Raw genomic sequence first — 120,694 nt, 5'->3', positions numbered from 1 at the left:
GTGAACACTTAACAATTTTCTTTGAAGACATCCCCAAACTCCCTGCATGACAAAACAGAAAAAGAGGATTGTTTGGGACAGGTTGCAGAAAACTGAGATTCTGTCTAGTATAGTTTAGGCCTGTGTACAAACTTTGCCTCTCAAAATTCTCCACCCCATTTGTGGGCAGAGAAATTGAGGGTACTGTTTCACCAAATTTCTTCAGGGAAAGAGAGTCTCCAGCAGTACTGTTTCTCAGGGGTGAGGCTCAGCCATTAGCAGAGGCAGTAGCACAACTTATTCCTTTTCTTCTAAGGTCCCCCCTTTTTTGCTGCCATTGCAAGGGTCAGCAACAGCAACAGGGTTGGCAGCCTTGCCACTGTTCCATATCCTTCACAATGCAGTTGATCTGTCATAATTTTGGGGTTTAGGGAGGGTAGAATTGGCAGAAGCCACCAAAAAAAGTGGAGTATATTCAGAGAAAATTCTGCTAAGTTGCCTTATTAGTGGGGTGAGAAAAAGAAAAAAAACTCAGAAACTTTCTCAGAAGAAATGTTTTCTGAGAAATTGAGGCTCAGCTCTAATAAACCACATATAATAGTAAACCAGCTCTAACAGAACCACATATTCTACGCATGGTTCAGGAGCTGTTAGGCTGAATGGGAAGAGGCCTCAGAGAGAGGGTAGCTTAAGGAAAAGACAGTCACAGTGGGAAAGGGGCAAAGAAGATAGAATAAGGGGAAGATGTATAGAGTCAGAAAAGTGAGGAAAGTGAGAAGTAAGGTGTGGTCTTGGTCTAAAGGGAAGCTGAGGAAAAGACATACACTGCCCCTAAGAACAGTATATGTTTTGAGTCCTGTTGGGCAAAGCAAGGGCAGAATTTTTGAGATAACGAGACTGTGAGCTATGGCACCAAGGAGATATGGAGGCCAAGGTAGTGGAGTTCTATTTACAAAGCAGCTATACCTTTTAGCTGTGGAAACTACAATGAGGGAAAAGAGTGTGTAAAAGTTCATTGCTGATCAAGAGCCAAGGTTTGATGTGTAGGGCGTACACATTTCTGCTTTTTGTTTGCTCTACTTCCTTGTGTTCTGTGTTGATGTACTAATCTGAGGCACAGCCCTAACCATTTCGTTTTGATTCAGTGAGGAGAGGGTTCATTAGAAATCGAGGCTCTGTAGGATTTAGCATTTGTGACTACTCAAATTTCAGATATCTTATAGCATTTTATTTTACTCTAACTTAAATAAATCTTGGCAAAGACGTGGAAGGTGATTTGTTGCCGATTGGCTCTTGTGGCTGGAAAAGATCCAGCCCCTTTCTGCTCCACCCACCTAATCATAGAGAGCTTAGCCCGCCTTTTTCAAATTTGATACTACCTGAAACGTTTTCAGTTGGATACTACTTGGATGCTGCCTGATCAGGATTACAGGGGGTTTTTTTTAGAAAAAAGCAAGGTAATGAAAAAGTGTCAAGGTAAGTTATCAAATATACTGTATAGATCAGCAATAGATGGATGGATTATTTGACAGATTGGCTCATATTTCAAACCAATTGCAAAATCTGTGATACAGTTCTGAGATCTAACCATAAGTACAAGTGGGCTTCAAATATGGCAACTGTATTGAAAAACAGAGCCAGAATAGGAAAGATTGCACTGTTCTGTCTGTATTTTTATTGTTGTTCCCTAATAACACTTGGAATGCAGGGATGATATTTAATGTTTCAGTAAAGAAAAGGACAAATATATGTGACTGTCTGAAAGAGAGATCCATAGCATGGTTTGAAAGCCTGCTCTTAGATATATTCAACTAATTCCTATAATAACCCTACTCTATTGTATGAGTGCTTTTGTATGGAGTATGGCCTAGTGTTGTAATGACACAATTAATCCATTGGTATGTTCATGAAAGTAAATAAATGCACAGTCAGTTTACAAGAATTTGGTCTTTGTTTGCATGTATTCAAGAGATACGTGTGTATCAGAAAAAATATGTACTATCATCTTTATGAAGATGAACTAAACTATTGTCTCTTTTTATTGGTTAGAGAAATCTACTGGCAGATTTGGCAAAAACTGCATTTTCTGCTCACAGAGACATATCCTGAATATTCTGGAAATCCTCTTTCCCCCCTGTAATCTGATACTGCTACTTATGCAGCATTTAAAAATTACAAAATCATTTCTAAATCTGACTGCAATGTCCACTAAATATTCATGCAAGTCATATTTTAAGTCACTACGGAATTACACACCTTGTCAGATATGCTCAATATCTACAAAGCAGATTTATTATGGAACATCACCAAATGATGTGCAAGAAAATCATTATTATCAGTATTAGTAATAGCAGTAGAGATAATAGTGGTAGTAGAAGCATTAGCAGCAGACATAGCAATAACTGTACAATTATTTTAAAGTTACATGTATAGGCATACAAAAGATCTATTGAATGAAACATATATGGCTTAAGTTCTACAACAGATTAAATATACAAAAAAAATTTCAAGGCATGTTTTTTGGCTGGTAACAATTGTTGCCAATCTTCATTAAATGATTGCCTTTTCACCAATCTTCTCCAGCTCTTTCCATTTTATTTGGTGATTTGCATTTTGTTCTCAAATCAAATCAAAACTTTATTGTTATGGTCAAGGACCAGCATAAAATATAGATATAAAACTCTCATAAGAAGAGATTATCCTAATATACAGAATAATAAAATGCAATAAAAGGGGGTAAGAAAATACAAAATAAATTTGTTAAAACATGATATTATAAGATAAGATTATTAAAACATAAGACCATAAAATTGTGAGGGAGCAAAAAGGGTTATAAAATGGCTAGGATCAGTTCTTGGTGAATTTTTCTTGGTCTATGTTCAACTAGAAGTATTTTTCAGCTCTTTGTATTTCATTCAGTTATTGTTAATATAAATATGAAAGGTTCATGAGATTTTTTTTCACTCCAGCAGACCAATCCTAATTATAGGAAGTTGATATAACTTACACCGGTGTAAGTTACCCCTATTCCAGCTCTGTTCAGGAGTCCCCGGGAGAGACTACTTTCAGGTGAGCTGGCAGGTGAATGTGGGACCAAGTTTTGAGAATTGGGCCCTAGGTCCCATGACCAGGCTGAACAGGGTTTGGAATAGGTTTAACTCTTTCCTTGCCCCATCCCACCCCCACCATGCCCCTGCCACTCTGCTGGAGCACCCGGCTCTGCCAGGGAGAGGGACGTATGCCAGCATATCTCCAGCTCAGTTGAAGAACTTTCACCGGCAGGCTCACCCCAAGGTCTGTCAAATCCAAACTCCCTAATCTCAGCAGATCTTGGGCTTGAATTGTGCTGCAAGTCTTCCAAATATTTGGTCATTTATTCAGTTCTTGTCTTTGATGGTGTTTGTGTACCACTTCACCATTCATTACTTTGCATTTCTCAGTATTGGACATGTATGGACAATTTCAGCCTTAGTTCCTTGTAGGTCCCTCAACTGACTAATGCTAAGAGAAGGTCAAAAGTTTAATTTACTTCAGGCAGGTGTGTTAAAGTACTGCCTTATCTCTATTCTTTGTTTCTCAATGGTTTTTGCTAGGCATAAACTTCCCTTCATACACAATCAATAATATGAATATTTCTGAAGATTTTAGCTGCAATCCTATGCATATCTATTCAGAGGTACGTCCTACAAGACCAAATGGTGCTTACTTCCAGATAAGTGTGTGTAGGACTGCATCCTTAATGGTAGGTACATGAAAAACATGTTCCTATGGAAAGTGTGCAATCCTGAACCTGTGTACCAGGGAATAAACTCCACTGAAGACAGATATACTTATCCCTGAGTAAATACGTATAGGATTGTGCCATCAGGTAATTGATGATGATGAAAATGGTGACGAGGCCGACGTTGACTAGACACCAACCTCCACCTGCAAGAGCAACATGTAGGCAGCTCTTGGGTGGCCAAAGAAGGAGCAAAACCACAAAACAAGATCCAGGTTAAGGATGAGAAAGGAGGCAACACAGTTTTTTATTCCCTTGCAGCTAGTCCACAGACTGCAGCAGGTGTGGAAAGCTCTGGTTCAGGTGGTGAGTGGTGCTCCTTATTGAGCACATTTCACACCAGTGAAAGTATTGTCAAAAGAAATTGTCAATGAACCCATAAATATTAACTTTCTTTCACAACTATTAAGAAACAAATTTGCTGTGTGGAAGTTTATTAATTGACTGGAATCCCAGTTTAATATTTGCTGTTCACAGAACATAAAGTTAGATTGGTTTTGAGTAGCCAGGGCACGGGGAGAGTATTTTTTCAATTGGCACTTGTTGTCCTTTTTGCTCCTGTTTTCCTTTTATGCAGTCAGAGATCTGGATGGATACTGATAACTTTTCACTACCATGAATGTAGTACTGAAGTGGATCCCTGTGGTTTTCTATTTTCTCAATTATGTTGGAGAGCGGAGGAAAGGTAAGGAGCAATTTGCCCTCCCCAGGGACACTGAATGATGTAGAATTATTATATCTTGGATACTACAAAATATTTTTCTATAGTCATGCAATTCTTTACTATCAGCACCTGGGGAAAAAACACTTTATTAAGCTGGTATTAAGATCCCATAGAACCACTGGAAAGGGAGCAAGCCTGAGTCATGAAAGCCAGCGTAAGTTATGCTGCTTTAAATTAAGCTGGCGTAACGTATGCCAGATTCAAACCCTATTCAGGAGCGAGGCTACTGCCAGCTAAACCAGCCCAAACTTCACAGAGGGAAAACAAGCCTCTAAAACTCAGTTCAGCAAGGTTGCCAGGTCATGTGACTGAGACAAAGCTAGGATCCAGTATAAGTTCCCCCTCAGTCCTGCCCCCCCACTCCCCTGGAACTCCCATGTGGCGGGGTATACCAGTATAAGTTATGTCAGTGTTGGCCCCAGATGAGCTTGGATGAGCAAATAAATCCAGCAGATATCCAGCTGAGCTGGGATGAGTGAGTCATGCTGCCATAGCATGGCTGAGCTGGAGATCAGCCAAATCCTAACTTTTTCATCCCAATTGGATCTTGGATTTGGATTGTACCCTAAATCATAACTTTAACATATAAATTATGAGATATATTTGAGAAAATGCCCCATCTCTGGCTGTCTTCTGCTGGCTGGTAAATATACTTCTGTTCTGGTGGGGGTTTGCCTGCTAAGTATTATCTGTAAAGGCCATTTTTATCCATGCTTACTGCCATTGTTTTATTTTAAATGTACTTTTAATGGTTTGTCCTTTATGGATTTTAATTGTTGTAGTTTTTCTAATTTAATATAGTTTTATTATATTGTGTTCTTAAAATCATTGTAAGCATGGTGCATGGTCATTAGAAGGGAGGCATCACACACAATTAAAAAAAATTAAAGTAATCTCAGGAATTGAAGTCCGGAGTATAATTGGCAGCTCAACTTAGAGAAATTTCCTTCACTTTTCTAATTGGATTGACCAACACAGAACAATGACTCCCCTACTCTTCTTGGAATGGAGTATATAGACTATGCAGTGCACATATTTTGTATCATTTTGAAGTCAGCTGTGATATCAACTATGAAAGAAGGTTGAAGCTTCTTAGCTCATGTGTTGGTCCAGTAGCATGTACCATCTCTGTGCCAGCACAGCACGTCACTGGTGGTTCCTAATACTGATAGGGAGTTTGGACTACTGCATGCGGTAAAAGATGCATCATCTTTTCATCATACCCACCCATATGATCCAGTGTCACAGAGAAACACTTTTTGATGACTTCCATGTTACTGGCCTCTGTGTAGGCCTTTAAATCAGTCCTAAGATGGTGTCCTCAGCATGTTTATAAAACACTGCTTTTGCATAGTCTGAAGGATTCTAGGTGATTAGTGAATACAACATCTGGTAAGGATGTGCTGGCCATTGTTGGCATCTTGACAAGTTCCTTCATCATTCAATTGCACTCATGTCTTATTCCTCTTACCAGGAAGTGGACTAATTCTGCAGCTTTTCCCCATTTCTCCTCATTCAAGTTACCATGCGTTATTACTTTTGAGTTCTATGGTGCACAACTCTCTGAACCTTTACTACAAAATCAAGCATATGCAGGAAGATGAACAGATGTGCTTAGTATGATGATATAGGAAACAATTCCATCACTCATTATGGAGTCATTGTTAGCTGTAAACATAGCGGAGTTCCAGTCTTGTCTTTATTTTGAAGATACAGGCATACCCCGCTTTAACGTTCGCAATGGGACCAGAGAGTAAGTGAAAAGAAACTTTAAGTGAAGCAATTGTCTTCACTTGTACTGCACACATTCACCACTAGATGGCAGCAGCATCATGCCAATAAAGTGTACGTTATTGCGAAGCGCACGAACGTTAAGGAGCGTATGTGGAATGGAGCATGCATGTTATAGTGAGGCGACGTTAAGTGAAGCAACGTTAAGCGGGGTATGCCTGTGTTACAAAATTGTTTGTCTTACATTTGGGACATAGTGTGACACAGTTGTTAGAATGTTTGGTTTAGTTATAGGAAAGGCAGATTAAAATCTCCACTCAGTGAGTAAACATCTGTGACATTAGTGATCTAGGGCATGTCACTGTTTTTCTGTCAATTTAACTTACCTCATAGAGCTTCTACAAAGCTCACAGCATCTACTCAACCACATTAAAGGAAGGCACTACTAGAAAAGAGTAACTGGCACTACTAGAAGAGAGTAACTTGGTCACTTTATTTCATGTCAGCCTCCCCACCTCTACCACACACATACACACATTGAAAGAAGATATGGAGGGGGGTCATGGGGCACCAAGGGGCACCATTATGCATAGAACCCATTCCAACACATTCCCAGCACATGGACAGGGTGTGTGTGGTCATTTGGTCATATTGGCAGTTGGCTAGCCTTTTAAGGCATTGGTAGGCATCTGAACACTCCTTTGGTGACCTCCAGCTTCAGCTATGGCTATATGCTGTATGAGCTGCTCCCTTTCAAAATGGTTCAGATGCCTCATCTGGGACAAATGGCACTGCCAGCCTTTGACAGGTGTGTATTGGGGTGACAGTACTGCAACTACTCTAGAATATCTGCCTACGTTACCTGTTTGCTTCTGGTCTCCATTCAATATGGGGTTTAGCCCTTTAAAACTCTACACAATCTAGGGCCTGACTATCTCAAGGAGAACATTCTCACATACAATTTCCCCCCCACAACTTTTTACCTGGTCAATGAGGTTCTGTGCTTCCATTTTTTTGAGAACAGATATTGGTTGCCATTGGAATAATAGAATCAAAGAACAGTAGAGTTGGAAGGGACCTATTGAGCCCAACACCCTAAGCAAGACCCTTTTGGTTGTGGCTCTGGAACTGTGGAATGCTCTCCCTGAGAGGCCTATTCCTGTCCTCCTTTTAGTCTTCAAGGGCTTTGGTAATTGAATGGAATAAACTGGAAGACTCTTCCTTTCCTTTCTTATTGCATTACTTTAGATTTGGATTTGTTTCAAATAACTTTAAATTGTTTTACTTCAAATATCTAGACTGTTTAATTGTCTATGAACTGCCTTGGTAACATTAATTCTTAAAAAGTGATATATAAACACAGTCCAATTGTTTTATTGCCTATTTTTCTTCTTGACAGGGGTTTACATTATCGGAAATGTTTATCCTGAAATTGGCCAAATTGGGCAAGATATGATATTACGCTGCCAAGTAGGAGGCTGCACATCCTCCAGGTTGCAAGTGCACTTATATAAGTGGGAAGGCTCCAGAAATCAAACACTGTACATCCACAATAGCACAAAGCAGCACCAGGTTCAAGAAAGCAGCAGAGAAGAGAGAGACGAGAGTGGCGCTCACAGAGGACAGTATAAGAATGGGCGCCTTGAAGTGACTCTTTTCCAGGTGCAGCTAGCAAGCGGTGGGCAGTATGTGTGTGCCATGACGTGTGATGATGTCCATAAAGAAACAATCATGGAGGTGACAGTAGAAGGTAAATCTGAGAGCGCAAATGGTTAGAACTTTCAGAAATATTATTTCAGCCCTGCACAACTTGTAACCCATTGCGTTGAGTGTAGCCCAGCAGCCATGCACTATGGCTTGTTAGAGGTTAGATTTCATCTCAACCCACCCTATTGTTTCCTTTTGCATTGAACAGCTACAGGAAAGCACTCAGACTATCTAATAAGGTGTGTTCTATAAGTTTTAACTGAAGACATAGTCTGGATGGGGAACCAGTGGCCCTCCAGTTGTTGTTGGAGTACAACTCCCATTCTCCCTTGCCATGGGCCATACTGTGTTGCACTGATTGGAGCTGGAGTCCAACAACATGTAGAGAGCCACAAGTTCCCCATCCAAGCTGTAGACAGTAGTAAATTGATATTTACCTGAACCTTCACTCAAGTTAACTTGTAACAATATCTTCCAGTTTTACAAATTAAATTCTAAAACAATCTTGCTATTTTAAAAAAATCAAATTTGAACTCTGAAATTTTGCCAAATCTGTTTATAGAAAATGTCATTTCAGCACTATTCACGTCTATGTTTCCCAGTCACGTTCTGGTTTCTCTTTACTACGCAGTCCCATCATGAATAGGGATGGAATGGTATGTCAGTTTCGGTTCTGATTTTTCCAATCTTAAATTCAGTTCTCCACGTTTCTGCAGCAATTTGCGGATTTTTTAAAAAAAAATCCTCAAGAAAACTCTCCAGCTTTTTAGTGCAAGTTTCTCCTAATACATTTTTATAGGTAGTTTTGACCTATTTTTCATCATATAATGCATTTTGTATATTATTTTCATATTCATTTTTATGCACAATTTCCCCTAATATGTGCATTTTTGTAAACACTGGCTGGCAAACTGCATCACAAAATTCAAGTAAGTGCACATTTCAAAAGATGGCTATGTTGCACTTCTCATATTGTTTCAGAAAGTGCAAATTTGGTAAATTTGGGTTTAAATGAGAACTGAATTGAAATTCTCACCCATCCCTAATCATGAATATGAACTATTGTGTAGAGGTATATAATATATGAGTTATTAACATAAATCAATGTTTTCCAGGTACAATTAATGTTACTGCTGGGGGAGTTGCCATTTTTCCATGCCATATGATCGAGACATATGATCCCTCCCATTTGAAGCTGCAGTGGAGAAGAATCAGTCCTGGGAAGAGCAAGACCATCTATTTTTACCTGCTGTATTGGGATACCTGCCCAGCAGTTTATTATGGAGACAAATTTAATGCTAGGTGTTCTTGTTCAAATGGACCCAGGAGCAGAGTGTGGCTTTTGAAGGATTATGAACAAAGAGCAGAGATCTCCAAAAGCAATATTCTTGGGAATGAAAATGTTTTCCTGAAACTAAGTAACATTCAGGAGGAAGATGCAGGGAAATATAAATGTTCAGTGAGATCTAGCTTGCTTCACAAAGTTGCTATCTATGAGCTGAATGTTAGAGGTAAAGAAAAGAAAAGAATGTGTGAATAAGACTTGTTAATAACATCCTTCCCTTTCCTGCTGCTGTTGCCAGGGATCACATGAGAAGTAACTGGGGTCTTTGCAGCCAATTTCAAAGACGAGGTATTGGATATATTCAAGATTAAATGGCACACTAGCAGCATTTTAAGAACATTTGTTGTTGTTAACATTTCACACCTGATAATAAACAAAGTCAGGGGTGCTTGTGAGAAATAATCACCTCTATATGACTCACTCTTGCATTTTTGGCCCTGCATTTATTAGCCAACAGATAGTCAAATTTATTGTGCCAGTCAAATCCTCAAAGAGTACAATCCTATATTTGTCTACTCAGAAGTAACTTATTGACTTCAATGGGACTTACTTCCAGGTAAATGTGGACATGATTACAGTTTTACCTTACAATCCTATTAATGATTACTCAGAAGTATCCATTTATTTCTGTGTAATTTATTCCCACCTTAGGCTGCAACTTTATATACATTTACCTGGGAGTAAGCTTCATTGAAACCAATAGGGTTTACTACTGAATAGACATGCAGAGGCTTGCACTGTAAAATATATTTCCATTGTCAGGTGTTATGGTGAGAGCCACTTGATCTTAAATTTCTGGAGAAGTTTTACAATGATGGGCAAGACTGGAATTTCAGGGAAGTAGATCTGAGGTAGGGATGGGGGAGAAATTCAATTCAGTTTTCATTTAATGCTGAATTTCCAAAATGCACACTTTCTGAAACAATATGAGAAGCAAAACATAGCCAGCCTTCAAAATTCGCACTTATCCAAATTTTGTAGTGCAGTTCTCCAACCAAGCAATGTTAACAAAAATGCATATATTAGGGGAAAGTCTCCATAAAAATGAATATATTCATGAAAATAACCTAAAATGCACTATATTAGGAGACATTGCTTGCAAAATGTGTACATTAGTCAAAACCTTATACAAAAATGTATTTATTAGGAGAAAGTCACACTAAAATGCTGAAGAATTTTCATGAGGAGTTTTTTTTAAAAAATTGCAAATTGCTGGAAATATGTGGAGAACCGAATTTAAGATTGAAAAAGTTAGGACCTGACAGCACTGAAACTGACAAATCCTTTCGTCCCTAACATAGGTCCATTCCCCAAAAGCAGTATTTTCTCCCAAGAATTTTTGTTCATTCCTAATATTCTATTTTGCTATTTGCGAATGCATGTATAGAAAGAGCCAGAAAATGATTAGAAGTTTCATGCCATTTTCATGGAAAACATCAAAGTTACAAGTAGGAAAATATAATTTTAATCTTTACTGAAAATAATGGGACATTCATACTGTAATTGCCCATACAATGGGGGCTCTTTGACCAGTTTGTCTTGAATGTGGCAGATATGACACTGGGGAAGTAGTACAAAGCCTGAAAATCTTGCATCATTTGAATGGAGACACCAAAGTTATATAGGCAGTTATTTGTCCATTGAAATTGATGGAAGAACAAAATGAAAAGGAAAGCAGCATTAATGAAGGTAAAACTAAACAAATGTAATTAAAATGAAGGCAAAAAGAAACAAGTATGTTCATGTAAATGAAAAGAATTTTTTTTTCATTGCACATGCCAAGTTTTGACCTTTACAGCCTTTAAATGTGGGCTTAAACTTTCTCAGGGAGTCTATTCTTTTGTTTGAACCCTCACCCCAGGGCTTTAAGGTCAGTTGATGAGACTCTGCTCCAGGTGCCATCCACTTGACAACTGAAATTATCAACAGAAGCAAGAGCCTTCTGGATTTGACTCTGGATGTTAGGAATGCTCCCCTTTTGAGGAGCTTCATAATATTTTCCTTTGGCTTCTCTTCAGAGATATGCAAAATCAGGACTTGGAGAATTAAGTGGAATCATCGAGAAGTCTGTTCCTTTCCCTATTTTTTCCTGCTATTTGCCCTGAATTTGTTTTAAATGGATTTTATTTGCTTTATTTAGTTTTACTTCAAAAAATTCACACTGTTTAATTTCCTCTGAATTGCCTTGGGAACAATGGGTTGGATCCAGCGTTAAAGCAGACACATTTATGTACCCCTGGTGTGATTCAGTGCTGGTAAAATATTTGGATATAATTTATCCAGCCATGTATATGTTAAAAGAGCTGTAAACAGTTCAATACTTTATTGTTATTATCTTTTTCCTCTGTTCAGGAGTTTCAATTGCTGGAAATGTTTATCCTGAAATTGGCCAAATTGGACAAGATGTGATATTGCGCTGCCAAGTAGGAGGCTGCACATCCTCCAGGTTGCAAGTGCACTTATATAAGTGGGAAGGCTCCAGGAATCAAACACTGTACATCCACAGTAACACAAAGCAGCACCAGGTTCAAGAAAGCAGCAGAGAAGAGAGAGACGAGAGTGGCGCTTACAGAGGACAGTATGAGAATGGGCGCCTTGAAGCGACTCTTTTCCAGGTGCAGCTAGCAAGCGGTGGGCAGTATGTGTGTGCCATGACGTGTGATGATGTCTATAAAGAAAAAATCTTGGAGGTGACAGTAGAAGGTAAATCTGAAAGCTTCAGAAATCTTCTATTCAGCCATGCACAACATGTGCCCCCACACAACTGAATTGTTTGAATGAATAAAATTTATTACGGTCAAAGACCAGCATACAAAAACAAATCATCAAGACAACAGAATATCAATAAAATACAAACATTAACAGTGCTAAAACAAACTGTATTTAAAAGCTGACTCCCATGTCTTTATGAGCTGTTGAGTTAACAGTGCTCTACAGCATCTGATGGCTGCAGCATAGAAGCTGGCTACTTTAGCTGAGACTTGCAAAAATTGATCAGATAAAAGGTATTTAACATAAAATGCATCATCCCTACCTGGGATTTTTTGTAAAATTGGGGTAATTAGCGCAAGTCGAAGGTCACAATAAAAAACACAATGAAGTAAAACATGGCCCACAGACTCGACTACCCCCGCATCACAGGGGCATATGCACTCAGGAAATGGAATTTTTTGGTACCTGCCATCCAGAAGTGCCGATGGTAAAACATTGAGCTTAGCCAACGTAAACACTTTTCTGAATCTAGGGATGGACAGGGTGGCCAAATAATGCGCGGGTACAAAAGCCCCTATGTTATAACTAAAACTGGGATAGGCAGCAGCTAAGGAGAGGTGATTTTGGAGTTCAATGTCTAGGATCCGCTGAAAAATGACCATTTTAGCTTTAGTGTGGCCTAGCGGAAAAATAACGGTGGGGAGAAACCTAGACTTAAAAGTTTCATGCTTAAGGTTTTTTTCCATTTTGTCTTGAAGATGTCAGTCAATGTAAGTGGGGCCAATCCCACTGGAGAGAACATCATTTTTAGCCAAAACTTAAACTTGTTCATCCATATGCAGGCCTCAATCGAAAAGAGCCCTGCTTCTAGACGCAGAATGGAATTAGGGACACAGCATGGAGTGCCAAGTATAGATCTCAGAAATTTAGACTGGACAATTTCAAAGGGGGCATATTTGTCATAAACACTTATTTATGAGTCATATAGCAATTGGGCAATAACTTTAGCGACAAACACCTGTATGGCAGATGGAATATGCTGCCCTCCTTTAGTATAGAAAAAGGAGAGGAGAGCCTTTGTACTCCTCTGTGCATTAGCAATGACATTTTTTGCTTGGAGATGCCATGTTCTGGATGAATGTAGTGTCATCCCTAGATACCTGTAAGATGTGACCTGTTCTGTCGGGCGACCACTTATCTGCCATCGGTGCTTTACTTTCTTCCTGGTAAACACCACAACCTTCGATTTATCGTGGTTGATTACCAATAATTCTTTATTACAATAACTGGCAAGCGCACTCAGCAAGCATCTCAGACCAATGCTTGTCAAGGATAAAAGAACTGCATCATCAGCGTAAAAAAGAATAGACAGAGTCCTATTTGACAAACTGGGTTGGTGGGAGGAAACCAGCACCAAACCTTTGACCAGGGAGTTAATATAGAAGTTAAACAAAGTAGGGGCTAGAATACACCCCTGTTTAACACCCTTAAAAGTGGGAATGGGCCTAGACAGATGGCCAGCGCTATTGCACTTTATGCGTAATTGGGTATTTTCGTATAAACAGCATATAAGTGCTAGAAAGCGCCTGTCGATGTTAGTGGCCTCAAATTTTTCCCAGAGTCTATCTCTTGGTATCAGGTCAAAGGCTGATTTAAAATCGATAAAGGCTGTGTAGAGGGCTCCCCCTGGTTTAGATGTAAATTTTTCCACCAAATGTTGTAAAACAAGCCCACTATCCATAGTAGAGCGCTCCATTCACTGAATTGTTTGCAACCCAGCAATCTTGCACTGTAGTCTGCTTGGGGGGGGGGATGAACAGCTTCCTGATTGATTGATTGATTGATTGATTGATTATACTCAAAGGCATGCAGCAACATAAGCAGGTTGGGCTAATCTACAGTTGGATGGAGCAGGGAAGGCACTAGAACTCACTCAAATGATTCCTAAAATATTTTGGACATGCAGGCCAAAACTGCTGTAGGTTAAAATAAATGGCTAGTAGTGAAAGCATTAGGTTGTGAGTTGTGGGTGGATGGGGATACACAAAAACCATGTATTCAGTACAACTAAGGATGCTTGAAGAATTTAATATTTGAACACTCGGATATCAATTGACCTGATCCATATCTCTCAGATTAATGTGAGGATCAGAATTTAAGTATCCATCCAACTGGATCCTACAGATGCAGCCCAAGTGTTGTTCAGTGCTGGTAAAGTATCTGGATATCATTTACAGGGGATGTCTTGACTTTAATTCTGTATGATGAGAACTTCAGAATGAGGGTCTCCCTGAATTTGAGCCTATTCCTGGAGGTAAAGTTATGGCCACAGATCATAATGCCAGTTGGGCCCATACAAGGTGACTGAGCTGATAGCGGGCATCTGCTCACTCATTCATGTTCATGGTGGACCATGGGCCCACATGGAACTGGATGTCCAAAGACATCTGTTTTGTTTGGAGTTTTGCTTCTTTGGCTTCTGCACCTAATAGTGCTATAAAATAGGTTTCTATTGCAACACATGAAAATGAAAATGGACTGCCTTCAAGTTGATCCCAACTTATGACGACCCCATGAATAGGGTTTTCATGGTAAGCGGTATTCAGAGAGGGTTTACCATTGCCTCTCTCTGAGGCTAGTCCTACCCAGCTGGCTAGGGCCTGTTCAGCTTGCCACAGTGGCACAAGCCAGCCCCTTCCTTGTCTGCATCTGCCAGCTGGGGGGCAACTGGGCTCCTTGGGACTATGCAGCTTGCCCACGGCTGCGCAGGTGGCAGAGCACATAACCCCTGAGCCACTCACTGTGGGGGTGATCTTTTCCTGGCCCTTGACACCCAGAAGACACGAGCGGGGATTTGACTCTGGACTCCTAGCCAGGCTGTCCTCCCCACTGTGCTATATACAGGGGGGGGGAGAATCCTTTCTCAAGGGCATGTATTGCTGGTGTGCCAGAATTATTGCTAAAATATCCCTTTGAGAAAGGATTTTTTCCAAAATGTATTGGGCTCACAATAAACTCTCTCTTTTTAAGAACTGGGAGTTTCCTCCCTTCTCCCTTTTCTGCCTTCTAGTGGTGCTACCCCACTTTTGTGGTTGGTTTTCTACTGCAGTCATCACCTGTGTTGGTATACCAGTGAGTTGGGGGGGCATCACAAATTCAGCGTTTCAGGAATGCTTCCAAAAGTGTGATAGTCCTATTTAGATGTTTAAATTATGCTATCTTGATCTCCTGCCAAAAAAACAGTTTGCCAGAATGGGTTAAGAAAGAATGTTTTAAGAAAGTCATGATCATCAAAAAAAAAGTAAGGAATAGGAACCAAGTCATGGAAAAAGGACCCAGTACAGTTATATTTGAAACTTTATACCACTCTTTGTGGGACTATCCCAATGACAGTGATGCAGAATTTCCAACAATAGAAAGAATTTTTAAAGTTTTTACCCTTTAAAAAATAAAATTTAGGATCCTGTAACAGGTTGTCCAAATATTTATTATCGGTTGTGAGCATGGAATTGGGAACATGTTAAAAGGTGGGAAAGAAAAAAAAGGAAGCTGTTAGGACTGTTTACCACCCGTCCCCTCCTTGCACATACCTCTGTCAAGAGTTGGATCCAAAAAAGCAATGGCCAAGTTTTGACTGAATTGTCATTTATCCTTATCCAAGCCAAGGGATGAGTCAGTCAGTCAATGCAATCCAAGGCTGAAAATGTTACATACCTTATAGTTCATCCAACAGGACAGTATGTATAGTATAAACCGGGGGTGGTGAATGTGTGGCCCTCCAGGTGTTGCTGAACTACAGCTCTCATCAACCGCAGACAGCATGGCCAATGGCCAGGATAATGGGAGTTGTAGTTCAGCAACATCTAGAGGGCCCTAGCTTCACCGCTTCTGGTCTAAACTCTGCAGAGAGGGTGCACCAATGAAAAAGTGTGACTTAAAATCTGCCTTCCCCCTTCCGGTACACTCAGGAGATTTTGATCTTCTTGGATTTTGTGTTTAAATTTTGCATTATATAGAGAAATAGCTATCTATGGGTGCAGCCATCTTTTTATCCCGGGAATGCACCAGGGCAAGTCACCAAGCAGTGCAGACTTTGCCAAGCCATGGCTTGACTTTATAAAATGTAACTAGGTACACACACACATAAACACATCCCAGAGCATCTGTCCTTTTCCTGAACTTTGGGAGTCTTTTTGTCCCCTTGTGACCTTTCGTGAATATGGAAAAGGAAAAAAAGCTGGGCCAAAACTTCCTCCCAATCCTAGGAGGTGAAGGCCATGAGACACAATCTAAGATGAACTCTGAGCTTATATGAGCCTCTGGAAAACTGTGGCTCCAATGGGTGGGCAGAACCTGTAGCAATGGGTTAATTTATAAAGCCTGCTTTTGTTTTTCAGAGATCCACAGCCAGAATAGTGAAATCTGGAAGTTCTGTCTTTTTGGTTCTCTGTGTAAGTTTCCTTAGATAAAAGGGGGTAGGTATGGAATTTGTCAAAAAATGTTCTATGCAGCATAAGGAATTATGGCACATTTATTCATTTATTTCATAAATGATAATTAAAAATAATTACAAATAGATATAATGGTGCTTGCCTTTCATGGTGTCAGCCCTCCTTCCCATCTACGTTTTGCATTGGATTAAAAAAATGGATTTTTCCCCTTTCCATTTTACAGAACAAACCCCCAGAGCCACAGCTGTTTCCAGTTTTTGCCCTCTTCTGCTGCTGCTGTGAGGAGTCAGGAAGTTCATATTGACCAACCCAAAAGTTATTAATAGGAATGGAGAAGGAAACCATTTTAGATGGGTTTAGGCACAGAATTTGGTGGGTCTGACTTCATCAAACATTGCCCACATCGTGCTGACTCTTGCATCAAGTATCCTCTTATACCCAAACCATCCATACTTTCTTTTATTTTTTAAAAGCTAGATTAATTATACACAATTTATAATATATATAAGAGTCAAGCCACAGGTAGTACGATATTACTGCAGCATAATTTTGTTACTACATAAATATTTAAAGACAGTTATGTGCATCATTGTATATATGAACAAGGCTCCTGGGATCTGACAGGTGCATGCTGAGCTCAGGCAAGCACTTCAGCTTTTTTAAAAATATATATTTTATTAGTGTTCAGTTGAGTATCATTGAACAGCCCTCTTACAAACATTCAGATCTCATACAATATAGAGTCCTGAATACAGTCCTTGGCCCTCTTCTTTTTGCTGCTCACTCCCTCTGCTTCTGTAGGTTCCTGCCTGTTGCCAGAGTAAAGCTGGACAAAGACTGAGCTTCCTTTACTTTAGAAAATCGCAAGTGTATATAGCTCATAATGCATATCATATGCTTGAACAGTTTCTCTTTTTAGCAGAACCAGTTTTTCTTTAAAAAAAACTTGCTTCTTGTTGAGATCAAGGAATGAGACAAGAAATAGGAAAAAACAATCCTTGTGGATAAGGTCAACACTGAGATTTTCAGAACATTCCAGCTTTATTTAAGTATTCTTTGGTTCTTGTAAGTTATGTACAGTATGTGTGTTTTAAAAAGTTACACTTGATTTCTTTTCAGCTTTCCTCTTGTTACTCATACTGATGGGCTGGTATTTTGCTAAAAACAAGGGTGAGTTAATGTTCTGATTTTTTTAAGTATCAGGCATTTTGCATCTTCTTTGATCTAATTGCAGTGTTTTCAACCTACTTTCAATTACCCAGTTGTATCAGGAGACAAGGCAGAGGCATAACCCTGCCTTTGTAGCCACAACATTCCCAAGACACAGAGATTTGTTGTTCCAGGGCAGGAGATTCATTTTGTAACAGTATCTGAATGTATCTAGAAAGGATTGTGGAGCAAAGTCCTGCAAACTAAAAAGGCCAAAATTAACTTTAAATTGTTATTTAAAAACTTATTTTATTTTAATTTGGAAAAATCATGTTAGCTCAACTAGAGGTTTTTCATTTCATTTCCTGCAGCTGGATGATAATGATGTCCCATAAAATCTTATTATAGATGTCCAAATGTTTTTGCACTCTGTGGGTCACTTAACACCATATGTTTTGTTCTTAAAATCCAGAGTAAAAGTGTGAAGTGTACATTTCTATACAAAGGTCCAGCCCAACTAACTGCCTGGGTTGCCAATATTTGAAAGACATTCCCCCCCATTTTACATATATATGATTAATAAAGGATATATGATTAATAAAGAAGCACAGCTTCATTTAAATCAAGGATAGGGAACCTGTGGCCTTCCAGACATTGTTGGACTCCAACTCCCATCAGCCCCAGTCAGCATGGCCAGTGGCCAGGGATGATGGCCTTCCAGACATTGTTGGACTCCAACTCCAACTCCCATCAGCCCCAGTCTGCATGGCCAGTGGCCAGAGATGATGGAAGTCATAGTCGAGTCAGCCTCCTCTGGAGGAGAGATGTGGGTGACAGCTATAAGCCGCCTAGCCTGATGGGAAGACCCCAACCCTCTGAACCGTATTTAAGCTAAGGCTCCTTGGAGTATAGCAAGATCAGCATTTAGAACTTTACTGTCTGCCCATTTTCTTTTTGCTCTCTACTTATGTATTTAAAGTCTAGATTTTTTCTTTTCTAAAACTGAATTAATTGTACGTTTGCTAAATTGTTGATTTATATCCTATTTTGATTTAGTGAAATGACTTGAAGAGAACACATCACTAATGTATACAGTCAACATGTGCTGGAGCATTGATATACGCATACTAACCCAGTACATGATCTTTACAGATGCTGTAAAAGTCTGATTACTGCTTTCCTTTCTTCGATCTGACAAAAGACCTACAATTTTATTTCATTTCATTGTATTCTCTCTCGAATTCTTTAAAAATTACGATGTTTTTAAATATGCTTTCTTTTAATATATTTTAAAGTTTCTTTTTAAGATGTTTTAGAGTTCAGTGTTGTTGTTTGCCACCTGGGCACCCTTCTGGGAGGAAGGGCAGGATATAACAACAACAATAATAATATTATAAAGCAGAGGTTCTCAAGCTTTCTACTTCTAAGCGCTGCTTGAGATGGCTGAACATCTGAGGTCCATCAGTCACAAAATGGTTGCAGATGGAGGGAGAATTTGGCATAATCAGTTGGCAATTACTGACATTACTTTCTGATATCAAATCCATCTTTGAAAATTGCTAACTTCTTTGTCACTGCATTTTCTTTGTTGCAAGGAGCTGCATTCCTTTGCTTTCCTGAAGCTAGGTGCAGACATTTGTTCTGGATTTTACGCAGAATTGCTGACCAAGAGGCACAAAGTGGATAAGTTTTTTATTCTTTTTCTCTTCCCACCTCCACATGCCCCTCAAAGGATTTTTAATTTGACTCTTTTACATGGAGAAATTTTCTTTTGTAATTTCTTCTCCCATTCGCCTTTCACTCTCAGCTTCTCCTTATTTTTCACCTCCTCACAAACAGCCAGTTTTTTTCATTCTTCTTTTATCCCTTCCCTTCTATCCCCAGTCCATTCATTATTATTAATAATAATTATACTAATAATTTCCCTCGTCAATAATACATACATATATAAATATGAATCGTATTTCTAATTTCCTTTAACATCTCCTCTGGCTTTTCTCCTCAGAGGAGGAAGATCTTCCTTCCCTCATCTCCCCCCCTTCACCCCCTTGAACTTTTCTGGCTCCTGGCCACCTTACTCAGCATCAAAGCAGTTTTTGGTTCTGGCACTGGTCCAGCACACAAGCTGTGCCACAGTAGGGGGCAGGGCAGGTAAGTGAGAGGGCACTGGGCAGCCTGTGGCACTGAGGCCCACCCAAAAGTGGCCCAAGGCCCACTGTTTCAGAAATACTGCTCTAAAGCAGTATCCCTCAAAGTACTGGAGACAGAGGCAATAAATGACTATAAAAAGCATTTGTGGTGGGAATATATGTTCTTTAGCAATGAAGATACAGTATGCCTCCACCGCATTCTTTTCTGTTTTCTACAATTCAATACAGTGTGTGCAACATTGCCACACCTGCAATTCCTGTTTGGACTTTTGCATCTGCATTGCTGGTTGTTGTGGGAATTCAGCTATGGATTTCATAAGGTTGACGCAGGTTGACGCAGCCTAACTCTTCACATGTCTGAGCAACACATATGTTTTAACTTGACACTGAAAATATTGGAATGTTTATCTCAATAGCACCTCCATGTGGAGTTCATTCCAAGTTTGGGGCATCCCCACAAGAGATAAACCCTCTCCTTCATGCATACATAAAGTAGCTCTGCTAGGCAGGTTCTTCGAGAAGGGCCTCTTTGAAAGATCTTAAGGCATGGGCAAGTTGGTCTGGGAGGAGGCTCTCCTTGGAATATTTGAGTCCCAAGCTATTTAGGGCTTTAATGGTACGTACCAGCTCCTTGAACTGGGCTCAGAAGCAAATAATCAGCAAATGTAGCTATTTTTAGACTTGAATAATATTACTCCATCTGGCTGATATGATGGCTGTAAATTTGCAAGATTGTGCTGGAAGGGAATTGACATCAACCACTTTGGCTTTAGCATCACACATGTATTTAGGTCAAAGCTAAAGTAGATTACTTAGATACAGGCAGATTTAGATTTAGCAGGTCAAACACAGGAAACACTCAAGTAAAAAACAAAATCCCCTCAAACAGCATCTCTGCTTAGGAAAACCACCCTATGATTAGAGGAGGGTATGAAAAAGCATACATCCTTCAAAAGACTCTTAAAAAGAGGAATGTTTATTACTACATTTTTGACAGTCATGTCATGTGGTACTACTGACCAGGGTGACAAGGAGTAGGGCAGGGGGATGGTGAGATCCAGGGAAGCACTGGATTGTGGTGGGCGGGCACAGATGCAATACAATAGTCAACACTGAGACAAGTCCTTGCAGGCTTCCATTCTGATGAAAGATGGGAAGGAAAAGGGAGTAAAACAAAACCCATGCCTTAGAGCAGGAGTTTTATTTTTGGGACACTGTTTATTCCAATACAATCTGTGTGTGAGAGAGAGAGAGACAGAGACAGAGACCGAGTTTTTCAGCAACCACTTTATGTAATTAAAACATAACCATTTATTCAGTTTCTCCCTATGAAATAAAAACACTACAGATTCAATGTTTTTCTTGTACATATTTCAATTTTCTCTTGTTCCTCTGAAAACCAAATTTATCTTCCTTTCAGGTCTATTAAAGGTAGAAAATGGTAAATCTCATAAAAAACTTCCAGCATTTAAACAACCCATTGATCTAGTCCAAATATTGCTTCACTTCTCTGAATTGGTATGACAAATGTGTTGCAAAATTTTGATTATATTGGATTTTTATTTTGAAACTGTTTTTAGGCCAGAACCTTATATTTTCTTTTGCAGAACAATTAAAAGCAGAAAATTGTAAATCTAATAAAATGTTTCACCTTTTCAGGAAACCTTTTCATCTGTTCAAAATATAATATTTCTGTGTTTCTCTCAATGAAATAAGTATACTGCAAACTCAATGGCTGCATCCACATGCCAGAGTAAGCCACAGTTAATGGCTCACTTGTTAACAAGCAGATCATGCCTACTTTGCTCCTCCCACATACACACACGAATGAGAGGAAACCATGTTTAGTGTTATGTCCAAACCAGTTTAATTCACTCGAACAAAGTACAATCAGGAAACCAAAAATAAACCTTAGCTTCAGCAAATGACAGAGAGAAAAAGGATTAGCTATTCCCTCCCCTCCTGTGATTCCTCAAATCAAAACTGCAGCGCTTGCAGTTTCAGCAAAGTTTTGTTAAAAGTAGTTCCTATATGTTACATCTGACTGGGCCCTAATTATTCTGGGGGGTTGCATTTTTTTATTTTAAAATGTCTACATAATATGAAAACATTTTTCTTTGCAGAAGAATTAAAGAAAGAAAATGGTAACAGAGCAATCCAATTGCTGGGGAACTGGTGGAAGGGGGGATGGCGGAGGAAAAGCCAGCAGAGAGCTCCATGGGATTCTCCTTCATCTTGGGAGCTGCCACCTTGGCTGAACGCCGGCTCCATTGGGAGCTTCACATATGAGCCAGCAGGGAAGCACTGGCTCTGGCCAACAGGCCTCCTTTGAAATAAGAACTCCCTATAAGATACAATGGGCCATTTTTAAAATTATCAGCAGAGTTTGAAGGGGGATTGGGACCCAGGGAAGGGGTCTGGATTCAAGGAGTATCTCGTGTATGACCCCCCTACAGCTTCCCCCCCACACTTCCAGAACACCCCATTTTCTGACCTTCTGCTGCCTTCAGCTGGAGTTTCATCTGCCGGGCTGGCCGTCCCTGGCAGACCTCCAGCAGCACTGGCAGGTTCCTGGCAGAGCAACATCTCTGCTGCAGTAGAGGGCTGCTGCCAGCGAAGCTTGGTGCAGCTGGTGCTCCGTGGCATCCAACTCACCCCAGCCTGGTAGAAGGGTGGGTTGGATTGAGCCCTAAGTCTTGTAATATCTTCCAACTTTTAAACAATCAGTTGATGTAATAAAATTATAATAATGTATTACATTACTCTCAGTGAAAAAAATACCACAAATCTTATGCATATCCTGGTGATATTTTGAATTGTTTTATTTGCATGAAAACCAAATATGCCGTTTGCATCTGTGTTGGAATTCCTTTTTGAGATGTTTTTTAAGTTGTTTTTTTAAAGATGTTTTAATATGTTTTTAAAGTGTTTTGTTTTAAAGATGTTTTAAAGTGCCTTTAATGTTTTTGTTTGCCACCCAGGACTCCTTCTGGGAGGAACAGCGGGATGTAAATTTAATAAATAAATAAATAAACAAAATATCTTTCTTTGCAGAACAATTAAAGACAGAAAATGGTAAGTTTCAGCATTTAAATAATCCAATGAACAAATCAAAATATTTCTTCATGTATTCTAGATCTCTCAAACTGTGAGACAAAAATATTGCAAATTTGATTAGCTTAATCATAATTTAATTTAATTTTGAACCTCTTTCTTAAGATAAACCATATATGTTCTCCTTTCAGACCACCTAAAAACAACAATAGGTAAGTCTCATAACATCTTTCAGCTTTTAAACAACCAGTTTTCTAGTCAAAACATAAACATTTATTGCATCTCTCTTTTTCTCTGTAAAATAAACACACTGGAAACGCCATCGTTTCTTGGTTTGCAACATTCTTAAAGTGAAAAGCTTATTTTTCCTTTTCTAAAAAAGCTAAATTCTAAATCTCCCATGGCCGAAGTAGCCTTGCTATTAAATATGGCAGCTTTATCCCTTTCCTCCCCCTGCTGCTGTCCTTGAGGAAATAACTCACGCCAATCCCAAAGCTGTTCTGGAGGGATGCTTCCTTGGGCATTAATGCAGGCTTCCCTCCAGCAGTTTCAGCGGAGGGAGGATTATTTTCATAGTATCAATGAGCTGAACAGAGTTAGGATGCAGCATAGGTCTCCTTCCCTGAGGTCTACCCCTGCCACACTTCTGGAACACCCATGGGGGGGAACCTTGCATTGGCATAAGTTATGCCGGTCTTGGCTCAGCCAGCTGTGCTGGGATGAGCAAGTCAAGCCGGTGTAGCACTGGCTGAGCCAGGATGAGTGAATTATGCTGGCATAGCCAGACTGAGCCAGGAACCAGCTGGCTGAGACAAAGATCCACCAGATTCTAACTTGCTCACTCTGGCAGATCTTGGGTTTATATTGTGCTCTTAGCATAACATTTAAGCCCTATTCAGAAGTTCTCCTCACATCTTAGATGGGTTTATGATGTTACCAGGCCTGCCTGTGTCCCAGGTTACATGTCTATGCAAACTCATCTGTAGATATGTGCATTTACAGATGTACGCTTTGGGGGATCTTTAATCTGGAGGTCATTGCATACCCCAATAGACATTGCACTGTGCTAATACACTTTTAATCACTCGGGAGAATTAGCTAAAGACAGCTGAGTCTCATTGTAAATTCAAATAAAATGATATTTATTTCTTGCAGCCAAAATGACCTACAGTGAGTAAAAAGGCTTTGAGGCTAGAGGTGTCAAATGCAATATTAGGTAATAGCAAGATAGTTAGTTAATGCAAAATAATACACAAACTACCCAAACCCACATTGCCTGGACCAATAGCTTACACAGCAATCCAAACTGTAGAAAGCTAAAGTAAAGTATGGCAGCATAAATTACGCCAGCATAGGTTACCCCGTTCCAAACTCCATTCAGGAGAAATCTCAGGAGGGATTTGACTGGCACCACACTTTTTCATGGTAAATTCTGTCAGGTTGCTACATCATGTGACAAAGCTGAAAGGGTATGGAATAGGTGTAAGTCTGTCCTTGTCCTGTCCCACCACAGAATGCCCCTTCTGGGGAATTTATCCTGGCATAAATTCCACTAGCTGAGTTTTAAGCCAATGTTGCTCTGGCTGAAACCTGGATCAGCTGGGAAAATCCAAGAACCTCCCAATCCAAACTGTCTCCTCCCAGTGGATCTAGGGCTTAAATTACACTGTTAGTTTATTTGTATGATAGAGACAGAAAAAGTCAGACACCAAAAAGTTTAATGGTTGCTATATAAGTGGGGAGGTAGTACTACAGATCCAGCAGGGCTGCAACAGAGGCCCAGACAGTAGGGATGGGCGAGAAATTCAATTCTGTTCACATTTGAAGCCGAATCTATAAAATTCACACTTTCTGAAACTATATGAGAACTGAAACACAGCCATCTCTCGAAATCTGCACTTATTTAAACTTTGCAGTGTAGTTCAATGTTTACAAAGATGTGTATGTTAGGGGAAAGTGTGCATAAAAATAAATATATGCATGAAAATAACATACAAAATGCATTATATTAGGATATATTGCTTGCAAAATGTGTAAATTAGTCAAAACTGCCCACAAAAATGTGTTTATTAGGAGAAAATCACACTAAAATGCTGGAGAATTTTCATGAGGATTTTTTTTAAAAAAATCACCAATTGCTGCAGAAATGTGGAGAGCTGACTTTAAGATAGGAAAAATGTGAAACAGAGAGACCCAAAAATGACAGCTCTTTCCATCCCTACTAGACACACAATGGGATTGTTCAAATGTAAATGACTGGAGTTTGGACCGAACAAGGATAGAAAGGCAGCCAGATTCATGAAATGGTAAAGAAGTAGTAAAACATGTCTTTTCTTTGTGGGGGGGAAACACACACTGGAAACTTCATAATTTCTTGGTGGCTTTATTTTAGAATTTATTCTGCAGCAGAAAAACAATCTTTTTTCCTTTTCAAAATAATGGAACAGGAAAAGGTAGGTCTAGTTAAATCTTTCCGTTTTCAGCTGAACAATGTTGCAGTTACTCAAGGTAAAATCCAAACCCAATATCCATGCAGATGAGTGAGTTAGGATCTAGAGGACCTCTGTTTCAACCAGCTGGTTTCCGGCTCAGCTGGCTATGCCAACATAAACTGGCTATGCCAACATAAGCTGGCTAACCATGTCCAGCGTAACTTACGCCAGTGTGAGCCCTGAAAAATGGTTATTCCAAGGACAGGATGGGGGAGGGGACTTATGCTGAATCCTAACTCCCTTCAGCTCAGTCACATGACCTGGCAACCCAGCTGAATTTACACCAGCAAAAAAAGGGTGGTGTAAGTCAAACTTCATTTTACAGACTTGTTTTCCCTCTGCCAAGCTTGGGCCAGTTCAGCCAGCAGCAGCTTTGCTCCTGAATGGGGTTTGGATCTAGCATTCTTTATGCCATCTTAACTAAGCAGATTTAAATTACGCTGGCTTCCATGACTCAGGACTGCTGTTTTATTCTAGGTTTCTCACTTTGTCAAATGTTTCAAACTCTTGATTTTATTGGGATGCATTTTCGTTTTAAACTTGTGCTTCATCTGAATTTTGTTTCCTTTACAGAACAATTTGAGACAGAAAAGGAACAATTAGAGGCAGAAAAAGGTCAGTCTTGTGTGATGTTCTGCACATTTGTGGTGGGAATATATGTTCTTTAGCAATGAAGATACAGTATGCCTCCACCACATTCTTTTCTGTTTTCTACAATTCAATACAGTGTGTGCAACATTGCCACACCTGCAATTCCTGTTTGGACTTTTGCATCTGCATTGCTGGTTGTTGTGGGAATTCAGCTATGGATTTCATAAGGTTGACGCAGGTTGACGCAGCCTAACTCTTCACATGTCTGAGCAACACATATGTTTTAACTTGACACTGAAAATATTGGAATGTTTATCTCAATAGCACCTCCATGTGGAGTTCATTCCAAGTTTGGGGCATCCCCACAAGAGATAAACCCTCTCCTTCATGCATACATAAAGTAGCTCTGCTAGGCAGGTTCTTCGAGAAGGGCCTCTTTGAAAGATCTTAAGGCATGGGCAAGTTGGTCTGGGAGGAGGCTCTTCTTGGAATATTTGAGTCCCAAGCTATTTAGGGCTTTAATGGTACGTACCAGCTCCTTGAACTGGGCTCAGAAGCAAATAATCAGCAAATGTAGCTATTTTTAGACTTGAATAATATTACTCCATCTGGCTGATATGATGGCTGTAAATTTGCAAGATTGTGCTGGAAGGGAATTGACATCAACCACTTTGGCTTTAGCATCACACATGTATTTAGGTCAAAGCTAAAGTAGATTACTTAGATACAGGCAGATTTAGATTTAGCAGGTCAAACACAGGAAACACTCAAGTAAAAAACAAAATCCCCTCAAACAGCATCTCTGCTTAGGAAAACCACCCTATGATTAGAGGAGGGTATGAAAAAGCATACATCCTTCAAAAGACTCTTAAAAAGAGGAATGTTTATTACTACATTTTTGACAGTCATGTCATGTGGTACTACTGACCAGGGTGACAAGGAGTAGGACAGGGGGATGGTGAGATCCAGGGAAGCACTGGATTGTGGTGGGCGGGCACAGATGCAATACAATAGTCAACACTGAGACAAGTCCTTGCAGGCTTCCATTCTGATGAAAGATGGGAAGGAAAAGGGAGTAAAACAAAACCCATGCCTTAGAGCAGGAGTTTTATTTTTGGGACACTGTTTATTCCAATACAATCTGTGTGTGTGTGAGAGAGAGACAGAGACAGAGACCGAGTTTTTCAGCAACCACTTTATGTAATTAAAACATAACCATTTATTCAGTTTCTCCCTATGAAATAAAAACACTACAGATTCAATGTTTTTCTTGTACATATTTCAATTTTCTCTTGTTCCTCTGAAAACCAAATTTATCTTCCTTTCAGGTCTATTAAAGGTAGAAAATGGTAAATCTCATAAAAAACTTCCAGCATTTAAACAACCCATTGATCTAGTCCAAATATTGCTTCACTTCTCTGAATTGGTATGACAAATGTGTTGCAAAATTTTGATTATATTGGATTTTTATTTTGAAACTGTTTTTAGGCCAGAACCTTATATTTTCTTTTGCAGAACAATTAAAAGCAGAAAATTGTAAATCTAATAAAATGTTTCACCTTTTCAGGAAACCTTTTCATCTGTTCAAAATATAATATTTCTGTGTTTCTCTCAATGAAATAAGTATACTGCAAACTCAATGGCTGCATCCACATGCCAGAGTAAGCCACAGTTAATGGCTCACTTGTTAACAAGCAGATCATGCCTACTTTGCTCCTCCCACATACACACACGAATGAGAGGAAACCATGTTTAGTGTTATGTCCAAACCAGTTTAATTCACTCGAACAAAGTACAATCAGGAAACCAAAAATAAACCTTAGCTTCAGCAAATGACAGAGAGAAAAAGGATTAGCTATTCCCTCCCCTCCTGTGATTCCTCAAATCAAAACTGCAGCGCTTGCAGTTTCTGCAAAGTTTTGTTAAAAGTAGTTCCTATATGTTACATCTGACTGGGCCCTAATTATTCTGGGGGTTTGCATTTTTTTATTTTAAAATGTCTACATAATATGAAAACATTTTTCTTTGCAGAAGAATTAAAGAAAGAAAATGGTAACAGAGCAATCCAATTGCTGGGGAACTGGTGGAAGGGGGGATGGCGGAGGAAAAGCCAGCAGAGAGCTCCATGGGATTCTCCTTCATCTTGGGAGCTGCCACCTTGGCTGAACGCCGGCTCCATTGGGAGCTTCACATATGAGCCAGCAGGGAAGCACTGGCTCTGGCCAACAGGCCTCCTTTGAAATAAGAACTCCCTATAAGATACAATGGGCCATTTTTAAAATTATCAGCAGAGTTTGAAGGGGGATTGGGACCCAGGGAAGGGGTCTGGATTCAAGGAGTATCTCGTGTATGACCCCCCTACAGCTTCCCCCCCACACTTCCAGAACACCCCATTTTCTGACCTTCTGCTGCCTTCAGCTGGAGTTTCATCTGCCGGGCTGGCCGTCCCTGGCAGACCTCCAGCAGCACTGGCAGGTTCCTGGCAGAGCAACATCTCTGCTGCAGTAGAGGGCTGCTGCCAGCGAAGCTTGGTGCAGCTGGTGCTCCGTGGCATCCAACTCACCCCAGCCTGGTAGAAGGGTGGGTTGGATTGAGCCCTAAGTCTTGTAATATCTTCCAACTTTTAAACAATCAGTTGATGTAATAAAATTATAATAATGTATTACATTACTCTCAGTGAAAAAAATACCACAAATCTTATGCATATCCTGGTGATATTTTGAATTGTTTTATTTGCATGAAAACCAAATACGCCGTTTGCATCTGTGTTGGAATTCCTTTTTGAGATGTTTTTTAAGTTGTTTTTTTAAAGATGTTTTAATATGTTTTTAAAGTGTTTTGTTTTAAAGATGTTTTAAAGTGCCTTTAATGTTTTTGTTTGCCACCCAGGACTCCTTCTGGGAGGAACAGCGGGATGTAAATTTAATAAATAAATAAATAAACAAAATATCTTTCTTTGCAGAACAATTAAAGACAGAAAATGGTAAGTTTCAGCATTTAAATAATCCAATGAACAAATCAAAATATTTCTTCATGTATTCTAGATCTCTCAAACTGTGAGACAAAAATATTGCAAATTTGATTAGCTTAATCATAATTTAATTTAATTTTGAACCTCTTTCTTAAGATAAACCATATATGTTCTCCTTTCAGACCACCTAAAAACAACAATAGGTAAGTCTCATAACATCTTTCAGCTTTTAAACAACCAGTTTTCTAGTCAAAACATAAACATTTATTGCATCTCTCTTTTTCTCTGTAAAATAAACACACTGGAAACGCCATCGTTTCTTGGTTTGCAACATTCTTAAAGTGAAAAGCTTATTTTTCCTTTTCTAAAAAAGCTAAATTCTAAATCTCCCATGGCCGAAGTAGCCTTGCTATTAAATATGGCAGCTTTATCCCTTTCCTCCCCCTGCTGCTGTCCTTGAGGAAATAACTCACGCCAATCCCAAAGCTGTTCTGGAGGGATGCTTCCTTGGGCATTAATGCAGGCTTCCCTCCAGCAGTTTCAGCGGAGGGAGGATTATTTTCATAGTATCAATGAGCTGAACAGAGTTAGGATGCAGCATAGGTCTCCTTCCCTGAGGTCTACCCCTGCCACACTTCTGGAACACCCATGGGGGGGAACCTTGCATTGGCATAAGTTATGCCGGTCTTGGCTCAGCCAGCTGTGCTGGGATGAGCAAGTCAAGCCGGTGTAGCACTGGCTGAGCCAGGATGAGTGAATTATGCTGGCATAGCCAGACTGAGCCAGGAACCAGCTGGCTGAGACAAAGATCCACCAGATTCTAACTTGCTCACTCTGGCAGATCTTGGGTTTATATTGTGCTCTTAGCATAACATTTAAGCCCTATTCAGAAGTTCTCCTCACATCTTAGATGGGTTTATGATGTTACCAGGCCTGCCTGTGTCCCAGGTTACATGTCTATGCAAACTCATCTGTAGATATGTGCATTTACAGATGTACGCTTTGGGGGATCTTTAATCTGGAGGTCATTGCATACCCCAATAGACATTGCACTGTGCTAATACACTTTTAATCACTCGGGAGAATTAGCTAAAGACAGCTGAGTCTCATTGTAAATTCAAATAAAATGATATTTATTTCTTGCAGCCAAAATGACCTACAGTGAGTAAAAAGGCTTTGAGGCTAGAGGTGTCAAATGCAATATTAGGTAATAGCAAGATAGTTAGTTAATGCAAAATAATACACAAACTACCCAAACCCACATTGCCTGGACCAATAGCTTACACAGCAATCCAAACTGTAGAAAGCTAAAGTAAAGTATGGCAGCATAAATTACGCCAGCATAGGTTACCCCATTCCAAACTCCATTCAGGAGAAATCTCAGGAGGGATTTGACTGGCACCACACTTTTTCATGGTAAATTCTGTCAGGTTGCTACATCATGTGACAAAGCTGAAAGGGTATGGAATAGGTGTAAGTCTGTCCTTGTCCTGTCCCACCACAGAATGCCCCTTCTGGGGAATTTATCCTGGCATAAATTCCACTAGCTGAGTTTTAAGCCAATGTTGCTCTGGCTGAAACCTGGATCAGCTGGGAAAATCCAAGAACCTCCCAATCCAAACTGTCTCCTCCCAGTGGATCTAGGGCTTAAATTACACTGTTAGTTTATTTGTATGATAGAGACAGAAAAAGTCAGACACCAAAAAGTTTAATGGTTGCTATATAAGTGGGGAGGTAGTACTACAGATCCAGCAGGGCTGCAACAGAGGCCCAGACAGTAGGGATGGGCGAGAAATTCAATTCTGTTCACATTTGAAGCCGAATCTATAAAATTCACACTTTCTGAAACTATATGAGAACTGAAACACAGCCATCTCTCGAAATCTGCACTTATTTAAACTTTGCAGTGTAGTTCAATGTTTACAAAGATGTGTATGTTAGGGGAAAGTGTGCATAAAAATAAATATATGCATGAAAATAACATACAAAATGCATTATATTAGGATATATTGCTTGCAAAATGTGTAAATTAGTCAAAACTGCCCACAAAAATGTGTTTATTAGGAGAAAATCACACTAAAATGCTGGAGAATTTTCATGAGGATTTTTTTTAAAAAAATCACCAATTGCTGCAGAAATGTGGAGAGCTGACTTTAAGATAGGAAAAATGTGAAACAGAGAGACCCAAAAATGACAGCTCTTTCCATCCCTACTAGACACACAATGGGATTGTTCAAATGTAAATGACTGGAGTTTGGACCGAACAAGGATAGAAAGGCAGCCAGATTCATGAAATGGTAAAGAAGTAGTAAAACATGTCTTTTCTTTGTGGGGGGGAAACACACACTGGAAACTTCATAATTTCTTGGTGGCTTTATTTTAGAATTTATTCTGCAGCAGAAAAACAATCTTTTTTCCTTTTCAAAATAATGGAACAGGAAAAGGTAGGTCTAGTTAAATCTTTCCGTTTTCAGCTGAACAATGTTGCAGTTACTCAAGGTAAAATCCAAACCCAATATCCATGCAGATGAGTGAGTTAGGATCTAGAGGACCTCTGTTTCAACCAGCTGGTTTCCGGCTCAGCTGGCTATGCCAACATAAACTGGCTATGCCAACATAAGCTGGCTAACCATGTCCAGCGTAACTTACGCCAGTGTGAGCCCTGAAAAATGGTTATTCCAAGGACAGGATGGGGGAGGGGACTTATGCTGAATCCTAACTCCCTTCAGCTCAGTCACATGACCTGGCAACCCAGCTGAATTTACACCAGCAAAAAAAGGGTGGTGTAAGTCAAACTTCATTTTACAGACTTGTTTTCCCTCTGCCAAGCTTGGGCCAGTTCAGCCAGCAGCAGCTTTGCTCCTGAATGGGGTTTGGATCTAGCATTCTTTATGCCATCTTAACTAAGCAGATTTAAATTACGCTGGCTTCCATGACTCAGGACTGCTGTTTTATTCTAGGTTTCTCACTTTGTCAAATGTTTCAAACTCTTGATTTTATTGGGATGCATTTTCGTTTTAAACTTGTGCTTCATCTGAATTTTGTTTCCTTTACAGAACAATTTGAGACAGAAAAGGAACAATTAGAGGCAGAAAAAGGTCAGTCTTGTGTGATGTTCTGCACATTTGTGGTGGGAATATATGTTCTTTAGCAATGAAGATACAGTATGCCTCCACCACATTCTTTTCTGTTTTCTACAATTCAATACAGTGTGTGCAACATTGCCACACCTGCAATTCCTGTTTGGACTTTTGCATCTGCATTGCTGGTTGTTGTGGGAATTCAGCTATGGATTTCATAAGGTTGACGCAGGTTGACGCAGCCTAACTCTTCACATGTCTGAGCAACACATATGTTTTAACTTGACACTGAAAATATTGGAATGTTTATCTCAATAGCACCTCCATGTGGAGTTCATTCCAAGTTTGGGGCATCCCCACAAGAGATAAACCCTCTCCTTCATGCATACATAAAGTAGCTCTGCTAGGCAGGTTCTTCGAGAAGGGCCTCTTTGAAAGATCTTAAGGCATGGGCAAGTTGGTCTGGGAGGAGGCTCTTCTTGGAATATTTGAGTCCCAAGCTATTTAGGGCTTTAATGGTACGTACCAGCTCCTTGAACTGGGCTCAGAAGCAAATAATCAGCAAATGTAGCTATTTTTAGACTTGAATAATATTACTCCATCTGGCTGATATGATGGCTGTAAATTTGCAAGATTGTGCTGGAAGGGAATTGACATCAACCACTTTGGCTTTAGCATCACACATGTATTTAGGTCAAAGCTAAAGTAGATTACTTAGATACAGGCAGATTTAGATTTAGCAGGTCAAACACAGGAAACACTCAAGTAAAAAACAAAATCCCTTCAAACAGCATCTCTGCTTAGGAAAACCACCCTATGATTAGAGGAGGGTATGAAAAAGCATACATCCTTCAAAAGACTCTTAAAAAGAGGAATGTTTATTACTACATTTTTGACAGTCATGTCATGTGGTACTACTGACCAGGGTGACAAGGAGTAGGGCAGGGGGATGGTGAGATCCAGGGAAGCACTGGATTGTGGTGGGCGGGCACAGATGCAATACAATAGTCAACACTGAGACAAGTCCTTGCAGGCTTCCATTCTGATGAAAGATGGGAAGGAAAAGGGAGTAAAACAAAACCCATGCCTTAGAGCAGGAGTTTTATTTTTGGGACACTGTTTATTCCAATACAATCTGTGTGTGTGTGAGAGAGAGACAGAGACAGAGACCGAGTTTTTCAGCAACCACTTTATGTAATTAAAACATAACCATTTATTCAGTTTCTCCCTATGAAATAAAAACACTACAGATTCAATGTTTTTCTTGTACATATTTCAATTTTCTCTTGTTCCTCTGAAAACCAAATTTATCTTCCTTTCAGGTCTATTAAAGGTAGAAAATGGTAAATCTCATAAAAAACTTCCAGCATTTAAACAACCCATTGATCTAGTCCAAATATTGCTTCACTTCTCTGAATTGGTATGACAAATGTGTTGCAAAATTTTGATTATATTGGATTTTTATTTTGAAACTGTTTTTAGGCCAGAACCTTATATTTTCTTTTGCAGAACAATTAAAAGCAGAAAATTGTAAATCTAATAAAATGTTTCACCTTTTCAGGAAACCTTTTCATCTGTTCAAAATATAATATTTCTGTGTTTCTCTCAATGAAATAAGTATACTGCAAACTCAATGGCTGCATCCACATGCCAGAGTAAGCCACAGTTAATGGCTCACTTGTTAACAAGCAGATCATGCCTACTTTGCTCCTCCCACATACACACACGAATGAGAGGAAACCATGTTTAGTGTTATGTCCAAACCAGTTTAATTCACTCGAACAAAGTACAATCAGGAAACCAAAAATAAACCTTAGCTTCAGCAAATGACAGAGAGAAAAAGGATTAGCTATTCCCTCCCCTCCTGTGATTCCTCAAATCAAAACTGCAGCGCTTGCAGTTTCTGCAAAGTTTTGTTAAAAGTAGTTCCTATATGTTACATCTGACTGGGCCCCAATTATTCTGGGGGTTTGCATTTTTTTATTTTAAAATGTCTACATAATATGAAAACATTTTTCTTTGCAGAAGAATTAAAGAAAGAAAATGGTAACAGAGCAATCCAATTGCTGGGGAACTGGTGGAAGGGGGGATGGCGGAGGAAAAGCCAGCAGAGAGCTCCATGGGATTCTCCTTCATCTTGGGAGCTGCCACCTTGGCTGAACGCCGGCTCCATTGGGAGCTTCACATATGAGCCAGCAGGGAAGCACTGGCTCTGGCCAACAGGCCTCCTTTGAAATAAGAACTCCCTATAAGATACAATGGGCCATTTTTAAAATTATCAGCAGAGTTTGAAGGGGGATTGGGACCCACGGAAGGGGTCTGGATTCAAGGAGTATCTCGTGTATGACCCCCCTACAGCTTCCCCCCACACTTCCAGAACACCCCATTTTCTGACCTTCTGCTGCCTTCAGCTGGAGTTTCATCTGCCGGGCTGGCCGTCCCTGGCAGACCTCCAGCAGCACTGGCAGGTTCCTGGCAGAGCAACATCTCTGCTGCAGTAGAGGGCTGCTGCCAGCGAAGCTTGGTGCAGCTGGTGCTCCGTGGCATCCAACTCACCCCAGCCTGGTAGAAGGGTGGGTTGGATTGAGCCCTAAGTCTTGTAATATCTTCCAACTTTTAAACAATCAGTTGATGTAATAAAATTATAATAATGTATTACATTACTCTCAGTGAAAAAAATACCACAAATCTTATGCATATCCTGGTGATATTTTGAATTGTTTTATTTGCATGAAAACCAAATACGCCGTTTGCATCTGTGTTGGAATTCCTTTTTGAGATGTTTTTTAAGTTGTTTTTTTAAAGATGTTTTAATATGTTTTTAAAGTGTTTTGTTTTAAAGATGTTTTAAAGTGCCTTTAATGTTTTTGTTTGCCACCCAGGACTCCTTCTGGGAGGAACAGCGGGATGTAAATTTAATAAATAAATAAATAAATAAAATATCTTTCTTTGCAGAACAATTAAAGACAGAAAATGGTAAGTTTCAGCATTTAAATAATCCAATGAACAAATCAAAATATTTCTTCATGTATTCTAGATCTCTCAAACTGTGAGACAAAAATATTGCAAATTTGATTAGCTTAATCATAATTTAATTTAATTTTGAACCTCTTTCTTAAGATAAACCATATATGTTCTCCTTTCAGACCACCTAAAAACAACAATAGGTAAGTCTCATAACATCTTTCAGCTTTTAAACAACCAGTTTTCTAGTCAAAACATAAACATTTATTGCATCTCTCTTTTTCTCTGTAAAATAAACACACTGGAAACGCCATCGTTTCTTGGTTTGCAACATTCTTAAAGTGAAAAGCTTATTTTTCCTTTTCTAAAAAAGCTAAATTCTAAATCTCCCATGGCCGAAGTAGCCTTGCTATTAAATATGGCAGCTTTATCCCTTTCCTCCCCCTGCTGCTGTCCTTGAGGAAATAACTCACGCCAATCCCAAAGCTGTTCTGGAGGGATGCTTCCTTGGGCATTAATGCAGGCTTCCCTCCAGCAGTTTCAGCGGAGGGAGGATTATTTTCATAGTATCAATGAGCTGAACAGAGTTAGGATGCAGCATAGGTCTCCTTCCCTGAGGCCTACCCCTGCCACACTTCTGGAACACCCATGGGGGGGAACCTTGCATTGGCATAAGTTATGCCGGTCTTGGCTCAGCCAGCTGTGCTGGGATGAGCAAGTCAAGCCGGTGTAGCACTGGCTGAGCCAGGATGAGTGAATTATGCTGGCATAGCCAGACTGAGCCGGGAACCAGCTGGCTGAGACAAAGATCCACCAGATTCTAACTTGCTCACTCTGGCAGATCTTGGGTTTATATTGTGCTCTTAGCATAACATTTAAGCCCTATTCAGAAGTTCTCCTCACATCTTAGATGGGTTTATGATGTTACCAGGCCTGCCTGTGTCCCAGGTTACATGTCTATGCAAACTCATCTGTAGATATGTGCATTTACAGATGTACGCTTTGGGGGATCTTTAATCTGGAGATCATTGCATACCCCAATAGACATTGCACTGTGCCAATACACTTTTAATCACTCGGGAGAATTAGCTAAAGACAGCTGAGTCTCATTGTAAATTCAAATAAAATGATATTTATTTCTTGCAGCCAAAATGACCTACAGTGAGTAAAAAGGCTTTGAGGCTAGAGGTGTCAAATGCAATATTAGGTAATAGCAAGATAGTTAGTTAATGCAAAATAATACACAAACTAGCCAAACCCACATTGCCTGGACCAATAACTTACACAGCAATCCAAACTGTAGAAAGCTAAAGTAAAGTATGGCAGCATAAATTACGCCAGCATAGGTTACCCCGTTCCAAACTCCATTCAGGAGAAATCTCAGGAGGGATTTGACTGGCACCACACTTTTTCATGGTAAATTCTGTCAGGTTGCTACATCATGTGACAAAGCTGAAAGGGTATGGAATAGGTGTAAGTCTGTCCTTGTCCTGTCCCACCACAGAATGCCCCTTCTGGGGAATTTATCCTGGCATAAATTCCACTAGCTGAGTTTTAAGCCAATGTTGCTCTGGCTGAAACCTGGATCAGCTGGGAAAATCCAAGAACCTCCCAATCCAAACTGTCTCCTCCCAGTGGATCTAGGGCTTAAATTACACTGTTAGTTTATTTGTATGATAGAGACAGAAAAAGTCAGACACCAAAAAGTTTAATGGTTGCTATATAAGTGGGGAGGTAGTACTACAGATCCAGCAGGGCTGCAACAGAGGCCCAGACAGTAGGGATGGGCGAGAAATTCAATTCTGTTCACATTTGAAGCCGAATCTATAAAATTCACACTTTCTGAAACTATATGAGAACTGAAACACAGCCATCTCTCGAAATCTGCACTTATTTAAACTTTGCAGTGTAGTTCAATGTTTACAAAGATGTGTATGTTAGGGGAAAGTGTGCATAAAAATAAATATATGCATGAAAATAACATACAAAATGCATTATATTAGGATATATTGCTTGCAAAATGTGTAAATTAGTCAAAACTGCCCACAAAAATGTGTTTATTAGGAGAAAATCACACTAAAATGCTGGAGAATTTTCATGAGGATTTTTTTTAAAAAAATCACCAATTGCTGCAGAAATGTGGAGAGCTGACTTTAAGATAGGAAAAATGTGAAACAGAGAGACCCAAAAATGACAGCTCTTTCCATCCCTACTAGACACACAATGGGATTGTTCAAATGTAAATGACTGGAGTTTGGACCGAACAAGGATAGAAAGGCAGCCAGATTCATGAAATGGTAAAGAAGTAGTAAAACATGTCTTTTCTTTGTGGGGGGGAAACACACACTGGAAACTTCATAATTTCTTGGTGGCTTTATTTTAGAATTTATTCTGCAGCAGAAAAACAATCTTTTTTCCTTTTCAAAATAATGGAACAGGAAAAGGTAGGTCTAGTTAAATCTTTCCGTTTTCAGCTGAACAATGTTGCAGTTACTCAAGGTAAAATCCAAACCCAATATCCATGCAGATGAGTGAGTTAGGATCTAGAGGACCTCTGTTTCAACCAGCTGGTTTCCGGCTCAGCTGGCTATGCCAACATAAACTGGCTATGCCAACATAAGCTGGCTAACCATGTCCAGCGTAACTTACGCCAGTGTGAGCCCTGAAAAATGGTTATTCCAAGGACAGGATGGGGGAGGGGACTTATGCTGAATCCTAACTCCCTTCAGCTCAGTCACATGACCTGGCAACCCAGCTGAATTTACACCAGCAAAAAAAGGGTGGTGTAAGTCAAACTTCATTTTACAGACTTGTTTTCCCTCTGCCAAGCTTGGGCCAGTTCAGCCAGCAGCAGCTTTGCTCCTGAATGGGGTTTGGATCTAGCATTCTTTATGCCATCTTAACTAAGCAGATTTAAATTACGCTGGCTTCCATGACTCAGGACTGCTGTTTTATTCTAGGTTTCTCACTTTGTCAAATGTTTCAAACTCTTGATTTTATTGGGATGCATTTTCGTTTTAAACTTGTGCTTCATCTGAATTTTGTTTCCTTTACAGAACAATTTGAGACAGAAAAGGAACAATTAGAGGCAGAAAAAGGTCAGTCTTGTGTGATGTTCTGCACATTTGTGGTGGGAATATATGTTCTTTAGCAATGAAGATACAGTATGCCTCCACCACATTCTTTTCTGTTTTCTACAATTCAATACAGTGTGTGCAACATTGCCACACCTGCAATTCCTGTTTGGACTTTTGCATCTGCATTGCTGGTTGTTGTGGGAATTCAGCTATGGATTTCATAAGGTTGACGCAGGTTGACGCAGCCTAACTCTTCACATGTCTGAGCAACACATATGTTTTAACTTGACACTGAAAATATTGGAATGTTTATCTCAATAGCACCTCCATGTGGAGTTCATTCCAAGTTTGGGGCATCCCCACAAGAGATAAACCCTCTCCTTCATGCATACATAAAGTAGCTCTGCTAGGCAGGTTCTTCGAGAAGGGCCTCTTTGAAAGATCTTAAGGCATGGGCAAGTTGGTCTGGGAGGAGGCTCTTCTTGGAATATTTGAGTCCCAAGCTATTTAGGGCTTTAATGGTACGTACCAGCTCCTTGAACTGGGCTCAGAAGCAAATAATCAGCAAATGTAGCTATTTTTAGACTTGAATAATATTACTCCATCTGGCTGATATGATGGCTGTAAATTTGCAAGATTGTGCTGGAAGGGAATTGACATCAACCACTTTGGCTTTAGCATCACACATGTATTTAGGTCAAAGCTAAAGTAGATTACTTAGATACAGGCAGATTTAGATTTAGCAGGTCAAACACAGGAAACACTCAAGTAAAAAACAAAATCCCTTCAAACAGCATCTCTGCTTAGGAAAACCACCCTATGATTAGAGGAGGGTATGAAAAAGCATACATCCTTCAAAAGACTCTTAAAAAGAGGAATGTTTATTACTACATTTTTGACAGTCATGTCATGTGGTACTACTGACCAGGGTGACAAGGAGTAGGGCAGGGGGATGGTGAGATCCAGGGAAGCACTGGATTGTGGTGGGCGGGCACAGATGCAATACAATAGTCAACACTGAGACAAGTCCTTGCAGGCTTCCATTCTGATGAAAGATGGGAAGGAAAAGGGAGTAAAACAAAACCCATGCCTTAGAGCAGGAGTTTTATTTTTGGGACACTGTTTATTCCAATACAATCTGTGTGTGTGTGAGAGAGAGACAGAGACAGAGACCGAGTTTTTCAGCAACCACTTTATGTAATTAAAACATAACCATTTATTCAGTTTCTCCCTATGAAATAAAAACACTACAGATTCAATGTTTTTCTTGTACATATTTCAATTTTCTCTTGTTCCTCTGAAAACCAAATTTATCTTCCTTTCAGGTCTATTAAAGGTAGAAAATGGTAAATCTCATAAAAAACTTCCAGCATTTAAACAACCCATTGATCTAGTCCAAATATTGCTTCACTTCTCTGAATTGGTATGACAAATGTGTTGCAAAATTTTGATTATATTGGATTTTTATTTTGAAACTGTTTTTAGGCCAGAACCTTATATTTTCTTTTGCAGAACAATTAAAAGCAGAAAATTGTAAATCTAATAAAATGTTTCACCTTTTCAGGAAACCTTTTCATCTGTTCAAAATATAATATTTCTGTGTTTCTCTCAATGAAATAAGTATACTGCAAACTCAATGGCTGCATCCACATGCCAGAGTAAGCCACAGTTAATGGCTCACTTGTTAACAAGCAGATCATGCCTACTTTGCTCCTCCCACATACACACACGAATGAGAGGAAACCATGTTTAGTGTTATGTCCAAACCAGTTTAATTCACTCGAACAAAGTACAATCAGGAAACCAAAAATAAACCTTAGCTTCAGCAAATGACAGAGAGAAAAAGGATTAGCTATTCCCTCCCCTCCTGTGATTCCTCAAATCAAAACTGCAGCGCTTGCAGTTTCTGCAAAGTTTTGTTAAAAGTAGTTCCTATATGTTACATCTGACTGGGCCCCAATTATTCTGGGGGTTTGCATTTTTTTATTTTAAAATGTCTACATAATATGAAAACATTTTTCTTTGCAGAAGAATTAAAGAAAGAAAATGGTAACAGAGCAATCCAATTGCTGGGGAACTGGTGGAAGGGGGGATGGCGGAGGAAAAGCCAGCAGAGAGCTCCATGGGATTCTCCTTCATCTTGGGAGCTGCCACCTTGGCTGAACGCCGGCTCCATTGGGAGCTTCACATATGAGCCAGCAGGGAAGCACTGGCTCTGGCCAACAGGCCTCCTTTGAAATAAGAACTCCCTATAAGATACAATGGGCCATTTTTAAAATTATCAGCAGAGTTTGAAGGGGGATTGGGACCCACGGAAGGGGTCTGGATTCAAGGAGTATCTCGTGTATGACCCCCCTACAGCTTCCCCCCACACTTCCAGAACACCCCATTTTCTGACCTTCTGCTGCCTTCAGCTGGAGTTTCATCTGCCGGGCTGGCCGTCCCTGGCAGACCTCCAGCAGCACTGGCAGGTTCCTGGCAGAGCAACATCTCTGCTGCAGTAGAGGGCTGCTGCCAGCGAAGCTTGGTGCAGCTGGTGCTCCGTGGCATCCAACTCACCCCAGCCTGGTAGAAGGGTGGGTTGGATTGAGCCCTAAGTCTTGTAATATCTTCCAACTTTTAAACAATCAGTTGATGTAATAAAATTATAATAATGTATTACATTACTCTCAGTGAAAAAAATACCACAAATCTTATGCATATCCTGGTGATATTTTGAATTGTTTTATTTGCATGAAAACCAAATACGCCGTTTGCATCTGTGTTGGAATTCCTTTTTGAGATGTTTTTTAAGTTGTTTTTTTAAAGATGTTTTAATATGTTTTTAAAGTGTTTTGTTTTAAAGATGTTTTAAAGTGCCTTTAATGTTTTTGTTTGCCACCCAGGACTCCTTCTGGGAGGAACAGCGGGATGTAAATTTAATAAATAAATAAATAAATAAAATATCTTTCTTTGCAGAACAATTAAAGACAGAAAATGGTAAGTTTCAGCATTTAAATAATCCAATGAACAAATCAAAATATTTCTTCATGTATTCTAGATCTCTCAAACTGTGAGACAAAAATATTGCAAATTTGATTAGCTTAATCATAATTTAATTTAATTTTGAACCTCTTTCTTAAGATAAACCATATATGTTCTCCTTTCAGACCACCTAAAAACAACAATAGGTAAGTCTCATAACATCTTTCAGCTTTTAAACAACCAGTTTTCTAGTCAAAACATAAACATTTATTGCATCTCTCTTTTTCTCTGTAAAATAAACACACTGGAAACGCCATCGTTTCTTGGTTTGCAACATTCTTAAAGTGAAAAGCTTATTTTTCCTTTTCTAAAAAAGCTAAATTCTAAATCTCCCATGGCCGAAGTAGCCTTGCTATTAAATATGGCAGCTTTATCCCTTTCCTCCCCCTGCTGCTGTCCTTGAGGAAATAACTCACGCCAATCCCAAAGCTGTTCTGGAGGGATGCTTCCTTGGGCATTAATGCAGGCTTCCCTCCAGCAGTTTCAGCGGAGGGAGGATTATTTTCATAGTATCAATGAGCTGAACAGAGTTAGGATGCAGCATAGGTCTCCTTCCCTGAGGCCTACCCCTGCCACACTTCTGGAACACCCATGGGGGGGAACCTTGCATTGGCATAAGTTATGCCGGTCTTGGCTCAGCCAGCTGTGCTGGGATGAGCAAGTCAAGCCGGTGTAGCACTGGCTGAGCCAGGATGAGTGAATTATGCTGGCATAGCCAGACTGAGCCGGGAACCAGCTGGCTGAGACAAAGATCCACCAGATTCTAACTTGCTCACTCTGGCAGATCTTGGGTTTATATTGTGCTCTTAGCATAACATTTAAGCCCTATTCAGAAGTTCTCCTCACATCTTAGATGGGTTTATGATGTTACCAGGCCTGCCTGTGTCCCAGGTTACATGTCTATGCAAACTCATCTGTAGATATGTGCATTTACAGATGTACGCTTTGGGGGATCTTTAATCTGGAGATCATTGCATACCCCAATAGACATTGCACTGTGCCAATACACTTTTAATCACTCGGGAGAATTAGCTAAAGACAGCTGAGTCTCATTGTAAATTCAAATAAAATGATATTTATTTCTTGCAGCCAAAATGACCTACAGTGAGTAAAAAGGCTTTGAGGCTAGAGGTGTCAAATGCAATATTAGGTAATAGCAAGATAGTTAGTTAATGCAAAATAATACACAAACTAGCCAAACCCACATTGCCTGGACCAATAACTTACACAGCAATCCAAACTGTAGAAAGCTAAAGTAAAGTATGGCAGCATAAATTACGCCAGCATAGGTTACCCCGTTCCAAACTCCATTCAGGAGAAATCTCAGGAGGGATTTGACTGGCACCACACTTTTTCATGGTAAATTCTGTCAGGTTGCTACATCATGTGACAAAGCTGAAAGGGTATGGAATAGGTGTAAGTCTGTCCTTGCCCTGTCCCACCACAGAATGCCCCTTCTGGGGAATTTATCCTGGCATAAATTCCACTAGCTGAGTTTTAAGCCAATGTTGCTCTGGCTGAAACCTGGATCAGCTGGGAAAATCCAAGAACCTCCCAATCCAAACTCTCTCCTCCCAGTGGATCTAGGGCTTACATTACACTGTTAGTTTATTTGTATGATAGAGACAGAAAAAGTCAGACACCAAAAAGTTTAATGGTTGCTATATAAGTGGGGAGGTAGTACTACAGATCCAGCAGGGCTGCAACAGAGGCCCAGACAGTAGGGATGGGCGAGAAATTCAATTCTGTTCACATTTGAAGCCGAATCTATAAAATTCACACTTTCTGAAACTATATGAGAACTGAAACACAGCCATCTCTCGAAATCTGCACTTATTTAAACTTTGCAGTGTAGTTCAATGTTTACAAAGATGTGTATGTTAGGGGAAAGTGTGCATAAAAATAAATATATGCATGAAAATAACATACAAAATGCATTATATTAGGATATATTGCTTGCAAAATGTGTAAATTAGTCAAAACTGCCCACAAAAATGTGTTTATTAGGAGAAAATCACACTAAAATGCTGGAGAATTTTCATGAGGATTTTTTTTAAAAAAATCACCAATTGCTGCAGAAATGTGGAGAGCTGACTTTAAGATAGGAAAAATGTGAAACAGAGAGACCCAAAAATGACAGCTCTTTCCATCCCTACTAGACACACAATGGGATTGTTCAAATGTAAATGACTGGAGTTTGGACCGAACAAGGATAGAAAGGCAGCCAGATTCATGAAATGGTAAAGAAGTAGTAAAACATGTCTTTTCTTTGTGGGGGGGAAACACACACTGGAAACTTCATAATTTCTTGGTGGCTTTATTTTAGAATTTATTCTGCAGCAGAAAAACAATCTTTTTTCCTTTTCAAAATAATGGAACAGGAAAAGGTAGGTCTAGTTAAATCTTTCCGTTTTCAGCTGAACAATGTTGCAGTTACTCAAGGTAAAATCCAAACCCAATATCCATGCAGATGAGTGAGTTAGGATCTAGAGGACCTCTGTTTCAACCAGCTGGTTTCCGGCTCAGCTGGCTATGCCAACATAAACTGGCTATGCCAACATAAGCTGGCTAACCATGTCCAGCGTAACTTACGCCAGTGTGAGCCCTGAAAAATGGTTATTCCAAGGACAGGATGGGGGAGGGGACTTATGCTGAATCCTAACTCCCTTCAGCTCAGTCACATGACCTGGCAACCCAGCTGAATTTACACCAGCAAAAAAAGGGTGGTGTAAGTCAAACTTCATTTTACAGACTTGTTTTCCCTCTGCCAAGCTTGGGCCAGTTCAGCCAGCAGCAGCTTTGCTCCTGAATGGGGTTTGGATCTAGCATTCTTTATGCCATCTTAACTAAGCAGATTTAAATTACGCTGGCTTCCATGACTCAGGACTGCTGTTTTATTCTAGGTTTCTCACTTTGTCAAATGTTTCAAACTCTTGATTTTATTGGGATGCATTTTCGTTTTAAACTTGTGCTTCATCTGAATTTTGTTTCCTTTACAGAACAATTAGAGACAGAAAAGGAACAATTGGAGGCAGAAAAAGGTCAGTCTTGTGTGACGTTCTGCACATTTGTGGTGGGAATATATGTTCTTTAGCAATGAAGATACAGTATGCCTCCACCACATTCTTTTCTGTTTTCTACAATTCAATACAGTGTGTGCAACATTGCCACACCTGCAATTCCTGTTTGGACTTTTGCATCTGCATTGCTGGTTGTTGTGGGAATTCAGCTATGGATTTCATCCTTGCTCACGGAACTTCTTTGTTCATTGCTTTATTCACAGAATTCTTAGATGCCCATCTCTACAGAGGTGAGAACAACAAACACTTTTTAAAAGTCACATGATTTGATAAATGAAAACAGGTTTTTTAAGCTACACAAAATAACAAGCAAAGAAAGTGTTGGTGCTCTGCCATTTTAATTTCTTGCATGGAATTTTTCCAGATGATTCTTTAAAGTGCACCACAAATGTTCCTTTGTAATTGACTCTTAGTGCTGTATCAGTCTGAAAGGATGCATGATCAGACACATGAATGCATTGTCTTGCTCAGAGTCTATGAGCTTTAGCTATGCCAGCTTCAGCTGAGCTGGGATGAGGGATTTACACTGGTTTATCTCTGGCTGAGCCATGTTGGGGACTTATGCCGACATAGCCTTGGCTGAACTGGAGATCTGCCAGATCCTAACTCACATATCCTGGTGAATCTGTGGTTTGGACTGCACCTATAATTCCATAAAGGAAGCCACAGACATGAACTTACAAGATCTAAACAGGGTGGTTCATGACAGATGCTCTTAGAGGTCACTGATAGGGTCGCCATAAGTCGTAATCGACTTGAAGGCACATAACAACAATAACAAAGCCATTGTTAATATTCTTTTTTTTTTTAAAGTATGTTGCACACTCCTATAGTAGATAGTGATATTTAAGAGAAATACATCCTTATCTGTGTGCATAATTAGTACATTTCATTTAAAAAGATCAAACAAAGGCTGCTGCCAACAATGCAACAAACGACATTTCATTCATCATTTAAAAAAAGAGTTAATGCAAATGCATAGCACATGAGCCATGGTGCAAGTAGATGATGAAGCACCAGGACGATTGCAACAGAATCAGATTGGTACAGACATAGATTGATGTACACTTTGAAACAGTCATTATTAGATAAAAATGTGTATTGTCCATCATATGGTATAATGGCAGGCAGCTACGAGGGAGCATTGGTGTCCATAAAAAGCAACACAAAGCAACCCTCAAATCTGTGCCTTTGAGTTAAGCCTTTCCTTTTGTTTGTAGCTGATGTGGTTTTGGATCCCAAGACAGCTCACCCAAGACTGGAAGTGTCTGAAAAAGGGAAATGCGTGAGAGACACAGGATTTGCTTCTAAGGTTTCTGACGGTGAGGAGAGGTTTGACTCCCATGCTTTCATTTTGGCAGCAGAAGGCTTTTCTGAAGGCAAACATTACTGGGAAGTGGAGGTTGGACAGAAAGAAAAGTGGGACTTGGGAGTTGCCTCTGAATCCGCTCCTAGAAAGGGAACAATCACACTGTCTCCTGAGAATGGCTACTGGGTCATGGGACTCGATGGTGGGAAAGATTACTTGGCTTGGACAGAGGTATGGACCCGCCTCCAAGTGACTGGAAAACTGACAAAAATAGGAATATTCCTAGATATACCTGCTAGAAGCCTATCTTTTTATGATGTCAACAGTAGAAGTAAATTGCACATTTATTATACCATATGTAATCCTGGGAAGTTTTATCCATTCTTCTCTATAGGCTCCATAACTTCAAAGATAGATAAACAGCCACTGAAAATATTTGAAAACAACAAAAAAGGTGATTCTGGTGGGAAAAAGCAAACATCCTTTGGATAGCTGAGAATCAATGTCCAAATCTTTAGTTTAACCAGGATTCTTTTTTCTTCATATTTGTGCCACAAAATAAGAGACTCAGAATAGAAGGAAAGATTCAAATAAGTCAAATTATGTCTTGTCTTTACAAAGTTTTTCAAGGTTCTATTATTATCCCAGGTGTTTAACACTTCCTGGTCTGTGTTATTGTGGTTCATTCTTAATATATATATATAATTTTTAAGCCACCCTGATAACCTGATTGAAGAGTGAGGTATTCATTTTCATAATAAATAAATATACTGAATATGCAATAAATGTTTCAACTTTGTTTTCTTTAGAACCTTGTATAATTAATTTGCGGTCTGTTCAGAAGTGATGAAAATAGTGATTGTCTTTATTAAAAACCATAGCATAAAATCATTTGAACCCAAATAGACCAATCAAAATAGGGACATTCCTAAATACTGCATGTTGCTTGAAGATCCTGCTCCACTCACCCGAGTGCAGCCTGGACGAGTGGGGCGTAGTTGCGGCTAGGGGTCGATGCCACCATTTTAGAGAGGGGCAGCAGTCATGCATTATGTATAATGTGCGTGCTTGACACGCCGTATGAAGGAGCGGAGCGCCAGGTGCCTATTTAAGCCCATGGCGCCCCTTCTATCCTCCTCTTGGTGCGCGATAGCTCAATGAGGAGGGTGCAGCGTGGGACAGGAGCAGCTGCAGAGTCGCCAATTGGTTGTACGGGGTGCCATTGTAGGCGCCACATGTGCCAGGGGTCTAGGCCTGCTGCCCCTGAGGCACTAGGCCTGAACAGACTTATGGTGGGCATTTACTTTTCCCCTTTGCAGAGCCATCAATGGGCGTTTTTGGCCTCCCTCCCCCAGGTTGTAAGGCCTGTTTGGGCCTGAAGCGGCTTGCTAGGCCACGGAGGGGTAGAGGTTGGCCTCCTGCCAGCAGCAGGGCACCAGGCCAGGGTGGACTCGTGGGTGGGCATTCACCCGACCCCTGTAGTATGTAGCCTTTATATTCACCCTTGAGGTGCCAGAATGGGCATTTTAGGCCTCCCTCCCTTGGGTTGTAAGGCCCGTTTTGGGCCTAAAGAGGCCTGTTAGACTGCGGCGGGCCAGAGGTCGGCGTCCCATTGGCAGCTGGGCTCCAGGCCAGGGTGGACTCTTCAGTGGGCTTTCTCCCCACCCCTGCAGGGCATTAAAGGGTCCCCTCTTTGAGTGTGGCAGGGGTGGTGGCCATTTTGGTGCTGTACGTGGCAGTGCCACTTTGAATTGTGTGGCGGGGGGTTCCCTCAACCGTGAAGGGGGAGGTTAGGTTGGTTTTTAGGGGCCTGAGTAGGCCTTATGGTTTGGGGCTGAGTTTTTGTGGGGCCTTGTCATTCATTACCCCCAGGTCTTTCAGCACAGGCTTTTCAGGCCTTTGAAGCCACCACCACCCCCATGCCCAGGGTGGTTTAGAGGGGAGGAGGCAGTACAGGCCTTTGGGGTCTTTCAATTTCCCTTCCCCATATTAATTCGACTTAGTTAATTGCTTATCATTAATGACGGCAATATACTGCTTTCCCTTCATCAGATGACATACCACTTAAGAAGGGTGGGGGGCAGCCTCCCTATCGGTCCAGAGTCTGGGCCTTGGGCAAGGCTAGGTCACTGGGGATGGATGTGAGTTCAGCCTGGGTTGGGTGCACAGGATGGGATAGGCCTGTGGGTTAGGCCCTGGCAGGTTTTATTCAGCATTGTGTAGGACTCTTTGGTTAGGCCTATGACCTCTTGCTAGGCCCGGGCCTATATTAGATTGCAGGCATATATTAGGCTGAGGTAATTTAGTCTGCTATTATATTTCATTGTGGCCTTATGGTGGGGCACAGGGCTCCTTCATTAGGCTTACGGCCTCTTGCTAGGCCAGGCATGTATTAGGTTTGAGGTATTTCATTCTATAACTATTATCACTAATAAGCAAAAACCTTACTGTTTAAGAATATACCTATAGCCCACAGATATTTCTATAGAACTTTAAAAAGCAGGGAAATTGGGCAGCTATAGTGAATGCACCAGGGGAACAGGAGACCTGACCTCCTCTCTGAGATATTGTACTGCCCTACAAATTTGTCAAAATGCAAACACAATTTGGGTTGGTCTTTCACAGTCCAATCCACTTCCTGTTTAGCTTGGAAGAATTTGGTAACATGTGCCTCTGAGCATATGGTGAGTGGTGGCAACACCTGCCATCTCCAAAGTTGGAGAATTATATTTTTGTATGTTTGTTATTTTTTATAACTTCCCAATAAACAGACCTCTCTGATTTCAAACACATTTCTGAAATTCAGCAAAGCCATCAGTTCTAAAAAGGCAGCATCCAAAATAAAGGTTTTCCTTGGCTCATGCTTCTCTTCTAATGCAGACTGTGTGTGTGTGCATGCGTGCGTGCATGCGTGCGTGTGTGTTGATAATACACAAATATCTCAGTAAATTTTACTCAGCATTAATTTATTGCACCAATATTTCCCTTCTTCCAGCCAAGAAACCTCATAGTTTATTAGTTTTGGTGGAATGTATAAGAGTGAATATAAGCAAATGGACTATAATTGAGTTTTGGTCTTTGAACTCTAAAATTCCATCACAAAAACTGATGAGTTTTATCCACTGATCAAAAGCTTTTAATGGTTATTTCTGCTATTGGCAGGGCATTTATCTCTACTTGAGTAAAAAGCTAAAGCTGCTAATATTCTCTGAAAACTATACTATGGGCTGTACTCATTGTAGTACTATCACAAGCATTTTGTCAGCATAAGGATTTTTCCTTGCACAACAGAATGTTCACTCCTCCTCTCCCATGCACTCCCTAAATCTGTTCTGAGATTTCCCCCACCCCCCAGAGCAGATTTGGGGTTCTTATGAAGCACATGTGGGGGAGAGGAGGGGGAAATCCCCTTGCACTAGTTGGAGTTGTTCTGCTGGCCCAAGGATTTTGTTGAATACCATCCTATAGGCGGGCAACTCATGGACTGTGGGCATGAGGGTGGAGGCAGTGACACGCAGGAGGGGAGAGGCAGCGACACGCATGAGGGGGGAGGCAGCGACAGGCATGGGGGCAGAGGCAGTGACAGGCAGGGGGAGAGGCAGCGACAGGCAGGGGGAGAGGCAGCGACAGGCAGGGGGAGAGGCAGCGACAGGCAGGGGGAGAGGCAGCGACACGCCTGAGGGGGAGGCAGTGACATGAACAAGGGGTGAGGCAGTGACACGCAGGAGGGGGAGGCAGCAACAGGCAGGAGGGGGAGGCAGCGATAGGTGCAAGGGGAGAGGAGGTGGCAGGCGGGGAGGAGGCAGCAGGACAAGTGGTGGGGGGCACCCACACACCATCATCACTCACCTCAGCTCTTCAACTTCATTCTGCTTCTGTGGTCTGTTCTCCACTTCATCCCTCATGCCTCCTAACACAGAGCACGAGGGAAGAGCAACACTGTGCAGAAGCCCTGTGTGAGGCACATGTCTTTTGTCCACCAATCACAGGAGCAGACTTTCCCTGTTTCCCCCCAAGTAACATCCAAATGTAACGTTGGAAATGTTACAGTTACAGTTTAAAAGTAATGAAATTACCACTCGTTCTGTTACAAGCAAAATGTAATGAAGTTACCCACTCATGCGAAAAAGTAATGAATTACTTTTCTAACGAGTTACTTCCAAGCTCTGACCTAGTCTGATGGGTATTTGAAAACCCACAAGGAGAAAACTGCTACAGTGGGGGCAAATATTGGTGATAGCAACATATCATCAGCATCAGTTGCTTTAGGGGAGCTGGTTTAGCTGCAATAAAATAGTAGTTTGGTAGTAGCAGGTTCAGGGTTATGACTGCCCTATGCACGGACCTGGCTGTGTGGTCCTCTTTCCTGCAGGGCTTCAATAGTATTTCAATTTGGAGGGAGGACCAGTGCAGAACATTAAGTCCATGTGGACCATTTGGTTTTGGAGTTGTTTTGGGAACTTTCTGATGTAAAGGTTGCTGGCCACAGGCCTGGATTTGGGAGGGGTTAACTAGGGATTTCACCTTTCATTAATTCTTTCTCAGTATGTTGGAGATCTACTTATGGGCAGAGAGGCTGTGAAACTCTACTGTCCATTTTGGTGATAACATGGCCGTGGGCCAGGTTCGTAACTCCCTTATATCTAGGAACACTAGGGTTATGGCCCTTCTCTGTTCCTTTGTTCTCCAGTGTCTATGTTTTAATGTTCTCTTTTGGGGCATGGTATGTGCAGGGTATTGACAATAGTGTCGTTGATGCACTGTCACGGAGTCAGTTGGAGACATTTCAGCAGTGCTATGCAAACCACACATTGGGAGATGGGGGAGCAGAGTTGGAGAGGGCCATAAGTCTATCCGTTGCCCAGCATGCTCACCAGCTATCAGAATGCAGGGATTCCCAGGAGTTCAGGGCTAGCAGGGCTACGCAGAGGTGTGGCCTATTCCTATGAATCATGTGCTGGAATTCCTCATGGATGGTAGGAGTAAAAGCCTGTCTGTCAGTGCGCTATGAGGTAAGCTGGTGGGGCTGTCCTTTAAGGCCAAGGCAGGGGGCTTTCAGGATCATTCAGACAACTTTAGAATATGTCATGTGCTGGCCGGCTGGGCTGGGAAACACCCACAAACCCTGGATCCTCATCCCCCTTTTTCACCTGATCTGCTACTAGGATTGTTAGTCAGGGGGTGCTCTGTGGTCATCACCCTTCGAAGCTCAGCAGTTGCATGCTGTGGCCCCCACACTAATTTTGGAGCCTTCTGGATGGGAGAGAGTGTTGCTGGGTCCAGGTCAGACTCTTCCTTACGAGCCTTCCTGTGGCCCGAGGTTAGTTTTGAGGCAGACCAGGTGTCATGGCCCCGTCAGAGGACTCATCAGATGAGTATGACTCGGGAGTAACAGCAGCAGACCCAGAAGCAACAGATCCAGAAGGAGAAATGGAGGAAACTCCTGAGAACCCAGCTCCTTCTCCCCCTCAGCTGCAGAGCACCCCAGACACAGCTGAAGCCCTTCAGCCAGACACAGACAGTGAACAAGATACTCCCCCTCACCTGCAGAACGTAGACAGCAGAAGGTCAGGCGGAAGAGGGGCAGGCCCATCCACTTAAGGCCAAAATGCTGAGGGCTCACACCTGCTGACAAACCTGCTCCTTAAAAGTCAAACCTTGGGTTCAGCTTGTTGCTGACTACAATGTCAGGTGTGGCTTCGTGTGTTTCTAGTTTCCCTGAATCTTATCTTGGACTGACCCCTTGGCAATTGAACCCGGATCTCTACTGACTTCGCTTCTGGACTTCTGGCTTGGCACGTAAGCTTAGGAAGGGCCTTGCCCTTATCATGCTTCATCCTCGTTAGCCTGGCAAATTTATGACCAGACTGCCAGCTAAGGACTTTCCCGCCCTGATAACTACCCAGGAATTTCCAGCCCCCACTGGCACTGCTGTCTCAGTGCAGAGCTGCCACCAGGGGTGCAAGGTTTGCACCATCATTTTATCCTGCCCCAAGACTGGATACCTGCCCTGTAAGGGCATTACAGTGTTTCTCGGATACCTGAGGCTCCAGGCCTGGTTGTCTGTTGTTCATGAGGAGAGATCTCCCCTCACAAAGTTTTCGTTTAGCACCACAGGGCCTGGGAGCAGACCCAATAGGGGTTTGAGACATGCTCCTCCAGAATTTGAGCTGCCTACGTGGCAGTGGAGTTGTCTACCCGGCACAGTCTATCTTAGGTTTTTGTAAACGTGGGTGCAGGCCATCGGAAGGTGGAATTATGGGGCGTATAGGAAACATTCACCCCTGGGGCAAGCCTGGAGGTCCAGGACCTAACTGTTCACAATTGTTTGTTTTTGGCAGGTTGCTGGATGGGGATGGAGTGGATGCGCAGCCTACTCTTCAACCATGGCTTGATCTTATGGGCTGGCCTTGAGGGCCACAAACTCATGCTGGTTCGCAGCTGGTCCTCAGACAGTGGGCCATGGTTCAGTGGCTGGGTCGACAGAGTATGAGCTGGGATGGGCTCCTACCCATGTTGTTCCAGCAAGGTTGGTGTGGATGGTTCCGCATGTTATGGTCAGTCACCTGGGGGGCAATGACCTCGGTTTACTGAAGGGCAGGGCCTTTAGTGTACAGGCATGTGAGGACATGCATTTTATAAGGCAACATTGGCCTTTGGTGTGTCTGCTTTGGTCAGACATTCTTCCACGCAGGGAGTGGCGTGAAGGAAGGTGAACCGGCAGATTCAGCTGGCTCTTCTTGAGCATGTGGGGTTGGCTATTCCTCATCCCCACATACAGCATTCTAGGGTTGAACTTTGTAGGGCCGATGGTGTTCACCTGACAGATGCAGGGAACAACATCTTGGAAGAGCTGCAGAGGTGTCTGTGAGAAGTGCTTCTTGGCAGTGGTGGGAAGGTGTGGGAAGGGAAATAGGTAAGGACAGCTAGGTGGCCCCCTTAGGCACTTTGGGAGGTGTTTGGTGGTTCTGGAGGCCTGTCTGCCAGCCCGAGGGCAGGATATGGGCTGCTTCCAGAGCCAACTTACCTCATCCACCTGGAGTTGTGTGGCCCTGGGGGATGGTGATGTGGGAAGGCCCCCCCTGCTCACCTACAGGGTGTGGCAGGGATAAGGAGATGGGCTTGTCACCCAAGAGCTGTATGGCAAGCTGCTTGCTTATAGACAGTTCCCTCACCTAGGTTTCCCCTTTGCAGGTCACTTTAAGGGGTTTTGTTATAGGTTTAATAAAGTGGCCCTTTGTTCAACCCAAACTGCTGTGTCTGTGTCTGATTTCGCCCCTCGGCTGCAACCTGTCTTTGTATGATATCCCCAGGAAAAGTTGCACTCCTTTATTAGCAGTTGTCCTGGGAACCTTCACCTCTCCTTCTCTATGTGCTCTATAACTGTAGAACTTGCTGTTACAGTGAGCTAGTGAATGTTCCAGCATGGTTTAATGAACAGGAGACTATTGAAGAAGGTGGAAAGAATGTCGAGGAATGAAGAAGGAAACCAAATGTCAATGGATGTTCCCTTTAACCAGACAGTTAATTCTCATATTGGTGTTAAAGAATGAGAGAACAGAAGCAGTGGTAGAAATAAGTCAATTCCTGTCTTTGACTCGACAAAGAAGGTTTTTAAGGGCCCGCAATGGGCAAAGGGAGGGGGTGAGAGAGAATGAGAGTTTTAAGGGAGTTGAGAATGAAAAGGAAGCAAGACGATTTCACTTAATAGTGTGTAAAATGGTGATACATGATTAATGTCAATTTCTGTTCTCAGTTCTTTAATAATTATTAAGAACTTCTTTAGTAAAAAGACTGATGTGACTCTTCTGTGTCTCTGGACTACCATTACCACCTGAATCTCCTTTGGGTCTGACACTTACTATTTATTTACTATTGCATTTATATTCTAGCTTTCCTCCAAAGAGCTCAAGGTAGCATACATGATTCTTCCCCTCTCCATTTTATCCCCACAACAATCTTGTGAGGTAAGCTGGCTGAGAGAAAGTGGAGGGCAGGGCAAGGACATCCAGTGAGCTTCATGGTTGAGCCAGGTTTTGAACTCTGATCTCCCAAGTCCTACTCCAGCATTCTAACCACTACACCACACATTGGCTATCACATGACACACAGAGAGAATAAGGACCCTACTATTAACATTCAGCTCATAAGAACATAAGAACATAAGAAGAGCCTGCTGGATCAGGCCAGTGGCCCATCTAGTCCAGCATCCTGTTCTCACAGTGGCCAACCAGGTGCCTGGGGGAAGCCCGCAAGCAGGACCCGAGTGCAAGAACACTCTCCCCTCCTGAGGCTTCAGCAACTGGTTTTCAGAAGCATGCTGCCTCTGACTAGGGTGGTCGAGCACAGCCATCATGGCTAGTAGCCATTGATAGCCCTGTCCTCCATGAATTTGTCTAATCTTCTTTTAAAGCCATCCAAGCTGGTGGCCATTACTGCATCTTGTGGGAGCAAATTCCATAGTTTAACTATGCGCTGAGTAAAGAAGTACTTCCTTTTGTCTGTCCTGAATCTTCCAACAAAGCGCTCAACAAATTCAGTTTTTAGTTAACTTTTTTTTAATGTATAGCATAATACAAATATGACGGCTAGATGTTCATGCACAACAATGAAAGAAAATATACAATAATGGCACAGTCTATCCTCTGGTGCTACCATTTGCCAGGGAAGCTCTGACTGAGGGGCAGCATTGGATTCCTATGGGGATTGAATTCATGCCGTAAATAAATGTGTATCCATAGGAAGCATTTAAAAATAGGGAAAACAAACCAAACTATCCACAACAGTTAAGCTTTGCTGGTATGTCCAGTGCTATCTCCATTATTTTATCCTTTTTATGAAGCCTGACAGTTTCATGTCAACTTTTCTTCCTGGCAAACACTTTTTTCTGTTGAAAATTCTTAAAGGGGGTTGGGAATCTAATCCTTGTCTTATGAAGTCTTGTCAAAACTTAAAAATGGGTGTAATTTCTCAGTTGATTCAATGGGGATACAGAATATAAGGAATTCGACTCTGGCATTATAAAATGAGATTTTACAATCATTTGCTTCTTGATCCAGTAACAAGCCAATTTCTGAATAAGGCACATCCATCTTCCTTTCAATCTTTTTCTCATCTCGATTAGAAAATAACTCTCCTCTGACATTTCTCAGGGCCCAGCATCCTTCCCTAAGAAGCTTAACAGACCTCTTATTTCTTTCAGTCTGAGTCAGGACCCCTAGCTCCCAGTTCAACCTGTCTCCAACCTTTACCTCCCAGTAGTGCTTCCCAGCAGTATAACCCTCTTTCCCCACAACAATCTGAGCCCCCACAACAGTTCCTGCTTTAAAGCTGGCACTCTTTTTATCCTTACTGATGACGACGTCTGGATGTTTATAATCTGAATCCAAAGTGATGGCAACTATGGGAGAAGCAAGCAGAAGAAGACAGGAAACAATATTTAATTTTAGACAGATAGTTGCCTTAGTCTCTTGCAGCTAAAGCATTTAATCTCATTAATTTATTATTTATTTATTTAATTAATTTGTATCCCGCCCTTCCTCCCAGCAGGAGCCCAGGGCAGCAAACAAAGCACTAAAACACTTTAAAACATCATAAAAAGAGATCTTAAAATACATTAAAACAAAACAGCATTAAAAACATTTACAAAAAAAACAACCTTAAAAAAGAGTTAAAAACATATTAAACAGTTCTGACACAGATGCAGACTCATGATTCATCTCAGTATTTTTACTATACAAATTGGACATAAAAACTTTACTGCTCATAGCCAAAGGTCACTACAATTGCATCAAAAGCAACAGAAGTTCCATGCACATGTAACTTGCACACTCTTGCCTGTACACAGGTATGCCCTCCATTGTATGGAATATCTGTGTACAGACCAGAGCTGAGCTTTTAGCCCTGCCTCTGATGTCATGGTTCTGTGTATAGAAAGGCCAACACAGAAGCTCTTTTACTCAGCATGATCAGAGCGGGTGTCCTGATCACCTCTAGCCCCTACATGTGCGAAGGAGCTCAGGAGCTGACCTTTCTATACAGGCCACATGCAATGCGCTGTTCTAAAATGGTCTGCCAGTGACTGGGGTTTAGTCCCTCTCTGGTCTGTATTTGGCTCTCCTCAGCATGTGAGCGACGTATGCATACAACTAGAGCAGGGCTGGGGAACCTTTGTTTCTTCAGATGTTGCTGAACTACATCTCTCATTAGCACCAGCCAGCCTGGCCAATAGTCAAGGCTGATGGTAGCTATAGTTCAATAAAAATGGGAGGGCCAAAGGTTCCCCTCTCCTGGGCTAGAGTTTTGTCAGCACTTCAGATTTATTATTATTTTATTTATTTATTTATTTAAAAAATTTCTATCCCGCTCTCTTTCCAAAGGATTCAAAGCGGCATTTACAAAATAGTCATAAAACAATTAATATTAAACAACAAAGTAAAACAGTATCTCACAATTTAAAAGCAGAACAAAATAAAAAGGTTTTCAGCTGCCGACGAAAAATTAAAAGGGAAGAGGAAAGGCGTATTTCTTGAGGTAAATTATTCCATAAAGTAGGGGCAATCACAGAAAATGTCTTATTTCTAACATTGGACAGATGAATTTGGGAAAAAGGAGGAATGGTGAGGGTCGAGTCTAGGGCCGATCTCAAGAGCCGAGGGGGTTCATAAGAAGAGATCCGGTTAGCTAAATAAGAGGGGCCCAAACCATGTACCGCTTTAAAAGTTAAAGTTAATATTTTAAATTGTATCCAGTAAGAAACAGGCAGCCAATGAAGTTGTTGAAGGAGTGGTGTAGTGTGGGCTTGCCAGTTAGCTCCTGTTATCATTAAAACTGATGCTCTTTGCACCATTCTAAGTTGTTGCAGTATTCTTTGGGGGAGCCCAATATAAAGAGAATTGCAATAATCTAGACGAGAAGTGATCAACGCATGTATCACTTTAGCTAGATCAGCAGTCTCCAGAAATGGGCGAAGTTGACGAACTAATTTTAATTGGGTAAAGGCACTTCTAGAGACTGCTGAGACTTGTGCCTCCAAAGTCAAGGCTGAGTCCAGGAGGACGCCCAAGCTCCGGACTTGTGACTTTAGTGGCAAAGTAATTCCATCCAGTATTGGGTGATTTTCAATTGCTAAATCCAGATTACGACTGACTAAAAGTACTTCAGTTTTAGTTGGATTTAATTTCAATTTATTAAGACGCATCCAAGACATCACTGCGGACAAACATAGATTTAAAGGTTGGATAGCCTCTTTGGCATTAGGGGGAAAAGAAATATAAAGTTGGGTATTGTCCGCATATTGATGAAAGCGAACTCCAAACTTACGTATAATCTCTCCGAGCAGTTTCATGTATATATTGAATAAAAGAGGTGATAGTACTGAACCCTGAGGGACTCCATATTGCAAAGGCAAGGAGTCGGAATAAAAGTTTCCAAGGCAAACTCTCTGAGATCTGCCTTCCAGGAAGGAGCGCAGCCATTGCAACGCAGTGCCTCATATTCCCATCCCTGAGAGGCGGTCAAGGAGAATAGTATGGTCAATAGTGTCGAAGGCCGCCGATAAATCGAAAAGAATCAGTAGAGAAACATTCCCTTTATCTAATTCTATTCTGAGGTCATCGACTAATGCAACTAGGGCCGTTTCAGTCCCATATCCCGGTCTAAAACCGGATTGTAGAGGGTCAAAAAGGTTGTTATCATTTATGAAACATTGAAGTTGATTAAAAATAGCTCGTTCAATGATTTTGCTTAAGAACGGTAAGTTGGAGACTGGATGGAAATTATCAAAATTGGAAGGGTTTAAAGAAGATTTTTTTAAAAGAGGAACAACCGTGGCTTACCATCACCATCACCACCACCACCTACCTTTCACCAGCAGGTCCCAGGGCACATTACAATTCAAAATCCAGTATTTAAAACAGTTAAAATAAATTACATATTATTATGTCTTAATTGCAGAGTCCCTCTAGAATTAATTAAAATTATGATAACACCAATTGAATGAGGGCATTGCTGCTCTGATGTTTTCATACAAAAAAGGACAGTATCAGCCACTTTTTATTCATTGATCTTCCTGTTTCCACTGGCTTGCAGCCCTCTCCCTCCCTCTTCTCCTATTCAAATCTTTCTTCTTTTTCCAGTTCCATGACTTCAGGCCTTCACACTTCTCTTCCTCAAGCAACTTCCTCCTCCTTACAGACCCACATCAAGACTTCTCTCTTTGCAGGAAGAGTTCCTGAACCTAAAAGGCAGCCTTGTTGACTGTAGGTATTATCCTATGGCTTCATGAAGCTGGCATGAAACTGTTCAGGGTCCCTCTGGAGATATAGTATAAGTATCTCAACCAGTATGGTGCAATGGCTGGAGTACTGGGCTTGGAAAGGGCATCTAGAAATTTTACCTCTTTCTCATGACTGGAACGCACATGTATCCAGTCTATGTGAGAGTAATTGAAGTCACCCATTACTAAATGCTTCCTCCTGTGAGTGTCACCTTAATTCATTCTATGTCTCAAGATCAGCCTGCACACTTTGGAGAGAACAATGATAGCACATTTCCAGTGCTAAATTGGTTGTGGGACCCAGTATAACTGTCCACAGCAATTCTGTGGAGTAGTCTTCCCCTGGGATATCTAGGTTGTTAGACTCTATGTCCTCTTGATGTGCAGAGAAACATCACCTCCAGTACACTTCCCCTGATTTTTCTATAGAGTTTGTACCCTGAGTCAACTGTGTCCCGCTGGTTCTCTCCATTCCATTCCATTATGTTTATGCTCTTCTCTAAGACAAAGTATTCCAGCTCACCCATCTTGGCTCAGAAGCTTGTTGCATTAGCCTATAAACATCTGTACATGGTGTCTCTCTCCAAATGTCTTTGGCATGTATATTTTACCCTATGGTGCTTCTCCTTCCTTGAATTACTATCATGTGCCCCTGCACTCTCAATGTCTATTGCTACATCTCCCCCATGTGGACAATCAAACATTTTGACCTTCATCCGTTAGGGTTAATCTGTCCCAAACTGACTGCTTTTCAGCTCCTGTCTGCTTTCCCTCTGCAATCAGTTCAAAAGTTGCTCTGCTTTTTAATTTTTAGTGCCAACAGTCTGGTTCCATCCTGGTTAAAGTGGAACCTGTCCCTTTTATACTGGCTCACTTGTTCCAAAATGTTCCCCATGGCTTAACAAATTCAAATTGTTCTTCCTGACACCACCATTTCATCCATACGCTGGCACTACTTAGCTCTGCTTGTCTAGCTGGCCCTGCACATGGAACAGGTAGCATGTCATAGAAACCCCATAGGAAAAAATGGCACAAATATTAGCTTTGTGAGAGGAGTGGATTTTATTGGGACTATGACATTAGAAAGGACTAAATCTCCTCCTCATTGTGTACCTTGATCCTGATCGTACACCTTTCCTTCTTACAGCTGTTATCATGGAAGAAAAAAGTGAGAATGCATTCACTTTAAAAATATTGTAATAAGGCTGAGATTAGACTAAATGGGTTTTGGAGTCCGCTCCAATCCTGTTATTTTATAACTACAGAATTCTGCAGAAAAAGGGAACAGCTAGAATGGTCATATCAGTTTCTTGGTTAAGTAAATAGACATAGCCAGGTTTGTAAAGTATTGAACCCCTGCCCATAAGCTGACATCTCCTACCCATCAGTATGATGTCACTCAGTTGACAGGTGGGTGGGTTTCAGTAAAACAGCCTGGCAGGCTAAGATCAGAGCTTGGAAGTAACTATTTACAAATAACTAGTTACTTGCAATTTATTACTTTTTTGAGTAATGAGTGAATAACTTCATTACATTTTGCTGGTAATAGAATGAGTAGTAACTTCATTACTTTTGAGCTATAACTGTAACATTTCCAGAGTTACTTTTGGGTGTTACTTGGGGGGGGGAGCAGGGGAAGTCTTCTGCTCCAATGATTTGTGGATAAAAATCATGTGTTTCCAATTGGGCTTCTGTGCAGCATAGCTCTTCCCTTGTGCTCTGTGGGTGCTTAGGAGGTGACGAGGGAGGAGGTGGAGAGCGAGACGGGGTGGAGAAAACAATGGTTTAAAAATGGACAGGATGGAGAAAAGAGCTGGAGGGCAAGGAGGCAGCAGAAAAATGGACATGAAGAACTGGCTGTGGAGGTAAGAGACACCAATGTGTGTGTGTGTGTGACATGCAAAGCTTGAAGTGGCTTCTGCCTCCCGCCCCCTCTCCTCTCTTACCAGCGGAGGTAGGCTAGCCAAAAGCCAAAAGCCATGGCTTTAGGGTGAGAAGGGGCAGGCAGAAGTTGCAGCAGCAAGCAGCCAGGGTCCTAAAGAGCTGCTGCTTCCAGTTTTCTTTCCTGCCCTTCCTTTCTTGTGAGGAAGATATTCCCTGCAAGCTCTTTTGTGCAAATCCTCCTCCACATGGCAAATGCAAAGCATTTCAAACAGGCACTTGTAAAAATGATTGTATAGCTGACTTACAATACAATATCTACAAGTCTACTCAGAAGTAAGTCTCTTTATGTTTAATGGAACTTACTCCCATTTGCGGAGGAGGGAGAGAGAAAAATATGACCCTTTATAATACAAAGATGCATCAATCTGGTTAAGGCAAGTAAAATTTGATGCATTTAATACAAGGACTAACCTGTAATCCAGTACCTGTCTACTCAGAAGTAAGTTCCATAGGGTTTAATGGGACTTACTCCCAGGCAAGTGTGTATTGTGTACACACTTACCTGGGAGTAAGTCCCATTGAACCCAATAAAGCTTACTTCTGAGTAGACATGTATTGCATTGCAGCCTTAGTTTCCTTCTGTCCCATTTTAATTCTGCCTTCTGTATCTTTTATTTATTTATTTATTAAATTTCTATACCGCCCCATAGCCGAAGCTCTCTGGGCGGTGTACAACCATAAACGTCAATACAACTAAAACCACATATGAACAATTTAAACATGTTAAAATATTGAGATACAAAAGGGTAAAAAATGCTAAAAGACTAAAAAACCAAAAACTAAAATGCCTGGGAAAAGAGCAAGGTTTTTACCTGGCGCCGAAAAGATAATAGTGTTGGCGCCAGGCGTACCTCATCAGGGAGATCGTTCCACAATTCGGGGGCCACCACTGAGAAGGCCCTTTTTCTTGTCACCACCCTCCGGGCTTCCCTCTGAATGGGCACCCGGAGGAGGGCCTTCGATGTTGAACGAAGTGTACAGGTAGGTTCATATCGGGAGAGGCGTTCCATCAAGTATTGTGGCCCCAAGCCGTGTAAGGCTTTATAGGTTAAAACCAGCACCTTGAATTGAGCCCGGAAACATATAGGCAGCCAGTGCAAGCGGGCCAGAACCGGTGTTATATGTTCGGACCACCGGGTCCCCGTTAACAATCTGGCCACTGCATTTTGCACAAGCTGCAGCTTCCGAGCCGTCTTCAAAGGCAGCCCCACGTAGAGCGCATTACAGTAATCTAATTAAGAGGTTACCAGAGCATGAACAACTGAAGCAAGGTTGTCTTCACAACATCCCTGTGAGGTAAGTTAGGCTGAGAGTTAGGGATGGATCCAAGGCAATAAATAAGCAAAAACAATGATGAGTAAAAATTTAAAATGTGAAAATGCTCATGTTCAGAGTATTTTTGTCACTCTTTGTAAAGGCTTTGTGTGTGGGTTTTTATGTCTACTGTCTCATAACTTCTTTTTGCCTGAGAATGTCATATTTCATGCTGTTACAGATGTCCTTTTTTAAAAAACAATGCCCAAATTCTGTGGTTGTTGTTTTTTTCCCCTTGAGTTCTTTGCATGGTTTAGGGGTGGCATTGCAGGAGACCAGGCTATTATGGACAGCTGTAGGGCAGGTAGAAATTAAATGGAGTAAGCCTTTTTTGTATAAAAATACAAATATGGAGAAAGCTTCACCTGTTAACATTCTATCTGTCAGACATCTAATTACTTGTGTGTGTCCCCTCCCCAGATTTATTTTTGATTTGTGAATGCCATGACCATTGCCATTCCCTCCCCCCGTTTATCTTTGCAACAACCCTGTGAGGTAGCTTAGGCTGAGACAATATATGTACATAAGCGGCAGTTGGTAGTTGTAGTTGGTACAGCATTGATAATGTATAGCCCCTGAAATGCTGAAATGTATTCTGGTGGAGTCCAGTCCTATATATGTCTACTCCAAATTAAGCCTCATTGAGTTAAATGGATAAGTACATAGGATTACAGATTAATTTTTACCTCTGAAAGGAACGCACTGTCAGACATAGAATTTAAGAGACACTTTTCTGGATGTTTGAAACAGATGGGTAGGTGGGAAGGGGGTTGTGTTAATCTAATTGGGTCTTCAACATAGTGCCCTCCAGATTATGTTGGACTACAACTCCCATGAGTCTCAGATAACTTAAGGACGCTGAAGTTGGTTCCTAGTTCCCAGTTCCTTACTTTGCTTGAAAGTTAAAAACACTAAAAAAAGACAAGTTCACAGCTACAATATCTCCAAGCCAAAGTTAACATGTCTCTGAACACCAAAATATATGTTGGGGTAGGCCATATCATATATTGCTGTGATCTGGAGACACTCTCCGTCAAGAATAACAACAAATTTATTAAATCAAAATGATCAGGCTTCTGAAATGCTCATAAATGCATAATGATGTCATAAAATCATAAAAAATAACTAACTGGGTGTGCCCACCCCACAATCTGTTCTAATCCAGTAAAACTCATACACCCCAGGGAAGGGGAGGGTGTCCTCTATTAGATGCCAGTGTGTCTTGCCTGGCCTAGAGCTTTTGCTGGGTGCAAAGCAACAAAAATATGCAGAAAACAGTAACAAACGGGGGTGCCCACCCAAAAATCTGCACTGTGCCAGGCAGTAGTGTAGTGGCAAATTCAGAAGTGCCAGGTCGCTTCATGATAGTCTCAGCCACAGCCAGATCCCTCCTTATTTTGCTCCTGGGTTGAGAATTAGGTCCTTGTTAATGCCTTCTCCCACAACAACTGATGTCCCTAGGACAATCAGTATGAAAGGGGAGAGTATTAGCTACTGAAAAGAGTCTTCTCAGTGGATGACTCACCTCCTTTCACTCTGATTGGCTCCAATCAGTAGGAAAGGACAAGGAAGCATATTAGAAGACTCTTCTCAGTGGCTAACACACTTCCCTTTCATGCAGATCAGCTATTTGATGCTGGAGACATAGGAACCCTGCTTCCAAAAAATTCCCTGAGCCCCTGGACAACTACACCCCTGCTGCCAGGACAAATCATACATCCCAGGAAGGGGGAGGGTGGTCTCTACAAGATGCCAGTACTTCTCACCTGGCTTATAGTTTCTGCTGGGCACAGGGCACTCATAAAGTCATCTGTGCAGAACTAAAATAATGAAAAGTAAGTAGATAAAAATATGTAATTTCGGGTGATCACTCCAAAATCTGCTGTATGCCATGAAACATCATTCACCTGAGGAAAAGGGAGAGTGTCCTCAACGAGATGCCACTACATCCTGCCTGGAATGGATTTTCTTGTGGACACACAAAACAGATATGTGCATCTATGCACAACAAGCAATGTAGAACGTATATAAGGAACTGCAGTTCCCACCCCAAAACATGCTTTGGGCACTACAAGTCATACATCCATGCATGCAGGAGAGGGTCCCCAGCTCAGAGCTTCTTTTGTATGTATGGTACAGATAAGGGCATATATATATATTAGAAAAATAGTGAATATGTAGAGGAAAGAAAATAAAAAACCAGAGTGCTCATCCTAAAAGATGATTTGGGGCACCACATATACTTCCATGCATCTGGGAGAGTGTGTTCTATGAGATGCCATCCATGCATACTTTAGAGTGTCATCTATGAAATTACATCTTCTTCAAGAAATAATTGTTTGTTGACCCTGCCACAAGTCCTTCTGTCACCAACAGCAATGGCTTTTAAAAATAAAAATTGAGCTACAACAAAGTAAGTAACAGGGAGGATCAATACAATTTTTTTTAAATCCACATATATCATAAGCACTGGCATAGCATAGAGGACACCCTATCATTTTCTGGGGTGTCTGATTTGTCTTGGCCCAGAGAAGATTTTGTGGTGAACACCCCCAGATATTTATTCTTTGCTTTGCTTTTTGTCTCTTTTGGTTGTGCATAGATGCCTTTATACATGCCCTGAATCCAACAGAAACTCAGGGCAAGGTGGGAAGCATTGGCATCTTGTAGAAGATCTCCTCTGCTTTCCTTGGGTGTATGATTTGTCCTGGCCAAAAGCAGATTGTGGGGTGGGCACCCTCAGTTTCTTGTTTTTTTCTGCATCTTTTTGTCAGTTTTGTTTGTGCATAGATGCGCTTATCCCTGCCCTGCACCCAGCAAGAGTTGTGGGCCAGGCAGGAAGTACTGGCATCTCATAGAGGACATCCTCCCCTTTCCTGTATGATTTGTCCCAGCCCAGAGCAGATTTGGGGGTGGGCACCCTTAGTTACTTATTTTTTATGATTTTATGATATCATTATGCATTTATGAGCATTTCAGAAGCCTGATAATTTTGATTGAATAAATGTGCTGTTATTCTTGACAGGAAGAGTCCCCAGATCACAGCGATATATGATATGGGGTATCCTAACATATATTTTAGGGTTCAGAGACATGTTAATTTTCCTATGGAGTTGATGTAGTTGTGAACTTTTCTTTAGTGTTTTGAACTTTCAAGCAAATAAGGAACTGGGAACTAGGAACTAACTTCAGCGCCATGACAACATAACCAATTATCAGAGATGATGGAAACTGTAGTCCTACAATATCTGGAGGGCACCACATTGGCTATCCCTGATCTGCAAGGTCTCACAAGTAACTTTTGTCGTTTGTTGCAATACATACAAGAACATAAGAAGAGCCTGCTGGATCCAACCAGTGGCCCATCTAGCCTAGCATCCTGTTCTCAGCAGTGGCCAATCAGATGCCCTAAAGGGAAGCCCATAAGCAGGACCTGAGTGCACAAGCAGCACTCTCCTCACTTGTCTTTCCAGCAACTGATATTCAGAAGCAAACTGTCTCTGACAGTGGAAGTAGAACACAGCCATCATTGCTAGGTTCCACTGATAGCTTTATCCTCCATGAATTTGTCTAATCCTCTTTTAAAGCCGTCCACGTTGGTGCCCATCACTGCTTCTTGTGGTAGTAAATTCCATGGTTTCACTATATGCTGGGCAAGACCACATTTTTAATTGCAGGAGAAGGGATAATGTTTATGCTGGTGGATTACTTTTGATATGTGCATTTTCTGTTTACCTATGTTAAGTCTCTTAAGTTCTGCTTCTGACAGTTCAATTGTGCATACATGTCTACCCAGTGAGTTCCATTGGACTTACTTCCTGGTAAGTATGCACAGGATTAAGTTACCTCGAAGTTAGATTTGACAAAAAAAATTACAAATGCAACTAGTAAAGTACTAAAGTTTGCATTTTTTTGGATGATAAGGGATTGCCATATTGATCAAAATGTGTTTTAGTTGAAAGGGGTGCTGTGTTGTTTTCTGCAGCGCAACACAGGCATGCCTTCAAGCGCTGCTGTAGAATGCCTGTTCAGTACTGGTGACAACGTAATCTGTAAAAACACATTCCTTGTCTGACATGCTCTTTGAGCATCTTGTTCTTTTGAGACATAACAGAAATGTATTGTAAAAGCAGCATTTCAAGTGTAAAATTTGATGTCAAGTGACTTATATGTGTATTGGGGTATCATCATTGCTGGGTTGGGGAGATGTGAGATTCTGTTATGCCATTCTATCAATCTTACAGATAATTTTTTTTATTCTACTACCCTCTATGTATGTGTTCTTATTTTTAATGTTGTTTTAGGCTACTTAGATGTGCAGCAGCAAAGGCCAGCACCTTGTAGGCAATTATTTTTAAAAGTAACTAAAATGCATTTGTAGTGATTACTTTTGAGTAAAAGTAAAGTAATCCATTACTTTCAGAGAAATTGTAATTGTAACGGTAATTACTACTTATTTGGGCCATGTAACTGTAACTGTAATTTATTACTTTTTAAAAGTAATCTTCCAAACTCTGGCTAAGATTAGCCCATGGGGTGGAGGTTCCCCACCTCAGATGAAAGGGAGCAAAGGACTGTTAGTCTTGGAGTTGGGCTGAGGAAAGATTTGCTCTCTGTGCGAACCCAAAGCTATGGTTTTGCAGCCCCTCTAAAAATGTAATGGAGGAGCAGGATCTGTTGGAGTGTTAATGGAGTGTGAGCCCTTCTACTTTATCCTTAGCCTGCATATATTTATAAATAAATGCATCTATGTTGTTGTTGTTATGTGCCTTCAAGTCGATTACGGCTTATGGCGACCCTATGAATCAGTGACCTCCAAGAGCATCTGTCATGAACCACCCTGTTCAGATCTTGTAAGGTCAGGTCTGTGGCTTCCTTTATGGAATCAATCAATCTTTTGTTTGGCCTTCCTCTTTTTCTACTCCCTTCTGTTTTTCCCAGCATTATTGTCTTTTCTAGTGAATCATGTCTTCTCATGATATGTCCAAAGCAGAGCTTGGAAAAGTTACTTTTTTAAACTACAACTTTCATCAGCCCCAGCCAGCATGGCCACTGGATTGGGCTGATGGGAGTTGTAGCACAACAAAATAATTTTTCCAAGCTGTGGTCCAAAGTATGATAATCTCAGTTTCATCATTTTAGTTTCTAGTGACAGTTCTGGTTTAATTTGTTCTAACACCCAATTACTTGTCTTTTTCGCAGTCCATGGTATGCGCAAAGCTCTCCTCCAACACCACATTTCAAATGAGTTGAATGAAAGAATGAATGAATGACCTTTATTACAGTCATAGACCAGCATAAGAATATACATCATTAAAAGAACAAAGATTTTCAATAAAAAACAGCACAGAGCAATTAAAATCTCATTAAAACCGGTTCTATGTCTCCAAATTAACAATCAAATTAACAGAGTTCTTCTGCAATGGATAGCGGCGGCACAAAAGCTAGCTACCTTGGCTGATATCTGTGGGGTTTGATCAGATAAAAGAAAATCAACATAAAAAGCCTCGCTTCTACCAGGGATGTTTTGTAGAATTGGGATAATTAGCTTAGATCTAAGATCGCAGTAGAATAAACAGTATAATAGCTTATGCCCCACTGATTCTACTGCCCCATCACCACATGGACAGACCCTCTCGTCGTAACAGATTTTTTTTAATCTGCCCTCCAAGAGTGTCGAAGGTAGGATGTTAAACCTGGCCAGTGTGAACGCTATTCTAAATTTAGAAATAGTCAGAGTTGTTAGATAATGGGTGGGTACAAATGGCCTTGCATTAAATCTAGATTTTGTTGCCAACGACAAATGGCCTTGGAATTCAATGTCGAGAATTCGTTGAAGAATATACTCTTTTGCTTTTGCATAACCCAGATTGAGGATCATGGGAATAGAGAACCCTAAACTTAATAGTTTAGTATTTATCGACTCTTTCCATTTGGACTGGAAAGTGTCAGTTAGAGTATATGGGGCCAAACCCACCAGAGCAAACATCATTTTTAACCATGATTTAATTCTGCACATCCAAATATGGGATTCTACTGTAGGGAGCCCAACTTCTAGGCATAGAATATGGTTGGGGACACAACATGGGACGGCAAGTATAGATCGTAGAAATTTGGTTTGCACTATTTCAAAGGGGGCATAATTGTCATAGGCACAGACTTGTGCACCATACAGCAGTTGTGTAATGACTTTTGCCACAAAAACCTGTATAGCTGCTGGAAGATATTGGCCCCTTTTAGTGTAATAAAAAGAGAGGAGCGCCTTCACACTTCTCTGGGCGTTGGCAATGGCAGTCTTTACTTGGAGTCGCCACACTCCCGATGAATGAAATATCCCTAAGTATCTAAAAGAGGCTACTTGGTCAACTGGATGTTCATTTATCCGCCAATGATGCTTTGTCCTCTTGTTAGAGAAGACTAAGACTTTTGATTTGTCATAATTAATTGTCAGAAATTCAGTTCTGCAGTAATTAGCAAGGGCACTCAACAAGCGCCTTAACCCAATACATGACAGCGATAGGAGAACTATATCATCTGCATACAGAAGGATGGACAGAGGCCTCTTAGATAGTCTGGGCAGATGTAAACAAATCGGTATCAAGCTTTTAACTAAGGAATTAATATAAAAGTTAAACAGTAAGGGGGCTAAGATACACCCCTGCTTGACTCCCTTAAAAATGGGAATAGGCCTAGATAGATGCCCAGCATTGTTACATCTCATACGTAGATAGGTGTTACCATATAGACATCGTATTAGTAATAGGAAGCGCTTATCGATATTTGTAGCCTCAAGTTTCTCCCAAAGTCTGTCCCTAGAAATTGAGTCAAAGGCTGATTTAAAGTCAATAAAAGCCGAGTAGAGGGCTCCACTGGGATTAGCTGTATACTTATCCACCAGGTGTTGCAGGACGAGAGCATGATCTTTGGTGGAACGTTCGGCTCTAAAACCGGCCTGTTCATCTGCTAGGATGTTTTCATGTTCGAACCAGTCTTTCAGCTTCTCATGCAGATGGCTGGCATATAGCTTGCTAACAGTGTTTAGAATACTGATAGGCCTGTAGTTGGAGGAATCATATTTTGAGCCTTTTTTGTAGATTGGAATGATTATAGTGAGACCCCAGTCTTCTGGAATATAAATAGAGTGGTCTATGGATGTAAATAGGGCCGCTAATGTCGGCGCTCACCAGTCTACATTAGATTTGAATACCTCGGCGGGAATGTTATCTGTCCCAGGAGCTTTGTTCGATTTCATTTTAGCAATGAGATTGGAGATTTCCTCGGTGGTCACTGGAGGCCATTCAGGGAAGTTCTTTATATCAAATCTGAACATGTGTTGTTGTGACTGTTCTCTTGCATATATTTATTAAAATGCGACTCCCAGGTGTTCATTGAGATATAACAGTTCAAAGTAAAAGATGGTTTAGGCCATCCCTTTGCAACCAACCTCCAAAATGAAATTGAATCCTTTAATCTGGAGGCTTTTAGCAAACATTGCCAATTTTCTTTTTGCACTAGTCTCTTTTTCCGGGTAGTTAGGTGCTTGTATCGTTTCTTCAGTTCAAGATATTCCATAAATAGTGGCTGGGAGTTATTAGTTCTATAAGCTTGGTATTTTGTGATTAGTTGTTTTTTTAGCACTACACATTCATAGTCGAACCATAATTTAGATTTGGATACAATATTAAGAGATTTGCTCTTAGGTTTAGAGAGCAGGACATTTTGCAAGGCCATAATCAATTGTTGGAAAGACCCAAGTGCCATTGTTGCCGAGGTCGCTGTAACTACATTCTCACGGAGACAGAGGCATCTATGCGAGTTTAGTGTCTCTTTTAAGTCACTTTCTATGTTGGGCAACCACTTAGTACGAGTTGGACGTATTTCAAGGTCTGCATCTAGAATTGGCTCTTGATCTACATAAATAGTTTGGTTGTCACAGTCTAGAGAGAGACTCGGGGCGGTTATCAACCATACACGAGGACACTGCCCGGAATAACTCATGGGAGACGATGAAAAAGTCAATAGTGGAGGTTCCAAGGCCAGATAAAAAGGTAAGTTCACCATTAATGTCACCTTTCACCTGTCCATTTGTCAATATTAAATTCAGATTGTTCAACATTTGCATAAGGCATCGTCTGGAGTAGTTAGTGCCATTATCTTTTGATTGTCTAGTCGGGACATTAAAAGGTCCATCCACTAATGGAACCGACATCTGGAAACTCGAATAGAGGCCCTCATAGCTCGAACCAATTCTGGCGTTGCAGTCCCCCGCTATGATCACCAGTGCTTCGGGGTAAAGAGATATCAGTTTGGCCATATATTCTTCTAATCTTATCATGTTAGCCTTTCCTGATTTTTTGTGGCGGCATGGAGGAGAATAAACATTAATGAGCAGTAAAGACACCCAGGCAAATTTAATCACTAAAGAAATAGCAAGATCCATGAGGGGGTCTGGTTTGACAATAGAAGTGCACAATTTCGCAGAGATAAGCATGCATAGTCTGCCCTTAGGGTGTCCCCCCTTGGTGCTTTGTGTAGTTTCCAATAGATGAGTTGTATTTCAAATGAGTTGATTTTTCTCTTATCCACTTTTTTCACTGTCCAACTTTCACATCCATACATAGAGATTGGAAACACCAGGGTCTGAATGATCCTGACTTTAGTGTTCAGTGATACATCTTTGCATTTCAGGACCTTTTCTAGTTCTCTCATAGCTGCCTTCCCCAGTCCTAGCCTTCTTCTAATTTCTTGACTATTGTCTCCATTTTGGTTAATGACTGTGCCAAGGTAATCCTTGACAAGTTCAACGTCCTCATTGTCAACTGTAAAGTTACATAAATTTTCTGTTGTCATTACTTTAGCCTTCTTGACGTTCAGCTGTAGTCCTGCTTTTGTGCTTTCCTCTTTAACTTTCATCAGCATTCGTTTCAAATCATTACTGGTTTCTGCTAGTAGTATGGTATTGTATGAATATCTTAAATTTTCTCCCTCCAATTTTCACATCTCCTTCATCTTGGTTCAATCCCGCTTTCCGTGCGATATGTTCTGTGTACAAATTAAACAAATAGGGTGATAAAATACACCCCTGTCTCACACCCTTTCCGATGGGGAACCAATCAGTTTCTCCATATTCTGTCCTTATAGTAGCCTCTTGTCCAGAGTATAGGTTGCGCATCAGGACAATCAGATGCAGTGGCACCTCCATTTCTTTTAAAGCATTCCATAGTTTTTCATGATCTGCACAGTCAAAGACTTTGCTGTAACCTATAAAGCACAGGGTGATTTTCTTCTGAAATTCCTTGGTCCGTTCCATTATCCAACGTATGTTTGCGATATGATCTCTGGTGCCTCTTCCCTTTCTAAATCCAGCTTGGACGTCTGGCATTTCTCGATCCATATATGGAAACAGCCTTTGTTGTAAAATCTTGAGCATTACTTTACTTGCATAGGATATTAAAGCAATAGTTCAATAATTACTGCATTCTCTGGGTCCGCTTTCTTTGGAATTGGGATATATATTGAACGCTTCCAGTCTGTGGGCCATTTAGTTTTCCATATTTCTTGACAATTTTTTGTCAAAATTTGGACAGATTCAGTCTCAGTAGCTTGTAGCAACTCTATTGGTATGCCATCTATTCCTGGTTATTTGTTTCTTCCAAGTATTTTAAGAGCAGCTTTTACTTCACATTCTAAAATTTCTGGTTCTTCATCATCCAGGAATGAATCTGTCATCTCTTTTATAGAGTTCTTCAGTGTATTGCTTCCATCTTCCTTTTATTTCATCTCAGTCAGTCAATGTGTTCCTCTGTTGATTATTCAACGTCCCTAGTCATGATTTAAATTTCCCTTTCATTTCTCTAATCTTTTGGAACAGGGCTCTTGTTCTTCCCTTTTTGTTGTCCTCTTCTATTTCTATACAATAACTATTGTAATAGTTCTCTTTGTCCCTACATACTAGTCGTTGTATTGTTGACATTTAAGGTTCTGACCATGTTTCTATCTCCTTTTGCTTTTGCTTTCCTTCTCTCTTTAACCATTTTAAGAGTTTGTTCAGTCATCCATTGAGGTCTTTCTCTCTTTTTAACAAGAGGTATTGTCTTTCTGCAGTCTTCCCTGATAATGTCTCTAGCTTCACTCCATAGTTCTTCTGGTTCTCTGTCAGCTAAGTTTAAAGCCTCAAATCTGTTTCTTATTTGATCTTTATATTCTTCTGGGGTGTTATTTAAATTGTATTTTGGCATTATGATTGCTTTGTTGTTCTTATTTATCTTTACTCTGATTTTCTATACAACCAGTTCATGATCTGTACCCCAGTCTGCTCCTGGTCTTGTTTTTGCAGAAAGTATGGAACTTCTCCATCTTCTGTTACCAATTATATAATCAATTTGATTCTCATATTGACCATCTGGTGATGTCCACGTGTAAAGTCGTCTTTTCGGTTGCTCAAAAAATGTGCTTGCAAGAAACAAATTATTGGCTTCACAGAATTCACCAAGTCTTTCTCCTGCTTCATTTCTGTCTCCTAAGCCCCATTTCCCCACAATTCCCAGTTCTTCTCTGTTCCTTACTTTTGCATTCCAGATCCCCATGATTATCATCATATCTTGTTTTGGTGTGTGATCAATTTCTTCCTGCACTTCTGCATAAAATCTCTCCAATTCTTCTTTTGCGTTTGCTGTTGGAGCGTAGACTTAGATGATAGTTAATAGGTTTCCCATTTAATCTCACTGATATCACTCGCTCAGACTTTGTGTTGTAGCTCCTAATTGCTTTTGCTACATCACTTCTCATTGTTAAAGCAACCCCGTTTCTTTTTGATTTTTCATTTCCAGCATAAAATATTTTGTAGTTGCTTGACTGAATATGTCCCATTCCTGTCCATTTTAATTCACTCATGCCAAGTATTGTAATGTTGATACGTTCCATTTCTTGCTTGACAATTTCTAACTTTCCTTGGTTCATGCTTTTCACATTCCATGTTCCTATTCTGTACGTCGTACAACTCCGGACTCTCCTTTCGCATCTGTGCACATCAGCCTCTGGGCTTCCTTTTGGCTTTGACCCAGTTGTGTCATTAGCTACTCGTATTTGTCCTTTGTTCTTCCCCAGTAGCTCGGTGTGTGCCTTCTGACCTGGGGGTCTCATCTTCCAGCACTATCTTGTGTTGCATTTTGGATACTCTGTTCATAGGGTTTTTGTGGTAAGAGGCATTCAAAGGTGGTTTACCATTGCCTTCCTCTGAGTTTTGATGCATCTTAATCTGGTGTCTCAGCTTTGACCATTCCGCCTTGGGTGCCCCTGCTAGGAGTCTAGCCTCTTGGTCTAGACTCCTGATGGCATTGCTCTCAGCTTCTTCAACACTCTCAAACCCCTCACTACATTAAGGTGTGCATTCTAAAGGGGGAAATGCATCTATATCCTGTACAATTTGCCCACCAGCAGTTTTGCAAAAGTTTCATTGTAAAACTAATCAGACATCACAATTTATTTGCCTATGCCATGTTTTAAGGGATGGGATGCTGGCATAAGCCCAAGCAGTGGATTTGCCTGAAGGAATAGTCAGAGCTATTGTTTCTTTTGTTGAACCAACTCTGTTTGCTTAAACAAGTTCTGTGTGATTTTTCAAACCGAACAAGCCTAATCTTGATGCTTTACCATCAGAACAGGGGCAGAGAACCTGTGACACTCCAGATGTGACTTCCATAATCTCTAACCACTGGCCATTTTGGCTGGGCCTGACAGGAGTGAGAATCCAACAACAGGTGCAGAAAAAAAGTGAAATAGTCAAGAGGATGGAGCAACTCCCCTGTGAGGAAAGGTTACAACATTTGGGGCTTTTTAGTTTAGGGAAAAGGCAAGTAAGAGGAAAACACGATACAGGCATATAAAATTATGCATAGTGTGAAAAATGTGGATAGAGAGAAGTTTTTCTCCCTCTCTTACAATGCTAGAATTCAAGATCATCCAGTGAAATAATGGTAAGAGATTCAGGACAAATGGAGGTACTTTTTTCACACAGCACACAGTAGTTAAACTATGGAATTCGCATGAGATAATGTGATGGCCATTGACCTGAATAGCATTTAAACAAATTCATGGAGAATAATGCTATCAATGGCCACAAGTCATGATGGCTGCTATATATTACTTACATCATCAGAGGCTGTATGCCTCTTAATACTAGCTGTTGGGGAACATGAGTGGGAGAGTGCTTTTGTACACCTGTTCTGCTTGTGGGCTTATCATAGACATCTGATTGGCTTCTGCAGGAACAGAATGGTGGGCTAGATGGGTCTTTGATCTGATCCAGCAGGTCTCTTATTAACATTTTAGATCAGGTATGGTTCCTCATCCCTGATCTAAAAGAACCAAGATTGGGTTTGCACATGCATTTTTATCTACACCATCAAATGACATGGATGAAAAGTCTTCATGATCAGATTAGTAAATCTAGCTGTCGTATCACTTGGCATCAACTCAAACACAACATGGAGACACTTCACACATCCTGTTGCATCTCAGCAAGTGAAAAGTCACTGAGTGATGACACCTTGGCCAGGTATATGTGTACATGCATTAACCCTAATTATGGCAGTTTCCTTACCTGCATGACTCTGAGCTCTTCTGACCTCTACAAACAGAAGAGAAAAATTGATCAGTCATAAGAATAGTGAAACAGGCAAACATCCATGAAACAAATGGGCCACCCAGAGTATTTCAGTATTGACTGGAGTGATTTTAATCCAATTAACAGATACAATAAAACCATTTCTCAGTGCAGGTCCTCACCCAGCTTCCTCCTGACTTGTTCTGAAATGGAAGGATATTTCAGTCAGTGATACTGGGTCGTGGGCAGATATTTTACAACTTTATTTGCAGATATTATTTATGGACGAAGTTTGATGCGGAGGAGTATTCTTAATACCGGCTGCTAGTGTTGATGTTTGGGTGTATTTTAACTTGTTAGTTTGTTTGTTTGTTTGTGCGTGTGAATGAGATTGTGTGGATGTGTTTGTGTGCGTTTATGTGTATTTTATGTGTTGTTGTGTGAATGTGCCTGTTGTGTTTTAGTATTTTTAAATATGTGCCTGGGAGAGCATATTTTGCATTTAACGGGGAGGCTTTCGGGGGGCCCAATTAGCGTAGTGACGGGTTATGGGAGGTATGGCACTAGGAGGAGAACGTGCCAGGTAAGGGGAACTCGCCCCAGACAAGTTGTGTCTGTGCCTTGTTCCGGTTCTCCTCAAGGCCACAGAACTGCTGGTTGTTCTATCAGCCAGCCCTTAGATCTCCAGGTGCTGCTTTTGAATGCCAGGTCGGTATATAATAAAACCTCCCTTGTCCACGACTTAATTGTGGATGAGGGTGCCGACCTGGCATGTCTAACTGAGACCTGGGTGGGTGAGCAGGGAGGAGTTGCTCTCTCTCAGCTTTGTCCACCCGGGTATACGGTGCAGCACTATGGTAGACCTGAGGGTCGGGGAGGCGGGGTCGCTGTGGTCTATAGGAGTACTTTCTCTCTCACGAGGCATCCTCTCCAGACGGCGACTGGTCTAGAGTGCCTCCACCTTGTGCTGGGTCAAGGAGACAGACTGGGAATCCTGTTGGTGTACCGCCCACCTTGCTGCCCAACAGCTTCCCTAGCTGAGCTGACAGAGATAGTCTCGGAGGTATTGCTGAGGTCCCCGAAACTTGTGGTGTTGGGGGACATGAACATTCATGCCGAGACTGTTTTATCTGGGGCGGCTCAGGACTTCATGGCCTCCATGACAACCATGGGGCTGTCTCAATTTGTTACTGGCCCAACGCATGTATCGGGTCACACTCTTGATTTAATCTTCGCCACTGGTCATGGAAATGGTGATCTGGAGGTGGGGTGTTTTTCATCTACTCCATTGTCATGGACAGATCACCGCCTGCTGAGTTTTAGACTTACGACGACTCTTTCCCTCTGCAAAGGTGGGGGACCTATTAAGTTGGTCCGCTCTCGGAGGCTTATGGATCCTATTGGTTTTCAGACGGCTCTGGGAGTTTTTCCAGCTGATAGTACTGGCGCTCCTGTCGAGGCCTTGGTCGAACTGTGGAATACGGAGATGGCCTGGGCTATTGACACGATTGCTCCCGCACGCCCTCTTCGATGCAGAGCTCATACAGCTCCGTGGTATACCCCGGAGCTGAGAGTGATGAAGCAAGAGAGAAGGAGGCTGGAGTGCAGATGGAGACGAACTCCAGACGGATGCAGTTATGCTTTGGTAAGTGCCTCTACTAAGTCGTATATAAAAGCGGTAAGGGCGGCGAAGAAGTTTCACTTCGCTGCCTCTATCAGGACATCTCTCTGCCGCCCTGCAGAGCTTTTTAGGGTTGTACGAGGACTCTTACATTCTGGTCCTCGAGATACTATTGAAACATCTGAAGCTCGCTGTAACGACATCGCAGGGCACTTCCAAAATAAAATCGCATGCATCCGTAGGGACCTAGACTCCGATGTTATGACAGACGAATCCATTGAAGTGTCCAGAACACGGTCTTGTCTTTCATTATTGGATGAGTTTCAGTTGGTGCAGCTTGAGGAAGTGGACAAGGTACTTGGATTGGTGCGGGCGACCACGTCTGCTCTAGATCCTTGTCCATCTTGGCTAGTGAAGGCTAGCAGGACTACTACCACCGGCTGGGCCAAGGAAGTGATAAATGCCTCCTTGAGTGAGGGAGTAGTCCCTAGTAGCCTCAAGGAGGCAGTAGTAAGACCTCTCTTAAAGAAACCTTCCTTAGATCCAGATGACCTGAATAACTATAGACCAGTGGCGAATGTCCCCTTTTTGGGCAAGGTTCTGGAGCGGGTGGTTGCCGGTCAGCTCCATGTGCTCTTGGATGAGACTGATTATCTGGATCCGTTTCAATCCGGTTTTAGGCCTGGTTTTGGCACTGAAACAGCCTTGGTCTGTTGATGACCAAGTATGATGACCTTTGTCGGGAGAGGGACAGAGGAAGTGTGACTCTGTTGATTCTCCTTGATCTCTCAGCGGCGTTTGATACCATCGACCATGGTATCCTTCTGGGGAGACTCGCGGAGTTGGGAGTTGGAGGCACTGCTTGGCAGTGGTTCCGCTCCTACTTGGCGGATCGTCACCAGAAGGTAGTACTTGGGGAACATTGCTCAACTCCTTGGACTCTCCATTGTGGAGTCCCTCAGGGGTCGGTTTTGTCCCCCATGCTTTTTAACATCTACATGCAGCCTCTGGGTGCCGTCATCAGGAGTTTTGGAGTGCGTTGCCACCAGTACGCTGATGACACGCAGCTCTATTTCTCCTTTTCATCTTCTACAGGTGAGTCTGTGGATGTGCTGAATCACTGCCTGACCGCGATAATGGACTGGATGAGAGATAATAAACTGAGACTCAATCCAGACAAGACTGAGACACTGTTGGTGAATGCCTTCCCTGCCCAGATGGTGGATGCTTACCCTGTTCTAGATGGGGTTACACTCCCCTTGAAGGAACAGGTTCGTAGTCTTGGGGTTCTTTTCGATCCTTCCTTGTCTCTGGAGGCACAAGTGGCCACGGTGGCAAGGAATGCATTCTACCACCTTCGGTTGGTAGCCCAGCTACGCCCCTATCTGGACAGGGATGACCTCGCCTCAGTTGTTCATGCTCTGGTAACTTCTAGGTTGGATTACTGTAATGCGCTCTACGTAGGGCTGCCCTTGAAGACAGTTCGGAAGCTTCAGCTAGTGCAAAACGCAGCAGCCAGACTGCTGACGAGGACCAGCCGGTCAGCGCATATAACACCTGTTCTGGCCCGTTTGCACTGGCTACCTATTTGCTTCCGAGCCAGATTCAAGGTGCTGGTTTTGACCTATAAAGCCTTACACGGCGTGGGACCGCAGTATCTTGTGGAACGCCTCTCCCGCTATGAACCGACCCGGTCACTTCGCTCAGCGTCTAAGGCCCTCCTCCGGGTACCAACCCATCGGGAAGCCCGGAGGACAGTTACTCGATCTAGGGCCTTTTCTGTAGTGGCCCCCGAATTGTGGAATAGCCTCCCCGAAGAAATACGCCTGGCGCCGACGCTTCTATCTTTTCGGCGCCAGGTTAAGACCTGGCTATGCTCCCAGGCATTTTAAAGCGTTTAATGTTACAATTTTAAATCTCTTTGTTTCAGTTTATTTATTGTGATATTTTGTATTTCTGTACTTTTAATCTTTTGTACACCGCCCAGAGAGCTATTCACTATGGGCGGTTTAAAAATGAAATAAAATAAATAAATAAAATAAATACCATTTTCAAAATATATGTGGCTGCATCCTGACAATGTTACTTACACTTTATTCTCATTGAAATTAATCTGAAAGTAGTTATGATTCCTTGCTTGTCCCACTGATTTAAATGGGAACTAAGTGCAACTAACTTAGCTTGGATCTAACACATGGAAAATGGTACCCATGGAATATATATATATTAGTATTAATTAGATAAACAAAACCCTGAGTCAAATTCTATAATACTTTCTCCTACCAAAATGGATGCTATCATTCTACTCTTGCTCTTTTCCAACCATGAATTCAATCCCTATTTGCTTCCTCCAAATCCACATATCAAGTTTCGTCTTACCAGAACGTTTCTTTTGTTCAGCAACCACTATAAAACAAGGACTTGAATTAGCACTGAAGCATTAGGAGCACTTACAAGAAGAAATGAGCATAAGACGAGGTCAATCTATAGAACTGAAAATCAATCTGGGCCATATGGTGCATTCAATACATACTGCAGCATTCCACATAGGCAGACAGATTACCACACACACACACACACAAAAAAAATCTAGTTTGGTTTTCTGTCCATAAAGATGTATAATATTCTTCACATAAAACTATGCATTGAAAACGAGTCTGGCCATGTGGCAGATCTAGTGATGTTGCTGATTTTTTTCATAGCTTGAATGTGACAGTGAATCGTTCTTGTCATGGCAGAACTGTGCCAGAATTTGTGAGTGAAATTTCCCTGAATTTGACTGAAGTATATTTTCAGGGACATTTAGGTGATGCAGAATGGCATCATTTTGCTCAAGTGGAAGAGAGGCCTCCTGTACCAATGGAGGTACAGTCAGGTTATTTTGCCACATTGGTAGAGTTAGGAAGCATCTGCAGCAGGACCTAATGCACTGCAAGGAGAAGCATGTCTCCCAATATGCATGAAATTCCACTCAGTTCAATGGCACTATCATGACACCAGAACTTGAAACAGATACCTGTAGGGGATATTCTAAGTGTCAAATAGGGCCTAAACACAACTCACAGTCCTTTGTTCAAGCTGTATGTGGTTTATCTCAGGTGCCAAGATCTGGTACAGATTTGGAGATAAAATAAAAAGGTAGGGTATAAATGTACTAATACAGGAATGGACAGCCTTTGGCCCTCCAGATATTGTTGGATTCCAACACCCCTCAGCCCCAGCCAGCATGGCCAATAATCACAGAAAGTGGGAGTTATAGTCCACAACATCTGGAGAGACTTAGATGGCCCACCCATATCCTACACGTCTGTTCTGCCATCCTAAAATTTAGCAGATGCCTGGCTTTAGTGCAGCTTTTAACACAGGGCCATAATAGGGATGGAAAATAACCATCTCAAATGCATTGCCAGGACTCAAAAAGTGGTTTAGTTTGTCCCTGGTACCATGCCACCTGAATTCACCACGGCATTAGCAAACACATCCCGAAGCCTAATTCTATGTATGTAGGACACAGAACACCATATGGTAGAGCTCATTAGTAAAATAAAATAACAATTACAGCCCTTTAAATACCTTATTTGCATTTCATTGTGGACCACCTCTCCCCCCTCCCAATGGTAAAGATGTGCTTTGTTGCAAAGGTGCACAGGAAAGCATGTGCCAATGCTAATATTGTATCAACCTTCATAAAGGAAGGAAATATCAGCTGTGCTGTGGGTCACCTCAAATACTATTCAGACCAGTTACTTCCAAATATACAGGCAGAGACTTCTGATGACATAAATGCCTAGCGGTGAAAAATACTTTAAAAGTGTATATAGCTGACTTATCCCCCTGTTGATAAGCTCCTTTGCTGCCTCTAGAATTATAAATAATTCATTAGCAGAAGACTTTGTGCTTTCATCCAAAGTGCAACAAAGTCAATGCAATGGGAGTGCATGTATGGGAATGTATTATGTCATTATTTCTTTAGCAGTCAGTAGGTGGGGCTTTTGCTCAAGCTCTTACTGCCACTTGAAGCAGGGATTCATTCATTTATTCTTATTAAATATATATCCCACCATTTCACCCAATTGCCTGGCTGAAGATCATGAACTGGAAAGAAAAAAGCCTGAGGCCTCTAACAACCCAAGTATGCTTCTGCCCCATGCTATGTGTTAAGGAGGCTGGTAAGCACGGCTCATATCAGTGTAGGACAGTGGTTTGCAGTTTATCAAAAACCACAGGCACTCTGTGGTTAGTTATTAATTCAAAGGCTACTCACTTGCTTTTCCTGTGCGTTTCTCAGTTTCTACAATAGGAAAGAAGAGTAAATTGATCAGAATTGCTAGCATTCACACACACAAGGGTTGTACAAGTGCCAAAGTAGGGTCTGAAGATCTTATGGTTGCTGCATCCCTAATATAATCTCTCTAAAATGGGTTGCTACTAGGAACGGAAAGATCTGCCAATTTCTGTTCTCTCTGTTTCTCATTTTCCCAGTCTGAAATCCAGTTCTCCACATTTCTGCAAACTTCCCTCTCATCTTTCTGGTTTGCTTTTTCAGTACATATTAGTGGTCTCATATCTCCTTCTCCTTAGCATTCATTTCTCTAGATAAACACAACTTGTTCATCTGTTCCTTTTTCGATATGTTTCAGACCCCTAACAACTGTTCTCTAAATATTCCTCCAACTTGCCAACATGATCGAATATCTTCAGTTTGAAATGCCTCTTGCAGTTGTCTGTTTGAACATGATTGTAGGAATAACACCTTGTAACAACATAAACGCCTGGTTTTGTTGTTGCTATGTGCCTTCAAGTCGATTAAGACTTATGGTGACCCCATGAATCAGTGACCTCCAAGAGCATCTGTCATGAACCACCCTGTTCAGACCTTGTAAATTCAGGTCTGTGGCTTCCTTTATGGAATCAATGCATCTCGTTTGGCCTTCCTCTTTTTCTACTCCCTTCTGTTTTTCCCAGCATTATTCTCTATTTTAGTGAATCATGTCTTCTCATTATGTGTCCAAAGTATTATAACCTCAGTTACATCATTTTAGCTTCTAGTGACAGTTCTGGTTTAATTTGTTCTAACACGCAATTATTTGTCTTTTTCGCAGTTCATGGTATGCGCAAAGCTCTCCTCCAGCACCATATTTCAAATGAGTTGATTATTCTCTTAGTTTTCACTGTCCAACTTTCACATGCATACATAGAGATCGGGAATACCATGATCTGAATGATCCTGACTTAAGTTTTCAGTGATACATCTTTGCATTTGAGGACCTTTTCTAGTTCTCTCATGGCTGCCCTCCCCAGTCCTAGCCTTCTTCTGATTTGGATTTGATAATCCTTGACAAGTTCAATGTCCTCGTCAACTTTAAAGTTACATAAATCTTCTGTCGTCATTACTTTAGTCTTCTTGATGTTCAGCTGCAGTCCTGCTTTTGTGCTTTCCTCTTTAACTTGCATCAGCATTTGTTTCAAATCATTACTGGTTTCTGCTAGTAGTATGGTATCGTCTGCATATCTTAAATTATTGATATTTCTCCCTCCCATTTTCACATCTCCATATTGATCCAATCCCGCTTTCCATATATGTTCTGTGTACAGATTAAACAAATAGGGTGATAAAATACACCTGTCTCACACACTTTCTGATGGGGAACCAATCAGTTTCTCCATATTCTGTCTTTATAGTAGCCTCTTGTCCAGAGTATAGGTTACGCACCAGGAAAATCAGATGCTGTGGCATCCCCATATCTTTTAAATGATTCCATCATTTTTCATAATCTACACAGTCAAAGGCTTTGCTGTAATCTATAAAGCACAGGGCGATTTTCTTCTGAAATTCCTTGGTCCATTCCATTATCCAACTTATGTTTGTGATATGATCTCTGGTACCTCTTCCCTTTCTAAATCCGGCTTGGATGTCTGGCATTTCTCGCTCCATATATGGTTGTAGAATCTTGAGCATTACCTTACTTGCATGGGATATTAAGGCAATAGTTCGATAATTACTGCATTCCCTGGGATCCCCTTTCTTTGGAATTGGGATGTATATTGAACGCTTCCAGTCTGTGGGCCATTGTTTAGATTTCCATATTTCTTGACAATTTTTTGTCAAAATTTGGACGGATTCAGTCTCAGTAGCTTGTAGCAATTCTATTGGTATGCCATCAGTTCCTGGTGATTTGTTTCTTTAAGTATTTTAAGAGCAGCTTTCACCTCACTTGCAAAGATGTCTGGTTCTTCATCATATGGTTCCTCCATGGATTAATCTGTCATCCTTGCATCTCTTTTATAGAGTTCTTCAGTGTATTGCTTCCATCTTCCTTTTATTTCATCTCGGTCAGTCAGTGTGTTCCCGTTGATTATTCAACATCCCTACTCTTGGCTTAAATTTCCCTTTCATATCTTTAATCTTTTGGAATATGGCTCTTGTTCTTGCCTCTTTGTTGTCCTATTTCTATACAGTAACTATTGTAATAGTTCTTTATGTACTTCTGGGATGTTATTTAAATTGTATTTTGACATTATGATTGCTTTGTTGTTCTTCTTTAGCTTTACTCTGATTTTCAATATGACCAGTTCATGATCTGTACCCCAGTCTACTCCTGGTCTTGTTTTCGCAGAAAGTATGGAACTTCTCCATCTTCTGTTACCAATCATATAATCAATTTGATTCCTGTATTGACCATTTGGTGATGTCCACGTGTACAGTCATCTTTTCAGTTGCTCAAAAAATGTGTTCTCCTGCTTCATTTCTGTCTCCTAAGCCCCATTTCCCCACAATTCCTAGTTCTTCCCTGTTCCCTACTTTAGCATTCAAGTCTCCCATGATTATCATCATATCTTGTTTTGGTGTGTGATCAATTTCTTCCTGTACTTCTGCATAAAATCTCTCCAATTCTTCTTCTTCCGTATTTGCCGTTGGAGCATAGACTTGGATGATAGTGATGTTAATAGGTTTCCCGTTTAATCTCATTGATATCACTAGCTCAGACTTTGCATTGTAGCTCCTAATTGCTTTTGCTACATCACTTCTCACTATTAAAGCAACCCCGTTTCTTCTTGATTTCTCATTTCCTGCATAAAATATTTTGTAGTTGCTTGATTGAAAATGTCCCATTCCCGTCCATTTTAATTCACTCACGCCAAGTATTGTAATGTTGATACGTTCCATTTCTTGCTTGACAATTTCTAACTTTCCTTGGTTCATGCTTCTCACGTTCCATGTTCCTATTGTGTGCATCGTATAAGTCCAGACTCTCCTTTCGCACCTGTGCGCATCAGCCTCTGGGCTTCCTTTCGGCTTTGACCCAGTTGCGTCATTAGTCACAATGCTACTCATAGTTGTCTTTGTTCTTTCCCAGTAGCTCGGTGAGTGCCTTCTGACCTGGGGGGTCTCATCTTCCAGCACTATCTTGTGTTGCATTTTGGTTACTCTGTTCATAGGGTTTTTGTGGTAAGAGGTATTCAGAGGTGGTTTACCATTGCCTTCCTCTGAGTTTGGATGCGTCTTAGTCTGGTGTCTCAGCTTTGACCATTCCGCCTTGGGTGCCCCTGCTAGGAGTCTAGCCTCTTGGTCTAGACTCCTGACAGCATTGCTCTCAGCTTCTTCAACACTCTCAAACCCCCTCCCGCGTTAAGGTGTGCATCCTAAAGGGGGACTGTCAACTTTAAAGTTACATAAATCTTCAGTTGTCATTACTTTAGTCTTTTTGACGTTCAGGAATTGATGAACCTCTACAGCAAAAAAACCCCTGCATTTAAAGGCTTGCAAGTATAGAAGAAAACCTTCCTGTGTATAACAAGGAGCTTGGAAAAAGGGAACTATTTCATCTTACCTATTGCTTGGATTAGATGATCTTGGTCTGTAAAGAGTGATAACAAAATGTTATCAGACAGAATTAGATAAACCCTACACTTAGTCATTCACATCCTATACATATATGAACGTACAAAAATTAAATCTTTTCTTGCACCAAAGTAGCTAAAGGTTTTTTTTGTGCAGGGCAAGGGATCAAGACCTTTCTGCTACTCTGCCTATTAGCTCCTATTATTATTAATATAAGATATGGAACACAGAGCATTACGTTGACAAATAATCTTTGGGATGTTACAGGAGTAATCATTCCTCCCTCCACCCAATGTCTCTGATTCTACTTAGTGCAGCTGCTGTGAATTGCCTCCATCACAAAGGCTGAGCATACACCCACATTATGTTTTTTCAGGTCATAAGTCCTACAGTTACTTTAAGCATTCTATTGTAGTTCAGAGTCCAGAAAGTTTTCTAGTAACGTTATACCAAAATCTGCCTCCATTTTCCTAAATGGTTTCTTCCCCCACATTTCCATTTTCTGCCTCATTCACAGGGGGGGTCGAGAATTTCTTTAATGCAGAGTTGAGTTCAGAGTGCAGAGTTGAGTTCACCTACAGTGGCAAAGTGGCAAAGGGTTGTGTGCATGTGCATGAATGCATTTGTTTTCTATTAACATTTATCCAGGGTACTGCAGCTCCCCAGTTGCTTGTGGTGAAATATGAAAAAAATCCAATTGGAGGAGTTGTGATGTCTTCCCCTGGATTTGAAGTGTGGGAAGCCAAAGAGAATGGCTACTGAGCACCGGAGATTGATGCAACTGATGTTGCTTTTAATGGAAGTCCTTCCTTTTACCTAATAAAATGTTTTGCACTGATTTCTTTAAAAGTAGAAAAACTTCAATTCCAAAAAACAGTAACAGCTCAGGCATAGAGAATGCAGCCTAATGTCTTTTCAGGAAATGTGGATCAGTTTCAACAATTAAAGCATGAGGATGTGGACAAGCTGCTTGTAGAAGTGTGGCCAAACACCATCCATCTTGACCCTTGCCCATCTTGGCTTCTTACAGACAGCTGAAAGATATTGACTGAGTGGGACCAAGGAGTGATGAATGCTTCATTGGAGGAGGGAGAGGTACCATCCAACTTGAAGGAGGTGGTAGTGGATTCCCCTCTTAAGAGGCCTTCTCGGGATCCATAAGTGTTAAATAATTATTGCCCAGTGACAAATATCCGCTTTCAGGGTAAGTTGCTTGAGAGGGTGGTGGAAGCCCAGCTTCAGGCATGTTCAGTGGAAACTAATTACCTTGATCCATTTCAGTCTGACACTGAAACTGCCTTGGTCGCCCTGGTTTATCGTCTTTGTCAGCAGAAGGATAGGGGGAGTGTTACTCTGCTCATTCTCCTTGACCTCTCAGTCAATACCACTGTCGTTCTGGAGTGGCTCAGAGAGGTGAAGGGTGGGGGCACTGTACTTCAGTGGTTCTACTTCTGCCTCCAGGACTGTGTCCAGAAAATAGTTTGGTGGGACTGTTCAGTGCCATGGGAGTTTTCCATAGTGTCCTGCAAGTGTCCTGATTGTGTCCCCCATGCTAGTTAACATCTATTTGAAGCTACTGTAAATTGCTTCTGGTGCCTCATGAGAAATGATTCATGATAAAATAAATAATTGCAACATCTTATAAATAAACAGATCCATGTCTGGACGCTTCCCCTTTGTAATGAAGATGGGAGCTGCAGTGCCTTCTTGGTTGGAGTCCCCAGCCTGTGGAATGCTCTCCAAAGTGAGGATCACCAAGCACTCACTTTTGTGTGTTTTCACTTCAAAATGGCCTTTCCTTCTCACAGGCCTTTTAAAAATGTTAACTGAGCTTGGCTTTTTATTATGTGCTTTAATCATTTCTCCTGTTCTAACTCTTGTTGTTTTTCTTATGCTGCTATTTACTGATGTTTGTTCTCTTTAATGTGTTTCATCAGTGTTCCTGTTAGCCATCCTGAAAACCATACAGATAAGGGGAGGTATACACTAAAAAAGTAAATAAATTTTGAACAGTAATACAGAAGATGTACGTATCCTTAAAAGGCATTTACCGTTTTTTGTTTCAGTCTTCTTTTTTTCTGCAGAAAACAAAATGCATTGCAACGTTATTCATTAATTTATATTTTAGGCTGGAACTGTATTTATGTAGGAAGATTTATAGACCACTTAATCATAAAACACTTTAAGTGGTATATAAAATAAAATTATTGTTAAAACACAGCTAAAATTTCTAAAACTGTTTTTAAAAGTATATGTAGGATTAATATCAATAAAGCATAGTAACATCCTTAATACATAGATGACTGAATTATATATCTAGGCAGACATGCCAAAATAAACAGGTTTTCTAACCCAATGTATAGCGTGGGCACCTGCTGAATGTCAATAGGCTGGGAGTTCCAAAAGCAGAGGTGCTGCCACACTGAAAGATTGTTTCCTCACAAATGCAGAACAAAAAGATTGAAGCTGTCAAATAGGCATGTATGAGGCAAGGCGATCTCTCATGATCTCTGAGCAATCTGGGGCTGTCAAGGGGTGAGGCATCAAGCAGGAAGGAGAGGCAGTCATTGGGCAGGAAGAAAGAGAAACTGTGGAAAGGCCTAGGCGAGTAGTAGGGACCTGCCTGATGGGCTGTATCTTCCAAGATAAGGTAGGGGTTGGAGGAGATGCCTTTGGGTGTGGGGTGTTACTTTTCTAGCAACTTTCCTACCTGGCTTCTACTTCTGTGTGCCTAATACCTGCCTCTCCTTTCTTCCCAACTCTCTGCCCCCTGAAGGAGCACCCCGCAGGATCAGATCCTTCACACAACAGCTGCAGAGAGGAGGATTTGATCCTATGGTGTGCTGTTTCAGAGTGTGAGGTTATCACACAGGAAGGAGGGGCAGACATTGGGCAGGATTAGATCCTGCAGGGTGCTCCTTTGCATGAAGTGTGAATAAAACTAATTCAGACAACATACAAATACAATTTAAAACCAACAAATAAGCATAACAACAGGCAAATAAAAAACACAATTCTTTAGTTTTTCAGAATATTTCATGGTAAATTGAATACTGAACAAAATTAATCTGGAGAGGTGAGGTCTGATTGAAAGGGTACAAAGCAACCTTTAGAACTGTCAGCTTTAGGTCAGATTCCTCAGTATCTGAAGAAATTTCTGGAATACCCAATTCAAGTCAACAGAAGTACTCTAGAGAAAGTGGTTTAAAACATTCAAGTTAATATTGCAGCACTCCTGTTCTATCTTTTGCTTTCAGCTAAGACAAAAACAGACATTCAACAGAATCCATTTATGGTCCTTTACAAATCTCCCCTGTAACATTGCAGTGAACTCCATTTTCCTTAAACAAAGATTGATATGTATAAAATATACTGTTGCAAATTGCTTACCGTATTGTGATACCTTCAAATAACTCTCTGAAACAAAATATAGGAAATTATAAAAATTAGGCAGTTTATACATATTGAGGGGAGAGGGAAGTCAAGCAATGAACATCACTGGTTTCTCTCGTCAAGGACTCTTGTGTTTGAACCAGGAATATTGTATCCTGAGTCTTTTTTCATGCACAAGAGGAAAAGGGGACTGTAGATTATCACCCCACGTGAGTGGAAGATGGTACAAAGCCTCTTGATTGGCCAAGAGTCTGGCCTTTTACTTTTGCCTGATCAACAACACCCTTTGCTGTTGTGCCTTAGTCTTAAACAGGACAAGCAAATTTCACTTTATTTCCATGAGCTGCCAACTATCTGTTCAGGACATGATCCTAACTGCTTAAATCTACTCCTACTTTCAAGCAAATGTCCTTAGATTGGGGTGACTGTGCTGGTTTAAGCAGTGATCATAGTCAACATGAATGGATTTAATTGGTGTGCATTTGTTCTCTGTATCCAGAAGTACACCACTTATTTTTTTATAAATTACAGACCCACATAAAAAAGAAGTTTCTATAATATTTCATGTCTACAATTTCATGAGATTACCAAAATAAGAGCTGAAATACTTACGTCCCAGTGTATACGTCACAGCAGCAACAAGACAGACGAAAAGGAGGAGAATGACTACGTAGGGTGCTAGCCAAGGTGGAGTGGCAGGATAAAAGGGATCTGAAAGACACATTAAAATCTTAGCTAATTTTCTTATTTCTCCAGGAGAAAAAATATTCAGGTTTCAAACAAAACAAAACCTTAATCAGAACTCTCCCAATGACACAGGGGCTGTCTTGGCCACTCATCCCCACTGCCTCCAATTCTCCTGAATGCCCCTCTTTGGGGATACACTGCCAGAAGGGAGGTAGAGCTGAGCAAGTAAGGGTGAATCAATGGTGTCCTTTCTGCCTGCCTCTCAGCTGAGCAGTGGATACTCCCTACTCACCAGAGATCAGGATTCTGGATTCACTCTCCATTTGTAGCATTGGGCTGATGATTTTGCAAGAGACTTCATTGTCGACTCCTGGTTCTTTCGTAATGGAACTGGAAACACTGAAGTTCCCTGCTGTGGTCTCTGCATTTGTAGTGTCTGACTCTTCCCTTCGGATTTTGCCATTACTGTCCAGCCAGAGAGCCTGGGGCTTTGGATACCAACCTTTCGAGCTACAGGTAAGATCAATCCCCTGACCATTATAATTCACCAAGGCAATGGTGGGCTCTATTCCTTTTGCTGCACAAAGATAACACCAGTTATTAATCTCCCATTGCCCCAAGTAGAACAAAACCTATATAGAATATCTGTACTCTGACAAAGCATTAGGAATGATACTAATTCCATCTTTTCTTTTTTTACAGTCTACATTTCTAAAATGTAGTTCTAAAAGCTAATTTGCAGAGTATTTTAAAGCTACAAGAGGATGGTTGCAATTGCATGGTAAGGTCTTTTCATGGAGTATTACAAAGGACCAAGAGTGGGTAAACTGGTCACTGATCTAGAGTGTGCATTTGGGGAACTTTTTGACAACTTGCATTTCTGAAAATGTATGTTTAATTTACTCTTGAATTATCTTATTTGTTTTATGCATTACATTGGCTGCCCATTAGCTACCGAGCTAAGTTCAAGGTTCAGGTTTTGGTGTACAAAGCTCTATACAGCTTGAGACCAGGATACCTGAAAGATCATCTTACTCCTTCTGTATACTATAGTCAGCATGGATTTTTCTCATTCCGCAATCTTAAATTGAAAATACCCCTCCTGCCATTCTGATCCTTCCCATAAGCTCATTTTGAAACAAAATCTTACAAAACTTAGAATCATAGAATAGTAGAGTTGGAAGGAGCCTATAAGGCCATCGAGTCCAACCCCCTTATAGTCCTGAACACAGTAATGCTTGCTTAACAACCCTCTAAATTTTCATGGTGATACACAAAACAGTCAGAGAGAATCAAGAGTTGAAAGTGTAAAAAGAGAGAGAAAAGACCCCTTTTTGACTTTTTTTTGTCAGAGTTCTCATAATCTGTTGAAATTAATTAAAAATCAGCCATGTTCACAGAGGACCTGTAATCCTGTTAATGACCTTGCCCTATACTCTGACCTTCATATTTTGCAGTTAAAAGGTTTAAAAAATACCTGGCTGATTTTTAATTAATTTAAGCAATTTTGGCTTGAACTCAATGATAATCTCAGGCATGCTCAGTAAGAACCAACTATCAGTGTTCTAAAAGCCAGACTCACAGGTGCTGGGCTTGCCTAATCAGGGGGCACACCATGCCAAACCTTTATTTCACTTGAGACAGTCATGGCTTCCCCCAGAGAATCCTGTAGTGTCTTTTGTGTAGGGTGCTGAGAAGACACTCCTATTCCCCTGACTAAGCTCCAGTGGCCAGGGCAATTTAACAGTCAGCCACTCTGATTGAAGCTCTTTGAGTGACACAGGGCATCTCCTAGCAACTCTCAGCACCCTTCACTAACTACACTTCCCAGGATTCTTTGGGAGAAGCCATGACTGCCTAAAGTGAAATAACAGTCTGGTGTGGATGTGGCCAGGGATTTGGGTGGGATGCTACATGTGCCTGCTGTAGAATAAAAAGGTGGGGGAAACACTAAAAAAGAATGATACAGTTCACAATGTTTTCCTTTTGGAAAATAAAGAGGCTTTCCCTCTGCCCAGTGCCCCCCCCAATCTCCTCCCCTCCCCTTCCTGCCCTCTTCCTCCCCCCCCACCCCTTCCTCAGGTCAGTTTCACCTATCCTAAGCATGATTGCACAGGAGTAAATCCCACTGAACTCAAAAAGCATGCAAATGATCAAACCTGCCCTTCCCTCCTCCTCCCTCCTATCCCCTCCCTCTTGCCCCTTCCCTCTCCCTTCCTTCACCCCTCCCTTACCCTCCCCCATCCCCTTCCAATCCCCTCCTTCCCCCTCCCCCTCCTCATCTCCCATGGTTAGTTTTACCTAACCTAGGACTACGACCTGGGAGATCTGCATTCGAATCCCCACACAGCCATGAAGCTCACTGGGTGACCTTGGGCCAGTCACTGCCTCTCAGGCTCAGGGGAAGGCAATGGTAAACCACCTCTGAATACCACTTACCATGAAAACCCTATCCATAGGGTTGCATCATCTCTCTTTTGCCCCTTCCCTCCCCCTTCACCCCTCGCCCTCCTTCTGCTCCCCTCCCCCTTCTTCCTTCCCTCTACTCTCCCCTCCTCCCCTCTCCATCCCCTGTGGCCAGTTTCACCTATCCTAAGCATGATTGCAGGGGAGTAAATCCCACTGAACTCAAAAAGCATGCAGATGATCAATCCATTCTCAGCATACATGCTCAGGATCCCATTTCTTATCTCCCAGATTAAAAAGCAGGGAAATTCGTTAATAGGCAAAAAACCTTGCAGTTTAAGAATGTACCTGTGCTATAGCCAACATATATTGATATACTCTGCACTGCACTCTTAATATGATTTTAAATATGTTTTGTTTTTGTTTTAGGGTAGGATATAAATTTAATAAATAATAAATGAATTCAATACATTGCAATGGTCATTCGCTACAAAAAATCTGACTGCCTGACTGGGTTGTGCATTTACTTTTGATCATTTAAAAGTATAATTGTACATTAATCCATTTAGGCACATGTCTTGACAGATTTTTTCAAATTTTGCATTCAAATATTTGAAGATCATCAAGAATAATTCTGAACAACTTTCCTGTGTTTAGAAGCCACATCTATACCTGCAAGCTTAAACCTGTTTTTAAACCAGTGCAAGTGACATGGCTTCATCTAGAAACCCTGTGTATGGTAATGGTAATGATGCCAAGAATTTCATTGGAGAGGATAAGACAGTGGCAGTTGAAATCAGCCAGAAAGCTCTGAAAAAGATCTTCCTTTGATTGGGTAAGGACAGGCCTCCATATTTGGAAGAGTTTTTGAAGGCCAAGTGATTAATCTGGTACTGCATATCCACTATGTGGAAATCACCTACTGTCTCCTAACAAACACTTGTAGGAATGAACTGTGATGCAGTGACATGAATGGGTGGAATTACAAAATGACAATGTAATTTACATAATTACTTAAATCACATAATCCCACAGACAGCAAGATGAGTGACTTAGTTTTTGGTTGAACATGAAATGCAGTGGAATGGAAACAATGTTGCATGCAGTGAATACAGGGTGGAACGGAAATCAATTCCCTTTTAGACATACCCCATGTGAGTTTGTCCCTGTAATTCTTGTATCAGTCCCACCTATGCCAGGGGCCAAAAAAGACAAAGTAAAGGTTTTTCTGAATACTTGAATGAGTTCCTAGTTATGCAGGAATTTATTGCATTGTAGAATATGTAGAAGTGCACAATAGAGTGTAGTAACCATGTACGGTATATTAAAAGAGCATTAAGACTATTTAGAAATGCTGTAGATTATTTACTGCTAAACAGGTGATAGTGTTTATATGAATGTAAAGCTGGTAAAATGTAGTGGTTCCAGCATAAGAGGGAAAATGCATGCTAGAATAAAATTTCTGTTTTATATGTATATGCTGTTTTCTAATACATGTTCATTTTATATTGATTAATATATGTTTAATATTGATCAGCTAAAGTTATATATTTCCCCCAAAAGAATTTATGCATTCTATTTTTTAAAAAAGGCAATCTTCCCCTCCCCCTGAACTTCATGATGAAGGTTGAGCATTCAAAACCTCCCATGGGAACATGGGAATTTCGTAAAAAGTTAAACTCCAGAAAGACATAAAACCAGAGGAACAAAAATCAGGCCCCCTTCAAGGCAGAGAAAAAGGAGGCGCCAGGCAGCACATGAGGAGAGATTAAACCTCCTTTCCCTCCAGATAGTTCAGATTGTGAGCTGGCTGAGCAGCTTCGCTGTGCAGCCAGCACTGACCCCCCCTCCCCCCGGTAGCACAATGCTACAGTGCTGAGGTTGGAGATGGGCACTATAGCAAGAGAAGGGGATTGAAAGTTCTGCTGCGATGAAGCATTTGGCTTATCTGACTTTTGTTCATTTTGAGGGAAAGACTATTCCTTCCTGAACCATACTGCTCAGTTTGGGGACCAGCCACATTGTCCTCTTCCCTGACAAGTGCTTCAGGTGGAGAGGGGAGGCTGAACTCCTGCTGTGACTCCTAACTGGTCCTAATTGGTCTCATAGGCCCTAATTAGTCCTGTCACAATGCTGGGGGTTTTTTGGGGGGTGGAATAATGATAATGTTGATGATAGTTCAACTCACCTGCCAAAACCAACTCAACAACCATCTCATCAAACCAGTCTCCAAGGTGGATCATACAAATGTATTTTCCTTGGTCTGAGATCTGGCTGTTCTTCAGAAGCAGAGACATGTTCCCTTTATTAAGCTCAGTATGAGAGAGTTCTGTTCGACCCCAATATCTGTTATCCTGTGTTTCTATCCCATTTCGATTATCATAAGACTTCACATCAATTGTTTCTGAGGAATTAACGAAGATCCACTGGATGCTGATGCGGGTGCCGTCTGATATTCTTGGTTTTAGCTGACATGGCAGGATTACTTCCTTTCCGAGGAAACCAATTACAGGCTTTGGAGGTGGAATGATTGCAAACTGAGCTTTGGGAATAACAAAGCAAAGGTTCACCTCAAACAGATTCATTACCTGTGCAGAAAGTAAGTTCATTTGCAGCCAGCAGCCTCTTCCCAAGTTTGCCCATCTACAATTTCCATCTTTATGTTTCCCAGGACAGTGTTCAGGTGTTGGTTAAAAGAGAGGGAAGAGGAAGGGATTGTTGCTTCTGCAGGATTCACAGAAGAGATGTTTTAGTTCTGGTTTAATTGCGCCAGGGCTAGGCAATGTGCAGCCCTTTAGATATGGTTGGACTCTATCAACCCAGCCTTCCTGGCCATTTGTCACTGATGATAGGCTTTATAATCCCAGTAAGTCTGGAATTACACAAGTCTCTAGCTCTCTACGTGTATTATCTGATTGTGCTGGTATCCTGCTGAAGGAGAACCCTTACACATTTCCTTTACAGACAAACATATGCAGTACATGTGATCAGCTGCAGTATTAAAGGCAGAGCTAAAAACTCTCCCTTTTCTCCATGGAATCATAGAATTGCCCTGTATCAATAGGGTTTCTATAGTCCTGAACTCAAATTCAGTGTGCCACTTGCCTTCATGCCAGCATTCACTTTTTAAAATACTATGTGTTGCTGCTAGATTTAGATGTGGAATTGTTATAAACAGGAGTGGAAGAATTTGCTTGGTCTGCTTTTCACAATGGACTGACTCAATTCAGCAATGAACTTGCTTGCAGATTCGAACAAAGTGTCCAACTGGATTTTGCAATGCAGGTTCAGTGTGCAAAAAGTGTGCACAAAAATATGTATTTAATGGTTAAAATGCATATTTTACAGAAAGGTGCACTGGAAAACACTGGAAAAACATATGTTTGGGAGAAATGTGTATACTACTATTTATAATTTAAATGTGAACTTTTCATGCTTTCTTCTAAAACATCCACACCTAACAGAATGGAACAGACCTGTGACTGAGGGCCAACAAAAATGCAACAACACAGACTTAGTTGATCTGTCCATCCCTAGTTATAAAACACAAATACAACATAATTTTGCTTTCAGTTTTATTTCTCTGCATCCTCTAGAGAGAAGTATGTTGAAATGTGACTAATAAATATAAATTATAAGTTAATATATCTCTGCTAGGGTGTTTTTCCAGTGCAGTAGTAATTGCTAGATATACTGTCCAGTAAAGGCTTTGATGCTGAACTTTTAATAAAGTTCTTCCTATTTTGTACATTTCTTTTAGGAGAGTTTTAGTCGTCAGTTTTACAAAGGGTAAACCCAAGAACCAGTTTTAAAAGGCCTCACTCATAACATTTTCCTCGCTGGTATTTTCTTTCAATATTACCTACAAGGCTAGCAAGTAAGCAATAATAAATTTGCACATATTTAAACTGTTTAGTATATTCAAATGTTGACTGGACAGGGCTTATTTTTTTCTTTCTACCTGTTTGGGTGACAGAGTCTGTCTGAGCTACCCCCTATCAAATGATTTGAAGTTAGGTGCCAGATAGGAAACATGTAGATCTAGTATTTTATACTAGCAATCCGAAAAAGGTACAATGTCTCTATGTGTCAGTTTATACTATGTTCAAGCTGCAAGTTCTTCTCAAAATAAGAGTGGAGACTCGGGGGGGGGAGCTTTGGTGGTGGTGTGACTGCACTCTTGGTTGCTTTCAGCTGCCACTCCCCACCCCACCTCTCCAAACAAGTCTCTAGAAAGAGGGCAACAGTATTGCCTTCAGTCTGATTTGGCTTCATGCCATGAAATTATATCATTACATGGTGCTGTCAATGAAGCAATCGGAGTGAAGACAACGATTCCTCCGTTTTCTGTGGAGCCTGGGGTATGGGATATGGCATCCACCACCAGCAACTACAAGTATGATGAGGGTCACTGCTAAGTATGCCTTGCCTCTGATTGTGCATCTCCACTCCAAATATGAAACACCCACTGTCTGCACATCTTACAAACAGCATGATGAAATAAGGGAGCATTTTTTGCTCAGCTCTATCTTACACACATGTATTACCCAAGTGCTCATTGCCATAGATGTACAAAAGCAGCTTGCTTACCTGTTATTATTAGCACATGGGAGACCTGTAGAAAGATCAAGATGCAAACAGCCATTGATGAGGAACACATGGGTCAGGAGATCAGAAAAACAGGACTGTACCTGTGCAGTTGTGGGAAGGAAGAAAGTTTCAAGATCTGCTAATCACCATTTATTAACTACTGTAAACAGTGATATTATCTCTATATAAGCAGATACAGATGGTGGTGGTAGTGATGACAACGACGATGATCAATAGCCTGCCCTTCACCAGTAGGTCCCAGCATGGGTTACAAAATCTAAAAAATATATTTAAAAAATTGAAACACATTTCAATCACAAGAATAGGGTGGGGTCTGAAAATATGACACTGTAGGCCTCTATGTCTGGCTGTCGAGATTCTCCACAGGTCAAAACCAGCTTCCCAGCCACACTCCATTTCCCCTGGGCCACTGTCATGTTCCTGCTTATATTGTAAATATGGTAAGTGCTGGTTATATAGAAGATATATGGTAAGTGGAGTGAGAGAGGAGGGGGAGTACATGAGCAGTAGAATGCTGAATGATTGGCTGAGCGTTTGAATGGCTGGGAGTATAAATGGAACAATGACAGTTGAATCAGGGTGGGTTGTTTTGGTGGTGTTTGGAGGTGGTGGTTTGTTGGTGAGTGAGTCGGAGTTCTGAGGCATTTAGTAAGAAGTCAAGTATATAACAGAATATAGATGAAACCATACGCTTGTAAACAAAGTCTGAAGTAATCTTGTTATTTCTAATACTTAATAAATATTTCTTGGTTAAATAAAAGCCTGATTCCTTTAGCTGGGATACACAAACCAGGTGGAATAGCAAAGTAACCAAGGCTGACCAGTTTGTGTCGAATGGTGGCAGCGACGGAATGGAGGAAATTGTATCCAGTACCATAAAGAAACCCAGGGCTGTATGCTTCAGAGTCAAGGGGCTGCAGGGTTTTTTAGAAATTACCTATACCCATTGACACAAGGTATCAGAATAGCCAGGCAGAGACTAGGCACAGTCTATTGGCTAAAAGGGTTACAGAGTGTCGGGTAGTGTGGCCTAGCAGGGGGATCTGTTGAGATCTGTGTTAGTGCTGTAAAGGGTAAGAATAAACCTGACATTCCTGTCTGCTGGTAGCCACAAGTGAGAGCTTCACAGGTGGTGCTGGGGAAGGACGTCACAGCCACCTCTCTTACTAGTCTTGTTTTGCTCCCTCTTTGAGAGTGTTTGTCTGGCTGAAATGCATCCTTGAACCCCAAGGACGTCTTGCTTGCCTGGATAGAGGACATACAGGGTGTCGAAGTGTGTGTAGGAACTAGCCTACTGTACAAAGATGACATTTCACATTTATTGCTCTGGCCACTTTGTCCACCACTGGAATCTGGCCACTGGAAGGTTGCCGAGAAGGGAATGTGGCCCTCAGCCTGAAATAGATTTCCCGCCCTCTCTATGTACTAATGGCAAATTCAGCACTGTGAATGTGAATCCTTAGGTAGCCAACATCAGACTATCCACACACACACACACAAAGGTATAAGCAGGTTCATGGGAGTCCCAAGATTTGCAGAAATATTTATTTATTATTTGATTTATATCTCGTCCTTCCTCCCAGCAGGAGCCCAGGGTGGTAAACAAAAGCACTAAAAACACTTTAAAAATCATAAAAACAGACTTTAAAATACATTAAAACAAAATAACTTTAAAAAATTTTCTTAAAAAAAGCTTTCAAGATATCTTTAAAAAAAGGTTAAAAAACATATTTTTTGGGGGGGGGAGGTTTAAAAATGTATTAAAAAGCAATTCCAACACAGAAGTAGACTGGGATAAGGTCTCAACTTAAAAGGCTTGTTGAAAGAGGAAGGTCTTCAATAGGAGCCGAAAAGATAACAGAGATGGTGCCTGTCTAATATTTAAATAATTAAATAATAATTAATTAATTGAATAAATTTAGTAAATAATTAAAATAAAATAAAACTTTAGAGAAACCCTATCCTGTCCCCTCAAAAAATAGTCCAATGAGGACTGAGCAAACTCAGCAGCCATGGAATGCTGACTGCTAAGCGGTAATGGTGCAATATTCTGGAAGAGCTGGCTGGCTGGCACTTTACAATTTGTGGCAGGTTAATTTATATTCCATCTTCCTGCATAAAATATGTTCAAGGCAACTTAAAGTAAATAAAATAAATAGTACTCGACAGTAAATAAAATGAAAACAAACTCCAAAGGCAACTTTCCAAAAAATCTAAAATAACTCTACTAGACAACTTACAGTGTTAATTAATTAAACAGTAGACTGTAGACCTGTGCAACTCTCATGTCTTCTTGTCTGTTTAAGATCTCTCCATGTTCAACATGTGAAAGAAATGTATCTGAAAATATATCCATCAAATAAACAAAGTAATATGATACAGAAATTTAGTTCAATCTGTGCAAGCCTCTGAAGTCTATGAAGATAACAACAAAAAGTTCAGAATCAGAAGCAACTATAATCAAAAACAGAGTCATAGAAAAAAATAAAATGGTAGCATTTTCAAGAATATATGTATTTATTGTTTATAAGGCTGGAGTCAGAGGAAGTTAGTTACACTTAGACCCACTAAAATTAATGTGACCAGATAGTCACAATTAACATCTCCATTGATTTCAATGGAACTAAGGCTACAGTCCTATGAACATTTATTTATTGAGTATAAGTAAATAAATCAAGCTGAGGCTGAGTAAACCTGCAAGGGAATGTGCTGTAAAGCACAGCTAGCACTACAGTCCTATATATGTCTACTCACAAGTAAGTGTCATTGAGTTTAATGGATGCATTCATAACTAAGTTCTATAAGGCTGCAGGTGAACTTCTTCTGAATCCAAACCAGTGGTGGCAACACCTGCCATCTCCAAAGATGGAGCAATACATTTTTGTATGTTTGTTAGTGTTCTTCTTACTTTGCTTCTTTTCTGTGTTACTACTGTTTCCACAGAGAATCTAAGAAAATTATATTTCTCTCATTATTCGTCCTAGAAATCAGTGTCAAATTTATTTTTATTAATTTCAGAGCTTTTTTATTGGTCAATGGCATATGATGGTGAAGACAGCCTTTTTTGTTTCAAACTGGAGGTTATGCTCTATTTATATTTTGGCCGCATTAACAGTTGAATCTGAAACTGCAGTTTGATAAAAAATCAGGTAGATTACAATATGTTGCTACTTAAGCAATTAGCTCATGGGAAAACAAACTTGGCCTACCCAAGATTCATGTTTTCAGCTTGCTATGCTTAAACTACTCCACTTAAGAAAAGGTGGGCATGGTGAATTAACAACATAGAGCATACATAGATTTTTGCTAGAATATATTTCACCTCCCACTGTTTCATCTTGTGCAAACCAGGGCTGTGGAGTCGATACGCCAAACCTTTGACTCTGACTCCGACTCCTCTATTTTTCTACTGTCCGACTCCGACTCCACCCAAAATTGCTGCTTGTCAATCAAAATTTATTTGGAAGTCAGAGTCGGTACATTTCTACCGACTCTGACTCCGACTCCACCCAAAATTTCTCCCGACTCCAACTCCGACTCCACCCAAAATTGCTCCTGACTCCGACTCCGACTCCACGACTCCGACTCCACAGCCCTGGTGCAAACCGAGACACTCCTCATGTCCATTGGAAAGTATTCTTCAGAACTATCATTGCCTTTATTCCACAATTGTTTTTGGAGCTTTATACTAAAATTGCAAAGTAAATCAAACATATTTAAAGCAGAGCTTGGAAAAGTTACTTTTTTGAACTACAACTCCCATCAACCCAATCCAGTGGCCATGCTAGCTGGGGATGATGGGAGTTGTAGTTCAAAAAAGTAACTTTTTTGAAAAAAGTAAAAAAAGTGACTATCTGAAAGATATCAACTGCTTTAATATAGTTGCTTCCTCCCTGCTAAAAAGAGATCAGCACAGCACGTCTTGTTTCTGTTATTTGGGCTGACTGCAGGTGTTGCCACCACTCACCACTTGCTCAGAGGCACATGTTATGAAATGCTTGCAAGCTACTCAGGAAGTGGATTGGACTGTGAAAGACCAACCCAAATTGTGTTTGCATTTTGACTAATTTGTAGGGCATTACAATATCTCAGAAAGGAGGTCAGGTCTCCTGCTCCCCTGGTGCATTCACTATAGCTGCCCAATTTCCCTGCTTTCAAAAGCTTGATAGAAATATCTGTTGGCTATAGGTACATTCTTAAACTGCAAGGTTTTTTGGCTATTAGTGAATTTCCCTGTTTTTATTCTGGGAGGTAAGAAATGGGATCCTGTGCAAGTTTGCTGAGAATGGACTGATCATTTGCATGTTTATTGAGGATAACTAAAACTGACCATGGGGAGGGAAGCCTGGGGTGGGCAGGGGAGGAGGAAGAAGGAAGAGGGGAGGAGAGGAAGAAGGGAGGAGGAAGGGACAGGAGAGGAGAAGGAAGAGAAAGGCAGGTCTGTTCATTTGCATGCTTATTGAGTTCAATGGGATTTACTCCTATGCAACCATGGCTAGGATAGGTAAAACTGACCATGGGAGGGAGGAGGGAGAGGGCACAGTAGAGGGAAGGAAGAAGGGGGAGAGTAGAGCAGAAGGAGTTGAAGGGGGAAGGATGGAATTGGAAGGGGAGGGGGAGGGGGAGGGGGAGTGAATGGGCAAAAGCGAGGTGATGGGAGGGAGAAGGAGGGGAGGGCAGGTTTGATCATTTGCATATTTATTGAGTTCAATGTGATGTATTCACTTTCGTGGCTGTATAATGATATTTTTAATGATGTATTCCTTTCAGAAAGTAAAGGAAAACAGCTTTGCCCAGTGCCCCAAATCCCCTCCTTCTCACCCCCCCTGTCCCCAAATGGTATTGCATCCTCTCCTCCTCCCCCCCCCAAGCTCTGGGTGCAAGTGAGGGATTGCCTTAATGCAAAGCAAAGGCAGAGGCTTGTCAATTTCATGTTAGTAAAGCAAAAACAAAGGCTTTTCAGTTTTGAGATGGGAAAGCAGAGAGGCAGGCTGGTCAGATAGTAAAGTTTGATGAGGTTCTTTTTTTAAAAATCTGGTGTTGGGAAAAGCTGGGAAAATGTGCAGCATTCAGGATTGGTCTGCAATGATAGTGAACCTGTGGACTATTGGGAAGGCCAGTGCCAAGTTCAATTTTAGTAAGTTCAATTTCATCCATCCCTAGTCAGGAGTCAATGGTATGTGCTCTCTGGTCTAGGCTACTTTGCTTTTTTATTTTGTTAGGCTCTTGATATGAACTGCTTAGGGCACAGAATATGTGGGGAAATGGTACACAATAGTTACAATGATGCCACTAAGTTTTTGTTTTGTTTTTAATTTCTTTTAGAAAATTGGAAGCAGTTTGAAAAGGGGATTGTAACTTGTAGTATGTAAATTCATTCCAATGTCTCCTTTTGTCATATCTTCTATTCCATCTCTAGCACTGGTTTATTTGTGATTCATTATTATTTACATAAAATGAAGGCATTTAAGTGTTAGCTAAAGCTACAGACCAATATGCACACTTACATGGGAATAAGTCATGTATAGGATTGCACTGTTGATCAGATAGCCTGCATTTTATGTTCTTATAGTGTCTTCAGTTAATAATCTGATAAGAAAAAAAGTAAGATCTGATAAGTATACCACCCGTTCCACCTCCCCTGTAAATAGTGGGAGGGGGTTCCCCCTTCCCCACATTGCTTCATCATTTCAGGAGACTGAACATCTTGCTCAGCCTCTAAACAGCAATACTAAATTTTAAAAGTCACAGAAAGCTGTGTTATGCATCACTATGTATGCATGTCACAGAGGTAAAATCCATTTAAAATCCACAGGTAAAATCCAGAGTGCCCATGCCACTCACTCAGCCACTTTCCTCATGCAAGTGCCAATGGTAGCACATTAACAGCTAAGATATTGAGTTTCCCATGAACATACTGAGCTATAAGAACCCAAAAGCTGAAATGTCCCCATAAACAGAAGAACTAGCTCCCATGCAACAACTGCATTCTGTAAAATGAAAAACTGAAATTGTGGAAAGGCTCTAGAATAGACTGTACTGAAATAAATGAATATTTGGTAAATACACACATCATTAAAGAGCTTGAAAAGAAGGAAACTCCCTTCAAGTTCAAGTTGATAGAGAGAGAGATGGTCACAAGACACCCCCCTTTGCACATGTTCCAAAACTTGGTGCAAATGCTTAACCTGTCCAATGACAAAGTTAACTATGTGCTACAGGGCAGATATCATGTGCTGATATAAAATGGGAACTGCAAAGCGGCAGCCATTTTATTTCCACTACAAATGAAGGCTACAATCATTAGCAAACAGACTTAGTGCAGTAAGGAAGGATTTTTGCTAAAGGAACACATCACTCTTATTCCTCTCTCTCACACATACCTGCATCCCAATGTACATTTCCCATGAAAGCCCCTGAAACCTGCTGTCAAACGTATGTTTGCTTCTATGGCTTGAAGTTTTCTCCATGATGGCTAATTGTTTCTGTACCATAAATAGAGGTGACGGAAGCCTCCTTTAACCAAGCCACCAATTCATCATTAAACAAGCACATTCCAATAACTAAAAGAAGGAACTGTAATTTTGATGTTCTTAACATAGTTTCTTACCTTCCTAGCAGACTGTGAGATTCACGTTGTAGATGTTGTACCTTGCTCCCGCTTCGGGTGGCATTTGTTGCAGGAATTGTTTACTTTCATTTTCCAACCGTATATACCGATAAGTAACTGCCAGCAATATGCTCTGTAATGTAATTGCTGTGACAGCCGACACCTTGCTCTGAAAATTAAAGGTGTATATGCCATAGAAAGGCTTTGCATGGGGGATCAACAGATACTTCTACAACTAATATAGTGACTCCCTTACAAAGGACAGGGCTCCATTTGACAGGCTGTCAAAGGACAGTCCTTTATCTGAATGGCTCTCCAGTCCAAGTCCAGTTTAAAGATAAAGAATACTAAGAAAATTTTAAAGATAAAGCATACTAAGAAAAGGGAGTGGGAAGCTTGAAACTGGCCATCAACAAAGCATCAGAACACAAGCTGAACAGGCACCAAACTCACCTGGTCACACACTTCCTCACAATGATCAGATGGACTACATTTCTATTTAAATGATAGTGATGATTTCTAAATTCACATCTATATATATATGAATTAACATGCAAATCAATGCCCTCTATTGTTCTCTTTATCTGTTATGCATTTTTGGCAATGCATAAGTAGCTGCCTATGGTAAGGCATGGCTCAGCCTTATATAGGACATACATGAGGTGGACACAAGTGTGAGCACCAAGTTCTTATGTCTTCCCCCACTGTGCATACAGTAGGGCCCCGCTTTATGAAGCTTCGCTTTAAGGCGCTTTGCTAATGCAGCGGTCTCAATTAGACTAAAGCCCTACTCATACGACACTTGTTCAGCTTTTACAGCAGTTTTTGGGCATCGTGCACCATTCTATTCAATGTTCCGCTTTACAGCGGTTTTTGCTTTACAGCGGGGGTCCAGAACATAACCTGCCGTATGAGTGGGGCCCTACTGTATAACCTTTCATGAGACCTGGGGCTGGTGCAAGTAAACCTAAGATTAGTGCTCCTCCATTTCCTCCTCCAGCACATAAACAAACCAGGAAGCCTGTTAGACTTGAGCCAGGTTCGGTGCTCCCTAATAACTACAATCAGTAAGCAACAAACCATGGCTAACAGTTGACATTTATTAGAGCAAAAAACCATGACCCCAGGTCTAGACGTAACCAGTAGACAAGGCTTCCTGATTTGTTTAGCCCACTCACATTGGAGGAGGAGCAAAGTGTGATTAGACCAACAATGCAATAGGTCAGTAAGTCTGAATTACTGTTGTGTGCAAATGCAGTGAATGTGTAGTTTGGCCTTAGGAGCCATCTGTTAATTGCCTTGCCTGATACAAATCTATTTCTACTGAGCTAAGGCTTCTCTCTTCTCAATAATTTGATGTATACAAATATATTGACTCCTAAGATTTAGAAATTATAGGATTCCCAGGACTCCTATTTAGGGTTACCCGATGTCCGGCATTTAGCCGAGAACTCTGGTTTTTGGGAGTCCTCTCCAGGTCTCTGGATGACTTACCTTAATCTTCTGACTTTCAGCTTTCATATTTTTAAAAAATTAAGTTTCTATGTGGTCTGGTTCCCATGATATACACCAAAACAACAGTCAACTCACCACACCTTCTGTCGTTGCTCTAAGTTCTGATCTAATCTCTGCCATTTCAGGATTTCAACCAATAAGAAGTTAGGGTTGTGATTGACAAGAGCAAGTGCTAACCCTCATTTCAGGTTCTGAGAACAGTTTCCTCTTCCTGTTTCCCATCAGGAATTCAGTAAATATATACCTTTTGGCAGCAAAGAGTACATTCTCTGTACAGGATTGGGACTTGCTTCTGAGCAAACATGCATAGGATTGCAGTACAACAGAAGACCACAGCAGGATATTGGTAGGCATAAAGGTGTACATTTAAGGTTTTTTTCTAATTACTTGCAAAAATGATATACTTTTTATTTTTCAAATAATATTTGAACAGAAGTTTTAAAAAATGTACATGCGTCAGTGTTATACTTTTCTAACTAAGGAGTCAAACAAAGTTTAAATTTTACAGGACTGTGGAAGAGGGCAGCTTATTTGTCTTATTCATAACCTGTTTTGAAAACCTTTCCAATATGATTTTTTTTCTGGGAGTAAAACTTCAATGCTAATTCCACATACCTGGGAGCTAACCCCATTGAATTCAGTAGGACTTACTTTTGAGTAGACATGGTTAGGCTTGTGCTGAAAATCAATGAGACTTTGAGTGAACATAGAAAAGGATTGTGTTGTAAATCTTTCTCTCCCCCTCTGATCCTTAAAAAAAAAAAGCAGTAAGGCAGGGCTTACTTAGGTGTCACTGCTTTTATTTGGCAGGAAACTAGTTATTCTTTTTTTAAAAAAGTTCTGCAATGGCCAACTGGTTTTGACAATAAGTTATTCTATGGGGTGTATGTATTTTTACATTTCCAGTGTGTGCGTATATGGAATATTTCCAACAACCCTGTGAGGTAGAGTTGGAAACCAAAGCAGCTCACAAGAAGATATAAACCATTTAAAATCCAGTAACTATGAAACAAATATAAAACAGTTGCAAAACAGCTTAAAGTGGCATGATTCTGAATTTTGGATTGGATGAGTGAAGTTCCTTATCACTGTATTGCAGTCCCGTGGATGCTTCCCTGTCTAAGTAAGACCCACTGAATACATTGGGACTTGCTTCTGAGTAAACATGTATAGGATTGCACTATAAATATCTTTACAGGTTGTGTAAATAATAAACATTTTTGACATTCATGCTTATATAAATATTTCTTCATAATATGTCTTGATATGTAGCTGATTTCACACTATGGTTGTAAACGATTATTTACAAATGATTATTTGCTCTACATTTTAAGTGTGCCTTTCTTCCTTGGGGTGGTCATGGTACCCGTCTGTTCTTTTCACCTTGAGGGGCAGGTTAGGCTGAGAGATGCTGCATAGCCCATGGTCACCAAGTAAACTTTATAGTTCATTTCCATTTTAAAATTGAATTAAAATGATTTATACGTAGACAAAGTTTATGAAGTAATGGACATCCACATAATAGATTTAAAGCACATCCAACTCACATTTAAAACACATGACTTCCCCTAAAGAATCCTGGGAAGTGAAGTTTTCCTCTCACAGTTATAGTTCCCACCACCATTAACAAACTACAGTCCCGGACTTCCCAGGAGGATTGCTCCGCCTGTGACTGCCTCTGAGACGAGCTCCCGTCTCAGAGGAAGCTTTTTCAGTTTTAAAACCAGTCAGAAGAATTTTTTGACTGGTAAAAACTTTCTCCCAGGCAAGGGAGAAACGAAGAGATCACCCACAGAAGCTTCGTTGTGTTTGTTGGGGACTGGAATTCATCAGGATCGCCTATGAACGAAGGTGTAGCCAGCAGCGTCGGACGGAGTCAGGGAATTCAAGCAAGCTCAAACTGACTAAGCGAGCCAGGTTTTTTTTCTTTAAAGAAAAACGGATTTTAACAGGCAAGCATTCTTCTGTCTACTCCTATCATTCTTATCATTGTTACAGTAAAAGAGATTTGTTAAAGAATCAGCAACAAAGAATCCCTGGGTGAGTTATACCTTTCTCTTTTATACACGGAATTAAGGAAGAAGAAAATCAAAATAGCTTATCTTTGTTTTTATTGCAAAAAGCTGGCATGGAATTGAGCATTATAAAGATATAAACGGATGAAGGGCATCTAATCTGAGGAGGAAAATTTGATTAATATGAACATTTGAGTACTATTTGTCTGGGACTATTTTTTCTGGTCTACTTTATTTTGACGAATCTGCTTATTCTTTATGCCACTAACTATTTTGATGCTGTGAACTAAATTTGTTTTGCACTCTTGGTAACATAAGAGATAAGGCAGTCTGTCTAGAAGATGATGTCAACAGGCTTGGAATTTTAACTCCTTTGTTGCTGGAAAAAGAAATAAATTGCTCTTTGCTTGGGAATAGTGGCTATATTGGAAATTGAAGGGTTTTTTTTTCGGTCTTAAGAATGACAATCAAGAAAGTGGCCGAGACCCTGGATGTACAGGAAGGGGTTCTCTCTCTAAACATGTTTCAGAAAATAATGGATGAGATTAAGATAACGAAACAAGAATTGAGACAGGGCAGACAAGAGATGAAAATTGAATTTGGCAAAATGAAACAGGAGCTGAAAGAAATAAAGGATTCTATGAGAAAAGAAGATATAATTGGACAAGCAACAGAAGATGAAAGAAAAATTAAAGGGAAGGTGCAAGTCCTGGAGATTGGAATAGATATATCAAATGTGGAATTGGAAAAAGATTTGGATTTTATAGCTGTAATGGATCCTAGTGACAAAGATTATTGCTTGGAATTCAGCGCTGTCTCTGAAGGAATTGGTGAAGATATCAGAGATAAATTTATCAATGTTTCAAAAAAATTTCTGGACTGGAATGATCTGATGGAACCTGAGATAGAGAAAGTTTATAGAATTAATTCCAGATATGTGACAATGGAAAAACTCTCAAGAGATGTGCTAGTGCCCTCCGTAAAAAAGAACAGAGATATGACTTTACAACAATATTTCAGTAACACAGTCAGAATTGATGGCAAGAAAATATTTGTGATGAAGGAAATTCCTATCAGACTCTTACTATATGACTATGACAGCAGAATTATGTGTGCAAGGATGGACGATGGACGATGGAAGATGGAACTAACACTGATAATGGAAGAATAGCTGTTGAAACTACTGGATTTACTAGACTTGAATAGATGGATTAATTGACATGTCTATTTGGAGAAAAACCGATAGATATATTTCTCAAGGACTGGAAACCTCTCTTTGACTTTTTGTGGAAAGAATAAAATGATATGATGTTAATGAGATTTAATGATTAATCAAGATAACCACTGGAGGAAAGTGATTTTGTAATATATTAAGGGACAGGTTTGTTATATACTATAGACCTATAGCTGATTTATGACAAATCGGAAGTCAATATTTTTTATTGTATTAGTTATTAATTTGTTCTTTTTCTTTTTGTTTTGTTCTTGAACTCTTGAATAAAAAAATTTATATTCACAAACTACAGTCCCCAGGATTCTGTAGTGATATTCATGTGCTTCAAATGTATGTTGAATGTGCTTTAAATGCATGGCGTGGATCTACCCTAGTATGCTGTGCATTCATTAGTGAATTGAAATAAACAATTTTAAAAGATACATTTCTAAACAGAACTGTAGCTCAGTGTTAGGGCAAATTCAATCTCTGGAAGAGACTATTGCCTGGAATCCTGGAGAGCCAATACTGTACTAGTCCATGTCATCAATACTCAGCTAGATGGTACCAAACGGCCTGACTCGGTACAAAAGAGGAAGGAGACCCAAGGCACAGTGACTCCAAAATTTACTTATTTATTTACAACATTTATATACTGATTTATTGTAAAAAAAAAACTTCAACATGGTTTATAGCAGGAATTAAAACAATAAAATTATTGGCAAAAACAGTTAAGACAGGTATTTAAAAACATTCAAAATAATAAAACAAAAAATGAGTTAAAATAGATAAAAAATAGCATTTTCATGCCTGGTTAGGCTTGCCTAAACAAAAGTATTTTTAGAAGGTGCCGAAAAGAGTACAATGAAGGCAACTGCTAATGTCAATAGGCAGGGAGTTCCAAACTGTAGGTGCTGCCACACTAAAAGATTGTTTTTTACAAGGTAAATGAAATGCAAATAGAAAAAGAAAAGACAGTGATGATTTATTAAATGCAATACCACACCAACCACAAGATTCCTACAAGTAAGGCAGAAAACTAAGCATCCCACAACCAGTCAGGATTCCTAACCAAAAACCAAAACTAACAATCCTGGCAGCCAGTCAGCCAAGGTCACAGAAATCCCCATGCAGCACAACCTGACCCAGGGGCTGCATTTAGTGCAGAATGCTGTGGCATGATTGCTGACATGAGTGAGACCCTATCAGCACATAATACCTCTGCTCCAAAATCTTACTGGTTGCATCAATAGTGGTTCCATGTGCTCCGTTCAACCTTCTTAAACCCATTGATGATGCACCTTGTCATTTGTTTCTTGCCCAATAGTGGTAAACGAGAATTCACATAATGAGCCGCATGGTTGCAATTGTTGTTCCCAAGCTGCTGCCTATGAAGGTAGGCCAAATCATGTGTGCTTTCTCTCTGTCAATTATGTTCACTGGTATTGGGTTGGCTGATAAAGAGAGTTTATAGCAGCCCACAGGGGAGACAGAAAAGAGTACAGAATCTTCTTACTCTTACTCATTTCTCAGACCTCTTTCTGAAGAGAAGGGTCAAATCTGTAAAGAAATTTGGATGTAAAAGGTAGGGGCAGGCCATTCCAGGCAGGGGGTTGCCAATTCTATTTGGATATGGGTATCTTTGCAGAGGATTCCTAGTCAAGCTTTACCAACAACACAATCCAAACCATATCTACTGAGAAGTCCTGTTGAGTCCCTTAGTAAGTGTGCTTAGAATTGCAGAATTTCGGGGCATCCATCTTTACTCCTGAGTGCTCCCATCTAACATCTCCACAACACTAGTGTTGCACCCCAGGTGCACGGGGAGCAAGATCAGGGAGAGGAGTCAGATGAGAAAGATGTCCCTGGGGGCGTTGGAGGAGGGGGGACTCTGTCAGCCCGCAGACTTCTTTGTCCGGCACCCTCATCGAGGCAGGTCCAGCTCCCCCATGAGTTCCCCGCCTGAGCCGTTGGGAACTGACCCTGCACACGCCAACCCCGCCCATGCCGGAATCCCTGCCTGGCAAAATGCTTCCCCACCAACCTGCTTCCCGCCTCCTGAGGTCGTGCTGTCACCTAGTGAAGCCCCACTGTCAGATGGGAAGCCAGAGGCTTCCCCCGCCTTGCCAGGCGTGAAAAGAGGGATTTTCAGAGGGTAGAACTCCGGCGGAGCCGTCATTTACGTGTGACAACCTTCGCTACTTAAGCAGGTGCCCTCCCAGACTCTAGTGCTGAGTCATCTCTCCCACATGCTGCAGAGACTGTTTAGGTAGACTAGTTAGGGAAAGTAGTGAGTCAGAATAGCCATGTTTATGAAGCGCACTGCTTTGGATGTAACCATCACACTAATAAAACGAGAATTAGAACAAACTTTGCTTCCGTCTTGTTTCTCTGATTCTGGGCAGGACAACTAGGCTCCTTTCTTCCTACAATGGCCTTCTGGTGACTGGCCTGGTCTGAGGGCACTTAAACACTTTTTGCCAGAAGTGAGTGGGCTAGATTAAATGTTCCCTACCCAGGCTCCATCTTTTAGCTAACATTTCTATCTTAATTTCCAATCAGAGAAATATTTTTGTATGAATTGTATGTGTCAAGCAACTGTGGTTGATGCTTAATATATTATGCTTAATGACGTCACTTGGACCTGCCCCATGATGTCACTTGGACCCACCCAATGACGTCACTTGGACCTGCCCCATGACATCATTCAGGCACGCCCCTAAAATCTCAGGGTTTGGGATGCTTCTGACCTGGCAACCTACTCCTACCGGGATTTAGAAATTATATGTAACTTGATTTGGAGTTTGCCGTGGCTTTACACCGTGACATCTGTCAAGAGTGCACAGTGTCACAGACTCTCATGGGCTTTTCTTCTGGAGACTGCAACTAGAATACCATTGCCACCACACAAGTGTTCTTTAGAAGAATGTGTAATGGAAATGTGGGCACAGACTGTGAAGTATTAGAACAGGACAAAGCCCACTGATATGGAATTCCTTTGAAAAAATGCACCAATCAGATGACAAAATCAAAATAAATTTATTTTAACAATGATACTACTTAAAGATAGAGGCCTAACTCTTAGCTAGCTGGCAGAGACTTTTGGTACCTTATGTCGGTGAGCCACTTCTTCCTGGGAAATCTATGCAGCATCTATTTAACATAATTAATCTGCATAACAACATTACAAACTTTATAAACTGTGAGAACCCTCGCAGAATTGTTCAGCTTAGCACATAAATGTTCATAATGTAGAATTTTCCTTGCAGGAGAAATGAAAAGGCTTTTCAGAACGTTCAGACATATATGTTCTGAAATGTTTGTGGTTGTTTAAGCCAGGCAGCTGGAAATCATACTTCTTCCTAGGAAGCAATAATAATAGTAATAATAATGAAACTACATCATATACACTGCATATGAGACAATAAAGTAAATCTCAAGCATATGGATAAAATATCACCATGTGATTCCCACCCACCACCTTTGGGATGTCTAAACTAGAAATGTTTAAATGTAAATGAACTGCCTTCAAGTTGATTCCGACTTATGGCATCCCTATGAATAGAGTTTTCATGAGGCTGAGAGGCCCAAGGTCACCCAGTGAGCTTTATGGCTATGTGAAGATTCCAACCCTGGTCTCCCAGGACATAGCCCAACACCTTAACCAAAGTGGGCAATCCACTAGGCCTGTCCATTTGGGCCAAGCTATGCCCACCTGTCCTACACCTGGCATCTCATATGAGGTCCGGGGTGGGGAAATAAAGACGAGGCTCAGCTAAAAGAGGGTTTGGAGGTACTATCCACAGGACTGTGCAAGACTCAATTATCAGCTAATCATCAGGTTTTGCAAAGCACTTTGTTGCACTCTGCAAGACTGTCAGGTTTTTTTTTAAAAAAAAATCCTATATTGTATATCCTACAAGAAACAGAGCTCTTCAGAGCACACAAAACAACAACAGTGTTCTAGGCAGCCTCAAATTGTAAGGCCTATTGGAGGCCTGTAAGGTCTAACACAGGACGTGAAGAAGCGCTGGAAAAGCTGGTGTGAAGCTGCAAAGTTTTTAAAAAGAAATGTACAAGTGTATACAATGCTTGGCCACCTCTTAATAATTTTAAGGTAAGAAAGAGCAAGAGACAACCCACCCCCAGCCCAGGTCATAAAGGCTGATGGAAGAAAGTGAATCCCTTATACGTCCCCCACATAAAGCCCTTGAACTTATTTGTCTGCAATTTAGTAGGCTTAATCCCCCCAAGAGAGGCTCCTGTGCCTGTAAATTTCATCTATTTTTGTCAAAAGGGGGGAGGGAAGAAGTAAGGAGAACCCAAAGCTACTCAGAAATAGATTGGATTTTTTTTAAAAAAATGCTCAGAGATACAAGATGGATCTTGGAGCCTGTGCACACCCTGAGTATATACATACCTCACAGAACCCTTCAGTGGGGTGAGCTTCCTGTTTCCTCTTACAGATCACATGGCTGTAGGTCGGATACGAAATCCCTTTGGGTTCCTGTGCCTTCCAAAAAAACCAGATGTTAAATGACTTTTATAATATGAAGGTTTTCTCCCCTTAGCTCTGCTTTGAATATCAAGAATCACTTCAAATGGGTGTGTGTGTGTGTTGGGGGGGGATACACAGAAGGAATAGTTTCCATGGCCATAATGAGAAGGACAAAAACACCACCACCACCAAACAGACGGGAGTATGCTTGCTTGTAGATTAAGAATGCAATCCTATGCATCCTTATTTATAGGTCCCATTATGTTCAAAGAGGATGACTGACAGGTAGATGTCCATAGGATTGCAGCCAAAGTTCACAAGGCTGTGTCAAAAATAAGAGTTGTAAAAATGCAACATCTACTCTTTTTTATGTGAAGGGGTAGACACATGGATTAACATATACAGTTGCTCAGTGAAATCCAGTTTTGACCTAAAAGAGGCCAGAACATGCTGAAGTACCCATGTCGTATCAGACCTGGAGACCAAAAGTACTGAAATACCCAAAACAAAAGCACTTAGCCCTGAACATCAACAGACTCGTAGTCCTAAATTAAGTATACTGATGAAAGAGAGTTGTCACCCATTTTTGACAAACACCCAGTAGCGTGTTGGACTATGGCCTGGGAGATCAGGGTTTGAATCCCCACACAGCCATGAAGCTCACTGGGTGACCTTGGGCCAGTCACTGCCTCTCAGCCTCAGGGGAAGGCAATAGTAAACCCCCTCTGAATATCGTATACCGTGAAAACCTTATTCATAGGGTCGCCATAAATCAGAATCAACTTGAAGGCAGTCCATTTCCATTTCCCACCATTGCAATCCTTAACCCCTCATGTTAATGGGGAGGGGTCAGATGGTGTTGAGAGAGGAGCACTGTAGCAGGAAGGTGCTCTGTTTTAATAGATGCCCCAACTTCATCCTATTGGATGGAATGCTGCTGCCAGCAGCAGTTGGAGGAACCAACAAAATTGGTCATTTCTGGATCCAAAGCCCCAAAGGGCCCTAATGCTCAGGGCCCTCAGTTATGGTAGACTGGATCTGGCATAGCAAAAGCTAAATTCTCACATTCATTGGCAGGGCTTTGGATCTGGTGATTTGCCAGTCTCACTCTCTCACTGTCACTCTTGCATAGATACAAGATGGATCTTGGAGCTTGTACACACCCTGAGTATATACATACCTCACAGACCCCTTCAGCAGGATGAGCTTCCTGTTTCCTCTTAAACATCACATGGCTATAGGTCGGATACGAAATCCCTTTGGGTTTCTGTGCCTTCAAAAAAAACAAACACAGATGTTAAATGATAATTATTTGAAGGTTTTCTCCCCTTAGCTCTGCTTTGAATATCAAGAATCACTTCAAATGGTGTGTGGGGGGAGGAATACACAGAAGGAATAGTTTCCATGGCCATAATGAGAAGGACAAAACCACCACCACCAAACAGACAGGAGTATGCGTGCTTGTAGATTTAGAATGCAATCCTATGCATCCTTATTTATAAGTCCCATTGTATTCATTGAGGATGACTGACAGGTAGATGTCCATAGGATTGCAGCCTAAGTTCACAAGGCTGTGTCAAAAACAAGAGTTGTAAAACTGCAACCTTCACTCTTTTTTATGTGACACATGGATTAACATATACAGTTTCTCAGTGAAATCCAGTTTTGACCTAAAAGAGGCCAGAGCATGCTGAAGTACCCATGTCGTATCAGACCTGGAGACCAAAAGTACTGAAATACCCAAAACAAAAGCACTTAGCCCTGAACATCAACAGACTCATAGTCCTAAATTAAGTATACTGATGAAAGGGAGTTGATTGTCACCCATTTTTGAGAAACGCTACCATTGCAATCTTTAACCCCTCAGTGTTGATGGGGAGGGGTCAGATGGTGTTGAGAGAGGAGCACTGCTAGCAGGAAGGGGCTCTGTTTTAATGGATGCTCCTACTTCATGCTATCGGATGGGATGCTGCTGCCAGCAGCAGTCAGAAGTAAGCAACCAAATGGGTCATTTCTGGATGGAGACTGGATCCAAAGCCCCAAGGGGCCCCAATGCTCAGGGCCCTCACTTATGGTAGACTGGATCTGGCACAGCAAAAGCTAAACCCTCGCATGCACTGGCAGGGCTTTGGATTTGGCAATCTGCCAGTCTCACTTCCTCAGCTTCACATTAGGATTGCTCTGTGACTCACAGAGACTGCAATGTTATACATACTCACCTCACAGTAAATCCCATTGAACTCATCAAGGCTTATGTCTGAGTAGACATGGATAGGATTGCACTCTGAATCATCATTCAGTGAACCAGTTGGTTGTTCCTCTGGGGAAAAAGCAATGGCAGAAAAACCTTGGATTAGCAGCAATAATCTGCAATCTTGCTTAATTTAAATCAGAGGTGGTGGACAACCTTCCAGTCCCCAACCTCATTTCATATGGTGTCTAGCTCCTCCTGAAGCTGCCCCATTCTTCTGTCACATCAGGGTTTCTTCCCACTTTATTTTTCCTGGATTTAAAATGCATTTTCTGCTGTATGAATTTTCAAAACAATCAGATGAGACCATGTGTTATCCGATTTTTAAAAAGTTTTTTAAAAATCCTGTCTATATGGCTAGAAAAAAGAACATACTGAAGATGAAAACTGAAGCAGGGTGATCTTTCTTCCAGAGTTGCCCCTAGTTCCACCCACCATTGGTATGTGTCCTCTGATAAATTGTCCCTCAAGGGGATGTGGCCCTCAAAAGAACAAAATGTTTTCCATCCTTGATTTACATCTATAGGCACAGCCACAGTTAAGCATTTTAAGTACTATTTGCTTTTCATGGGAGAGAGTTAAGTTAGATCAGGGATAGCCAATATGGTGCCTTTCAGATGTTGTTGGACTCCAACTTCCTTCAGCCCTTGCCTGCATGGCCAACAATCAGAGATGATGGGAATTGTCCAACAACATCTGAAAGGCACCATATTGACTATCCCTGTTCAAGACCCTTTATTATCTTCACATCTCTTCTTTAAAGCCTTTCAAGCTGGTCAGAATTCTTTTGATCTAGGGTGGCCAGAACTGAATACTATATTTCAAAAATGGTACTAGTCATGCAATGGTAAACAAAAAGGGGTGGGGGTGAGGAGAGAAATAGATATATATTTTACTGGTGGTACAGCAGTAGTGCTGTTCTGGTAAGAGCCTAATGACATTCAAATATGGCTCTATTAGGTGCTTTGTAGGCTTCAGAATGGGTGAGGTTTTCATTTCAGTTTGCATTTCAAGCAGAATGTATCAAATTTGTACTTTCCAAAACAATATGAGAATTGAAACACAGCCATCCTTTGAAATTCACACTTATTCAAACTTTGTGATGCAATTCGCCAAGTAAACCATGTTCACAAAAGTCCATATATTAGGGGAAAGTGTGCATAAAAATGAATATACTGTATGAGTGAAAATAACTTGCAAAACTGCATTATATGACGAGAAATGGCTTGCAAAAATCGTGTACATTAGTTAAAACTGTCTACAAAAATGTGTTTTAGGAGAAATTAGCACTAAAATGCAAGAGAATTTTCATGAGGATATTTTTAAGTAAATAATTGCAGCAGAAATGTGGAAAACTGAATTTAAGCTTGAAAAAAATGAGAAATGGAGAGAACCAAAATTGACAGATCTTTCAGTCCCTAAATTGTTTCAAGGCCTATTAGGAAGAAGAAACATACAATGGCAAATTCCCTATTTATGTAACTACAACAACCAACTGTGAGTTTCCCCCATCTGTCTCAATCCTTGAGCAAACCCACAAGTTTCTTGGTAGGTAGACAACAAGAAAACAGAAAAATATGGCAGTCCTTGTATGAAAACAGGCAGAGTTTAATTTTAGGTTGTGTGCTAAGTAAAAGCCTTTTACAGATCAATGGGGGTTCCCAAGCAGCAAGCAAATATTCCTTCACCCCATATTGTTTTTTGTTTGCTTGTTTCAACAAATCCTGTTTTTCAGCCAGGATTACAACAGGGATACAAGCGTACCAGGCTAATAATGACCAGGGAAGAGCAAGCAAGCACCTGTGTTTGATTTTTGAAGAGCAGGCCTTCCTCAACTGAACATGTGCTATGCTTGCACCCCACCTAGGGGAGGGAGTAGCAGACAAGAGAGCCTTTCTCTTTCCCACTGTATGCTATCTCCGTTTCCTTTTGAGGAGGGAACTGGTAGTGAGGACAGTGACTCACAAACCTATTAAGGCAGGGGTGAGGAAACTGTGGCTCGCCTGATGTCGTTGAACTCCAGCTTCCATCAGCCCCAGCCAGCAGAACTGTTGGTCAAGGATGATGGGAGGGAGCAACTTCTGGAGGACCACAGCTCTCCCCACCTTCAATTTAGCCTATTCCTGCCTGCTTTGACTTCATGAGGACAGAAGGGAATTTCACAGCAAACCCAACTGCCAGTCTAGGTTGTGAGCAGTGTCAGACCTCATATCACCTGAGAACATGTTCAAATCTGTACAATATAGCAAAATAAAGAGAGAGTTAATCTAACATATCCTTACGTGGCTGGTTTTCACTTTCTGCTTGTGGGGTGGGTGTACCTTGTTGTCTGTGTGAAATGAAGACATTAAATGAGTAAATCTGGAACTGAAATAAAGATTGAGGGGAAATGCTCAAGTCTCAAATGTGTATGTGAACATCTGCATCTCAAGCTATTATACCAATGTCAAAAAGATCAGCGGGTGCTCCTTGTTCCTGTCCGTGATAACATACCAGGAGGCAACTTTGTTTAAAGCCAAATACTCTCTCTTCTGATGGGGGACCTGCTTCCTGCCTTTCCCTAAATCTTCCTATGGGAGTTCAACTCACAAAGCAAGAAGCACAAAGGGAGATGGAATGTGACAACCACAGCACCACTGGAGGGCAAGCCGTACCCGTAAAACTTCTCATCTGAGGCTTCTAAAGAGGAGTCTCAACATGTGAAGACCAAAAGCTTTCCATATGATTAGATATGCACCATAGTACCTTGCTACTTAATAAATACATATACTTATCAAGTTTTGTTACCTTTCCACAGTTTTCAAGTGTGATGAATATAGGATGTTGTGTGTGTCTACTGGTGCATCAGTAATTTCATTTCAGTCCCAAAAGTGATCTGAAAGCATTTGATATAGTTCCAGTTCTCATATGAGAGTTAGCTAGATGAGAAATTATTGCCCAAAATAGGCTGTCCTGAGGAATAAGGATATATTACCTTTTCCCCCTGCATATAGGAGCACCCTTCACTGAACTGAAGACATGACTTTTAAAGTCTCATTATACCTACCTGGTTGTTTTCCATTTGATTATACCTAGGAGAGAGCAAGATACAATGTACATTGGACCATCTATCTCTTATCATAGCTGCTATGACATAGTGTCAGGTTGATTTTAAGGCACATTGAACTATGGGCTCAGGTTGAAGACTTAATTAGAGCTCCCAAAGCATCTTCCCACTTGTTCCTGTGGTAATAGAAACAGTAGTACTCATTCCTTCAACATGGTATTTATTCATATGTGCATGCACCTTGCAGTGTAGTTGTTATAGTGCACATGCAGACAGCAGACAGGGATGTTATTAAGCATATGGTGTCCATCCCAGAGCAATCAAACTCTAGGATGAGTGTGTGCACAGTGTCATGTTGGATGCATTATTATCTACCTCCACTATCATTAGAGAAACAGACAAGTGTTCATACAGGGCAATAAGACAACACTGAAGTTATTTGTCACATAAATCCCAGGTAGGCAGGATTGCAAAGATTTTAGAGGCATCGCATTTTAATAGCTGGTTTTAAATAGGTTTAATGAGAAGACATGATTCACTAGAAAAGACAATAATGCTGGGAAAAACAGATGGGAGTAGAAAAAGAGGAAGACCAAACAAGAGATGGGTTGATTCCATAAAAGAAGCCACAGACCTGAACTTACAAGATCTGAACAGGATGGTTTATAACAAATGCTATTGGAGGTCGCTGATTCATAGGGTCACCCTAAATTGTAAGTGACTTGAAGGCACATACACATACAAACACACACAAATAAGTTTGCTATATTTTGCTTGAACATTACCTCTTTTCTCCAGCACATAATACACTGCAGCAAAGATCAAGACTGAAGCAGTTGTGATTCCAAATCCTAATGCTAAGGGCAGAAAAACATACATGGAGCAACCCACTTTTTTCAACAGGTTGGAAAATGTAAGACAGTGACTAGAGGGCAAAAGGGCGAGCTGCATTGTATAGGTGCCTGTATAGTTAGGGTGAATAGATCACACAGTATTCAATGACAATAAAGCCTGAAAGTTTGAATTGGTAAGAAAACAAAGACAATTTGTCCAGCTTTGTGAAATTTGGCATGGAGTATCCTTTGATAATTGTAAGGCAGCCAAATTTCAGTCAGATCGAGACATGATTGTGATACAATGTGCTCTGTGTGTCACTGACTTCAGAGCAACTCATGGCATTAATAATGAGGCCAGCAAGCAAGAGTCTGGTAACAACTGATACAAGTATTAGGGGATTACCTGACAATGATGAGGGATGGGGAGCCTCAGGTGCAGGGTCCTAATGCGCCCCCCCGCCTCTGTATCTGGCTCCATGGATTTTCCCAGGTCATACTCTCTCTCCAGCCAGTCCCCCTCTCCCCAGGCTACACCTCTTGCCGACCCTGCTTTGCATGCTCTTGGTTGCTTTTGGCTGGCTGGAATGTGTCCTTGAACTCGAATGCTGCTTGCTTGCCAACATGGAGGACAGAGAGGGAAATGCAAGTATGTGTAGAAACTAGCCTACCATACAAAATAAAATTCACGTTAGTTGTTCTGCCTCTGCTCCTGCCCACCACCAGCAATGTGACCCTCAGAATGTTGGCTGGAAGGGAATGCAGCCTGTGGCCCCGCCTACACCTGGCATATGTGATAATTACCTACGAAAACTGCAAAACCTGTGAATTGAATGCAAAGAGAAAATAAAATATCTCTCTTGCTATTTTAATTGTTTTGGTTTATTTTTTACAAAGTTATAGGAAACAGTGCATCAACCAATCTCCTCCCATCACTGATCATTTAGTTCATTTTTGTAGTCAGGTGTTATTACTGTATAGTGTATAGTGGTGTATTGTATAGGGATACTGTATACTGCATATTTCCCTGCTTTTTAAAGTTTGATAGAAATATCTGTACAGCCTTAAACCACAAGGGTTTTTTTGCCTATTAGTGAATATTCACCAAGGTTTGTTGTTGTTTTTTTAAAAAAACTTGTGTTGGAAAAGCCAGAGAAGCCTACAGCAGACAAGATTGTTTTGAACTATAGAGATATCTGGTACAAAGTCCGGCTTCAGTTTGCTTCTTTCCCTCCTTCTTCTTAGAGTTAGTGTGTGTGAGTACTAGCCTCATGACTCTATAATGGCCACACAGATGCCTGTATTAAGAACAACTTTATTTCCCAGTAGTAATAAACCTTAAATTTCTTTATTCTTTCAACCACCAGACTTTCTGGACTATTCATTTTTGTTCTCCACTAAAATATATACCAAACTCCAATACCTTCCAGATTATTTAGGATACAGCTCAGTAGCAGATAACACAGCCAAGGAATTGTTGTTATTAAAGTTATTATTGGCTTGCTACATAAGGCGTCCCTAAACAACTTAGAAAATTTTAACAGCATCAAACATAACATAAAATCAGAATAAAAGAACAACACATCATACTAAAAGCCATACAATAACCCACAGAACAGACCCAGTGAATCAGCAGCAAAAACTGTAAGTGGCAAAATGCATATCATCAATAAGCAGCAAAAGCATCATAATCTGTCAAATGCCTGGAAGAAGAGATAAGTTTTTACCTGACGCCAGAAAGATATTAATAATGGCACCAGAAGGACTCCACTGATGATAAAAGCTTTAGTCCAACAGTAACTAAAGGGTAGCAGATCAAAGAAGCCCATTTTAAATCAATACAAGCAAGTTAGCTCCACCACTCCCATTTCATTGTATTATACTATGTGCCCTACTTGCTCCAGGATCCACAGGGCACATGGCTTCCAATACCTGTGTGTCCAAGAACACATAACTTATTGCTCTGGTGCCTTTCAATAACTTTCCTCTTTCTCCTCCAACCTTTCTTTCAGATATATGGTTATCAAACTGTATCCCCTTCAGAACTTTTATTTTCTTCACTCCTACTCAGTAATATCATGGCAGCTCATCCAATAAGGCTGTAAACACACTAGTCACCAGATCAAGGTATTTCCATTAGCCACACCCAGAGGGAGAAATGGATTGATCTGCTGATCAGTTGCAAAATCTTGAAGCTCAAACAACCTTGCCGCCCTTCGGCGCCAGCTCTGTGTTTCTACCCTAAGTAACAGGGCTTTCAAGTAACAGGCTGGTGAAATCCAGGTTTTTGCTTATGTAAAAAAAGTACATTGAGAATCTGTAATATCTTTGTAATATCTTTGAGAGCCAGTGTGGTGTAGTGGTTAGAGTGTTGGACTACGACCTGGGAGACCAGGGTTTGAATCCCCACACAGCCATGAAGCTCACTGGGTGACCTTCGGCCAGTCATTGACTCTCAGCCTCAGAGGAATGCAATGGTAAAACCATCTCTGAATACCGCTTACCATGAAAACCCTATTCATAGGGTCACCATAAGACAGTCCATTTTTTCAATATCTTTGTGGCCTGTGAACTGAATTAATATTGTTGATATATCGTTCTTTTTTACTAGAGTTACTTTATATGTGTCTGAGAATGAACTTTTCTACTCCGCCTGCTAAAGTATTGCTATTCTTTTATATTTGGACTTCAAATTTAATAAGCCTACGCCTATCAGTTTAGAAGTGAAACCGGGCCATCCACCGATAAGGTAGCAGTTTCAGCACACTCTGGGACTTCCCAAGTATGCAGAAGTGCATATATTTGACATGGTAAACTCTTAATAAATATTTTAAAACACCAATTGAGAACGAAGCCTGTTGAATGACTTCCAGCGCCATGCACTGGTGAGGCTGTCAATTGGGATGGGGGAAACAGCTCTTACCCTGAGCCCTGTAGTGCTATGGGGGGGGGGTTCTGGAAAGAGAGACATTTTTAGAAGTGTTCTTTTCCTTTCACAAGCCCTTAACAGCACTATAATGCTCCTGTTTCAAACTGACTGAAGCCTGGAAAAGAAGTCATCAGGTTAGGGCTCAGGAATCTGCTGCACCATTTTGTTATGGGTACCCACATGTTACTATCATTCCTTCCAATAGGGAACTAGGCCAGCTCAGTTTCTTAAAGGACTGCAACAATCAGCAGAACTTACCGCCTTGGAGCGTGAACTTTTCATTAGATTCTCTTTCCTCTGTTCCTGCATCTAAAGAAAAGAGGTGTGTGGTTACTAAGGTGAGGTCCTTTTCAGTGGTGATGCCCTTATTATGGATTGTCCTCCCCAGCATGGCTCATTTGGAACCTACATTAAGGTTTTTGCAATGCCAGTGCAGCCTTTTTATTCCACCAAGTCTCCTAGAACTCCACCCACCCACCCAGAAGAAATTTACTTCTGCAGGGTTTTCACGCTGTTATGCTGCTTGTGCTGCATTTGAGACAATTGAATTATTCATTTTTAATTGTTTTGATGCTGTAATTAGTGTGCTAGTATTTTACTGTTTTAATGTCTCTCTATGAACCTCTCTGAAAACATCTGTGTAAATAATAAATAAAATCCAGCAGCTTGTCCTTACTCATGGGATTTCCCAGGCAAGCAAATATGTATGTATAATAAAATAAATAAATAAAAATAAAAGATTTGGTGTTTTTAGAAAATTACCCCAAAGAACCACCCCAGAGTAACTATTCGCAGTATCCTCCAGAATCTACTACAGAGAGTTGGCTTGCTCAACAAGCATATAAGCTTATCCACAACTGAATTGCTTTCATGTAAGTAGACCATGTATCAATGTTTAAGGTATGTGTGTGTTCTCTGTGTTCATATATCCCCTCTTTGGCCAACATAAAAACAAAAACAGCTCTGTGGGTCCCACGTGTGCTATATATCTTCAGCCTTTCCCCAACTTTGGGTCCCCAGATGTTGATGGACTACAGTTCCCATCACTCCTGATCCATTGGCCATGCTGGCCGGGGCTGATGGGAGTTGTAGGCCAACACCATCTGGGGACTCAAAGGTTTGGAAAGGCTGTTCATGTTTGCATAGAGACTCACACTGATGGAAGTTATTTCAGTAAAAGATATCCCTTTGCCTGTAGTTCCACTTTTGTGAAGAGTGCCACTGACTTTCCCACTGTACTTTTGTCTCCTTTATTTACCACCCTTAGGAGACTCAGAAACACAGTTCTGCACCTTTTTTCCAGGAAGGGGAAGGACAAAAGGAAAGGGGGAGCCACCATAGGCCTCTCACCACATCAGGCTGCATACCCCCCATATGGTTAAAACACATCCCTCCCCTAAGAATCCTGGGAACTGTAGCTTATCTTTCACAAAGCTACAATTCCCAACACCCTTAACAAGCTACAGTCCCCAGGATTCTTGGGTTGTATGTGCTTTAAATGTGTGGTATGTACTCAGCCATGTAGTTCTCTCATTCTAGCTGCAGAGCAAATTTGCACCAGAAAATAACTGTACCAATGATCCCCCCCGCTGGGTATTTAAGAGGTAAGATTTCTTAGGTCAAGCTGGCTTTATATAGTGCACTGCACACTTCTTCCTGCATCACTGCAACTGTAATCAGACCCGGAGAATCAGATTCTATCATAATAACATC

At 41.0% G+C, this 120,694-nt stretch overlaps 2 protein-coding genes and 1 long non-coding RNA gene across 9 annotated transcripts; 1 reads left to right on the top strand and 2 right to left on the bottom strand.

Moving 5' to 3' along the window:
* The first annotated feature begins 1,175 nt into the window (after window positions 1–1,175).
* Window positions 1,176–45,949, top strand: LOC133367153 (butyrophilin subfamily 3 member A1-like). Of its 3 annotated transcripts, none has more exons than XM_061591010.1 (22): window positions 1,176–1,455; window positions 2,952–3,048; window positions 4,338–4,445; window positions 7,615–7,965; window positions 9,038–9,433; window positions 11,620–11,970; window positions 16,377–16,430; window positions 17,550–17,600; window positions 22,784–22,804; window positions 22,975–22,995; window positions 25,849–25,890; window positions 28,829–28,849; window positions 29,020–29,040; window positions 31,894–31,935; window positions 34,873–34,893; window positions 35,064–35,084; window positions 37,938–37,979; window positions 40,917–40,937; window positions 41,108–41,128; window positions 43,982–44,023; window positions 44,266–44,292; window positions 45,283–45,949. In XM_061591010.1, exons 3-22 carry the CDS (start codon window positions 4,376–4,378, stop codon window positions 45,861–45,863), a joined length of 2,217 nt encoding a protein of 738 aa, XP_061446994.1. In that variant the 5' UTR covers window positions 1,176–1,455; window positions 2,952–3,048; window positions 4,338–4,375; the 3' UTR covers window positions 45,864–45,949. The 3 variants fall into 3 exon arrangements, with proteins under 3 accessions (XP_061446994.1, XP_061446993.1, XP_061446995.1); XM_061591009.1 differs by having other exon boundaries at window positions 2,949–3,048; XM_061591011.1 differs by lacking the exon at window positions 16,377–16,430 and having other exon boundaries at window positions 2,949–3,048.
* On the bottom strand, window positions 43,013–49,307 carry LOC133367158 (uncharacterized). Its single transcript, XR_009758532.1, has 3 exons — window positions 49,221–49,307; window positions 45,725–45,797; window positions 43,013–44,284 (listed from the first exon to the last, which is right to left on the bottom strand). It is a non-coding gene; the product is annotated as an uncharacterized LOC133367158 (long non-coding RNA).
* A 4,635-nt stretch (window positions 49,308–53,942) lies between these two features.
* Window positions 53,943–100,868, bottom strand: LOC133367154 (butyrophilin subfamily 3 member A3-like). 5 transcript variants are annotated; one of them, XM_061591012.1, is made up of 15 exons: window positions 100,682–100,868; window positions 99,579–99,660; window positions 96,312–96,411; window positions 94,051–94,151; window positions 91,649–92,002; window positions 87,347–87,631; window positions 86,980–87,078; window positions 86,365–86,391; window positions 85,026–85,052; window positions 82,964–82,990; window positions 79,396–79,422; window positions 77,511–77,537; window positions 73,693–73,713; window positions 73,508–73,534; window positions 53,943–54,771 (listed from the first exon to the last, which is right to left on the bottom strand). In XM_061591012.1, the coding sequence occupies exons 4-15, from the start codon at window positions 94,118–94,120 to the stop codon at window positions 54,302–54,304; spliced, it is 1,461 nt and encodes a 486-aa protein (XP_061446996.1). In that variant the 5' UTR covers window positions 94,121–94,151; window positions 96,312–96,411; window positions 99,579–99,660; window positions 100,682–100,868; the 3' UTR covers window positions 53,943–54,301. The 5 variants fall into 5 exon arrangements, with proteins under 5 accessions (XP_061446996.1, XP_061446998.1, XP_061446999.1 ...); XM_061591014.1 differs by lacking the exon at window positions 73,693–73,713 and having other exon boundaries at window positions 100,682–100,850; XM_061591015.1 differs by lacking the exon at window positions 82,964–82,990 and having other exon boundaries at window positions 100,682–100,850.
* Window positions 100,869–120,694: the final 19,826 nt, after the last annotated feature.

The sequence above is a fragment of the Rhineura floridana genome, chromosome 11 (genome assembly GCF_030035675.1).
Source record: "Rhineura floridana isolate rRhiFlo1 chromosome 11, rRhiFlo1.hap2, whole genome shotgun sequence".
In the NCBI taxonomy this organism is placed as follows: domain Eukaryota; kingdom Metazoa; phylum Chordata; class Lepidosauria; order Squamata; family Rhineuridae; genus Rhineura; species Rhineura floridana.
The sequence above is the reverse complement of the archived record's forward strand: the minus strand, read 5'-3'. Positions and strand labels throughout refer to the sequence as shown.

Coding starts and splice junctions, on each gene's coding strand:
- LOC133367154 (XM_061591012.1), bottom strand. CDS start 94,120: ATGTGTTCCTCATCAATGGCTGTTTGCATCTTGATCTTTCTACAGGTC. Junction 85,053..86,364: donor TTTGAAGGTATCACAATACG/GTAAGCAATTTG, acceptor TGTTTTCTGCAG/AAAAAAAGAAGACTGAAACA. Junction 54,772..73,507: donor AAGAGCTCAGAGTCATGCAG/GTAAGGAAACTG, acceptor CTTCTCCCATAG/TTGCCATCACTTTGGATTCA.
- LOC133367153 (XM_061591010.1), top strand. CDS start 4,376: ATGAATGTAGTACTGAAGTGGATCCCTGTGGTTTTCTATTTTCTCAAT. Junction 4,446..7,614: donor TGTTGGAGAGCGGAGGAAAG/GTAAGGAGCAAT, acceptor TCTTCTTGACAG/GGGTTTACATTATCGGAAAT. Junction 41,129..43,981: donor CCACCTAAAAACAACAATAG/GTAAGTCTCATA, acceptor TTTCCTTTACAG/AACAATTAGAGACAGAAAAG.